At 50.4% G+C, this 144,179-nt stretch overlaps 1 protein-coding gene across 1 annotated transcript; it reads right to left on the bottom strand.

Annotated features, from left to right (window-relative positions):
* Positions 1-75,930: 75,930 nt before the first annotated feature.
* Phf2 (PHD finger protein 2) lies at positions 75,931-143,920 on the bottom strand. The gene is made up of 22 exons (NM_001415143.1): positions 143,709-143,920; positions 108,295-108,380; positions 104,823-104,937; positions 101,298-101,458; positions 98,600-98,741; positions 96,067-96,253; positions 94,633-94,795; positions 93,635-93,722; positions 93,162-93,268; positions 92,682-92,773; positions 91,311-91,400; positions 90,482-90,841; positions 89,205-89,324; positions 88,732-88,847; positions 86,559-86,737; positions 86,390-86,460; positions 85,565-85,725; positions 81,297-81,568; positions 80,100-80,195; positions 79,496-79,605; positions 78,526-78,913; positions 75,931-77,862 (listed from the first exon to the last, which is right to left on the bottom strand). The coding sequence occupies exons 1-22, from the start codon at positions 143,804-143,806 to the stop codon at positions 77,774-77,776; spliced, it is 3,291 nt and encodes a 1,096-aa protein (NP_001402072.1). The 5' UTR covers positions 143,807-143,920; the 3' UTR covers positions 75,931-77,773.
* Positions 143,921-144,179: the final 259 nt, after the last annotated feature.

The raw sequence follows: 144,179 nt of genomic DNA, 5'->3' as shown, positions 1-144,179 counted from the left end.
AACAGATACTACAATACACAGACACATGACACTTCATACATACTACAAACATACACATACAACCACACACACATTACTCATACACACCATTCACAAACATATACACCACACCACACACACACACACATACCACATACATACTACAACACACACACACATACCACATACATACTACACCACACACACACACACACACGCACACCACATACACACCACACCACGCACACATACATACACAGACAAACCACACCACATACAACACACCACACATATACATACCACATCACATACACACACCATACCGCACACATACTACACACACCACATACACACCATACACACACACCACACACACTCCACACACATACTATACACATCGCAAGACACACACACATACCACACACACTCCACACACATACCACACACACTCCACACACACATACCACACACACTCCACACACATACCACACACACTCCACACACATATACCACACACATACACACACGCCCCACCTACACACACCACACCACACACACACTGAACCTCCTCCACACTTACCAGCCAGGCTGTAACTAACTCCTGACTCAGGTAACCTCAGTTTACCCTTACCAGTTTTATGAGTTGAGTATGGACACTCTGGGTCTGGGGACATGGATGGCCCCGTGGTCCCTTTCTCTGGGCTCCCCAAATCTTGGTCTTTTCATCTAAATAATGGAAGTATCGAGTGCTACCCCACAGGCTCTGTGAGTTGAATCATGTCCTCCCCCACAGGGCACGTGTGCTGAAGACCTCATCCTGAGGTAGTGCTGCTGCTGCTGCTGCTGCTGCTGCTGCTGCTGCTGCTGCTTCAGGAGAGGGGGAGGGGGAGGGGGAGGGGAGGGGAGGGGAGGGGGAGGGGGAGGGGAGGGGGTGGGGAGGGGGAAGGGGGAGGGAGAGGGGGAGGGGAGGGGGAGGGGAGGGAGGCAGTAGAAGCTGCACAAGATCAGATCTAGCAGCTCACTGCATGCCTTTGAACTGGGAACTGGAACCCTGGCTCGTCCCCTCTCTTTGACTTTCTGGCTGCCATGAGCTAAGCAGCTTCGTTCTGCCAAGTGCTTCAGCCACAGCATTCTCTGCGAAGGCTTGTCACCAAAGTGCCCAAGCAGCCGTGGACAAAGCCCTTTCCTGTCCTCTTACGTCTTCTTCCTTTTGCCTTATGTCGGGAGTTCAGTCAGTGGGAGAAAGCCGACTAGCATAGATTATTGATAAAGCATCTTTCTGATATGTTGAGGAGGACCCGTCCACAGAACGGTTGGTGCACAGGGTCTCTTACAGCTCACCAGGGAGGATGCACAGTCCTGCCTGGGCTCCTGTCACAAGGCTGAGCTGGGCCACATGCACCGGGGACTGAAGAGGGGAGGGGAGATGAGAGAAGGGGAAGGAGAGGAGCCTGGGACTTATGGGGGACCCAGACCAGTTGTTGAGTGCCTGGTGAGAAAACCAGGAGGGACTGGAGCAGGTTCCAGGACAAAAGGGAATCCAAGGAGACAGCCAGAGTCCCGGGACAGGCCAATGCTTACTGTCAGAGCAGGTTTCCATTAGCAGAGCATCCTGTGACATCTCACAGGCTTAACAACCGCACCTGGGCGAGGGAGGAGGAAGAGGGAGGACGGAGGAGATTCTACTGCAAGCCATACTAGGCTCAGCTCTCCACAGCTACTCGGCACACAAAGAACCCTGTGGTCAGTCAGGAACAAGGGTTCCCTCTTCCCCTCCCTCCAAGTAGGATCCTCACAAGTGGTAGGGTGGGGGACCTCTTCACCCGAATGGTCCTTGTGTCTTCCAATCCATCCTTAAAGCTGAGCCCTGGTCTGCTGCCCCCCAGGGCCCAGCCTGACTAAGCTATGAATAGCACACAGACCTTTTCCTTTCCAAATATAAAAATGTTTGCTTTCAATCAGGGGCGTCTAGGGAGATGGAAATTATAGGATTGGAGAGTGTCCTTGGGTAAAGAATGCTGAAAGCTCGTAGGGCCTCTGATTAGGGCTGGAATAATTCCTGCTGTAATATAAACAAGCCTTGCTGGGCTAATGGGGGGCGGGGGCGGGCCAGGAAATAGGGGCACATGCCACGGCTTTGTTTTCTCCTCTCCCTGAATGCCAGTGAACAGGCTTAGTGTCCCAGCAGCCCATCACTGGTGGGATCACGGACTGGTCTCTGCCCTTTGGGTCTGGTGTCCCCACTGTGGGAGGTAGAGACAGGCCTGTAGTATCCCGTGCTGGCTTTTCAGTGTCCTTCCTGCCCCCTGGGTGGAAGGGGTGTGGAAGGCTAGTGATGTCGGCAAGATTGAAATGAACTAGGCAAGTGGACTGGGGGCAGCCAAGGGAGAAAATAGGAAGACAGCACCCAAACAGGCATTTCCTCTACATTCCCCCAGCAGTTGGGTAGTCAGTCAACAAACATTGAATGGCTCCTCCAGGGAGATGTTGATGGTGAAAACATCCTTGTCATCGTGGGTTGCACAGTAAAGAGATGAGTACAGAAGGTAAACCTTTTTCTGTTTTTAAGATTGGTTGTGAGCCACCATGTGGTTGCTGGGAAGTGAACTCAGGACCTCTGGAAGAACAGTTAGTGCTCCTAACCACTGAGCCATCCCTCCAGCCCAGAAAGGGAAACATCTTAGTAGCATGGCAGCAGTAGTGACCTGAGAAGGGAACTTTTGACAGCTGCTCGCTACCTGGCTTGGGACAGCCATCTTCACCCCTTGCTGCTGTCTTTAAAAAACAAGATTATTTTTATTCCGGTGAGTGTTTGCCACGTGTATGTCGGCACCCAGGAAGGCCCAGGAGAGGGCGACATATCCCTTGGACTCGGAGTTCCAAGTTTTCGAGGTGCAGACATGGCTGCTAGGAATTGAACTCCAGTCCTCTGGAAGAGCAGTTAGAAACTGAACCATCTCTCTCCCCTTTGCTGCCAACTTAATAATCGCACTTGGTCATTTTATCGATGTGCGGATGGACGGCTCCCACCTTTTTCATTGAAGCCTTCCTGTGTTTCCATCTGGGGGTGGATCCTGAAACCCAATTACTAAGTAATGTGGCCCTGGGGTTTCAAGAAGTGTCAGAGGATAGTAAAGGAAGCAGCATCCCGCCCCCCAAGCCCCCAGGGTCACTGCCAATGGGCCACAGCCCCTCATTTGTAAAATGGGTGCAAACAATAAAGTACTCTCAAGTCACCGGAAGAAAGGATGTATCGGACTCTGATAAGAGCTGGAGACTTCCGGTCAGCAAGCACCCCTCCAGCCCAGAGGAAGATGGCCCGAGGTGTGCTGAGGTGGGACTGCACGTTTGGAAAGAGGAAAGGAACCCTGCAGGATGGGAGGGGGACAAGCTCTGAGTTCCCGGTACTGAGCCCAAAGCCTGTGCTGAATCCAGCAGGGAGCAGAAATTCAGGTGGCCAAGGATAGAGCTAACATGACCGAAGGACAGGGTCCAGCGTGACACCTGTTCAGCCCCCTCAAGACAGGGACACACCCAGGCAGGCCATCACCCGCCCTCTCTGCGTGGCTGCGGGATCACGGGGCTGCAGGTTGCTCCCTGCTGCCCATCTTCCTTGGGATTCTGCGGGGGCCCTTGGAGGAGGGCAGCACCGCAGGCTGGGAGGTGGGAACCGGGAGGCGGGGACCATCCCGGGACGGGGCCCGGCTCTGGAATGCGGCCGCCTAGCAGATGGCCCCTGTGCGCCCTGCCGGGGCCGCCAGCGGTTCCGTATTTACACTACATTAATAATGGTTTAAACGCTCTCATAAATACATGCTGATTAATTGGCAATCCATTTGCCGAGGGCCGGCCTGCCAGACGGTTTCCTGGAGGCCCCGCTCCACATCCCGATAAACACGCCGGGGCCGGGCGCTAATGCACCGCCCCGCCCGGTCCGCCGGTCGAGCTGCTCAGCTGCGCCTCCTGGGGAGGACCGGACCCTCCAGGAGCCCCGGGGGCACGTGCGTCCCGCAGTGGCTGGCTCCCGGAGCTCGCACCCGGCGGAGCCCCCTTGCGGATCGTCCTGGAGGCCCCGGGTGCCATGCCTCCCTACTGATGTGGTGTAGAGGTGCCTAGGCGCTGGGATGAACCCGTTGTCGCACACTGCGGAGGCCACCTGGTCCTGCTGCCATCTCAGCCTCCTAGCTCGTCCTCCCTTCTAATCCCCTGGCGCAGGCCCCTCTTCTAGAGCTGGGGGTGTCAGGAAGGAGGAATTCATTTCCAGGGAAGCGGAGCGGTGCCCCCTCGAGTCTGGGTAGCGGCTGGGGTGTCCAAGTCCCGAGGGAAGACTCACCTCACTCTGCCCCTGTCCCTGGGCAATTAGCGCTACGCCCCCCCTCCCCCGGGCCCCTTCAGAGTCCTCAGCTTCCAGCTCCTCAACGCCAGCTGTTTCGGCCACCTCTCTTGCGTCCATTCTGCAGGTGGGAACATTGACAATCGCCTGCCAGGTGGCCTTGCCGGCAAGTGACAGCTCGAGACACCCCCCACGCGTCTGCTCCAGGCTAGAGTGTTGAGGGAATGAATGAATGAATACTAAAAGCTCCGAAGGGGTGGATGGGTGAGGGAGGGGTGTGCCCCTTCTGGTCCCTGCCCTGATGATTGGCTTTCAAGCTCGGGCAGACCTCGAGTGGGGAGGTCAAAGGTGGCTGCTGATGGCTGTCACTCAAACAAAATAGGCCCGTTTTCATTTTTCACTTGGGCCCAGACCCCTCCAAACAGACAGTGATTAGGTCCTGATTGAGCCTTTCCTCCGCCTGATGACTCCCACATGTGACCCGCTCCCAAATTACATGCAAATGTTCCCGGACGAGCTGCTGAAAGCCCCAGCGGGCCCCGAAGGGGCCGGGTGCCTGCATCGCCGCACCCCTCCCCCGCAGGTGCTAGTGACCAGGTCACCAGCCTCGCCTGCGGGGCCGGGTTTCTGTAGCGCCGCCTGGCGGCCACGCGAAGCACTCTCCGTCTGCTGCGGGTGGATGATGGAGCTGGCCCGGCTCCACAGCCGCTGTGGATTGTGCACCACGTGTCGCGTTCCTTGTGAGGAGGAGGTGTCGTAGTGCTTGGGATGACAGTCATTGCTGTGGCGGTGTGTAACCAAATGGCACAGACGGGAGCCTCAGAGGGAATAGCCTTGGTGCTGTGAGGCCCGTGGCGCGCTCTTGGAGCTCTGGGATGGAAGTCCCCTCCCTGCCCTTACATTCTGTGTGCTTTGGAAGAGACAGCGTCAATATTCACGCCATTGGGTTGTGCGTGAAAGGAAGTCTTGGGCAGCAGCCTACAGGTCTGGGAACCTTAAACGTGCTCGTGCCTCACCTGACACAGGGATCCTGGCAGGGGCTCCACAGTGACTCATCTTTATCCAAGGGCAACTCAGTGGCCTGCCTGTACTCACACAGCTGGGCAGCAGTGATGACATCTGGAACCATCCACACCTATAGGTTGGGAGCTGAGGTCCTGACCTCTGCAGCACAGCAGGACAACGGGGCTGACCCCAGAAGCTTCAACTCATCCCGGGCCTTTCTCACAGGGAAAGACTCGCCCTCTAAAACGCCGCAGGGAACAAGGCAGTGACAGACCAGCCCTGTGCCTGGTGGGGACTGCAGTCCCAAGTCGATGGAGGGAAAGGCCTTTTTGCCATATAGTCACCCCTTCCTGGGGTCCAACATGGCTTCCAGACCTTCCCTCCTCATTTACCCACTCACCCATCCACCCACCCATCCATCCACCCATCCATCCAGGGTTTGTTGACTCTCGCCTGGGTCCCTGTGAGGTCACTAGTGTCAAGGGAGGAGCTGGCCATTTTTGCTCAGCTGGATCAAGTCAAACTTGAGAGGTGTCCTGGGGCAGGTCAGGGAGGGAAATTGCGTACACATCTATGTATGTGTGTGTTACATGTGTGATGGGGGTTGTGTGCTTGATGGCGGAGGTCAGAGGTTGACTTCAGGTGCCCCCTTTCTGTATTGGTTCCACCTTATTCTTCGAGACAAGGTCTCTCCTTTAACGTGCAGTTCGCCCATTCATCTAGACCGACTTGGCCAGCGAGTCCCGCGGGATCCTCCAGTCTTCACCTCTCCAGGCTGAGATTACAGGTGTACGTCACTTGCCTGGTTTTTTTACATGGGTTCCAGAGTTCCAAACTCGGGCCCTCGTGTTTGTTTGCACAGCGAGCAGTTTAATTTACCAGCTAAGTTTGTCTCCAGCCCTTCAGCATGCATTTTTATTATTAACTAATTAATTATTAATAATTGTGTCTTGCTTTGCCTTTCGGCTAAAATCATGCATATTTTAAAGTGTGTGTGTGTGTGTGTGTGTGTGTGTGTGTGTGTGTGTGTGTGTGCAGGTAATGGCAGAGGCCAGAAGTGGGCATCAGTTCCCTTAACACTGCAGTTATAGGCAGTTGTAAGCTCGGAACATGGGTGCTGGGAACTGAACTCGGGTGCTCTGCCAGAGCAGTCTGTGGTCCTAACTGCTGAGCTGTCTCTTCAACCCTCAGCACACGTTTACAGTGCCATCTCTCAGGGCCAGGAGGCACGGCAGGATGGTTCACCATGACTCCTAGTTTGCAGGGGGACCCCCATGAGCAGTGACAGCCATAAAACGGTGGCCATGCCCACCTGTCCCTACCCAGGTGGGAAAGGCTGTGAAGTCATCCACTTGGTGATGCAGGGGAAGATGTTCGAAGGGGATGAGCATAACGTGAGGCAAGAAGATGCCCTTCAGAGATGCTGGGCAGCAGACGGCGGTGAAGGCAGACGGGAAGGGGCGATTTAGGCTTTGGATTGGGGTCAGAGGAGTGGCACTGGTAAACGGGCATTCAGCTTCACTTCACGGAAGGAACCCATGCTCTCTGACTGCCGTGAAGTGTGAAGGATGCTGCCGCCTCCTGACGGGATGGAGGGCTTTCTATGCCAGCTCGTGGGGGCATCTTCTCCAGAGCCTTCAGGAGGAAATCAGGAGAGAAGGACCTGTGAGAAGCCTGGCTCCACCCCCATTCCCCACCCCCACCACGTGGGTCCCTGCGCAGTGGTGGGGTGTCACTCTGTTCCACGGTCCACAGGAAGCAGTCGCGAGCCCCGCCCTCGCCAGCAGGTGGGTGGCCCCTCATCAGCCTGCTGTGGAAACTGAAATCGCTTCTTCCAATTACGGTCGAATCTGGAAACTTTTTGTGCCTCCGACATTTCCTCCGGCCCAGGAGTTAATCAGCCCTCAGCTGTCCCCGCTGGGGCCAGGGTGTGGGGCACCAGGCCCGTGGTGCTCTAGAAAATTGTTTCTCATCGTCAATTATTGCCCATTAGAGCTAATGGTGGCACTTAATCACCGAACACTTATCTGGGGTGTTTTAAGCCACTGGAACGGTCTCCCTTCCACCTCCTCCCCCACCTGGGTTTGAGCACAGCTCAAGCCGTAGCCAGGAATATATAGGTATTTAAACCAAATCACACATCTGATACCGTTTTGTTTGAAAAACGATCTGGCTTCCCTTCCCTTGTGTCTGCTGGTCACACAGTGAAGTGTGGGGGCAGCAGCAGATTCCTTGAGGGCAAGTCGTCAAGACCTGGGGGAGGTAGGGCGCCCTATCCAGCTACTCAGCAAACAGGAAGACGTGGAACCCAGTTACATATGAGGAAGCTGAGGCTGAGAAGAAGAGAGATGTGCAGAAGCCGGAAGTGTGAGACCTGTCTCTTTCTGCTTCCGTCCAGGTGGGGACAGGGTAGAAAGGTGGTGGTGTGGGTTTACTCTTGGGACTGGGGCAAAGGAAAGGGAACGATCGGACTCTCCTGTCCTGGCCTTGATTTGGGTTTGGAGCCTGGGGTAGGGGGGTTGGGCGCTCAGTAGGCAAGAGTGCCTGCTGTGCAAGCAGGAGGACCTGAGTTCAACTCCCAGCACTCACAGAGCCACAGGTGCCTGTAACCCTGTCAGGACAAGATAGATGGCCAGGGTTCATTAACAATAGCCTACAATCAGGTTTAGTAAGAGACCATGTGTCAAGGGTATATATGTATGTATAGCGAAGAGCAATACAGCTGAACAGCTGAAGAAGTCACACACACACACACACATACACACACACACACACTGTTTAAGTTTTTTTGGTTTGGGGCTGGGGAGGAAGGAACCCGGGGCTCACTTGTGCATACTTGGCCAATGTTCGCTGAGGTGCCGCCATGGCCCTTTTATTTTGAGACAGCATCTCACTAAATTGTCCATGTTTGACTCAAAGGTGCTCTGTGGCCCAGGCAGGCTCTGCACTTGCGATCCTCAGTGTTCCAAGGAGCTGGGCTTGCAGGCTCCAGGTTCCCAGACCAGGAAGCATCATTGGTGTGGTTGGCTGAAAAGCGAGTGCCCAGATGGCTCACCCTACACCGACAGAAAGCTGTTCATGTGCACCAGGTTGAAGCTCTTGGCCAAACATGCACCCCACTACTTCTTTCCAAGGAATTGCCACATCCCTCTGGGCTCCTGCTTCTTAATCTTCAGATGAGGCTTTGGTTTCCAGATTGGGCCCCTGTGAGGGTACCAAGTGCTTCTACCTACAGCCAAGACAGGAGTGTACTGTGGTGGCTAGAAGGATGGTGGGGCTTGTGGTAAGGTGCCCAGACAGCTACCGCTCACTGATGATCTGCCCCAAGCCCAACCTGAGCTCTGTGCTGACAAATCCTGGTATTTCCAGCAGAGCTCCCCTGGGAGCCTCCTTAGATTTCTCAAGGGCCATTGGCACCCCGGGGTCACAACAAAGGACAGGATGAGCCAGTCTCCAATCAGAGGTGAAGCCAAGAAACAGGAAAAGTGGATTCATCACCCAGAAAATTTGGGCATGTCCCACAAAACATATGATGGGGTGATATGCTAGAACTAAGGGCTGTGTCCTCCTTCTCTTCCTCCCTCCCTTCCTTCCTCTCTCTCTCCCTCGTTCTGTCTATCTTTTCTTTCCATAGATGAGAGAGAGAGAGAGAGAGAGAGAGAGAGAGAGAGAAAGGAGAAGGAGGAGGAAGAAGAGAAGGAGGAGAAGGAAAAGGAGGGGGAGGAGGGGGAGGGGAGGAAGAGAAGGAGGAGGAGGAGGAGGAGGAGGAGGAAGGAAGGGAAGAAAGGAAAGAAGAAGAGAGGAGAAACGAGGAGGCATCGGACCTGTGCGCTGTGTTTAGGTTAAGGAAACATAGGCATCCTGGATCTCAACTCCTGAGAGTCCTAGCTGTCCATAGTTCCCACCCCTCTATCGTACCCCTGTGGAGGCCTGTGCCAGGCTGGGGCTGGTACCCTTCCCATCTCCCCAATGGGCTGTGGCTTCCGATTCAGGGGCAGAGGCTTGTTGGGTGGAGCTCAGGATGGGTGCTTTGCTTCACGACACCACCTCCACACAACTATCCCAGCCGCCTAGGGCACCCGCTGTGGAGATCTAACTATCCACGATCTTCACTCACCACCCAGAAGGGGCCAAGGCCGGTGTCAACCAGAGCCACCTTGAAAGCCACCAGGACACAGCCCAATGGCAAGATGGATGGGTGTCACCAGCCACTTTAAGGTTGTGTTTATGGGACACCCAGGCAGCTGGTCAATCCCCGGGGGCCATCACTCATTGGGCTACCAGGGTCTCTGACAGGCTCAGAGATTGCACGGCCACCTTAACTGGGGCAGCACTTAGCATCTTAGCCTGAAGCCTGCTGCAGGTCCTGTCTCCTCCTCAGGCTTGACAGATGGGGCACTGTGACCCTGAGGACAGGAGGGTACAGGCCAGACCAGGAGGAAGACAGCTTGAACCAGCGAGCACCTCTTGGCTTTGCCTCCTCTACCAACAGTCTACCTATCCCCCCCAACCACGAGAGTTGGGGCTCTGTCTGGTAGATGTCAGCCTGCATAGTCCAGGGATCAAAATGGCCCCACTCAGGGGATAGAAGCTGATGCTGCTTCTTTGAGGAAGTAACTGGCGTTAACTCCGCCCCTTTATCTTTCCCTCTCCATGGATGAACTCAGTGACTTAGAAACAGTGCAGAATAGCCGCTGTTAGCCCCTCCTCCACGGCAAAGCACACTCAGCCACACAGTCAGTGGGGTCTGTGGAAGGACAGAGCGCCCTACTACAACAGCTTGTTTGCGGAGGTGTGGGGGAGGGGAGGAGCTTGAGGAAAGAGCGTGGGTACACAGTTCACTCCATCCCTCTGATGGCTCCTCATTTCCAGCTTCAGTTTCCCTACCCGAGAAGCCCGGTCCCTAACTGTCAAGTCCAGAGCTGAGTGAGGAGAGACTGCCAGACGACGGGGTAGACAGACACTGGGTGCCTTGTGGCAAGACAGAGTCGTGGAGTGGCCTAAGCCAGACCGTAAGGCTCTCTTGCAAAGTGCTGTTTCAGGGTACTGGGCTGCAACACGCGCACTTTTTTTCCCAAGAACAATATACAAACCCACTGTGTGCAGACTTAACTCCAAGTGGATCAAAGACACAGTGGGGGAGATGGAGCTGCCAAGCTCTTAGGGAGTCGCGGGAGAACGTCTCTGCGGCCTCGTATCTGATGACACGTTCTTAGATATGCCACCAAAGTGCAGAAGAAACAGATGAAGAAAATGGGTGAGGGCCTGATCCAGATTGGGAAAAAAAATGCTGTGCTTCAAAGGACGCTGTGGAGAATGCAGAAACATGACCCAGAGAATGGGGGGAATATTTACAAATCTCAAGTTTGATAAAGGTCTCGTGCCCAGGCCAGACAAAAGAACTCTTAAAATCTGCCAACAATGAGGAGAGGCCAGTTTTAAACTAGGTAAGGGGCCGTCAAAGTAGTGTTTCTCTGGAGCAACGGGGCTCTCTGGATGGGAAGGGGGGTGGAGAGATGGCTTAGCAGTTAAGAGCTCTTGTTTCTCCTGCGGAGGGAGGACCTGAGTTTGGTTCACACCCCCCTGAGTGAGATGCTCACAGCCCCCAGTTCTAGAGGGATCCAGGGACTCTGGCTTTTGCAAGCAGCCACACTCAGAGCTTTCTTTGTTGCTAGTGTGAGTGAGAATGTAGGCCGGGGCAGGCACAGGGGGCAGATATCTTGGTAATCCCTCCAACTTTAACTAGGGAATTACTGTCTGACAAAGGAAACAATCCCAGGCCGGTGCTCAAGAGACTAGAAAGTGTACCTTCATCCAAGAACGTGGGTGCAGGTTCACAATGGCACTGTTCACAAAAGCCAACAGACAAAAACAACCCACGTCCAGATGAATGGGTAAGAACAATGTGGAAGCTAGGATCGTGGCTCGCATCTGCAATCTCGGCATTCAGGAGTCTGAGGCAGGAGGATTGCTGAGTTCAGGCCAGCCTAAGCTACAGAACGAGACCTATACACCTTAGTTTCTTTTCCTATCGCTGTGAAATGTGCAGGACAAAAGCAACTCCAGGGAGATAGGGATCAGCACTTGGGAGCACTGTCTGCTTCGCCAGAGGAGCAGAGTTCAATCCCCCTCACCGGCATGATTGCTTACAAGTGTAATTCCAGTGCTTGGGTATCCGATGCCCTCTTCCAGCCCCGCACTGCATGAGCATGGTTCACAGACATACGTGCAAACAAAACGCCCAGACACAGAAAATAAAAAGGAAGGGAAGTTTCATGAAGCAGCTTAAGGGAGGAAGGGTTTAATCTCAGCTCACGACTCAACATACATGAACCCCCATTCACGATGGCAGGAAGTTGGGGCAGCAGGAGCCTGAAGCAGCTGGCCACGTGGTATCCACAGTCAAGAAGCAGGGGGATGGATCCACGCTCAGTTCCCTTTCTCCATGCCGTATACACAGTCTAGGATCACTGGGCCAAGGAATGACCCCAACCCACAATTTATGGGGATCTTCCCACGTCAATTAATGGAAACAAGAGAATCCCCTAGAGGCCTCTCTTCCAGTTGCTTCTAAACCTCATTGGGTTGGCAAACAATGCTAATCATATCCCATCACCATGGGTAACCACGGTGACGCACACCTGTAATCCCAGCACGAAACAGGTAGAGACAGGAGGATCAGAAACTCCAGGTTATTGGCTATGTAGTGAATTTGAGGTTAATCTGGGCTGCATGTATTTTTTTCTTCCATATATAATATATACATATATACAATAAGAGAAGTAACCACATTTTAAAAGAAACGACTCGAAAGGCAGAAAGTTGATGTATCCCTTTTACTAGCATTATTTTTCCTAGGTGACATGGCTCATGGTTGGAGGGATAAATGGCCCCCTTCATGCCACAAATTGGTTACCCAGGAACTGGAGGGGGTAAAGGGACTGTGGGGCAGGTGGCTTTGCTAGTGCGGCTCCCACGGGTGCACCCATATTTGGATCATACAAACCCTCAGAGGTGGCAAAGCCTGCCACCTGCCACCCTGCTCCTTCCAGGAGCCCTTCCCATCATGTGGTGAAATTCACCTGACCTGGTCTCCGTGTTCTGAAGCCAACCTGGGCTTATTGACACCCTCACCACTGGTGCTTAGCCACACCACAGGTCCTTGGTACATGGTGAGCCCCTGCCTCCTTGGTCTTCCACTCCCTAAGCCCTGTGTTGGAGTGGAAGAGGAAGGCTCACAACAGACAAGCATCCCCTGGTGGGGTACACACTTTAGCCATCTGGCTGGTAGGCCCAGCTGAGCTGCCCCTTTGGACCAGAGGGAGAGAGTGGCTCACACAAGCCCTACACTCTGTGATCAGCTCTGCTCCGGTGACGGACATGCAGACAGCACAGGCCTGGGCCTCAGTGTTCTCTCAGGACTCCTGAGGTGGCAGGGGAAGCCAGTGTTGGTGGGTCTCACCCTGTTGAAAATGTTCAAGAAAGCAGGAAGCATTTCCCAGACCTGTGCCTGCCCTCCAAGTCCTCCTTTGTGTCTGCGCTGAGGCAGGGGGATGGGGAGAGTGTGCACCCACAGTCACTGCCGGTCACTGGAGTCAAAGGCCTTTCCTAAAAGCCTCCGGGCTGTCAGAGGCTCACTGGCCAGGGTCCATTAGCACAGGCCGGTGATTTGTGGGCTACTCCTGTAAACACAGGGCTTAGAGAGGGGAGGGCCAGGGAGGCAAAGGTTCACCCTGTGTGCACCTGATTCTGGGGACAACCCCTCCCAGCAAAGGAAGCCAGGCAGGGGGACCACCAGGGATGATTCTGCTCACAAGGAGAGGAGATAAAGTTGCAGCCCACCTGAATAGCCTCCTTTCCACCAGAGCTGGGGACAGAGTTCTGAGCAGCACTCAAGCATTCACTACCCTCTGCCTGTGCCAAGCTGTGGCCACAGAGCCTGGTCCCCCTAAAAGCAACACCTCCAACGTCTGCATCAGAGTCACCACCGGAGCCTCCATGTTTCCAGCCTCCAGCTTGCTGGCATTTACTGCCTCTTAGCAAATCTGTCTCCACCAGTGTCTCCTTGACAGAGGGAGCTTGCTGGAGGATGCTAGAACCCCCACCTCCCCAGCCACTGGCCATTGCTAGCCATCAGTCCTTGAATGAACAGATGAAGGATGAATGAGTGCTGGCAAGATGGGTGAAGGGGCTTGCTTCCAAGTCTGCTGACTGTAGGCTTCATCCCTGGGACTGTGGTAGAAGGAGAAAACTGACTCCTGCAAGTTGTTCTCTGAGTAACACACACACAGACATACACACACCATAGCACATGCATGCACACACACATCCCATAGCACATGCAGGCACACAGACATACACACACCATAGCACATGCATGCACACACACACCCCATAACACACGCACACACACTCCATAACACATGCACACACACACACACCATATCAGTGCATGCACAGACACACACCATATCAGTGCATGCACAGACACACACCATAGCACATGCATGCACACACACACCATAGCACATGCATGCACACACACACCATAGCACATGCATGCACACACACACCATAGCACATGCATGCACACACACACCATAGCACATGCATGCACACACACACCATAGCACATGCATGCACACACACACCATAGCACATGCATGCACACACACACACACACCATATCAGTGCATGCACACACACACACCCTAGCAGTTACTGTAAACAAACACACACACACACAAACACACAACATAGCACATGCATGCACACACACACCATAGCAATGCATGCACACACACACATACACACCATAGCAGTGCCTGTAAACACACACACGCAAACACACAACATAGCACATGCATGCACACACACATACCATACCATTTGCATACACACATGTAAACACACACATACACCACACCATTTGCATACACACATGCAAACACACACACATGCAGTGAGTAATGGAATGTAATAAAAATTAAAATCAAAGAATAAGTGAACTCTTGGGCATGGAGTCTGGCCAGGCCCTGTGTGTGTGAAGGCTGAGAATGCACGAGGCCGTGGCTCATGGAGGACCAGAGGACGGTCCACGCTGAAGGAGGAGATCCCTCAAGAGGAAAGGTCTGGGGAAGAGTGGATGCTGAGCGCTGGGGCTCAAGTAACAGTTGTAAAAGCAGGATGCAGTCAGGGAGGAAAGAAGTGGAGGGAGGTTTCTACCCCAGGAAATCTGCTGGCTCCAAGTCAACCCCATCCCACGTCATAGGCGAAGTGGCCCCACGTGACCCCAACTGGGTCACTAGCTCTCAAGACATAACTAATGCCAAGACCCGGGCTTGCATCCCTCTGCCATTTGAAATGTTTGGTCTCTCTCCTGTCACAACTTTAACTGTTAAAATGTTTGGAAGACACCAACCATGCCCAGCCTCCTGCTTCAAACCCCAGGAACCCCGCACCCTCCCACTCTGCCAGCCACTGTATACCTTTGGACTCCCTCTTACCTTCAGCAATCTGTTCAGGGGACCAAGTGGTCCCCAGAACTCAGTCCTGAGAGGTACATAGGGAGAAAGGAGTCACGTGCATCTGGGCGCTGCTTGGAAGAGCCTCCAGGTGCAAACTGCAGTCCTGAGCAGTCCAAAATGGAACCCTGCCCAGCTCACCACACCTCTAGTCCCCGATGGCCCTCTGCCTCACTTTCAGTCAAGGAAAGTGGGAGAGGTGGATAAACTCTTTCGCAAGGACATCAGAAAGGGGCTGCATTTCTGTGTGCATGTGATGTCTGGAACCACAGTAGCTTCTCTAGGCCCATGAGTGGGAAAATGTCCCCATAGCTGTACCCTTTACCCCTATGCCATGTGAACTCAAGATCTGGTTCCTCCTCACGTCTCTGACCCACATCACTTCCTGAACCCTGACACGGAACTACAGACCCTACTCCCTCTCTCACAAATGAATGGTTTTTTTTTTTTTTTTCTGCAGATGTCTCCTTTTGACACTTCTCGTTAGAATATTGCCCTGGAAGCTTGGGACATGGGCTTGGTTTTGCTCACACCTGTGCAGCAAGACCTGACACAGAGCAGCCTGACCCAGATGTGTGCCTCCCCGTGTTTGGTGAGTGCTTAGTGTGAGAGACTGTGAGTGGGCCATGCTAACTTTGAACTGCTGGTTGCCCCACTCCTAAAGCAGAGGTAGGAAGAGGGCTGTGGTTTCCAGAAGCTGCGGGCTTCAGTAAGGATCTGAGAAAGGAGAAGAAAGAAGATGGCGGTTCTTATCCAGAGTTCGTTCCTGAAATATGATGGAATGTCTGCGTCCATGTAGCACAGGGGCTAAAACTGACAGATGCGGAGGAAGCTCACACTTTTGACTCACTAGTTTCATGTATGCGTGTGTGTCTGTCTGTCTGTCTGTGTTTGTGTGTGTGTGTGTCCCTGTCTGTGTATGTGTATGTCTGTGTGTGTTTCTGTGTCTATGTGTGTGTCTGCATGTGTCCCTGTCTCTGTGTATGTCCGTGTCTATGTGTGTCTGTATTTCTGTGCGTGTGTGTGCAATGTGCATATATGTGCATGCATATTTTTACATGGACATATAATCACATACGTGGAGGCCGGAGGGTGATGTAGGGAATAATCACTCTTTTACTTGAGACAACGTCTTTCAAAAAACCCCAGAGGTTGCTAGTATGGCTGGCCTTTTTAGCCAGAGTTGGCTCTGGGATGCCCTGTCTCCACGTGGTTAAGACCACCTCACCCACATACCATCTAAGTATGTTCTGCGGAATTTAAACTCTGGTCTTCACATGTGTATAGCAGCTGACTTAGCTGAGCCTTCTCCCCAGCTCCTAGTGCTTCTGTTTTAAAGGCATAGCTCGACACAGGATAACACAATGAGCCTGGGAATGGGTAAGAATCATGTTCGTTCCAGATTACACACAGTAGACGATAAATCCGCAGCTTGGTTCAATACTGTCCTACACCCGTGTTATATGCATGCAGCAGTGGACAAGGCTGTGGCAGGCACACCTCTGCTCTTGGAATAGGCGCACAGTTTCGCTTGTCTTCTGGAAGGTTGGCAGTGCTGGGGTTATACGTTACAGAGCAGCATGACTATCTTATCCCTATGGGCTGTTTTGAAGTGACCCTCCCTAGGATGGCCAACTGGTTCCTAATCCATTCCTGGAGACAGGTGTGACCTGACTGGAGGCCCTGGGAGCCAGGATCTCCTAAGTCAGGCAGTAAAAGGCCCTCCCTGGATGGGTGGGGGAGGCCCCATCTACCGCACTGCACAGATCAAGGGCAGGCGGCAGCCTGGCTGGAGAGCCCTCTCAAGAGGCCGGAGATGAGGGGCCTCTGTGTATAATAAAGGTGACCAAGTGTCAGCTAGATGTGTTTATGCTCTTCCAGAGGCCCCAGCTGCCTCGTGGCCGGAAGGATGAGTTCTTAACCAGTGGCCAAGGGGCCCTGCTTTAAATAGATTCCAAGCCAAAGGGGTTTGGGGCAGGCTTGGGCACATATTTGAGTCCCTTCTCACCCTCACCAGTCCATGCCTCCTCCAAGCAAAGGCTGGAGGTGCAGTGGGTGCCTTTGGTGACTTGCCAGTGTGCTCTGAGGTATGATTCTAGGGACAGTCTGCAAGTGAGAAAGTCCAGCTCCCAGGGTGTGTAGCTTCGGATGGCCCCAGTCCTTCAGGAGCCAAACTGTGGGCCCAGGCTGAGGAGCCGTATTTGTTATAAGGTCCCCTGTCGTCAGAGTGTCCATCCCCGACCTCTGTGGGGTCAGCGCCTTCCCAGGACTGGCACTTGGGACAGGCTCAGTATCCCACTAGTTCCTCTCCTTGAGGCTCCTTCCCCCTAGTCTATAAAGACTGGCCTCCAGTCTGGGCCCTATAGGGAGAACCTGAGGAACATGGAGGCATGAGGCATGAACAGGGGTGCGGACACTGAAGCGACTGTGGGAAGCATTGTGGTCCCTTCACCTTCCCTGCAGCCAGGAACACTTGGAGCCGCCGCCGCGCCGCTGCCGCTGCTGCATCTGCTGCTGCCGCCACCGCCGCCGCTGAAAGCAGCGAGGGTAGACCTGGAACAGGGATTGTAGTGTCCCAGCGTACAGCCAGCAGTCTCTGCACCTTCCTGGAGTGATCAGACCCTCAGATGGAAGGGGGCTGGCTGAGGGGTGGGGAGATGGCTTCATTGACGAAGTCCTTGCTTTAACTCTAAGACTACCATAAAAAGCCAGCCATGGCGGTGCACGCTTGTAGTCCCAGTGCTCAGGAAGTAGAGACAGGAGGATCTGTGGGCCCATTGGCTGATCAACCTAGCCTTACTGGTGACCTCTGAACCAATAAGATACCGTGTTTCCGTCTGTCCGTCCTTCCTTCCTTCCTTCCTTCTTTCCTTTCTTCCTTCTTTCCTTCCTTCCTTCCTTCTTTCCTTCCTTCCTTCTTTCCTTCCTTCCTTCTTTCCTTCCTTCCTTCCTTCTTTCCTTCCTTCTTTCCTTCCTTCCTTCCTTCTTTCCTTTCTTTCTCTATTATGTATATAGTGTTCTGCCTGCATGCCAGAAGAGGGCATCAGATCTCATTACAGATGGTTGTGAGCCACCATGTGGTTGCTGGGAATTGAACTCAGGACCTCTGGAAGAGCAGTCAGTGCTCTAACCGCTGAGCCATCTCTCCAGCCAACAGAGACCCTGTTTCAAAGGAAGTAGACAGACAGTGTTCCTGAGAATGACAAACACTGTCCTCAGATCGCCATGTATACAGACAGAGGAGGAGGAGGGGGGGTGGGAAGGGAAGGGAAAGGGAAGAGGGGGAGGGGGATGAAGAGGGGGAGGGGAATGGAGAGGGGAGGAGAGAGGAGAGGAGAGGAGAGGAGAGGAGAGGAGAGGTGAGGTCTGATGCCCAGTCCTCAACCCTTGGATCAGAATCATTATTAGGAATCCCCCAAGCAGGGAACCTGAGATTCCAGGGACTCCTGTGATACCTGTGACTTCAGCCCCATGTGGGTGGGGACAGCTGCAACTTCCCAAATAGGCAGGAGCGAGACCACACCTTTAGAGTCCGATCTCCTCCAGAGACTATGCTGCTCTTGTCTTCTCCTGTACTGAGGACAATCCCCTGCCTGAGCTTAGAGGAAGATGGGAAGAGTTCTAGGGTCACCACTGGGGTCAGTCCAGCCTGTAGAAGCCCTTGTTGGCCTCTAAGTTTACATAAACCTCTGCTGTCTGAGGTGAAGTGGGAGGAGGTGTGCCCATAGCCAACACAACCAGGCAGTGTTACCTCGGGCTCTTTGGGGAAGTCTTTGGTGAGATGTCCTCTCTTTGATGGTAGTAGTGACAGTGACAGTGGCTCCTAAAAGGGTACAGGGCATGTGCGGATAGACATGCTCTCTCTAGCTTTTAGAAGCTGTGATCTATGGAGTCCTGGGATCTGGACCTACTACGCCTGCAGACAGGAGTGGTGCATGTCAGGGCTTGTACGTCACCGTGGCAACATCACCACCAACTGATGGTAGTGACGGTAGAGCCCACACCGATCTGCTGGGTACCAAGTGAGCAGGTGGACCTCACCTGATGCTGGTGCCAAGGTGTCTCCCGTGGATGCCACACAGCAGGCAGGTACTGATATCTGGGTGCTGCTTGGCCAGTATGTCATCTAGACATGGAGTCAGCAGGTGTCTCCCCTGGATGCCAGTGTGGTAGTTGTCTCATCTGGATATCAATATAGCAGGCATCTTACTGGAACCTCAGTACGGCAGTTGCTTCTTTTTTTTTTTTTTTTTTTTTTTTTTTTTTTTGGTTCTTTTTTTTCGGAGCTGGGGACCGAACCCAGGGCCTTGCGCTTCCTAGGCAAGCGCTCTACCACTGAGCTAAATCCCCAACCCCGGCAGTTGCTTCTTACCTGGACACTACTACAGCAGCTGCCTCACTTGGATTCTGGGATAACAGGTGCTTCTTACAGGAAGCTAGTATGGTGGTCCTCTGCTCTGAATGCTGATGTGGCTGGTGCCTCTCACTCAGACAGAGGCCGCTGCAAGCTCTTTCCATTCCGGTGTTAGTACAGCTGGGACGTCACCTGGATGCCAGCCAGTATTATGAGAATCTCACCTGGATGTCACATACCAACAACCATCAGGAGCAAACAAAAGCAATACTGAGGGATCGGGAATGTACACTTCAAGTTAGGAGTGGACAGCGCACAGGCTGGTAGACGGATGGTGGCTTGCCTCCAGCCACACTTAGTGCCGTGAGCAGTGGCTCCCTCTCTGGGCTCTGGTTTGCAAGTGACTGGGCCGAGTGGCTCATCCTCTGGGGCCATGGCCAGCAAAGGCTTGACTGGCTTTGAGGACACTCCCAGCAGTCCTCACTGTCCACCCGCCCTGGGCCTCAGGTCAGGTTTCCGTCTGCCGTCATTAGGCAAATGTCAAACTCGGAGGGGCAGCCGTAATTTGGACAATTATGGCCGTTATTATTACTTCCTCTCCTTAAACAGGGGCCAAATTACTCACTTAAACACAACCACCAGTGCTGGCCACGGGCGGAAAGGGCCACCGGTTGGGGGAGGGGCCTTGAGGGGAGCACATGGAAGAGTGGGGACAGTTGGAAACCTCAGCAGCCCGTGCACCGGTGACTGGCTGACAGGTTTGGGTGACATCATGGAGTCACTCTGCTGGGGGACTCCGGGGTCTTAGGGACAAGCTGAGGTCATATCATAGGGGCTGGCTAGCACATGGGCACGGCTAGTTACTATGGACAGGATGAGAGGATCGATAGCTCTTGGGAGTTGAGTGTGTGGTGTGGGCTGAGCTTCTGCCCAACAGGCTTGGCTTAGGGCCTGGTTTAGGCAGAGAGCTGGAAAGTCTCTGGCTCAGCTGGATTGCTCCCCATAGGAGACAGCCTGAAGGCAAGATCAGTCCTCAGGTAATTAGCAGGTCAAGGTGACCTTATGCTCCGGTGGGCAGGTGGCCTAGGACCTGATCCCCAGCCTGGTGAGAAATGGGGGCCAGGGAAGGTGGCAGAATGAAGAGAGACTAGGGGACTCCTGACCTGTCCGACTTCTCAGAGCACTGCAGCCAGATAATTGCTGGAAGGGCAGCAAGCACTTATGTAGCACCAACTGCGTGCATTCTCTCTCTCTCTCTCTCTCTCTCTCTCTCTCTCTCTCTCTCTCTCTTTCTCCTTCAAGACAGGGTTTCTCTGTATGGTCCTGGCTGTCCTGGAACTCACTCCACAGACCAGACTCACCTCAAACTTAGAGATCTGTCACCTCTGAGTGCTGGGATTAAAGACACAGGCCACCACCACCTGGCTGTGTGCATGTCCCTCAGAGATCCCCAGCCCGGTCTTCAGACATCAGACACCCTTGGGTGCTTGCACTTCTAGTGATCTCATGTAGGGGAGAAGACTGAGACCAGAGCAAGAGCAACACATGGCCAGGGGCAGGCAGGTTGGGGTATAGCTAGTGCCACTTCTGGGCTCAAGAATTATTGTTCTAATTTATTTTCTGTTGCTATAATAAAACACCACTGTCCCCAAAGCCCCTTGAGGTAAGGAAAGGTTTTATTTGGCTTACAAGTTACTTCATCATGGAGAATTGAGGAACTGAAGCAGAGACCATGGAGGAATGCAGCTTACTGACTTGTTTATTTCTTTTTAGTATAGGGCCTAGGCCCACCTGCCTAGGGATGACACCGCCCACAGTAGGCTGGACCCTCCAGCATTGATTAGCAATTAAGACAATGCCCCCCCACCCCAGCCATACCCATAGAGGTGATGTCTCAATGGAGATTCCCTCTTCCCAATTTGTCACCTGGCAGTGGCTGTTGCTGACCCTGCAAGCATTCAGCTGGCTGGTTTGCTCACAAAAGATAGCCCGAGCTCTCAGCAGGTTCAGGCTCTTCTAACATGGGGCTCTCTTCTAAAATGAGGACTCTCTGGGACTGGCTGAGGCATGGTGCCCAGAGATCCCCAGGCTGGTCTTCAGACATCAGCTCTGCAAAGACACAAACACTAAGACAGTCTATGATCTTTTAGGACCATAGAAAGCGCCAGGGTGCCAAGGGCTGGGTAATTAGGAGGGGGAGTCTCCCCAGGAAGTGATCTTGAAGCTTGTCAAAGCTAGGGTTTCCATTGCTGAGATGAAACACCGCTTCCAAAAGCAAATTGGAGAGTGTCTTCGTTAGGGTTTTACTGCTGTGAACAGACACCATGACCAAGACAAGTCTTATAAAGGACGACATTTAATGGGGGCTGGCTTACAGGTTCAGAGGTTCAGTCCTTTATCATCAAGGCGGGAACATGGCAGCATCCAGGCAGTCATGATATAGGAGGAGCTGAGAGTTCCACATCTTCATCTGAAGGCTGCTAGCAGAATATTGGCTCCCAGGCAGCTAGGACAAAGGTATTAAAGCCCACCCCCACAAGGCCACACCTACTCCTACAAGGCCACACCTATTCCAACAAGGCCACACCTCCCAGCAGTTCCACACCCTGGGCCAAGCATTTACAAACCATCACAGGGAGGAAAGGGTTTATTTCCTTTACACTTGCACATTAGAGAAAGTTAGGACAAGAACTCAAGCAGGGCAACCTGGAGGCAAGAGGAGAGGCCATGGAAGAGTACTGCTTACTGGTTTGCTCCCTCTGGCTTGCTCAGCCTGCTTTCTTGGAGCACTCAGGACCACCTGCCTGGGTGGCCCCGCCCACAATGGGCTGGGCCCTCCCACATCAATCACTAATTAAGAAGATGCCCTTCAGGCTTGTCTGCAGCCCTATCTTATGGAGCCCTATCTCAAATGAGGCTCCCTCCCCTCTGATGACTCTAGCTTGTGTCTAGTTAACCTAAAACTATCCAGCACAAAGCTGCAAGTGGGATCCCCAGAGAAAACCCACATTTGCACCCCTTAACCTGCTGAGCAGGTAAGCTGCAGAAGCATGTATCACGTGTATGAATGTAGCAGGATTCACACACCGGTCCTTCCACACCAGCCACTGATAGCGTCACAACTGGGGGCTGGCGTGGGGCTTTTGCAAGACATACCCTGCTCAGGTTAAACATCTCCTGGCTGATTGCGGACCAATTTCCCACAGGTGGTCTTCATAGAACACGTCTTTTCATTTTATTGTTTATGCTTGTATGAATGCGTGTGTGTGAATGTGTATATGTGTGTGTTTGTGTGTGTGTGTTTAATACTGCTGGTCAGCTTGACAAGACCTAGAATCACCGAGGAGACAAACTCCTGGACATGTCTGTGACAGCGTTTCTAGACTGGGTTAATTGATGGAGGAAGATTCACCCTAAAGGTGGGCAACACCATCTCATGGGCTGAGGTTCTGGACTGAATAAGAAGAAAGCAAGTTGAACACCAGTGTTCCTCTGTCTCTGCTTCCTGGCCACAGACTAAAGGCAAGCCGCTGCCTCATCTCCCATGCCATTCTTCCCTACCGTGATGAGCTGTATCCCCTCAAACCTTGAGCAAGACGAAACAAACCCTTCCTCCCTTAAGTTGCTCCATCCTTCATAGATTCTTGACTGCTTGAAGTACTACCCAGTCTGTCTTCAAGTTCATTGGTTCCTTTCTCTGTCCAATCCAGTCCACAAGTCAACTTGAACCCTGCAGTTTCCCATATAAACACTCTTCCACAGAGCTACAACCCAGGAGGTGCTCTACCTCAGAGCCCCACAGCCCCACAAACTTCTCCATGGGATGCGTTATTAGTGTTCTGTTTAAATTTACTACCAAACCTGTGGTTATGTGGACTTTATGTTCCCTTCAATAAGTTTCGTAGTTTTTGCTCTTTACCTCTGGGGTCCCTAGAGTGTGTTCTGAGTTGATCTTGTTTAAAATGTGTGTCGAGGATTTTCTCTCTATATATGATGACTGTTTCAGTAATATGTATTGAAAAATATCATCTCCATCATTAAATTGTGATTGAGTCTACTTCTGGGCTGTCTGCTGCAGTCCACTGATCTTTGCATCTTTCTTTTCCCCAGCCAATGTTTTCGTTGTTACTCTGCTGGAGTTGTCATGACCAAGCATCAGAGACTGGATGGCTCGCACAACAGAAATCTACTTTCTAAGATGTGGCACCTGAGAAGCCTCCCCTCCCAGATTCCTGCTGGCCTCTATTTCACCCTGTTCCCATACAAGTCTCTGTGTGTACAGAAAGGGACCGGGGGAGCTTGGTCTTCCTCTTTGTGTGTTGTGTATATATTTGCATGCTTGTATGTATGCTGGTGTGCTTGCTCGAGGAAAATGTCCTGTGTTTCTCTGCCTTATTCTTGGAGGTGGGGTCTCCCAGTGACCCTGGAGATCACCCATGTTGCCAGACTGGCTGGTTGGTGAGCTCCAGGGATCCTCCTGTCTCCACATCCCCAGCACTGAGGTTACATGTGCATTCAACCACACTTGGCTTTGCATATCGTTCTGGGATATAACCTGGGGTCCCACACTTGCATAGCAGCACTTCCTAACTAGGCCATCTCTTCAGTTCTTTAAAGGACCCAATTCTACCAGCTTCCAGCCTGCTCATGTGTCCCCACTTAACCTGCCTTAACTTCCTCTTCTCCAGTCTTCTCTGCAGTCTTTATTTGGGAATTAGAGCTTCAACATAGAAAAGTGGAGGAGGGACATAACTCAGTCTGTAATATATTTTGCCTATAGCTCCCTCCTCAAGTTCACAGCCCTCTCACAGGTAAAATAATTCTACTTCATTCTGATAGCCCCCAAGTTCTTACCTAACTCCCACACCAATTTCAAGTCCAAAGTCTCATCTAAAAATCACCCAAGTCAGGTATGGGTGATACTCACGGTGTTCATTTTGGAGCAAAACTTTCTCCTACCTGTGGACTTCTCATGCCAGAACCACTTATGTGCTTTCAAAATAGCAGGCACATAGGCATGGTGTGCTCATTCCGACAGGGGGTATGAGAAAGGAGGAAGGGGTGAAGGGTCACGCCTTGACAGGATGGCTCAGTGTGTAACAGTGCTTACTACCAAGCCTGACAGCCTGAGTTCTGTCCCTGAAACCTACCATAAAGTATCTAAATCCTGTCAGCTGTACACACACACACACACATACACATACACATACACATACACATACACATACACATACACATACACATATACTCACATGCACACACTCACACATAGACATATTCACACTCACACACATGCACATATATACATATATGCACACACATACACACACTCACACACATATTCACATACATATACATACATACATATACAAATAGACACATACACATACTCACACACATATACATACATGCACACACATACTCACGCACATTCACACACGTCCACATACACACACATACAATGCATGCGCATACACACATATACACACATGCATGCACATACATTAATGATGATGATGATGATAATAAATGAGATAAAATTAAAAGTGATATTTTTAAAAATGTTGAGTCTCAGCCTCAAGCAAGTTCAAAGCCAAGCAAAGCCTGCTCTCTCAGACCCTGAGAGAAAGGACTAACTCTCCTGGTCTGTGTCACCATCTTGTACCTTCTATGGCCACTCACGCAGCCACACCACCCACTCAAATAGGCCAGCAGTTGCTCTGTGTGGCTGATGTGTCCATATTCTTGGTGGTCCAGCCTCTGAAGCACTGAATGGGGTAGCCTGACCTGCATGGCCCCATGCTTTGAAAGCTTCCGAGACTGTGGCGGCAGTGTTAATGTCCTCTGAATCACCTTTGGGTCATTCTCTCTCTTTCTTACAGGATAAAGCATGGTCACAGTCAGAAGCTCTGGTCCTCCATAGTATGTGACACCAGGGTTTCAGAGTCCTCCTTTATTCATCTGGCACTCGTGCCTCTTGGTCCCGACTGGCAGACTCTAGGATGTAGTCATTTCTATCCTACCATGCGCAGGTATGGCTGATTAGCCCACCCTTAATCCCACCAACCTTTTCTTTGTCCACACACGGGCCTCTGTGTGTGTGTGTGTGTGTGTGTGTGTGTGTGTGTGTGTGTGTGTGTGGTGTGTGTGTGTGTGTGTGTGTGTGTGTGTGTGTTGAACACATGCATATATATGTGGAATGGAACAGAAGTCAATCTTGGGTATCATTCCAGTTTCTTAGACAGGGTCTCTCGCTGGCCTAGAACGTGGGAAATAGGCTAGGATTGCTCATCAGGGGCTCTAAGGACCTAGATGCCTGTCTCCATGTGGACCTCCATGCCCAGCCTCTTCACATGGGCTCTGGGGTAAACCTCAGGTCCTCACGCTTGCCTGGCAAGTACTTTCCTCACAGAGCATCTCCCCAGACACCTCTCTTTTCAACTAAGACTGTGAATGTAATGAATTCCTAAGCTCGGTTCTCTTTTACCAAAGGTTTCCTTTTCTTTTCTTCGCACAGTTCACCATGATGTAAAAAGGACAGGCTGTGCCTTCACTGGCACCAAGAAGAGGCCAGCCTATAACATGTGCAGGGAAAGGAGGCTAGCCTGGAGCATGGGCAATGTGAGGAGGCTAGCCTGCAGCATGGGCAGTATGAGGAGGCTAGCCTGCACCTTCACGAACAGTGTGGAGAAGCAGGCTGTGCCTCTCAGTCAGCGTGGAAATCCTCTGCACTAAATACACTGAGCCATCATTTTCCATGGCACTAGGCTGTGTGTGGCTAGGCTCTTAGCCATTCTCAACAGTGACTAGTTGTTTCCAGCTCTAACATTCTGTCCGTGTGCCCACCTGAGATGGCCGCAGAAGCACCTTGAAGGACATGTCCCTTCCAATAACAGTTCCTTCACCGAAATCTAGACTTTTCTCCTGTGCACCTCAAAATTTCCCATGCTCTTGCTATGATCTGTCTTCACAGACAACTCAGACTTTTAGATATTTTTGTACTATCACAGCGCTTCCCTCTGCCTGAATCCACGTGCATTTGCTTGTGCCATCCCCAAGTCCCACAGCCTGGGCCCTTCCATCACAGGCATTTGGCTTCTCACTGTTCTGAAGGTTGAGATGACCCCCATCGTGGTGATATAATCATCTGTGGCAAGAGCTTCGCTGGCTATTGAGAACAGGAGCTGTGTGTCTTTAGATGTGATCCTATTAGAGAACCTTCCAGAAACTCCAAGACCAATCCAGTAAACCGGTTTTTAAAATCCTGTTCCCAAAGCCACCCCCTAATGGTGGCTCCTGATTGCCAATCTAGGTTCTGAAGTGCCTGGGTCTTCAGAAAAACACCTAAGAATGTCTGAGAAAATTTCCAGCAAGGATTAACTAAGAGGGAAGGCCTGCCCTGAATGGCACTGTCCCATAGGTAGGGGAACAGAGGGAATAAGGGAAGGAAAAACAGAAAGCCCTCTAACAAGGCATATTCTGTCTGTCTGTCTGTCTATGTCTCCATCATCATCATCATCATCATCATCATCATCATCATCATGGCAGGAACTAATTTGCTCCTCCCTGCCTGCCTTACCATGACAGACTGGAACCTGCGAGCCAGTCAAAACCAACCAGAGAATCCTCCCCCGAGCTGTGTGCCAAACACTTCATCACAGGAACGAAAGCCCAACACACGTTCCCAACCCCACAGTCTGTCTTGGGAAGAGTAATTCAGAGAAACCAAACCAACATCTGTTTTAACTGCACGTACATGGGTATACAGGGATCCATATATGCGTGTGCCGCTCCCATGTATCTGCATGTAATGGCGGAGATGGGCCGGGGAGGTTCATGTGGCTATGACGTCATATAACCCCCCCCCATCTCTATTGTAAGTCAACAGACTTAGAGCCCAGTGAGGGCCATGCTTGGGTTCCAGGCTGAGTGCAAAGGCCAAACACCCAGTTCTTTACACTAAGACTGGCAGGCTTGCAACCTTGAGGGAACTTGTGTTTCCGGTTGAGGCCAAGGACAGGAAAGAGTTCACATCCCAGCCAGAGGTATCAGGCAGGAAGTCTTCCTGTACTTGGGAAACGTCAGTCTCTGTGTTGTTCCCGGAAGCCCTTCGACTGTTTGGATGTGGCCAGTCCACAATTACAGCCTCTCTTTGTCACGTGTCTCGGTTGCAGCGTCAAGCTGCCCAGCGTTCTTTTCCTCACCGAACTGTGCGTTTTTTAAAAACAAATTATTTTTGCCCCCCTTATTGCCTTTTTAAACCGTAAACCAGTGTGAGCGCTCGGTAGCAACTCGGCATTAGGCTTTCTTGGAATGTATATCCACTAAAGAGATCAGTCCACTGCTTTTTAACACACATTCCCAAGACACAACCCTAACGAAGCCAGAGTTTTAGCCAGCTCATCCCACAAACACCCTGTAGCCCGGGGCCTGAGAGTGCCCTTACTTCCCTCTGAAACCTTGTGAGCTGCAACCTTTTTGCTCCTGCTTCAACATCCCTGACTCCTGAGTTTGCACAGAATGGCTTCTCTTGGCAGCGTATGAACCTCTGCCCACGGCACCCCACAGTTTTGATGCTTTCCACAGAACAGTCCAAAGGTAGGAAGGTCCCATGGCTGGGGTTATGAGCAACAGCCCTCTGTCTCGATATAAAGTTCTGCTTTTAGTTATGTTTCTGTGGCTGCAGTAAAATAATGTGGCCAAACGTGAGTTAGAGCGGGGGAAAGAAGGTTTATTGTTTAGTAGTTGCAAAGTGGGTATAACAGGCCACTACGGAGGGGACATCACGAGAGCAGGGAGGGAAGACAACTCTGCAGGCCGTGGTGGCACCATAGTTTGGATGAAGTTTAGAAAGCATACCTTTGGGCCTCTCCAGAAGCCCGCCTGCATCCGAGCCTGCAGGGCAGGTAGCTTACCTGAGGGGAAGTCCAGGAAGTATCAGGAAAGGAAGGAGGAAGGTGACGGCTGATATGAAGGGCAGATAAAGAGAAGGTGTTTCAAGGTCTGCTGCAAGGACTGCAGAGATGGATCGGTGGTTAAGAGTGCTTGTTCTTCTGAGGGACCTGAGTTCAGATCTCAGCACCCATATCAGGTGGCTCACAATCTCTTGTCACCCCCGCTCCGGAAGATCTAGAACCTTCTATTTGTGGTATCCACAGGTACCACATTCATACGGGTACACCCCCCACCCCTACCCCCGCACACTCAAGCACATAATTAAAGTTTTCAAAAAAGAGGCCACCACAGGCTACTAGAGCTTTAGCCTACTGGAGAACTACAGGGACCAGCAGAAATTGCCCCTCAGAGAGACACAGACTGGGGACAAGGGAGCTAGTGTGTTGGCTGAAGGGGCGTCCTGAGGACCAATTTGGAAGATTTGTTACACCTGACACAGACAAGGATCTGGGGGACCGGGCTCATCAAGAGTTAGTGTTGGGGGCTGGGGATTTAGCTCAGTGGTAGAGCGCTTACCTAGGAAGCGCAAGGCCCTGGGTTCGGTCCCCAGCTCCGAAAAAAAAGAACCAAAAAAAAAAAAAAAAAGAGTTAGTGTTGGTGCTGGTAGAGGGATGCAGGCTAGGGAAGGCAAAAGGAGAAGGTGAGGGCATGGTGCTGGCCAAAGGGAATCACTCTTTAGCTGGGGAGTTCCCAAACTTGAGAGGGGACAAGGCAGCAGGCACTGGGAGGCTATCTCCACGGGCAAGGGTGCTTGCGCAGCTTACGCTCATGCAGCTCGGCATAAACCAGGTGTGATGGTGTACGCCCGTAATCCTGGGAGGACTGAATTTGAACAGGAGGCCTTGTCTCAAAATAGACAACAGGAAGTAAGAAAGGGAGAAAAGGAGGGAGGGGGCGAGGACAGAAAGAAAAACAAGGGAAGGGGCTGGGGATTTAGCTCAGTGGTAGAGCGCTTACCTAGGAAGCTTACCTAGGAGTCCCCAGCTCCGAAAAAAAGAACCAAAAAAAAAAAAAAAACAAAAAACAAAACAAAACAAAACAAAACAACAACAAGGGAAGACCAACGTGTCTTTCGGTTGGAAGCTGTTGGAAGCTTCTCCACCAGATGCCCTGGGTCCAGTAGCGTAGATCTCTGCTGAGATCACCTGGACAGCAGCTGCCTGCCTAGAGCACCCTATTCTCATCGTACCCCAGGGATCCCGTGTTGTTTCTACCTGGGATTTACAGGAGAAATGGACTCAATCAGCAAACACCGGAAGTAAGTCGAATTCAGAGAGGACCCGCAATGTCCCTGCCCAGGAACCCGGTTCCTGAGCGTCCAGGGTCCAGAAACAAGTGTTGAAAAGGCCGTGCCTCCCGTTCCTCTCCACGTCTCATGAATTAAAAACAATGTTCCTGAGGTCATTTCCATGGGACTTGAGGGTTGGCTGTGTAAATATTTGGCCTTCGGGGCTCTTCGAAGCCAAGCTCCTCGGGGCGCTGACGTTAAACACACCGCAGGAAGAATGCAATTGGCTTCAGGAAGCCCCCAGAGCCGGGCGCTCAGAGGGCGTCTGCTCAGAGTAATGTTTGACAACACAAAGCCCATTTTTCCTATGACTTTTTCTCATTTAAGACAAGAAGGATCGCCCTCCACTCGCCAGCGAGCATACTCAACCAGTCATTAATACGCAGGCATTTAGAAACATTGGCAATCAGAAAGGTCTGGGTTTTCTCATTGCTTTAAAGAGCTGGGGAGATTTGAGAGTGAGAGCATGGGATGAGGGTGGGGAGCAAGAGTGGGAGGGGGAAGAGAGGAGAGGGGGCGGGAATAGTCCCAGTGTCCACTGAGGGCAGTCTGGTGAAAGTGTGTTCTGTGTCTGTGACAATACTTCTCATCTATGAAAAGCCAGCCCGGGGACACACGTGTAAGTGGGCAGGGATGTTTTATTGCAACCCCCCTTGGTGCCATGTTGACTAAAGATGTGCGTGAAAACAGCCACTGGAGTTCCTCTGGGTGGGGGTAGGTTGGGGGGTGTCTTTAACTTTATTCTTTCTTGAGATAATAAGAAATGAATCTCCACTCTCACTCTTCTTCCTCACTCTCACTCTTCTTCCTCACTCTCACTCTTCTTCCTCACTCTCACTCTTCCTTCTGCTCTTCCTCTCTCTCTCTCTCTCTCTCTCTCTCTCTCTCTCTCTCTCTCTTCCTCTCTTCCTCTCTTCCTCTCCTGGCTTGACATGATAAAAAAAAAAAAAGAAAAGAAAAAGAAAAAGAAATGAATCTCCTATGCTGCCCAAAAGACCCAAGCCTTAGTGGTTTAAGCATATTCCCACAGTTAAGGAGTCTGGAAATCTGAAGCCAAGACACCGGCTGGACTACAGTCTTTCTGAAAGAGCTTGGGGGAGTCCTGCCTGGGTTTGCTGTGGAGGCTGCCAAGATTTGATTCTTCTTGGTTGGCGGCCTTAATGTTTTTGTCCCTGCCTCTGAAGCCATGTCACCACGGTCTCCTGTGCCTGTCTGTGTCCTTCTTATAAAGAGACCCTGCATGATGGATAAGGATGCAGATCCAGGCTGGGACCACTGTAACCTATCACCTCTGTTTCCAAATGAAGAGCCTCTCAAGGCCCGATGGACCAGGGCTTTAGTGTGACTTCTTGTAGGAACTCAGTGCACTCCAGACGAGAGAATGGCCCTCTGTAGGTGGAGCCTGATGGTTAGGTGCCCACAGATAGGAAATTGTGTTCCTGACCAGTCATAGGTTCCTCCCAGATCTAGCAGGCACCTCATTGGACAGTGTCTTCTCAGTAAGGACCCATCTCTAGGGAGGCAGCCATATGCCACTAAAAGGGTGGGTTCCCATAAGACCTAGGCAGGAGGACCCCAGGAGAAGGGTCTGAGGTCAGAGTCAGCCTCCCTCACTATTAACCATAAGTCTTAGGGAGCCATTTCCTGGTTTATTGGGAATGACAGCAAGAATGGAGTCACTCAGGATGATCTGAGGAGACAGAGACACACTGGGCACGTCGGATCAGGCTATCTTATGAATGCTGTTCTTTCTGAGGGAGATCTGGGGCACTGGGTCTCTCACAAAGGCAGGATGGACAGGACTCCAGCAATAAGCAATGCTGTCCTCTCTGTCCATGGACTGCAGTGAGGGGAAGAGCCTGGGAGGAGGGCAGGGGCAGCGTGATCTGAGAGTGACTCAGGCAGAAAGAAAAGGAAGCCATGGACTCCTCAATTAGGGCTCAGGCACATGATTTTCTGTGACATGTGTGTTGTCTGAAACGTAAAAGAAATAAGCAGCCAGAGCCACCATGAATGAGCCTGCGGCAACCACACCCATATTCCACATTTGGGGTCCCATATGCTTAGACCTATATCCTGTGTACCTCCTTCTTATGTGATGTGAAGTGTGCTTTCACTATATCCAGAATTTTTGTTTGTTTGTTTTTTGCTGGCTATTGTTGTTGTTGCTTTTCTGTTTTGTTTGTTTGTTTGCTTTTTGGTTCTTTTTTTTTTTAATGGATGTGTACACCACTTGTTGCCATATGTCCTAAAATACTGTGGTGGTGTGAATATGCTTGGCCCAGGGAGTGGCACTATTAGGAGGTGTGGCCTTGTAGGAGTAGGCATGGCCTCGTTGGAGGAAGTGTGCCTCTGTGGGTGTGGGCTTTGAGACCCTCCTCCTAGCCAAGTGGGAGACAGACTTCAGAACAAGATGTAGACCTCTCAGCCCCTCCAGCACCAGGCCTGCCTGGATGCTGCCATTCTTCCCTCCATGATGATAATGGACTGAACCTCAGAACCCGTAAGCCAGCCCCAGTTAAAATGTTGTCCCTTATAAGAGTTGCCTTGGTCATGGTGTCTCTTACAGCAATGGAAACCCTAGCACGTACCCATGAGCAGTAACAGCAGATAGAGCTGGGTTCTAAAGGACATGTTGAGGTCCTGGGCCACCAAGATATTAGACTTCCAACCATTGAAGGTCAGCTTTAGAGCCAGTCTCTGCGGAGACGGTGGAATCAGAAGCAAATACCAACCAAACAACAGGATATGCAGGACAAACAGGACCCCACTGGGGTAGAAAGGCTGGCCCAACCTAAGCAGTGGGACACAGCCAAGAAGGATGTGGTTCAGCCCACTACTGTGAGTGCCTGTGGTCCCCAAGGAAGGTGACGAACAGCTGTCCTTTCGGTGCCCCTTCCTGGAGGAGGTGACATCAGCCTCTGGCTTCTTATACAGGACTAGGACACCAGCCACCTGGAGGCCACTTCCATCATTCCCAGGAGTTCCCTAAACCTGGTTACTGTGAACATAGTCCAGTACAGAGAAGGCCCCAGCAGATATCCCAACACAGGCTGAGCATGGCTCCCGCCTAGGCCAGGAGCTACACTACACTGAGCTGCCATCTTTAGATGTCATACCACATCTCCCGAGACTGCTACGCATGAAGACAGGACTGTGAGGGACTGCTGGACCACCACAAGGGCCCTTTGGCTTCTGGTGCGAGGCCCTGCAGGTCCAACTTTGAGCATGGTTCAGACAGCCATGCCTCGGCCAGCCATACCTGGGACCCCATGTGAAGCAATGGGATGCTGAGAATAGGGATCTTAGTGATCTACTGCTTCGACACCCAGTGCCCAGTCTGTTTCAGCCACTTCTTTCTAATCTATCACTCTCCTGGTTCTGTCAAGGACTCTGAGCTGTAGTAGTCCAAAGTCCCAGTTTGAAACTGGGTCCTTTCTGCAAGTCAGATGTGTGTGGTCTTGACTTATGGCTGCTTGAGTAAGTGGGGTACACGTGAAAGGTATCCTGCCGGGGTAGGGGGGACAACAGTTCTCAACCTCAGCTTTAGCCATGTGCAATGGCTTGGACCACTGGCCCTGGATATGCCAGCTGCCCCAGAAACTGTCCCTTCCCAATTGACAGGTCAGACCCTTATCCAGGACACTTCCCTTCTGTCCTGGGTAGGCCTTGATTAATCCTTGGTCCCTTGAAAGGGGCCTTGTAGTGACCATGAACACCAGGAGCAGAAAGAGAGAGGGAGAGAGAGAGAGAGAGAGAGAGAGAGAGAGAGAGAGAGAGAGAGAGAGAGAGAGATTTTCTAACAACTCCCTGGACTGGGAGAAAAAATGAGGGGCCAACTCTTCTTTGGTCCAGTGGGTCAGGTGAAATTTCTAGATATCTAAAAGTTGCAAGGTCAGGGCAACTCTAACTTCCTGAATGGGACAGTAGGCCTGCAGAAAAGGTTCTGTTCTTCAAGACTCCAGCTTGATGCTGACACCAGGCCCACCAGCTCGCCCATGTTGCTCTGAATTCAAAGGTGGATAAAAAAATCAAAGGACCCCTGAGCCCCTAGAAATGTCAGCCCCCTTCACTGCCCATGTAGGCCTGGCCCCAGCTCAGTTGCTTGCCTAGCATGCACAAGCCTTGGCTTTGATTCCCCGACAACTCACAGAACTACAGTGTTGGCACCCACTTGTCAGCCCAACCCTTGGGAGCTAGAAGCAAGAATTATTCTCGGCTACATAGTCAGGTCAACCTGGGTTTCAGAAAACCCTGCCTCAAACAACAGCATCACCCAACGTCCATATGTGCAGGACTTCCAAGCCTGGGCACCCAGGGGCCCAGGGGTACCACGCCAGCACTGTTATCTGGAGTACCTCTCACAGGCCTGACGGGCCTCTCATTCCTACAATCCCTCACCCCTGCCTTCTTAGCTGCTTATTCTCAGCTGTATGAAGAAGTCATAAACCATGGAGCCTTGCCCAGGTATTTATTTTAGTTAGTAAAACTGCTTTGCACTTTGCCAAGAGCCATTTGCCTTTAATTGGAAACTTTTGAGGCATTAAGAATGCACCAAGGTTCAGGACCGTCTGCAGGCTACGGAGTCATCGATCATACAAGGGAGGCTTTGGACCAGGTGGAGCGAAGGCAGCCTTTTAGTGAATCCACCTCCCTTAATGGACTCATTTATAACTCGAAAGACTGGATCTCGCTCTCCCTCCATAGCTTCAAGGAGGCCTGCCAGCATGGTGGAAAGCAACTCACAGCTGTTGACTGTGATTGAGGAAGCCAGGAAAATCAAAGCAGGGGACAAAGGCGAGTGAAAGGAGGGGCCTGTGCACACTGGCAGACACCTCCGTGCTATGCAGGAGGCTGGAATAGAGAGAGATGCCCTCTTCAGCTCATTCTAGAAGCACTGAGCCATTAGCTTTGATCAGAGAGTTCCCTCCGGGTGCCAGACCCTGGGGCCAGAACACCTCAGTCATCTTCCCTCCCCCTCCCCTTCCAACTTAGTAACTGAGAACAGCATGCCACATAGCTTTTGTGAATCTGGAAGGCGGGACATCCAGAGTCGCATGCCTCTGGATGTGGGTCTGCCTTGAGATGTCAAGTGACTTTGCTGGAACTGGTGGACCTGCCTCTGAGCTTACCCTAAGGCTGCTGGCTAGAAACCTCAGCTTCCCACCATAGGGGCCTATCCCACCAGCTGTCTGAGGGACCTTGAGCAGGGGAACTGACCTGTCTCAGAGTATGTGATTGGAGAAATTGAGAGCAGGGAGGGAGGGAAGGAGAGAGGGGGGAGAAGAAAAGAAGGAGGAGGAGGAGGAGGAGGAAGAGAAGGAGAAGAAGGAGGAGGAGAAGGAGGAGGAGGGGAAGGAGAAGAGGAGGAGGAGGAAGAGGAGGAAGAAGAGGAGGAAGAGGAGGAAGAGGAGGAAGGGAAGAGGAGGAGGAGGAGGGGAGGAGGAGGAAAGCATGCAGATATGATCATCCTCACCTCTGCTACTTTCTGTCAAACATTGGGTTGAACATTATCCCTCAAGATCCAGTCATGCCCAGAAATTTGGGATATGAACTGGTTGGGAGACGAGATCTTGCAGATATGACTACGGTTAACCTGGAGCTTATTTCTAGATTTATGGAAGATAACCACTAACAGATACAGAGCCAGAGGAGGTGCCAGGAGGCCTTGTGATCATGAGGGCAGAGGTTGGACTGACGGTTCTATAAGCCACGTGTTATCCATAGGCCTTGAATGTGCCCAGGAGCCCCTGTGTCAACAGTTTGGTCCCCATGGTACAACTGCAGGGTGATGGAAACTTCAGGGAGTAGGGCCAAGTGGAGGGAAGTTAGGGTGTGGTACCATGACCTTGAAGGGAATATTGGGTCCCTGTCCTTTCCTCTCTTTGCTTCTTGGTTGCAGTGAGGTGAGTAGCCTCCCCATCTCTGGCTTCCACTGTGGTGACCAAGGCCAAGGCAATAGAGCCAGATGTTGGTGGCCCCAAACCTTTGAGGCTCTGAGCCAAAATCAGCCTTGTCAGTTGATTGCCCCGGGTGTTTATCACTGGAATGGAAGGGCAACCCAGCACACTGCAGGTTGCCAACAGCGTTAGAGTTGGAAAGACACAAGCCTGGCTGACAGACTCCAAAGCCCCGGCCTCTAGAACTGCAAGAAGACCAATCCGTGCCACGCGAGCCCCCTGTCTTGCATGGAGTTAACACAACAGCAGTTTTGAGCCAGCCTGGGCTACATAGTGAGAAGAAAGTTGCTACTCCACACCGGGCTGGTCTAGAATGGCAGGGAACCCAGCAGAACCAGTACGTCTGTGGGTGAGGCTTCCGCTGCATCTTCTGCTAGGAGGTGGGTTCCTGGGTCAGAAGCTCCATCTCGTGCAACATCATACCGGGGAATAAGGCATGCCACAAACAGCAGTTTAGACGCTGCTTTTCTGCAGGCTGGGCAAACGCCAGTGCCAACTGCGATACCCAACGACATACTCTCTGAACACAATAATCCCCAAATTGGGAAAATATTAAAATTAAAGTTAGAGAAGTTTTGTTGTTGTTTTATGCTAAATTTATTCCTGTGCCTTAAGACTTTCTTTCTCTAGTTTCTGCTGGGTCTCTCTCTCTCTCTCTCTCTCTCTCTCTCTCTCTCTCTCTCTCTCTCTCTCTCTCTTCCCTTCTGTGCAGACTCTTCTTCTGGCTTTGGAACAATGTGTTCCTTTTCTGTGAGGATCATCTCAGTGTGGCAGGGGGAGCTCCTGCATGGGCTAAGCCAGCCAGGAGCTCTGTGAGCTCATCCTGGGATCTTTGGAGCTTCGTTCACGTGACACATTCAATGAGTGTGAGAACCTAAAGCTAAGCCCTTCAGTTCAGCATCACTCTCTGCGTGTGTAATCACGTGCAGCCAAAATTCAGCACTTATTTTTGGCCACTAACCTTGTGTCCAGCCTCACTCTTTGGCCTGGACACACCTACGAACCCCACTGTTATATTACCAGAAGGGCACGTGTGGCTTCTTTAAAGTGACACCTTTTAGGTGCTTGGCACCCACATGCTCGCCTTCCCGGTCCTGCTCTTTGTAAGGCTCTTCTGTGGTTCACCAGCACACACATCCCTGTTAAACTGTCCCATCTTGGATGCACATGTTTAAGCTCTGGGCTCAGAAGTGCGTTCGGTCCAGACGCTTGTTCTCACATACAGTCCCTGAGCTGACAGGCAGTCCGCGTGACCCAGCAGCAACACCCCTGTGCAAGCCTCTCTCTGTCCTCTTGGCTGTTGTCTCTGCTCGGCCTCCTTAGGCAAAGGCAGCTTTGACTCACTACACTCCAAGCTCTAGAACCTCCGTCCGCACTGAGAGGGAAGGTCAACACACAGAAATGGTGGGCTTTAAGCCGACATTTTCTTTGTGGCTGTGTTGGATTCCTTTCTCATCGGATCCCATTTGCCTGACACTGGAGCTCAGCCCTCTTGCATAATCCTTCCCCCCTTGTCAGTTGCAGTTTGGGGAATCATTTTTCTCAAGATTCCAGTGTTTCGGAAGACAGTCTTTAAGAGCTATGAGTTTTGGAACTTTACGCTTTAGTGATTTTGCTCTTTGGGGGACCAACATTTGAGACTGCAGGGTATCTTTTGGAAATGTGGAGGGCACTCCAGGCTCAGGAGATGGTGGTGTGTACTCCAAGCTCAGCTAACATAGGGCAGCCACTCAGGTTTCATGGAAACTCCATGGCTGATTCCACAGGCAATCTTCCCTTTTCTACTGGGGTCCAATAGTAGAGCAAGAGTGGACTCAAAGGAGGGCAGTCATCTACTACTGCCAGGGCCCTGCTACCACATCCCAGCAACCAGAAATTCACTCCAAACAGCAGCTGCCACCAACCCCCCAGGCACCATTGGATCTGCTCGAGCCGGTGGCCCAAGTATCCAAGTCACCCGCATAATGCTCTGGACCTATTGCAATGGAATATAACTCCAGGCCACACTCAAAGCTTGCCCCTTTGAGTGGCCCAGTCAACAGGGCAGAACTGCAACACAGCAGTGTAAAGACGCCCACCAGGCCTCAGGCCTCGTTCTTGATTGTGAGAGTAGCCAGATGCAAGTTGATTTCTCACCCTGTGTGATGGTTAAAACAGATCAGTAACAAGTCAGGGTCTAGAGTCATCTGGAGACAAACCCCTGGGCATCTGTGAGGGGATTTTTAGATTAGAATACTTGAGGTGAAAAGCCCGCCCAAAATGTGGCTGACAATGTGACCAGCTGCCTCGTATCTCTGTCCCCATGCCTTCCCCACCATGACGGACTGGACCTTTACAGTGTGAACCAAAATAAACCATTCTGTCCTTAAGTTACTTCCCTCGGGCATTGTGCTACAGCAACAACATGTCCCATACGACAGGTCCAGAGACATTTTGCCATGCTGGAAGTCCTGGATTGTCTCCTCTGTAGCATGTAAATGTCTTACCCATCAGTCTGGAATTGCTAGCATTTCCTTACTGGGTACCATCAGCACGATGGATTGACAGAATCCAATAGACCAGCACGATATCCTGGGAAAAATGAGAGGGACTCCTGGGAACAAATTACAGCCGAGCTAGACAGTTGTCATGCCTGCCTCTGAGCAAGGATGCCGGCTGAAGGTGTGTTGCTGGCCTTGTTGGAGCAAAGCAAACCACTTCTGGTTGTGTCCATGGACAGGGGTGTGGAGAAGCATTTGTTGCACCTATGGTTGCACGTCAGCGTCCCAGGGCATGAGTTCCCATATCCAGGAAATAAAACCACATCTGGCATGACAACTACAAGTGTAGTCTCTACTTGGCAGGGTTTAGGAGAGCCTCCATCCCGAATCTGTCTCGCTTGCTGAATGCCAATAGGGATGTGAAAGTCACCGCCTTTTACGTTATACCTCTGGTTTCCCAAACAATTATGCTTGGTTAACTGTTTTAGTGGTTGGGGTGGTTCCAACAGATCCTACACACTCCTTCCCATCTTCATCATCCTTACTTCGTATATTGAAGTACAAATATGGGATTCCACCAGGTCTGGAGTCTTAAGGACCCTGGCACACCCCTAGAGATTCTACGTGAGAGTTTCATACCCTGAATGATTTGGGATGGATCCTGTGGTTCATATCCGTCAGCCACCACCACAACAGCATTACCTACAGTAACGTTAAGCCCCAAATACCTGCCTAATGGACACAGACCAGTACTTTCTTCCTGCCTGACACTGTGCCCCTTCAGCCATTGTTTAATAGTCTTAGTATCTGTTCATTCTCACGTGTATTCCCCCAGATCTCTGTCTGAGTTGGTGGTTTGGGGATGAAGCAAATTTCCTCCTAGATCATGCATGCCTCCTGCTTGCCTTGTGCACTACCGTGCTTTGTATGTAGGTTTAAACCATGGCTAGTTTTTCTCCTCCTCTTCTCCCAGAACTGGAGAGCAAACCCAGGGCCTCACACATGCTAGGAAAGTGCTGTACCACTGAGCTACAACCCCAGCCCCAAGGCTAGTTACAAACCCCAAAGCAAAAAGCACATGATGGAGGCGAGTCCTATGGAAAGCAAGCAGTGCACTGTGATGCAGCTGTCGGAGATGGGGAAGCCTCTCCAGATTCTCCTGTTAGAGGGTGTGGTGTATCTTCCCAGAGAGGACACAAAAATGGAGAAGGCCCTTGAGACCCAACAGACAGAGATCTACCCTCCCAGGTGGGCAAGAAGAACTGCTTCTATCAACAAAGGAAATGCAATAGACTCTCAAAGCCTGGTGCCCCTGACTCCACTCAGATTGGCCCCTCGACCTCTGTCTACCTCAACTTGAAGACGTTCATTCATTCTCAGTTGACACTTTGACAATGTGAGGTTGAGAATATTGCCTATTCACAAAGTTGACCGCCATGAGCAGTGACTCAGCCACGCATAGATAAGAATCTTCTGAACTTGCTTGGCTGTTGGGAACAAGGATGTCAAGACTCTTGTGTCATTGATGTAGAAGTTGAACTGGGAGCCCAGGTCTCTGTTTCCTTCCAGTCCCCTCATCCATCAAGAATAACCACCCAGAGCCCTCAGAGACACTGTAGATGCGATTTAAATCAAATGATGTTCTAATGCAGCTACTATTTGGCTACTCAGACACCCTCTTCCTCTTTGATTACAAATGCCCAATAGGATTAATCTCAATATTCCTCCACATCCCCAGACTGTTTGTTTTCATTGTTTGCAGTGCCGGGGCTTGAACCCAGGCTCTTGCGGGTGCTATGGAAATACTCTATCACCAAGCTAGCTAGTAAGCTACAACCAGAGCCCTGGCACTGTCTCCTTACCAAGAAGAATAAGGCGATTAGTGCTTTAAATCGTTTAAGACTAGGTAACCAGTTCCAGAATCCTACAACCAATCCAGAGACTGCAGCTGCGTGATTTGGTCTCTGTGGCATCAACATCTGTATCAGGCAAGGTTTGCGCAGGGACGGGTCTCTGGCGGGTGGAGTGCCTAAACTTGAGAATTAAGTATGTGGCGAAATGGGGCTGGGGATTTAGCTCAGTGGTAGAGCGCTTACCTAGGAAGCGCAAGGCCCTGGGTTCGGTCCCCAGCTCCGAAAAAAAAGAACCAAAAAAAAAAAAAAAAAAGTATGTGGCGAAATGATTGCAAAAGTCCGCATTCTGATCTGATGACAGGAGAAGCCTCACTAGAAATTACGGAGTCAAAGTGAATGGTAATGAGACAAATGCACCAACAGGGTGAACGGCAGGAAGGAACCCGGTGGAGTAATTACAGCCTCCGTCTCAACACAGACCCAAGGTGCGGTGCCATGCACCTGACGCCCCAGCGCTCAGGAGGCTGGCGAAGGCGGATCACAGTTCCAAAACCAGCCCGGGCTGCATAGTACGTTCCAGAACTGGGTTACCTAGTGAGACACTGACTCAAAGTAATTAAACTAATTAATGAGTTAACTAATTAAAAATAGACACCTAGTGGAAACTTCTCTAGGGCAAAGACTGCTACTGACAATAATTCTCTATCAAGAGGAGGTTTGGTTATAAAATACAGTATACTGTGATTTATAAACAACCATTATGGTTGATATTTAAATTTTTCTAAAGATCTAAATGTTTATGATTTTTTTCCTTATGTGGATAAAATATCATTTATGACTTTGGTCTCCTCATTAAATTTCTCCAGATGTTTTGCTGGTTTTTAAAAGATTTTTTTGAGATTTTTTATTTATTCTTTTTTTTTTTCAGTTACTACTGCACTTTATTGTGTTCAACCAAATCACCATGTTACAAAAATAGCAAGCTGCCATAATAAAAAATAAGGCTCCTCTATCCAGAACCAGATAGCATCATTTTACTTTCAAGCCTAGAAATTGCACACTTGTATATAAACCAACCGAAGATGAGGATTGAGAGTTCATCTTGGTGGATTTTTCCTTTGATGAATATGAAGTGTCCTTCCTTATCTTTTTTGATGACTTTTAATTGAAAATTGATTTTATTTGATATTAGAATGGCTACTCCAGCTTGCTTCTTCTGACCATTTGCTTGGAAAGTTGTTTTCCAGCCTTTCACTCTGAGGTAGTGTCTGTCTTTGTCTCTGAGGTGTGTTTCCTGTAGGCAGCAGAATGCAGGGTCCTCATTGCGTATCCAGTTTGTTAATCTATGTCTTTTTATTGGGGAGTTGAGGCCATTGATGTTGAGAGATATTAAGGAATAGTGATTATTGCTTCCTGTTATATTCATATTTGGATGTGAGGTTATGTTTGTGTGCTTTTCTTCTCTTTGTTTTGTTGCCAAGATGATTAGTTTCTTGCTTCTTCTAGGGTATAGCTTGCCTCCTTATGTTGGGCTTTACCCTTTATTATCCTTTGTAGTGCTGGATTTGTAGAAAGATATTGTGTAAATTTGGTTTTGTCATGGAATATCTTGGTTTCTCCATCTATGTTAATTGAGAGTTTTGCAGGATACAGTAACCTGGGCTGGCATTTGTGTTCTCTTAGGGTCTGTATGACATCTGTCCAGGATCTTCTGGCCTTCATAGTTTCTGGCGAAAAGTCTGGTGTGATTCTGATAGGTCTGCCTTTATATGTTACTTGACCTTTTTCCCTTACTGCTTTTAATATTCTTTCTTTATTTTGTGCGTTTGGTGTTTTGACAATTATGTGACAGGAGGTGTTTCTTTTCTGGTCCAATCTATTTGGAGTTCTGTAGGCTTCTTGTATGCCTATGGGTATCTCTTTTTTTAGGTTAGGGAAGTTTTCTTCTATGATTTTGTTGAAGATATTTACTGGTCCTTTGAGCTGGGGGTCTTCACTCTCTTCTATACCTATTATCCTTAGGTTTGATCTTCTCATTGAGTCCTGGATTTCCTGTATGTTTTGGACCAGTAGCTTTTTCTGCTTTACATTATCTTTGACAGTTGAGTCAATGATTTCTATGGAATCTTCTGCTCCCGAGATTCTCTCTTCCATCTCTTGTATTCTGTTGGTGAAGCTTGTATCTACAGCTCCTTGTCTCTTCTTTTGATTTTCCATGTCCAGGGTTGTTTCCATGTGTTCTTTCTTGATTGCTTCTATTTCCATTTTTAATTCCTTCAACTGTTTGATTGTGTTTTCCTGGAATTCTTTCAGGGATTTTTGCGATTCCTCTCTGTAGGCTTCTACTTGTTCTCTAAGGGAGTTCTTTATGTCTTTCTTGAAGTCCTCCAGCATCATGATCAAATATGATTTTGAAACTAGATCTTGCTTTTCTGGTGTGTTTAGATATTCCGTGTTTGCTTTGGTGGGAGAATTGGGCTCCGATGATGCCATGTAGTCTTGGTTTCTGTTGCTTGGGTTCCTGCGCTTGCCTCTCGCCATCAGATTATCTCTAGTGTTACTTTGTTCTGCTATTTCTGACCGTGGCTAGACTGTCCTATAAGCCTGTGTGTCAGGGGTGCTGTAGACCTGTTTTCCTGTTTTCTTTCAGCCAGTTATGGGGACAGAGTGTTCTGCTTTCGGGCGTGTAGTTTTTCCTTTCTACAGGTCTTCAGCTGTTCCTGTGGGCCTGTGTCTTGAGTTCACCAGGCAGGTTTCTTGCAGGGGAAAAGTTGGTCCCACCTGTGGTTCCAAGGCTCAAGTCTGCTCGCGGGGCACTGCCCAAGTCCTCTCCGCGGCGGCAGCAACCGGGAAGATCTGCGCCGCTCTTTCTGGGAGCCTCCACGCACCAGGGCTCCAGATGACGCTTGGTGTTGTCCTCTGGCGTCTGGACGTGCACAGAGTGCAGCCTCCTCTGGTCTCCCAGGCGTGTCTGCCTCTCTGAAGGTTCAGCTCTCCCTCCCACGGGATTTGGGTGCAGAGAACTGTTTATCCGGTCTGTTTCCTTCAGGTTGCGGCGGTGTCTCAGGCGCAGGGGTCCTGCCGCTCCTGGGCCCTCCCCTACGGGAACCCAGAGGCCTTATACAGTTGCCTCTTGGGCCAGGGATGTGGGCAGGGGTGGGCAGTGTTGGTGGTCTCCTCCGCTCTGCAGCCTCGGGAGTGCCCACCTGATCAGGCGGTGAGGTCTCTCTCCCACAGGGTTTGGGAGCAGAGAGCTGCTGCGGGCCGGGATCCGCGGGTGTGGGACTTCCAGTAAACACCTTTTTATTTATTCTTATTTTGTATGTGAGTCCTTGCCTGTGTGTACTTCTGTGCACTGAGGATGTGCAGTGTCCCCAGAGGCCAGAAGAGAGTGTCAGATCCCCCAAGACTGGAGTAACAGAAGGTTGTGAGCTGCCATGTGGGTGCTGAGAACTGAACCCCAGAAGAGCGGCTGGTCCTCTTAACCACAAAGCCATCTCTTCAGGTCCCTAATGTTTTTCAACTGAATATTTTATTGAGATCATTAAACATCCATTCAAACAGTTATACAATTTTTCTATAGACAGATTCCGTGGTCCTCTACTTTGCCCTGATTTCCCCGAAGTAATGTTTTGTATACTCACAGTACGACATTATGCAACAAGGGTATCGACATTGGCTAGGCCTACCAGTCAGGCTCAACTTTCCCTGGCTTTACTGTGACCTGTGTGCCTGTGTGCCTAGTTAGTGCTTTGCAATGTCTGGTGTAGGTTCATGGCTCTGCCAGCATTGTGAAGAGCAAGCCAGTCAGTCTGAGCTACCTCTCTATTCCCTTAAGCAACTACTGAGCTACCTCCCTATTCCCTTAAGCAACTACAGACTCGCCTTCTATAACTGTGCCATCTCCAGAATGTAATATGCAAACCTTGGGGATTGATGCTTTTGCTCAATATAATGAATGCTCAAAAGATTCATCCGAGCTGCAATAGTTCATTTTTTTTTTCACTCTGTGGCATGCTGCATATATAAGTTTGTTTAGTCACTTATCAAAAAACTATTTTTTTTTGGAGACAGGGTTTCTTCATGTAGCCATGGGTGTCCTACAACTCTCTCTGACCAGGCTGACCTCAAGCTTGCAGAGATCAGTCTGCCTCTGCCTCCCAAGCGCTTGGACTAAAGTTGTGCAACTCTACACCCAGCCGAAGAACTAGTTTTTAAAGATTTATTTTATGTCTGTGAGTGCACTGTCACTTTCTTCAGACACACCAGAAGAGGGCATTGGATCCCATTACAGATGGTTGTGAGCCACCATGTGGTTGCTGGGATTTGAACTCAGGACCTCTGGAAGAGCAGTCAGTGCTCTTAACCACTGAGCCATCTCTCCAGCCCCCATGAAGAACTGATTTTTAAAAACATTTTTCATTCATGTTGTGTATATGTATGGCCAGGGCTTGTGTCGAGGAGTCAGTGAGCTCTCTGCTTTCACAGGTGAGCTTCGGGGATCAATCTCGGTCTTCAGGCCTGTGACGAGAGCCTGTATCGGTAGAGCAGTCTCAATATTTAATATTTGGTTTATAATATTTGGGTTTTTTTATTGTTGTTTTTTTTTTTTTTGAGACAAGATTGCTTTGATTGGACCTGAACTCACTCTGTAGCCTGGTCAAGCCTCGAACTTTCAATTCTCCTGCCTCAGCCTCCCAAATAGCCAGATGACAGACTTATTCCATCGGGTCATAAAATGACTACCCTGTGTGGACGTTTGCGCCTAGAAAGCCCAGTGTGTAACTATTGCATCACACAAAGCCCCAGAATTCTTGGCAGAGGCATCAGATAGCTCGGACAAGAGACAACTAGTCACCATGGTGTCCTGTTCGAATTTCTGACCCACAGAGCCTATGAGAATGACATCACTGTTATTTAGAGCAAGGGAACTTTGAGGTTGTATGCTATGCAGTAAAAACATAACGGGAATCTAGAACTACTGGTCCAAGACCCAAAACCACTGTGCACCAAGGAAGCCTGGGCAGACATTACTAATTGAGCACTGGATTGTTTACCACACTTACTCTAGACCTCTAGGGACCAAATTCCGGTCTGTTCGAGAGCTACCTGAACATGCCTTCAGTGGCAAGACTTCCTCAGCTCTGTAGTGACTGAGGGTGCCTGTGACACCCAAGGCCTGGGTGACAGCAGTACCCAGCTGCAGCCCAGATGGCCACAGTGCCAGAGCTCTAGGCAGGAGAGAGTGAAGAAAAGGTGATTGGCTCCTTTCTTTAAAAGGGGAACAAGAATACCCTTGGCAGGGAATAGGGAGGCAAAGATTAAAACAGACACAGGACGAACACCCATTCAGAGCCTGCCCCACATGTGGCCCATACATATATAGCCACCCAATTAGACAAGATGGATGAAGCAAAGAAGTACAGACCGACAGGAACCGGATGTAGATCTCTCCTGAGAGACACAGCCAGAATACGGCAAATAAATAGGCGAATGCCAGCAGCAAACCACTGAACTGAGAACGGGACCCCCGTTGAAGGAATCAGAGAAAGGACTGGAAGAGCTTGAAGGGGCTCGAGACCCCATATGAACAACAATGCCAAGCAACCAGAGCTTCCAGGGACTAAGCCACTACCTAAAGACTATACATAGACTGACCCTGGACTCTGACCTCATAGGTGTCACAACCCAGAGCTGACTCAGAGAGGGGAGAGATGGAGGTTTTCTTTTTTTTAAATATTTACTTTATTATATGAGTACACTGTAGCTGTCTTCAGACACACCAGAAGAGGGCATCAGATCCCATTTCAGATGGTTGTGAGCCACCATGTGGTTGCTGGGAATTGAACTCACGACCTCTGAAAGAGCAGTCAGTGCTCTTAACCACTGAGCCATCTCTCCAATCCTGAGGTGAAGTTTTCTTAATACTTTTTATTAAAAAATTGGTGTTAAGGAAAGTGACATCTTGCTTTGGCTTCTGCATGTGAACATTTGAACACACACACACACACACACACACACAAAAGATGCACATGATTAAAATAATAAAAGTAAATCTTTAAAGGGAATAAGATAAGCATGTTTGCTTTCACTGTTTCTGCCCCTCACATTATTAGAATTCCTAGCCTGAGCTGGATGTGGTGGCCTACGATGTAATCCCAGCATTCAGGAGGCTGAAGCAGGGAGGTTACTACTGGGAGTCTGGGGCCAGCCTGGGCTATGCTGCATGTACCAGGCTAGCCAAGACTATGCATCAAGATCCTGTCTCAAAAAATAAAAGTAAAAAGTCTGAGCCAGAGCAATTAGGAAAGCAAAAGAAATAAAAGTCCTCCAAATTCAAGAGCAGTGGGATTATCTTTATTCAACAGCATGGCCTTATATAATATATTGAATTACATAATGTATATTCTATATATAATATACAGAATTGCCTGATTTATGTGTATTAGATAATGTCTTACATAATGCACATATTATATGTGTACATTCTCTCTATAATTATACCTGGGGGGGGGGGAGTAAATAAAAACCTATCAGAACCAAGAAATGAATTATCAAAGATTCAGAACATAGAAACAACATGCCAGAATAAATTGCATTTCTGGAGACTAAAAGACAAAGAGGAAATCATGAAAATCATTTGATTGAGATTTTAAAAAAAAAGTGCTGAGAGACCCGTGTAACGAAGGGCGAAGGGCGCAAAGCTCTGTGCGCTTCCTGAAAGTGCTGCAGAACGCAGAGGGGATGGGAGTGGCTGACAGCCCGCATCCCTGCTGGGGAGACAGCCCGCATCCCTGGGGCCCTGTGGAAGGCTGCACACTGTCAGTATCACCGACAGCCATCACTGCTTCCCAAATCACTACAGCATATATATATATGAAAACCCCACACTTAATCTCATGCAGAATCTCAAAAGAATCCAGAGAAACAAAATAATTTCGAAAAAGAGTGGAGTTGGAGGACCTGTGCTTACAACTTCAGAACATCCCAGGAAGCTGCAGGCACCAGAAGTGTGTGGTCTGGCAGAGTGACAGTCCTACAGAGAGAGAGCACTGGAATACAACCCAGAAGCGGGAGATAAGCCTTCCCAGGCACAGCGAGGGGTTTCCTATTTTGTTGCCAAGACCACTCACTGGGAAAAGCGTTCTTCAACCAAAAAATGTTGGGGAAACTTGATCTCTTCCTTGCAAGAAAGAGCAGCATTGGACCCTTATCTCATACCGTTTGTAAAAATTAACTCCAAATGAATCAAAAGCCTAAACTTCAAAGCTAAAACTAAAAACACTCCGAAGGAAACACAGGGGATTAAATACAGCACACATACCAGGAGAAAAGATTTGCAAATCAAGCCTCAAAGAAGAGATTCATACCAAAGGAACATTTGAAAAATCTGCTCTCCCAGGGGCTGGCAGGGTGACTCGCTGGGCACTGACCTTTGCTCCCAAGCCTCACAGCCTGACTTTGACCCCCCCCCCAAGAACCCACCTGGTGGAAGGAGAGAAACAATTCCTGCAAGTTATCCACTGACGTCAACACGCATGCTGCGGAACTCATGCATCCGTTCATGTACACGCACAATAAATACATGCATGTAAAGGAATCTTCAGTCTACCTCCATACAGGAACAGACACTACAGTGGAATTCACAAACGGGCAGGGGAAAGAATAGACGTTTGGCCAAGGACTACATCCAGTCAGTGAACTCACACGAAGGCGTTCAACGCTGCTAATCGTGAGGGAGACACGCCCAGGTGGTAGGGAGGAAGCTTGTCACAGCCCCTGGCACGGTTGTTGCTTTTAGAATGGAAAATAGCAAGTGCTGGCCGGATGTAGAGGAACCGGCACCTCTGTACATGACTTCTGGAACCAGACTGAGGCGTGTTGCCCGGCAACAGCACGGTAGCTCTTCAGAAGGCCAAAATGCTCGCATGACCCAGCAATTCCACTTCTAGGTGTGCTCCACACTCCTGCCCTCCCTTCCCACACCCGCCCCTGTAAAAGAGCAGAGAGCGAGGACTTGAAGAGCTACTTTATACAGCAACATGCACAGCGGTGCCATTCCCAGCCCAGAGTCAACACAGCGCACGGGTCCATGGAGGGGATCGATGGAGCACATACAAGTTGGCATGGATGGAGGTTGAAATATTATCCGGCCATGAAAAGGGTGGACATGCAGATACACACTGTGGAGTAGGGAAGCCTTGAAGACTCTGCTAGGTGAAGCAAGTCAGTCTCGGAAGGATGCTCACTGCACAGCTCTCTCCTGACGTGAACTACACAGAGGAGATGGGTTCGCAGACAACAATTGCACGGCGGTTGCCAGGGCCCGGGAGTAACTGCAAATGGGGGCGGAGCTCAGCTGGGCATGCTGAGAAAGCTATAGAGATAGTCGGAGGTGACGGTTTACAATGCTATTATGTTCTCTCTCTCTCTCTCTCTCTCTCTCTGTCTGTCTGTCTGTCTGTCTGTGTGTTTGTGTGTCTATGTCTGTGTCTGTCTGTCTGTCTGTCTCTCTCTCTCTCTCTCTCTGTGTGTGTGTGTGTGTGTGTGTGTGTGTGTGTGTGTGTGTGTGTGATTTCTCTGCCTCATTCATGCCATAGTATACACGTAGAGGTCAGAGGACAGCACTGGGTGTCTGTCCTCACCTTCTACCTTCCACCAAGGTCTCTGCTGGTCATAGCTGTGTATCCAAAGCTAGCTGGCCCCCAAGTTTCTGGGGATTCTCCTCTCTCTATCTTCCATCCCCCAGTTGGAGTTCTGGGATTACAGAGGCATTTACTGTGACTGGCTTCGTGTGGAGTCTTTGGATTTGACCTCGGGTCCTTGTGTTTATATGACAAGCGCTCTTTGTTTGTTTTTGTTTTAACACCGAGTGTCACTGTGTAGACCAAGCTGGCCTCGAACTCAGAGACCTGTCTGCCTCTGCCTCCTATGTGCTTAGAACTAAAGGTATGCGCCACTGGCCTTGCCATTCGTCTGCCGTGAGCCGACTTGGCGAGGGAGAGATGCCCTCCCCTCTCCTTGCCCCTTGCCACCTGTGTCAGGTGGGAGAGTTGACCCTAAGGTCATGAGAGCAGGAATGCTGGCCCTGCTCCTCTCTGGCTGCAGTACTCAGGAGAGTGGGCCCTGGACTTTGCCTGGGTAGCACGGTAGGACTGACTTTGGTAGTGTGGGTGCTAGTGAGCTGACCCTGGTGGCATGAGAGTGGGGGCCCTGCCCTTTGATGGCTGATGTCTGTGTGAGCTAGCCAGGGCAGTGCTGGTGGTGTGGGTTTGGGAGAGCTAGAGGGCTGACCAATTCAGTTACTACCCAGACCCAGATCCAGAGCTCTGAGTTGCCCCCCATCCCCCAACATCTACCCCATCTAGGATCTGCGGGAGCCTGTGAAAGCACTGTTCCTACAGATCCTAACCTGCAGAACATCCACAGCAGGGGGCAACAATGGGACGTCTGAAAGGAGTCCTGGTGAGGAACCAGACCAATGACTCATTGCAATCAGTATTTGCAAGTAAGCATGTATGGACTAGATTAAGTATGTATGTGTGTACTGTGTAACACACCATCTCCACTACAAGATGTTTTTATGCTTTGTTTTGCTTATTTTTGTGGTCGTTTGTTTTCTTTTGGGGGTGAGGTTGCAATGGCAGAGGGCAGATATGAAGGGACAGGGAAATGAGTGGGACTGGGGTATATGATGTGAAACTCAAGAAGAATCAATAAAATGGTTTTTAAAGGTATGCACTACACCTGGCTACCATTGAGATATCCATCATCATCATCATCATCATCATCATCATCATTGTCATCACCATCACCATCATCACCGTCATCATCAATTGTATGTATGAGTGCTCTGCTGCGTGTACACCTGCATGCTAGAAGAGGACATCAGATCCCTTTACAGATGGTTGTGAGCACCATGTGGATGCTGGGAATTGAACTCTACGCCTCTAGAAGAGCAGCCAGTGCTCTTAACTGTTCTTAATCCCAGCCTTCGGGAGGCAGAGGCAGTCAGATCGATGCCAGCTTGTTCTACCGAGTGAGTTCTAGGACAGCCAGAAAAACCCTATCTCTAAAAACCAAGACAAGAAAAGAAGAAAAAAACCAATAAATTTATGTTGTACATATTTTGTCACAATTGAAAAAAAATAGGGGAAGGGAATGAAAGCAGCTGATCTCAGGTGACTGGCAGTGAACTGGTTTCGGTACCTGGTGATTGAGATTTTACCTAGCTCTTCAGAAGAGGAAGTCAGTCTCTGAGGGGAGAGCCTTTCTGAACGGCATAGCTCTGAGCAAACAGTTACCTGGAGCTGGTTGACAAAAGCCTCCCGGAGGCTCAGCTCACGGGCCATGACCAGGGTGGTTGCCCACATCACAAGATGGCTCTATTCTCTTGTGTCCTGGGTAGCCTGTAGAGGTCTCTGTCATGACAAGCAGTGCAATTTGTCCTGTGTCTCCACTTTGGAGAGGCTTCCTCTCACAGTCAAACACTGCATCCAGAAAGGATCCACATCTCTGCCCACCTAGTCGGTCACTGAGAATAGTAGCAAGTTCTCATCGGGGCTCCAGTTGATGGGTGAGAGAAAAGAAATGTTACACTTAGAGTCTTTGTAACTATTTGTATTCGTAGGGAAACAAGGAGGAAGGGTGCATTTCCTTTGGCAGAGCTGCCAAATCTATGTTGTCATCAATTTTTGCTTGGAGAAGTTGGTAGCTGCAACAGGGAGGAGTTAACTCATGACTGTTAATGGCTGAGAATAACATAGTGAGCGCTTGGCTGCAGTGAGACATCTGTAGCAGTCACATCCCCAGGGCTCAGGAAACATGGAGGAAGATGGGGTGGAGGGATACAAGAGCTGGAGGATGGGAAGGAGCCGGTGACACAGCTGTTGTTCATGTGATCTCACACCAGTAAGGGCTACCCCCTCAAGGCGTGAGATCAACCAGAAACTAATTCCAGCATGGAATAGGAGGGCTCCCCAAGGCTGTGTCCCTTGATGAGGCGCTGCTGGCAGTTGATGGCTGCTCAGGGAGGAGGCTCTCTTTAAGAATGTGGTCACTGGTAGGTTCCCATGCCCCAGTGGGCGACCTGGTGCCTGTGAACATATGGACGGCAAAACTCATATTCAGTGAGTTAAAAATAATATCAATACAAATAATAATTAGAATAATAGTTATGAAGGGAGTAGACAAAGAAGAAAGTTGGAGGGGGAATGTTTGGGGTGGTTATGATTCAGATATATTGTATGTGTGTGTGAAATTCTCAATGAATAAATAAAAATTTATGTTTTTAAAAAGAGAGCATGTAGAGGCTGGGAACGTAACTCGTTTGGCAGAGTTCTTGCCTGACATGCATGCATGGAGCTATGGGTTCCACCCCCAGCACATAGTAAACCAGGCATGGCTGTAATCTGAGAGCGCAGCAGGTAGAGGCAGGAGTATCAGAAGTTCAAAGTCATCTTGACTCTGAGAGACTCCGCTATGTAAGACCCTGTGAGGATGAGAAGGATGAGGAGGAGGTGGTAATGGTGGAGGAGGAGGAAGGAGGAGGAGGAGTGGGGAGAAGGATGAGGAGGAGGTGGTGGTGGAGGAAGAGGAAAAGGGAGGAGGATAAGGGGGAGGAGGGGGAGGAGGAAGAGGAAGGAGGGGGAGGAAGGAAAAAAGGAAAAAGGAAGAGGAAGAGGAAGAAGAAAGAGGAAGGAGGAGGAGGAAGGAGGAGGAAGAAGGAGGGAAGAGGAGGAAGAAGGAGGAAGGAGGAGGAAGAGAAGGAGGAAAAGAAGGAAGAGAAGGAGGGGGAGGGGGAGGAGGTGGGAGGAGGATAAGAAAGATGAGGAGGAGGTGGTGGTGGTGGAGGAGGAGGAGGAAGAGGAAGGAGGGGGAGAAAGGAGAAAGAGGAAGAAGGAAGAGGAAGAGGAGGAAGGAGGAGGAAGAAGAGGAGGAAGAGGAGGAGGAGGAGGAAGAAGAGGAGGAGGAGAAGAGGAGGAGGAAGAAGAAGAAGAGGAGGAGGAGGTGGAGGAGGAGGAGGAAGAGGAGGAGGAGGAGGAGGAGGAAGAAGAAGAAGAAGAAGAAGAAGAAGAAGAAGAAGAAGAAGAAGAAGAAGAAGAAGAAGAAGAAGAAGAAGAAGATGTGTTTTTTTTCCCCCTCCAAGTTCCCAGAAGGAAATTCCTTCTGTCACAGGAACTCCTCAAGTTGTTCACTTTCCCCTCCAGCTACTCCTCCCCATCCCATTTGAATCCACCCCTCAGATGTCTGAGGGCTCCCCCTAGAGGCAAAGTGTCCCGTGGGGTCTTCCCTGTGTATCACTGGGACCCCTGAACCTCCCGCTTGCCGCCCCAGTTAGCCAGCCTCGCAGGTGCTAGGGCACACTGCTTGTCCTGAAGTGGCTACAGAACCAACTGCAGAATACATTCGAGCTGTGGTGAGGAGTTGAGTTTCTTTTGGCAAACTCTAGAGACTGACAAAAATATTCACGTCAAAACATTTCTACTGCAAAATTCATGAAAGCATTTGAATTTGGCCTGGGCATTTTTCCCCCTTCTCCCGCTCCCAGCCCCCTCCCTGGCCTGGTTTAGGGGAGGGAGCAGAGATAGAGTCCAGATGGTGATGGGAATTACTCCTTGCTCAGCTCCCTCCCACCCCTCTGGCCAGAGACTGGGAATCAATGGCTGCTGTGTGCCACAAGGCACAAAGGCCCTGGGCCAGCTCAAGTCTGGGTGAGCCCCGGGAAGTGTCCCCTGCCTGGAGTCTGCCCCCTAACCCCAGGGTCTGGGGTAATTGTCTACAGAGGCAGCCTGGGGCTGAGTTGGCCATAATGATTTAGGCAGGATCGATTTCACTTCAAGCCTTTTCTACTCCGAAGAGGCCTAATCGAAAGTAATCTGAAAATTAGGGAAAATAAAAACCATGCCCGCAGCTACATAAATACCCATTTCCTCACATCGGCTGCTCGAAATCACCTCATTCCAGTGCCACGTGATGTTTTCCTGATGGGCAAGGCCAGGCCCTGGGGGGGCGTTTGATCTGCCGCCTGCCTTGCCTGACAGCCACCAGCACCCAGGCAGAGGTGGGATGAGGGGGCTGGGGGTCTGAGGCTGGCCTTGGCACTGACCGACAGTGCTTCTGGGAGATCTCAGTCTGCAGCCTGGGGTAGGGAAAGGGCACAGGCTAGGTTTTAAGAGGCTTCAAGTGAGTCTCTCAATTAGCCCTCTCATTTCTCCCAGGACCCATAGAACCCGAAGTATGGCCCCAGGGGACATGACTACTCATACTTCTCTTGACCTCACTGCTTGGTGGCACCCTAGGACCTTTGTGCCCCAGGACGTTTTTGTGTACTCTAGTCACTTCTGTCTCCTGGAAGGTCCACCCACAGGTCTGAGACTTCTCTCCCCCTGGTGTCCTTTCTAAGGATCCCCTCTCTCTGCAGCTCCTATCCTGCCTCCTGGGAACTGGTGTGCCACAGTAGTTTGCTTGTCTCCCAAGAGCTCCAGGAAACAGAAGCCTCGTCCAGCTTGGCCACCAGGCTGGTACACGGTGAGCAGTCGTGGACAGAATGAAGGCATGTGACTGTAATGTCCAATCGCTGTCAAAGGACAAAGACTCCTGGACCCCAGGAGTCACCCAGGCCAAATGCTGCCCGCGCTATCTGCTGGCTTCCTCAAAGGGACCTCAGGGATAGCAGCATCTGACTCACACACAAGAAGGGTTCAGGGGCACAGGCCAGGATGAAGCCCAGGCCAGACCCTGGGAAAGGTCACTGTACTCTTGCTGTTTGTGCTGATGGGAGAGATATTTGGCTGTAACTTTTGACAAGTCTTCCATCAAGAAGTAGGGAGGTGGGGTCCACGTCCCTCTCCTTGGAATGTGTCTGGGCTTTCGAAGTCTGAGCAACAAGTGTTGGGGGTAGTGATTCCATGACAGCCTTTCTGGCTGCAGACACTACTAACCTTGCCTAGGCTCCCTGACAGTTCTCCCACAGAGCCTGGAGCTTCCTTGTAAGAGCCTCAACCTAAAGAAGGCCACCCATGTCACCACAGAGCCCAAGTCACACAGAGTCATGCCACTCCCAGCCAGATGTGGGAGCAAAGAAGATGATCCAAAAGTATCCAGCTGCTTTCATTGTCCTAACTACAGTACGCAGAGCCCCTTTCTCAATTGATTCATTTACTCGCCATGGAGACTTGGGAGAAATAGATTCTGAGGTGACCATGGTTCTCAAGAGACTTGAAGAAACAGAGTGCAGAATGGGAGGAGCCCCACAGCTCAGGCAGTGCTGCCCGGTGCCCACCAGCAAGATCTAGGGCTTAGTTCACTAAGGTTGCTATAACAAAATGCCAGAGGTTGACCATTTATTAAGATCAGAGGTTGGTTTCTCATGGTTCTGGAGGCTGGGAGGTAAGGACGAAGAGACCAGCAGCACCTGGGCCTGCAAGAGTTGGTCTCTGCTCCCAAGGCTTCATCCTCCAGAGGGTGAACACTGGACTCTCAAATGACAGGAGGCAGAGAAGCCAGAGAGCTGAGGGCCTGCCTGGAGTCCTTAAGCCAAGCCTCAGTCCTGTCAGAAAGGGGGGGGGGGAGTTCTGGAATAATCATCTCTCTCTGTCACTCTTTGTGCATGGGGGTGTACATGAGCACGTGTGGGTTCATGTGTGTGGAGGCATGATCATGTGTGGGTTAGTGTGTGTGTATGCATATATGTGCATGCCTGTGGAGTGCAGAGATTGTCATCCGATGCCTTATTCAATCCCCCCCCCCACCTTACAGCCAGCCTGAGGCAGGGTCTCTCACTTGAACCCAGAGTGTGAGAATTTGGCTATTAGCTAGCCTAGTTGCTGCAGCGATCTCCCTTCCCCCTGAGTGATGGTCTTGCACGCCGGCTGCTACATCCACCCAGCATTTAAGTGGGTGCTAGGTACCCAAACTACAGTCCTCACACTGCTGCCGGCTGGGGTCAGTGCTGCTCAGCCCCAGATCTGTGCTGTGCCCCAGCTTGGTCCTTGAGGGGATGGCCCATTTCAGCCTACCAAGAGTCTGGAAGGTAGGAAGCAAGTAGGCCCCCTTCAGATTCAATGTGAGGCACAACCCTGAAAGCCAGACACTCCTCCCCCGCCCCCGTAAGTCCTCGTGTCCAACAAAAGTCAGAGCTGGTGAGTGTCCTGTGAGCTGAGGGAAGCCAGAGTGTGGTGCAGAACACACGGGGCCTGGGGATAGTGGACAGGGCAGAGCAGTCCAGAGACTACACCTCTCGGCTGAGGTCAGGGCAGGAGCCCAGAGCTGTAAGGACTGTTGTAAAGCACACTAAGCCAGGCCGGCTGGCAGGAGGCAACAGCCTGAGGCTAGGAATCTACCAGCTCTTAGTTGAGGAATCTACCAGCTCTCGGTTGCCAGGAGGAAGCCCTTCTGGGAGCCCAGCCTCTGTCTGGGCATGTGTTAGACCTTGAAGTCCAGGGGCGGAGCTGTGGGCTGCAGGCCCTGGTAGTAGTCGGGAGGGGTGGCTCGCTGAGGCTGCGGGGCGGAGCCGGGTTCTGTTGCAATTACCCGTAAGCCTGGTGTTTACACGGGGTTTACAGGGAATTCAAAGCATATCTTCCTGTCGCTCTGGCAGCCGAGGCGTATCAAGTGCGTTCAAAAGGGCCGAACCACGTTCGCCAAAATAAGAACCAAATGGCGGAGTAATTTCCACCAGAGAAGAACTTATTCTCGCAATTGCACGGTCTATTTAGCGTGCTTTCATAAAACCTTTTAACGAATCAGCTCAGAACCCTCCCCTACTGCAAGGCCCGCCCCACCTTTCAGGCTTGGATTTCCAAACACAGGTAGGGCCTCTGAGATTGGATGCAGACCTCCTGCCCAGCACCAGTGTGGCAGGGAATGGGAGCCCCAGTAGAGAGAGGCCCCTGCCTCAGAGGAAACCCCAATGGAGTGGGGAACAGAGCATGGCTTTCTAGGAAAACCAAACAACAGGTCAACGCTGAGACAACAAGGGCTCAGTCTGCAGAACCCTGAAACGTTTCTTGGAGAAGGCAATCGTGCCACAGAAATCAGGGAGGAAAAGGACCCAGCCGACCAAGATGGTAGGGAGGTCCTTGAAAATCAAGGCTTGGGAAGGTGCTGGTGTGTGGAACAGAGAGGAGATAGTTTGTCCATGGGAGACAAGAGGCGCAAGGCTTTCCTGTCAGTTTTGGCTGGCCCAGGGCAGGTCCTTCCCTGTTGGACATGATTTTCAAAATATGCTTCAGCCTCAGAAAGGGGACAGAGACATGGGCAGAAGTGTAAAAAATCAACCTCCTCGGACTAAGAATTGAAGTTTAAGGGTAGAATGCTTTTCTAAGCACAGGCTAAGTCCTGGCTTCCATCCCCAGCGTTGCCAAGACACAATTGAGGTGTGAATTAGGTGCTGTGGACTCAACTCTAAAGACTTGGTTTTGGCCACTTCCTCTGTGAAGGTGGGGGAGCCTTTTCATCTCCCTAAGAGCTTCCCTGAAGCCCTTGCTACCTTGCTTGCCTCTCTGGTGTTGCTCAGGGCATGTGTTCCCTGGCCCTAGCCAAAAATCCACACAGCTGTTGCGTCCAGCTTCTTTGACTCTGAGGGATGCCATCAGTTCAGCCTTTCCTAACATAGCGGACCCATTGTACACATCTGGGCTTCCCCACCTAAGTCATAAACCCTGGTATAGGCTTTCACTTCTCTGGGGAAGATGGCCCGCCCCCCAAGCTTGGATGGTCCTTTTATGTGTTTACCTTAAGCAGCACAATGTCTCCCATAGTGGGCCTACTTCCTCCCCAAACTGAACTGCCCATCGGTAATTTCTGTGTTGATCACTCTAACGCACACCTAATGGATGGAAGCTTAGCAGAGAGGTCATTTGCATATCCCCGAGGAATGGTGGTAAAGTAATTTTCCGCATGCTAATTTTTATTTGCATATTTTTTTAAAGCGTCTTTCCTGCAGTGTCACCGTGTTGTTTATCTCACCATTGATCTGTGTGAGTCTGTTGTCAGCTTGGGCAGTATACATCCTAGATAGATTTTTTCTTTTATTTTGTTTGCTACAATGTGAATTTTTATACTTTTTTTATTTGAATACCGATTTAAACAGTTTTCAGAAAAAGCGTACAGAGGGAATTCCACACATACCTTTTCCCCCTCCAGGAAGGGAATCATAGAACAAGGACTGGGTATTAAAATGAGGACATATTAGTGAGCCTGTGTCCGTGTGTCCATGTGTCTGTGTGTGCACACTCCGGGGCTCTGTACTTTTTATCTTGCATAAGACAACTTCCCCTAGAGTCTGCTCTCTCATCCATTCTGTCTTATGAAGACTGTCCCTTCACTCCCTCACCTAATTCCATCTCTGACCCCCAACAACCTCTAATCTGCCTCCATCCCTGTAATTACAGTATTTAATGAATGTTCTAGAAAAAGAATCATGCCAGACATATCCTGTTGAAACTGCCTTTTATGGCCCGAAATAGATCCCCTGAGTCACATAAATTTCTCGAACATCAATCAGTACTGACTCCTAGTCTGACTGGGTAGTTCAGGCCTACAATCCCAACTACTTAGAAAGCTGAGGCAGGAGAATTGCAGAACAAATGAAAGACCAGCCTGAATAGCTTAGTAAGACCTGTCTCTAAAACGTAGAAGGGGTGAGAATCTAGCCCAGAGGCAGAGTACTTACTTGCCTAGGATGTCCTAGATTCAATCCAGTATCAAAACCAAATAAGCCAAATGTCCCCCCACCCCCGAGCTCTCTGTGTGCATGTGCATGCATGTGTGTGTGTGTGTATGTGTGTGTGTGTATGGTATGTTTGTGTGTGGGTATGTGTGTGTTTCTGTGTGTGGTGTGTGGTATGTGTGCATGTGTGTGTATGTGGTGTGTGTGTATATATGTGTATGTGTGGTGTGTGGTATGTGATGTGTGTGTATGGTATGTGTGTATATGTGTGTGCATGTGTGTGTGTGTGTATGTGGTGTGTGTGTATATATGTGTATGTGTGGTGTGTGGTATGTGATGTGTGTGTATGGTATGTGTGTATGTGTGTGTGCATGTGTGTGTGTATGTGTGTGTGTATGGTATGTTTGTGTGTAGGTGAGTATGTGTGTGTTTCTCTCTGTGTGTGGTGTGTGGCATGTGATGTGTGTGTATGGTATGCGTGTATATGTGTGTGCATGGTGTGTGTGTGTGTGTGTGTGTGTGTGTGTGTGTGTGTGTGTTTTCAAGTGTTCACGTGCAGAAGTCAAAGCAGGATGCCACTCTCCTTAACACCAATTTTCTCACTGGCTGACCAGTGAGCCCTGGGGAACTTCCTGTCTCTGCGTCCCGATGCTGCAGTTCCAGGCATGCTGGACTATTTACAAGAGAGCTGGGGATTCAAACCCTGCGTGCTCACTCTTACCATCTGAGCCATCGCCTAGCCCCTAACTCCCTCCATTGCCCAGACTATTCGAGCTGGTGATACACCACCACGCAGGTCACCGTTCATCCCTAAGGGTTACCCTGTCCGTTTCCAGACTTTGTTACATAGAAAACTGATACATTCTAATGACAATAACATGTGTTTCTCTGGTCAGTGCCCCAGAATGCAACCTGTACAACTCCATTCTGCTTTAAGGAACCGAGGGTACTTTCTGGAGTGCCCACACCATTTCCCATCCCCAGCACCCAGCAGGAAGGCCCCAAGTGCCACAGTTCCCAGTTCCTTACAGACTTCAGTGTACCCTGCTTTTCAGGCTGACCGCTCTGACAGATGTGGAGAGATACACACAGAGTGGTTTCCCCGGTGCTCCCTGATGGCTGGCAGTGCCAGGTCACTTACTCCATAAGCGTGTACCAACCGCTTAACATATGCAGGAAGATGCCTCCAGGGCTGGGAGTGTAGCTCAGGGGTAGGCGCTCACTAGCACTTAGAGGATCTCCAACAGACTCCACGCATGCCCTGCACTGGTGTCCCAACGGGACGGCTTGTTTTTACGGCTCATATTGAAAAGACCTGTCCGTGTTCTAGATCTCTGGAGCTCTGCGTCTGTGAGCTGTCGCTTGGCCCTGCTTCCTTGTAACATCGTCTTTCCTGGAGGAGCAAAGACATTTCATTCTCATCAATTCCCCCCTCGTGGATTGCTCTGGTGTTAAGTCTAAGGACACTTTGATGAGTCTAAAAACCAGAGACTTTTCCTTTCTTTCTTTCTTTCTTTCTTTCTTTCTTTCTTTCTTCCTTCCTTCCTTCCTTCCTTCCTTTCTTTCTTTCTTCTGAAATTCGCTTAGGAGTGTTTGTTTTTGTTTGAACTGGGAACCAAACCCAAGGCCTCGGACTGCGGGGCCCAGAAGCTACAGTTTTACCTTTTACATTTGCTTCAACCTGGAATCTGTTTCCAGTTCATTTTTTGACTGTTTATTTCTTTGTGTGCATGCATGTGCTTGCAGCCCGTTGTACGTGTGGCAGTCCAAGGACAACTTGCAGGAAGGGGTCAGCTCTTTCCTTCTCCCATGTGGGTTCAAGGGATCAGATCTGGGTGTTCAGGCACATGCCTTTTTCTCGATAAGCCACTTTAGCAACCTAGACTTAATTTCTTTTTCTTTTTCTTTATTTTTCTCTCACAGACTACATCCAGACCACAGTTTCCCTTCCCTCCTCTCCTCTAAGTCTCCCTGCCCCCCTCAGACTTTAATAAAATATGAGAGTTGGGAGGGGGGGTGCGGTCTGGAGAGATGGCTCAATGGTTAGTGATGCTCTCAAAGAGGACCTGAATTCTCTTCCGAGCCTTCAGGTTGTGGTGGCTCACGACTGCTTATAACCCCAGCTCAGCAGATCCAACACCCTCCTCTGGTTTCTCAGTCACCTAAACACTCAAGTGCGTGCTCACACTAATAAGCACATGCATGAGGTTTTTTTTTTTTTAATGGATCCTTTTTGTAATGTAAGAATTATTTAGACTCTTTGTGTCACCCATGAGCACCGCCATTTGGTGAAGAAGCTATCCTTCCTCCCTGGAGTTATTTCTGCTTTTCTGTTAAAAGCCAGGCTCGTGTGCTTGTGTGGGTCTTGTCCTGGGCCCTCTGTCTGTTTCACTGATCATTCTTAAGTTCACCTGTGTAGAAATTCTTAAGTTGGTCCCAGGTAGCTGCTCTCACTCTATCCATCTCGTCCAAAACAGCTTTGGCTAATGATCTTCTTTGCTACCATGGACACAGTCCAGTGTCACAGCACAGACGACTTAAGAAACATGAATTTATTCACACTTCTAGAAGCTTAATGTCCACAATTACGTTTCCTTCTAGAAAGGTTGGCTCCTTCTGACGGCAATGAAGGAAGGGTCACTCCAGGCCTCTCCTCATGGCATGTGCAGAAGGCCTTTTCCATGCTCACCCGGAATTTTCTGTGTGTGCATTCATACATGTGTGTGAGTGCCTGCATGTGTGTGTGTGCATATATGTGTGCACATGTGTGTATATGTGTGTATGTGGGCTTATGTGTATGTGTGCATGTGTGTGTGTTTATGAGTGCATGTGTGTGCATGTGCATATGTGTGGATATATGTGTATGTGCATGTGTGTACATATGTGCGTGTGTGTGTGTGTGTGTGTGTGTGTTTATGTGTCTGTGTGTACAAGCTTCCCCTTTTCAGAATGGCATCAGTGGATGTGTTGGGATCTACCCTAATACCCTAATAACCTCACTTTAACCTTCTTCCTCTGTAAGACTTTCTTTAAATCAGATCACATTCTGAGTTCAGAAATCCACATGTGGGGCTGGGGATTTAGCTCAGTGGTAGAGCGCCTACCTAGGAAGCGCAAGGCCCTGGGTTTGGTCCCCAGCTCTGAAAAAAAGAACCAAAAAAAAAAGAAAAAAAAAAAAGAAATCCACATGTGCCTTTGGGATGACACAATCCCACCCATGATGATGCTCAATGTCCTATGCTTCTGTTTATAGATTGTATAAGGTGCTTGACCATGTCTATCACAAGTCTTGAACTCTTAATAGAAAGTACATCATGCCTATATATCAAGTTGCTATCACAGCACCAAGGGATCTTCACTCCATGAACATGGGATGCCTGTCCATTTAGTCAGATCGTCTTTGATTGGTTTCATTTTCTTTCTGTGACTTTTGCCATCTCAGACCCCCAAGCCATCTTCTTACACCGGAACTCCAGTGCTCCTGCTTCCCTTTCTTGGGGTGTGAACAGTATTGTTGACTCAGTTTCAATTGTCAAGCGTTCATTGTTGGTATACGGGGGTTGGGTGGGGGAGACCTACTTTTCTGTGTTGATTTATTTTATTTTATTTTATTTACATTGGTGTTCTGCCTCCATGTTTGTCTATGTGAGGGTGTGAGATCCCTGGGAACTGGAATTACAGACAGGTTGTGAGCTGCCACATGGGTGCTGGGATTTGAACCTGAGTCCTTTGGAAGAACAGCCAGTGATTTTAACCACTGAGCCATCTCTCCAGGCCCTCCAGATTGATCTTTTAGCCTTCAACTTTGCTTTGAGATTTGTTTTGTTCCATTTCCTTTGGGTTTTCTATACATTTATGCCATCCATATAAATGGGGACTGTTTTAATTTCTCCCAGTGTAATCTCTGTGTGTGTGAAAGAGTCTAGTCTTTCACCACCAAAGATGGCAATAGCTGTCGGCTTTCTGTATATAATCTTTAGCCAGCTGAAGGCGTTCTCTCTGCTCCAAATTTATGGCGTTTTCTTTTCCATGAATGGTAGATGGATTTCATCAAAAGACTTTTATCACCAGTTGATAGACTTATAGAACTTTTCTCTATTAAGTGATCAAAACAATGGATTGTGTTGATAGGCTTTTAAACAATAATACTGATCCCTCATTAATTGTTCACTGGAATTTTTCCAGTGAAAACAGATCAGGATGGAGGGCTCCAGCATTCTTTCCATTATGAGCTTGTATGATGAGTTTGAGAGCCTGTTCCCATTTCTACTACAGAACGTTCAGGCTAAAGATGCAGTCCAGTGGTCCAGTGACTGCCGAGAATGTGCAAGGCTCTAGGTTTAAAAGGTACCACCAAAAAGAATGAATACAAATGTCAAATGCTACAAATTCCCTCGGTGTGCTCTCAACTAAACCTCAGATTTTTTTTTAAAGATTTATTTATTTATTATATATGAGTACATTGTAACTGCCTTCAGACACATCAGAAGAGGGCATCAGATCCCATTACAGATGGTTGTGAGCCACCATGTGGTTGCTGGGAATTGAACTCAGGACCTCTGGAAGAGCAGTCAGTGCTCTTAACCACTGAGCCATCTCTCCAGCCCAACCTCAGATGTTTTAATATGCTTTTTATTCTTACTTATTTTTGTTATTGAATTTTCTTTTCATTTATTTATTTGTTTGTTTGTTTAAAGGACAATGTTTCAGTATGTAGTCCTGGCTGTCCTGGAACTCTCTATGTAGGCCAGGTTGGTTTAAATGTACAGAGATCTTTCTGCCTCTTCCTCTTTGCCTCTGCCTCTGCCTCTGCCTCTGCCTCTGCCTCTGCCTCTGCCTCTGCCTCTGCCTCTGCCTCTGCCTCTGCCTCTGCCTCTGCCTCTGCCTCTGCCTCTGCCTCTGCCTCTGCCTCTGCCTCTGCCTCTGCCTCTGCCTCTGCCTCTGCCTCCTGAGCACCAGGATCAAAGGCACACCTCACTATTATTGAATCTTCATTGAGAGTTAGTTTTTTACAAAAGTGCTACTTTCCATACATTTGGTAATTGTCTTTTGACTCTGCCTTACGATTTCTAAATTGAACCAATTTAGTCAGAGAACACTCCATGCATGGTTTCCATTCTACCTTGTTAAGGTATGTTTTCTAACCCACAATGTAGTCGATCTTGTTTAATGTTACGTGTCTGCTTAAAGGGGGGGAAAGTGCATTCTGTGCTTATTGGACAGGGCGGTCTGCATTCCATCAGTTGCTGGGAGTCAAGCGTCAAGGTCCCAAACACTTGTGAATTTGTCTGTTCCTTCTGCTTTATCAGAGTTTGCTCTTCGTCTTCGAAGCCATGTTGCTTAGTGCATAAGCCCTTAGGTTTGTTATGTCTTCCCAGTAGACGGATGCTCCCCCCTCAGCCCCACACACCCCACCCCTGCAAGACTTGAAATGGTTCAGCCACTTCCACTTGAACACTGTGGTTTCTGACAAGAATCTGCCGTCATTCAACTGTCCCTTCCTTGCTGGTACAGCCAATTGAAATCTGATGTTTTAAGATCTTTATCTTTAGTTCTCCTGAGCTTCCTATGGTGTTCCTTGCTGGTGTTGGTTTCTTCAGGTTATTCTGTATGAGACTCTCCTGGTCTCCTCAGACTCTAGGTTTAGGCCTTTCGTGGTTTGTTCTGGGACTATCTTACTATGGTTTGACAAAGGGATTTTCTATTCATTTTGGTGAAGCCCAGTTTGCTGGTTTTTAATTTATGTTTTGTTTCTGTTCGGTGTGTGTATGTGTGGTCTAAAACTTCACCCACACATGGAGATTTTCACTATGTCTTTGAGAAAATGCATTCTTTTAACATTTCATTTAGTTTTCTGGTGTCATTGGCCTTAGTTCTTGAAGGTGTTATGAGTTAAGATCAAATATAGGGACTGGAGAGATGGCTCAACAGTTAAGAGCACTGGCTGCTCTACCAGAGGACCCAGATTCAGTTCACAGCACCCACATGGCAGCTCACAACCATCCCTAGCTCCAGTTCTAAGGCACCTAGCACTCTCTTCTGGTGTCCTTGGGCAACAAACACACAAACAAACATACATACATATGTGTACAAAAAAACCACTCATACACTTAAATAAATCTTTAATTCTTTTTAAGAATCAAAGTTAATCCCCCCCTCCAAGCAGATCTCTTGTTTGTAAAGAATCTCTTCTTTTTCACACTACATCCAGAATACTCTGTTGGAAAGTCCATGCAGATTAACTTCTAGAAATCTTCTTCAGTTCATTTCTCTCCACCTCCTACTTTGTTCTGTCCACTTAGCTTGCATAGCTTTAAAACCATCACATCCAGCCTTGAAGTCAACCACTGTGCAGTCCTTCTAGTCTGCTCTTTTCATAAACTCTTCTGAATGTTCTGGGTCCTTTGTCTTTCCCTGCCAACAAACTACAGCAAATGTATAGATTGATTTGGGAGAAATAGACATCTTAATTCTTGTTGAGTTGATCCATAAGCATGTTATGTGTTCTTAAGCATGTTTGTGGAAATATGTGCATCACTTCAGGGCCAGCCACTTGCTGCTCTCATGAAGAGATATCGTCTATTTGTTTGATGTCAATATTACATCCTATAACCTCAATGTGCTGGCCTTTGCCCTCTCGTCCATCCTAGCAAACACTTTCATGAGAGCACAAGCACATCACACACAGACACACAGACACGCAGGCACACACATAGGCACACACACCTGTGTGCACACACAGAGTCACACATATATACACACAGGCACACGCACCCACAGCTAATTTATGCTCTGTATATTTTGCTCAGAGTAGTTCCAGAAAATCTTTTGTAAAAAGTTATTGAATTATTGAACACTGCCTGTGAATGTCATGTACTCTGTATTCCTTTGATTTATTTATTTTTCTTGTCTTATTGCACTGGTAAAATACAACACTGAATCAAAATGTTGAGAGTAGACTTCTTACCTTAATTCTGCTCTTAGTAGGAAAGATTTAGCTTCCTTACCAAGAAGTGGTGTGCATAGATACCCTCAATCAAGACAAGGATACCCCTTCTCTTCTTACTCTCTGCAAAACCACTGTGCTGCATGGATATAATTTATCAAGCAGTTTTTATCGTATGGTTTTCTTCTTTATTCTCCCAATATGGAGAACTGAATTCACTTGATGCTTAGGTCAGCTTTGCCTTCTAGAGATTAGCTTTCCTGAAACATAACATATTGCCTTCTGCAGAGGTTTGAATATGCTTGGCCCTGGAGGTCTGGTCTTATTAGAATAGGTTTGGCTTTGTTGGAGGAAGTGTGTCACTTTGGGCTTGGGCTTTAAGACCCTAGTCCTAGCTACCTGGAAACCAGTCTTCTCCTGTTTGCCTTTGGATGAAGATGTAGAACTCTCAGCTCCTCCTGCACCATGACTGCCTGGACCCTGCCATGCTCCTGCCTTGATGAGAATGGACTGAACCTCTGAACCTGTAAGCCAGCCCCAATTAAATGTTGTCCTTATAAGAGTTGCCCTGGTTATGGTGTCTGTTCACAGCAGTAAAACCCTAAGACAGAAGTTGGTACCAGGAGTGGGGTATTGTTGTGATAGGCTTGACCAAGTTTTTGTTTGGAAGAATGTTGATTTGGGGACTTTAGATTTTGAAAGCCATGCAATACTTTAAGTGGGGTTTAATGGGCCATCTTAGTAGGAATATGAAAGATGGTGGTTTTGAGAGTGATTTGAATTGTGTACAACTGCTAGCCCAAAAGGTTTCAATGGAGAAGAATGTTGGTATGTGGCTTAGAGATTGTTCTTGTGACATTTCAGGAAGAACATAGATGTTTTTTTGCCATTGTCTGAAGAGTCTGCCTGAGGCTAATCTGAAGAGATTTAGATTGCTTTAACAAAGGAAGTCTCAAAACAGTCTGGTATAAATTCTGTTGTGTGGTTATTAAAGTTCACTCTTACGAAGAGAGTTTTAATGAGAAGGAGAAAGCTGAGAAAGGAAAAATATAAAAATGTATATTTTAAGTAATAAAGGGCCACCGGGAATTGAAATGGAGCTGAATCCTATGTTCAAGGAGATAAACTTATTAAGGGAGTGGTAACTGTGAGTCAAGATCCCACCCAGCTAAGCTTAGGTACAAGCATGATGTGGTACACACCTTTAATCCAAGAGACAGAGGAAACAGATCTCTGGGTTCAAGGCCAGCCTGGTATAAAGCAAGTTCCAAGCAGAGAAAAGTGTAAGTCCAGACGCAGTGGTACACACCTTTGATCTCAGCATTGAGGAGACAGAGCCAGGTAGATCTCCAAGTTCAAGGTCAATCTACAGAACAGGTTCTAGGACAGCCAAGTGAAGTGGAAACTTAAGGGTTCTTTGAAAAGTCAATTGTGTTGGATGGTGTTTTGCTGGGGCAAACACGTGAATTGCTGAAGCAGACTCAGGAAAGAGGATGTTCTGCTAAAGCAAGCACGTGAAAGGACACATGATGAAGGATTCTTTGCTAATGACATGCACGTATTGTCTGCCTTATACTACACAGTTGAGCTGCATTTGTTGGGACTCCATAGGGGGGGAAAAAGCACCAGGAAACTTCTGGTGGTGTGCTTCAGTTTCTTGCCACTTGCTCAGACTCAGCTGAGACAGACATGCTGAGGCAAGACATGTGCTGAGGCAAGACCCATGGAGGACAGGCGATGTTTGGAGAGCATATAAAAGGACTCGATGGACAGTGAAGGAAGCTGAGTTAGGTTTGCTTATAGAGCGAGTTATGCAATGTTTGTGGGTCTCACATCTTCCCTGATCTTCATTTCCCTAGGGGAGGCACAGCCAAGAACCTCTCCTGGCATTCCTCCTGGTCCCTCTGCTGACTCGTGTCAAGAGTGAGGCCTGGCTGTCCCTGCTAGGTAGTGCCACAGCTGCTGTTTTGTGTTTGCTCTCCCAACTCTACCGAACTGGACTCCTGTTGTGTCCATGAAGTGTTTGCAAGTGGGTGAGATGCTGCTGCTGACCTGTGAACTGAACTGCCAATTTCCAGACAACACAGACAAGAGTTACAACCAAGGACCATTTCTTTTTTTTTTTTTTTTTTTTTTTGGTTCTTTTTTTCGGAGCTGGGGACCGAACCCAGGGCCTTGCGCTTCCTAGGCAAGCTCTCTACCACTGAGCTAAATCCCCAACCCCGCAAGGACCATTTCTAAACAGGTCCACTTCCCCCATATCTTTTCTTTTCCATTACCTCTGGTGGGTGGTGGGCTACAAGGGAGGTTAAAGCATTTTAAAACCATCATTAAAAATAGGGAAAAAATTAAAATTACAGCCAAGCTTAGACAGTGAAGGAGTTGGAAATAGAAAGTTGGCAATAATGTAATAGAACAAGGGGGCCATGTTCCAGCTCCAGCAAGCAGCGGAACTCAGCAGCTTCAGCCATGTGGCTCTGGTTTTAGAGTCAAAAATAGAAGGGACTACTGGGACAACTGATGTTAATGATCTGGAGCTTAAGAAGTAAGTGTTTTCTGATAGCACAAAGAAGCTGTATACCAGAGACAGTCAAGGTTGTACCTCGTGCTGCAGCTGTACTTGGGAATGTGGAAGAGTCACCCAGGTGGTACTGGTTTTGAAGGCAGGAAGGGGTCAAGGGGTCGCAGAGAGCAGATGAGGCTTGGTACTGTGAGAGGCTGGGAAGGCCCTAGGTGAAGGTACAGCCTCAGTTGGAGTTGACAGCCCAGGACTGAAGAGATCATGAAAAGGATGTGAGGCTTGGCACCATGAAGAGAGTCCATGAGAGGCTGTTGGTGAAGTCTAGTTGCAGTGGAAGACTCCAGAAAATTAGAGATACCAGTACTGTGGGGTGATCAGCAAGAGCAGCAGCAGCAGCAGCAGGGGAGTCTAGAGTTCTAGAGAGGGCAGAGCTGGAGGAGTGACCCAAGCCCTTTGGAGGATCCCAGATCATGTGTGGACCCCAGACATTGGAACAAGAAGCTGTAACATTGAGGTTGACTCGGAGACTCCAAGGCACTGGAGATACCAGAACCATGGAATATCTGCTGAGGAAATCTGCTAACAGGGAGTGGAACCAGCCCAAAAGAAAGAAGTTTGTTGCAGTCAACAAAGATGAAAAGGGAGTTGGAGAGCTGAAGACCCCTTTGCCATCAGACATGGAGATGCAGAGTTTGGAATTTGCCCAGCTGTTTCCCTGTCTTGCTTTGAAGATTACGGTTAAGTGATTGGATGAATCTCAGAAGAGACTTTGAATGTTGGACTTTTAACATTGTTGAGACTGCTACAGTCTATAAGGACTTTTGGAAGTTGGACTAAATGTATTTTGCATTCTGCTATGCTTAGGTATGGCCCCCATAGACTCATGTGTTTGAACAAGCCTAAGGGGGCCAGGGAGTGGAATGTAGTGGTTTATATATGCTTGACACTGGAGGTGTGGCCTTGTTGGAGGAGGTGTGTCACTGTGGGTGTGAACTTTAAGTTCCTTGTCCTAGCTGCCTGGAAGCTTCCCCTGTTTGCCTTCAGGTGAAGATGTAGAAATCTCAGCTCCTGCACCATGCCTGTCTGAACCCTGCCATGCTCCTGCCTTGATGAGAATGGACTGAACCTCTGAACCTGTAAGCCAGCCCCAATTAAATGTTGTCCTTATAAGAGTTGCCTTGGTCATGGTGTCTGTTTGCAGCAGTAAAACCCTAACCAAGATACTTTCTACACACTGTTGTATTTCTTTTATTTTCTAATGTTTTAGGAGAATATGTCTGTATACAAAGTGAATGGCTTCCTTATTTTTTTTTTCACATTTAATTTATTTTTTGAGGTACATGCTCCATGACATACGTGTGGAGGTCAGAAGACAATCTGTTTCTACCTGTGGGTCCTGGGGATGTACTCAGGTTGTCAGGCTTGGCAGCAAATGCCCTTGCTACTGATGAGACATCTTGCCAGCCTAACTCTACTTTTGAGAATGGAATAACTCTGGCCATATATCAATTGCAGCGAGAAGTGCTCCAGCCTCTCTTTTCAGAAAAGATTACATAATATACCACAATAAAATGTTCAGTGGAATTCACCGATGACATCATCTGAGCCCAGAACTTTGTTTTCTTTTAACACAAGCTCAAATTTGTGCAAAGAGCAGACTACATTTTCTGGGTTGTTTTTGTTTATTCGTTGTTTATTTGGGTTTTTTTCTTTTTCTGGTTGGTTGGTTGGTTTTTGGTTTTGGGTTTTTTGTTTTGTCCTCTTTTGTTTCATTTTTGCATTTTTTTTATCATCTGCTTTTTTTTTTCTTCAAAGAGCTTACCGTGTCATCTAAGTTGACAAAGGGTCATCAGTTGATTTCACTGTTACTAATTTTTAGTTTTTAATTTTTTTAAATTTTATTCATGTGTCTGTGAGCACATGTGTGTTGTATATGCACATACATGTGCAGGTCCATCCACCCGTTGTGTGTGGAGGCAACGTGGTGTATGTACCCTTCCTTATCACTGTCTACCATATTCTCTGGAGACGGGGTCTCTTAGAAAACCTACACCTAAGCTGGCAGCCGGTGAACCCCAGATTTTTATGTGGGCGCTGGGGATTTGAACTCAGGTCCTCACTCTTGCACAGCAAGTGCTCCTGCCTGCTAAACCTTCCACGGTCCTGAACTTGCTGCTATTTTTATTATTGAAGAACTTTTTTCATTTTTACTTGAGTGTGCATACACGTGTGCATGCATGTGTACAGGTGGCCATGGAGGCCAGAAGAGAACATCAGATTCCCCCCTAGAGCTTGAGTCACAGGCAGGTTTTTTTGCCACCTGACCTCAGTGCTGGGACTGAACCCATGTCCTCTGCAAGAGCAGTCAGTGCTCCTAACTGCTGAGCCACCTTTCCAGTCCAGTTATTAGTCTTAAAACACTAATTTTTGGTTTCACAGATTTTTCCCAATTACTTTTGTATCTTTCGAATTCACTGGATTTTATTCTGCTGTTTAAAGCATAGAAACGAAAATTAAGTTAAACTTCAAGTTCCACATCACACGTAACAGTCCCGTTAGCTACACATTTGGAACTGACTGCACTGGTTTGAATCTCCACCCTTGGACCAGGACGGGTGGCCCCGCTGTGGAGGATGAAGTCTGCTTTCCAAGTCACTCACTTCTCTTAGCTCCGCATCTGTTCTAGGTCCCCAAGTAGCTAGGAGAACATCTCAGCTCCGTCCTGTCCTTTCTATGGCCTGGCCTTCCCTACGGACACCTCTCTCCTCCCTGATCTTGGTATCCATTCTCCCAGAGACACATCCCCCTCAGAGGGCCACATGCGTCACCGTGCCTGGCTCATACTCCCAACACCTGAGCTCCTGTGGGCTCCCCATCCAGAGGAGACAGGACTCTCCACAGACCCCAGGCATGGTTGCTTTTAGACAGGATGGACAATGGGTAGATTTGTGTCGCTGGTGACCCCTGTGTAAACAAAGGGGGTAGGAACTAGGAACAGAAGCTGACAGAATCAGAGCTCCCTGTGACACTGGTTTACACCGTCCACCTTGGGCTGCCCAGAAAGGTGGCTTCCATCTCATGGAGCCCAGCCAGTTCAGGGTGAGGCAGAATATCCAAGCAGTTTTGAGTGACACCTTGGCCTGACTGGAAAGGAGACCAGAGACGGCCTGTGCGACATAGGTGATCTGGCCATTCCAGACTGCTCGGCCTTCTGGGCTTCTGGGAGGCCTTGCTCTGCCCACCAAAGGTGCAAATAGCTTGACCTGCCTCCCGGCCAGGCCCCTGACCACCTGTCCAGCGCCCAAAGCCCATGAATCACCCAGCCCTCACAGGAGGAAACTGTGATAACCCCAGACCCCAGCGGGGGCCACCCGGATGCTGTCTGTCTCAATCTGCCTCAAACACAGTCTAACCCTCCCGGCCCCAGAGCCTAGCCAAACTCTCGGTGTTCCTCATGTTGACTGACATACCTGACCCTGTCTCTCCATGTCCTCGCTTCCCCATCTGTATACTGTAGTGTCTGACTCAGAGCCTCCTTCCTCTGTGGATCAGACCACCTCTCTCTGTAGAACCCACTCAGGTAGTTCCTCTTCTAAAAACCACACTGTCCTACTCTGACGACTCACACCTCCATACACTAGTAGTCCAGTCTCCCACCATGGCCCCAACCATCAGATTCAGAGTCAAGATGCAAACTGTCTTCTGGGACTAATTGGGCCTTAGGGAGGCTTGCATGACCACCATTCCCCGCTTGGCTGTGGGACTTGAGAAGGTGGGGGCAGAATGTCAAGATCCTGTTGACAGGTTGAGCTGGAAGGCAACCAGAAAAGACAGTGTTTCAAGTTGAATATGGGGAGACAAGGCACTGAGACACAGGCTGGCTGGGCCCTTACTGGGAGTGTGGTCTCTGGGAGGTGCACAGGGACCCTCCCCTCTGAACCAGCAGGGCATGGCCTGAGGCTCTCCCGGGCACAACCTTCCCACAGATCTGCAGTCATTTAATCCAAGGAAAGCACAAAGGGTTTGACTGAAATCACACAAAGCCACAAAACAACCAAATGACACAGAGTTTAGGAAAAATAGACAAGTCTGGGGGCAAAACACAAGAGACTAACCCAGAAGTGCCACCTGCACGTGCCCCCAGCCCTAGCTGCTCCCTCTGAACAAAAGCTACCCATCTGCCCTGACAGAGCTCTGCCTTAGACAACCCTAACTGAGGCAGTGATGCAAGCCACCTGCTGGGAACCCAGGTCTCCCGTGATGCAGGGATGACCCGTGGGTGTGGGTGAGTCACGCCAGCGCTCTGGCACGAACACCATTGTGTCCAGGAAACAGAGTCAGGCGGTTTACAGCAAGAAAGCAACAGTCAGTTTCTCCAACTCGAAGGGGAAATGGACGGCTTTCCGATCAACGATAAGGACCCAGGCGACCCTGGACGGCCCTTCCAGGAGCTGGCACAGAGCCGAGGTAGTTTATCAATGTAATCCTGGTGGCATCCAAGGAGAGCATGGTTATCCCCAGGTCACAGCCCATGGGGACTCCTCCCGAGTGGTCCCATCTGCCAAAGGAGGAAGCAAACACTGACCTCCCCCACACAGGGCCAGCTGCACCCTGGGGCAATCCCACTGCCAGGGGACTCTGCATGTTTGTATAAGAGTTCCTGGATGTGCGTGGGGCTCAGTTGGGAGGGTGCTTGCCTATCATGCACAACAGCCTGGGTTTAATCCCCAGTACCCTGTAAAACCAGTGAGGAGATGCATGCCCGTAAAACCCAGTGCTCAGGAAATGGATGCAGGATACATAGAGAGTCCGAGGCCACTCTGAGTTATAGGGGACTCTATCTCAAAAGTGTTCCCTGTAACACGTACAAGACATAATATTGGCCTATCGTTAGTGAACAACGCATAGAAAGAAATAGCGCTTCCACAAAAAAAAAAAGAAAGACAGTTGGAACCTTATCTAGGAGGCCTTTCTAAAGCAACCAGTGTGAGCAGAAGTGCCTCCTGTCTCCTGTGTGACACCCAGCCCATGCCCTCTTCTACTCAAGGTCAGTCCCAGAAAATGGTCGGGGTGGGGGTGGCTAACACTAAGACCTCGTTGCACTTGGTCGGCTCAAGCTCAGCCATATTGGGCGAATGACACCTTTGCCCCATTTTACAGAGAGGAAACTGAGGTCCACGGCCACTGGGTTGGGGAAGGCAAAGAAGGACCCCAGCCTGACACTGGTACCAGAAGTGGGATTCACCCCCTCTCTGCTCCCTCCTGCCACCCCAGTACATCTGCTGTGTGGTAAACACCACGCACAGGGGCAGGGCCGGATTCCGATTTGGAAACGACTCAGACTGCATCATGGGGCCTTGTGTGGCCCGGCCAACAGTGGACAATTAATTATTGGGATCATGCGGAGGCCGGGCGAGGGCCCAGCGCCCGGTGTTTACACCGTCCTCGTCTGTTTGGGCCAGCAAATCCGTGTCAGATGTTAATGGAACTGCATCATTTTTCTGCCGAGGTGGCATCCCTGGGGGTGTGAGGAGGAGGAGGGGGAGGAGGAGGAGGAGGAGGAGGAAGAGGAGGAGGAGGAGGAGGAGGAGGAAGAGGAGGGGGAGGAGGAGGATGAGGAGGAGGGGGAGGAGAAGGAGGAGGAGAAGGAGGAGGAGGAGGATGAGGAAGAGGAGGAAGAAGAGGAGGAGGAGAAGGAAAAGGAGGAGGGGGAGGAGGAGGATGAGGAGGAGGGGGAGGATGAGGAGGAGGAGGAGGATGAGGAGGAGGAGGAGGAGGAGGAGGAGGAAGAGAAGGAGGAGGAGGAGGAGGAAGAGAAGGAGGAGGAGGAGGAGGAGGAAGAGAAGGAGGAGGAGGAGGAGGAAGAGAAGGAGGAGGAGGAGGAAGAGGAGGAGGAGGGGGAGGAAGAGGAGGAGGAGGGGGAGGAGGAGGAGGAGGAGGAAGAGAAGGAGGAGGAGGAGGAGGAAGAGGAGGAGGAGGAGGAGGAAGAGGAGGAGGAGGAGGAGGAGGAGGAGGAGGAGGAGGAGGAGGGCAGGACTCAGACTGAACAGTGGGCAGCTCAAGAGCAAAGACACCATCTGTCGGGCTGCTGCCGGGCACCTCCTGCCTCTCAGTAGAGCCTGTGGTCATGCTAGTCTGGGCACAAAAAAAGCACGAGTTGCAAAAGGTAAGAAAGTCTAGATTATAAAGATGGCCAGACCTGGGGACGCTAAGTGTTTGAGCATTCATCAGGAAGCTCCAGCCACAGGGGTTCAAGGCTGCCTGAAACAGCAAGCAGATCTCTTGGGAAGGCCTGACTGCAGCCGAGAGAACCACCGAGCTTTCTTCCTCCCCTGAGTGGAGATGCCCTTTCATCAAGAAAGCAATGCGAGGGAAGGCCAGAGGAGGAAAATGGCCCTGCCCAAGGTTACACAGGAAACCAGGTTCTCTGGGCAGGTGTGTAGGAGATTAAAGTTCACTTCCTACAGGGGCCGGGCTGGGAAGAGTTAGCCTAAAGTACCTCTGAGGTAAGTCAGGGCCATCCTGTCCATTCTGCGGATGACAGAGCTGAGCCTACACAGCCAGGAGAAGATGAGGGCAGCCCCCAATCTCTTCCATCATCACTGCCTCCTAGGTTCTCGATGAACTTGATCCTGCCCCAGGGCCTTTGCACAGCCTGTCCCCTCTGCCCAGCAGTCTCCCTTCAGAGTCTTAGTGCTCTGTGTTCTCAAGCTACCTGCTCAGAAAGCCTTCTTGCCCAGACAGGCAAACATGTATCCAGCTGCCCCTTCTATGTGCCTAGGCTTAAGAGCAAATTAAGCCATGAGAAAGTGTGGGGCTCCTGCCCAGAACACTCTGGTAAAGGTGACCACACTGGCTACAGGGCCACTTAGGAAAGCTGTGACCCTTAGTCTGATACCCTATGACTTCAGGTTCCTGTGGCACCTTCCTGGAGAGCTATATCAGCACTTGACAGTGGGCCTCTCAACTCTCCTACTGAACCAGTGTCCCGTTTTCTGACTCCATGGAGAGGACTTCAGGTTCCTGTGGCACCTTCCTGGAGAGCTATATCAGCACTTGACAGTGGACCTCTCAACTCTCCTACTAAACCAGTGTCCCGTTTTCTGACTCCATGGAGAGGAGGGCAGATCCTTTAGCGACCAGGCGTTCTAGTCCTGCCCTACCTTAGTGTCACCATCTGCAAGGTGGATCCCTTGTTTAGAGCAGAGCAGTCTAGGGTAGATGCAGACCCAGGTTAGTCTGAGGACAGAAAAGAACCCAGAGGGGAGTGGTGGTGATGGCTGAGACTCTTCCAGGGGTCACGCACGTGTGCTTAAGGTAGTTACCGAATCAATGTGACTTTTCCCTGTCTCCTTCCCAGCCCGTGCTATATTATAGTTTTGTTTCCTTCCTGCCTTCCCTGGGGGAGAAGCAACCTCTGGCCACTGGCCTGTTCCCAGCCCCACCCCACCCCCTGGTGTCCATTCTGAGCATCGCCCCCATGGGCTTCCAATTAGATCCCTTTCTGCCAACCATAGGTCTCCACTAGCTTTGGGACCAGGGGGACAGAGAGGGACTCAGTCACCCTCTTGCTGAGCTCCCTGTCATGCCGAGAGAAGATGGGAGCCTGCCAGGAACAGGGTGGGAGAGCCCCTTGCCTTGGCTCACCAACGATCCCTCTGCTGACTTGGGCCAACTCTCAACTCCCTGGGACCCCCTCAGAGGTAACAGTGGTCCCTGATTTTGTTTTGACCTACATGTCTGACTGAGCAGCCTGAGGTCTGGCTGACTGGGAACGTGTCATCTCCAGTTGGGCTGCACTGGGGCTCTTCCTGGAGGGCTCACAAACGCTAGTGTTGGTGCAGAGCGAAGGGGCTGTGCCTGGTGGGAGCTTCTCTGAGCTCTTTGTCCAGATACATCCAGGTCGCCTGGCACACAGCCAAACCTCTCCACGTGGCACAGGCTGACTGGAAGGCGCCCTGGGTCGGAGCTAACCCCTGAGAAATCCTGGCTTTGAGAAGCTCTTCTCAGGTCCTGGATCCTCAGCTCCCTGACGGTTCTCAAAGCCACATTTAAAAAAGGGGGTGGAGTGACCATCTCTACCACAGGAAACCTGGGATGCAAGTCTGCCAACCTGCTGGTAGTGAGAGGCCCAGATGTCTCACTAGGGTTGCCATGGAATGGAGGTACCCAGTGCTTAGGTGTTGATGCCTATGCTTCCGGGATGGGGTAGGGACAGCCCAGAGCAGTCTCAGTGCGGGGAGGGGGTCATCAGATCTCCCCTTGGCTCTTTAGGGTTCAGAGCATGAAGGGGGTATACACCCAGGTGCCTGGAGCCTGCCGCTCAGCATGGGCCCAAGGCGCCACCTAGTGGTAACACTAGGACCCACCCTCATGGAAGAGGCTATGTAGTTGGTCCCCCTACCCCCACAAGGGACTCAGTCACACAGCATGTGTTGGAGCCTCTCTTCTGAGCATCCAGCAGGCACCAAAAAACATAAGACTTAAAAAGGGGCTCAACCCAAGGTCATGTGATGTTACCTGTCAATAGGCACAAGGAATCACACCAGCCAGTTCATATCCATCCCCAGGGATCTGCTTTAAGGCTTGCTTAGGGTGTCAGCAGAGAGATCCTGTGTGGGCTCCTTGTGTCTGCATGACCTCGGCTACACACATCTCTCTCCAGCTCCTTATCATGAAATTTTAAGGCCACCCACATCTCCAGCCCTAGTCATTATTGCTGAGTGACTCCAGGGTGCTTATGGGGCTGGGAGGGCAGGTTGTGGCCAGTGAGCAGGACCACTTCCTGTGGCTGCTCACTGGTTGTCATCAACTTCCTCCCCAGACAGAACTGATACTCATCCCTCAGCCTTGCCTACAGCGGCATCGTCCCATTATCTCCACAGTGGTCGCCTGTCACTTCAGTGAATGTCACCGGCAGGGCGGCTTCTGTCTGCTATGGGAGCTAAGAGATGCCCCCACCCAAGGACGCGCCTGGCCGGAGCCCGCTGGTCCCATCATCACGTGTCCCACGGTGACAGGAGGGCAGAGAAGAACGCAAGTATGACAGACACATGGCTCTGTACAAAACCTGAAATATTTTTACTTTTTTTTTAAAACTTTGGTCTAAGTCGCCTTAGACCTCATGGACTCGATACAAGAGTAATATGAACTGGGAAATAGAACACTTTAATAGCCACGATAAACTTTGTTAGAAATGTACATGTTGCCAAAATAATAATAAAATTAAAAAGAGAAAAAGAGAGAGAGAGAGAACAGCTTGATGCCCGGGTTAAGATTATAGAAATGTTCACAAGGACAGGTCAAGGAAACTTTAAAAACACCAGTTCTGAGTAAGCCTGGGGCCTGCAAGATGCCCCTCTCCCAGCCCCGGGCCCTGGGGATGACGTCCCTCCAAACAGGTCAAAGTGGGAGTGGATAAGGCCTCCACCAAGCTGCATCTCCTCGTGGACAACACATCCAGGTAACGGGTGTAGAAACAAACCTCATAAGAAATGTACAAATATAAAAAGCTACAAACATTAATAAATTACAGCATCACGAAACACAAATACTTCACAAGGTGCTAGCAAAGTAACTGCGTCCCCGGCCCTCGTCACACAAGAAGGAGATCGAAGAGCTGGTGTGAGACTGGAGACGCGGCTTCAGGGCGAGTGGGGAGGGAATCCGTACTATCCGCTCTGAGAGACAGAGGGTAAGGCCGCGCAGGCGCCGTTGTTTTTCAGGCAATACCTTAGTTCCTAAGAGGAAAATAAGAAGGAGTAACAAAAGGAAAGGAAAGGAAAGCAAAGGGGGTGGGGGAGCCGGAACCTGACCATCCGTCAGAGAAGGGGTGGGGGAGCAAAAACTCGTATAAAGGTTAATGAAGGGCTCTATAGAAAGAAATCCCTAGAGATACTTTTGCTCTTGTAAAAAAGAAGTCATTTAAAAAGCTATTTACACGCTACATTCTATTAAAAATATGCTTCCGGAAATACATCTAAAATGAAAATACAGGATTGCCTGAGAAACAAACCCAGCCCCTCCATGTTGATGGGTGGACACCGCCACCTGAGATGGCCACACTCATGATGCCACCCAGGGGCTCAGACAACGCTGCCATGCTGGCTCCAGCCCTGTGGCCCTGCTGTCTGCCCACTCAGGGCAGGGTGCCTTGGCCTAGAAGTGCTGTTCCAGAGTGGGGCCCCTCCACGTGGCTTAGCCTGGGTCCCCCGGACCCTAAGACGTGGCTGAGCTGTCACCCTTCCCCTGTGAACCCACAGTGGCTCCTCCACCCACTCACACACCAACCTAACTGCAGGTCCTGACAAGCCCAAATGTCCCTAGGCCTTTTGGGGTGTGACACCCACTACCTAGCCTGCTACCTGCCAGCCAGGGAGCTGGGGCAACCTCTCCTCACTGATCAAGTGCTGTAAGACTCGCTCAGGTAGAGGAGGGAGGGGACGCTCGTTGCCCCACAGCTCCTCTCTTTCTCTGTCCTTTGCCTTGTTTTATGCCTTGGGAGGCTGCCAGCCTGGGGCCAGCTCGGACTCAGGCTGGTGAGCGTGGCTCACCGCACCTTCCTTGAAGGCCTCATGCTCCCAAGCAGAGCCATAGAGGTCGCCAGGCTCCGGTGGGGAGCCTGGAGGCTGTCCTGAAACCAGAATGATCCTTAGGTCGGCAGGGCCACTTTCAGGTCACTCTGAGCAACTGAGAAAGGATGTCCGTGTTCACAACAAGGGACGGCCATGCTCCGCTCATTCCACCTGCTCAAGGGACAGATGCTCGCATTGGGGAGAGGTGGCTGGGAGGAGGCAAGGCCCTCCCCGGGCCAGGCGGCACAGCCACCGTCCTGGGAGGGGCTGATGTAGCGGGGCTCCGGGGGTCCTGAGCAGAGCAGAAGGATCCTGGCTTTCCAAGCCTTAGAGGAGCAGTTTCCCATTCCGATGGATCTTCAAGATCTTTCCAAGCCTTTGCTTGGCGGTGGCCATGCCCTTTTTTGTACGTTTTCCTACAGAGGTGGGGAGAAACTCTTTTTAAAAAGACCAAGAGTGACAGCTACAAGGGGATAGGATCCCACAGACCCCCCTAAGCCCCACCCACTTCTGTAGAATCAGCCAAACAGCTCTGGGCTCAGAAATCCCCCCATGGACGCAAAGTGCTCAGAGGTGTAGGAACCGTGGTGGGCTTGGTTCAGGATGGTACGGCTAAGGTGTGAGGCCCCACCCCAGCAGCAAGGCCATTTCAAGTGCCACCAGTAAGTAGCCAAGCCACTGAAACTTGACCACTAGGCCCAGGCTGGAGCACAGGTAGGCGGGCTAAGGGAGGCCACAGGGGTTCCACAGGTCCTGACTGGTAATGACATTCCAACCCACAGAGGGGCTCATGTCACGCCCAGCTTCACCCGTGGCAGATGCCTGAACCAGAGGCCTGAGCTGAGAACGAGTCCTGAAGTTTGCAATCACTGAGCCCTACGCAGGCTGCATCTCCTGACTTTAGCCTATGTCTTTCACATGACTAAGCAGACCAGCGGCAAACACTCATGTAAAAGGCGGGTGCCATGCAGGCGCACGGACATAACTGTCTCAGATGCCCAGCACCTGCCGTCCTGGGGCCAGAACCCCCTTTGCAGGGTGCTTCCTAAGGGCAGGGGCAGACGGGGCAAAAGGGGTACCTTTGGCAGCAGTGTTGTTGGGGGATGATGCAGAAGGCCGCCTCTGTGTGAGAAAGACTCCAGGGGCCATGGGCTGGGAGGCACGGCCAGCCTGGGCCCCTGCGAATGTGCCGGCTGCTGTATACTCGTGGTCAGCTAGGCCACTGCTGTGTGACTCAGGTGGGGGCTCGGGTGAGCTGCCCTCCTGTGAGGCCTGGCTGCTGGCTGTGCTGGTAGAGGCCGGGGTGGTGGATGCTGGGGTGGTGGAGGCCGGGGTGGTGGAGGCTGGGGTGGTGGAGGCCGAGGTGGTACCCGTGGAGGCGGAGGCAGACGTGGAGACGGAGGGGGAGGCAGTGTTAGGAGTCGGCTTCCTTTTGGTGTTCTTCTTCTTCCTGTTTTTCTGCTCCTCCTGGGAACAAAGTGTGGAGGTGTGCTACCCACCAGCTGCCCCGTACATTAGAGTGGGGCACAGACAGTCCTGCCCCAACCCAGATGCAGGTTTTAAGGGGGCTCAGACCTCCACGAGGCCTCTCCCACCAAACTAGGGTGGGGAAACCTGGCCCTTGTGAGCCCACTGTGAGTTCTGCCAACCCATGACCAATAAAGAGGGGAGGGGAGGGGAGGTGAGGGGAGGGGAGGGGAGGGGAGGGGAGGGGAGGGGAGGGGAGGGGAGGGTCAGGCGAAGACAAGTCAGAGTTCTTGCCTACGTGCACCACCTAAAAGTGCCCGGATATTTGGGAAGGGAGCAGTCCCCAGAGGCATTTAACGAGGGCTTCCTGAGTACCCGAGAGCAGCCATGTTAGTGAGAGGTAAGAGTCAGGGGCTGTACGCCTGGCTCCCCTACACCTACTCAGAATGTGGAGCCACTCTCCTGCCTGACAGTTCCTAGCCCTGGCAGTCTCCACATGGAGACAATGGCTGGGTATCTAGAGGTCAGCCTGAGTTCACACAAAGGAGACTTAGTCGTGCAAGAGCCCTCCAGTCTCCTCACCTGCTGGGACAGCTTGGCTGCAGCAGCTGCCAGCCCAGTCTCAATGGAGGCCACTCTGGTCCCCTCACGCACAGGCCTGTCTTGTCTCGGCACTGATGGACCGACCCTGGCTGTGGAAGAGACGAGGGAAAGGCCAAGGAATCAGCTCTGCAAGTGAGGCTCACTCATCCCAGACCATCTCTGAGTCAGGCGGTGGGGGTGGGGTGGGGTGGGGCATGAGCATCTAACTCTCTGGACAGGAAGCCACATCACATAGGCTCTCCCTCCCCAAGATGGTGCCCCGCTGGAGTATATCTGTGAGGCAGTCTGGAAGGTCCAGCAAACTGGGCAAGGGAAGCCAGGTAGGCAGGGGACCTTGAAAGGGGGACATGCCTGATCCCTTCATGTTTTGGGTGCCCCCTCCTAAATCTTTCTACAGAGGATACAGGAGAGGAGGGGCCCCACATGAGAAAGTTCTAGAGTGAGGTCTAGGCTTGGAGATCTCAAAACACGAAGCAGAGGCACAGCCAGGGCCCTATGGAGAGCTGACCAATCCCCCTGGAAATGCCTAGAGCCACACGCTTATCCTCAGTGGCCACATATCAGGCCTCCAGCCCAGCTCTACCTGTGGGGCTGTAAGGAGCATCGTCTGAGCCTTTCCTCTTCTTTGACCGGGACTTGAAGACAGGGTTATCTTCGTCAGACTCCAGTGAGGGGTAAACTGAGGAAGCAATAGGAGAGCAGGGCCCTGAGTGGCCAAGTGCAGCCAGGGCTGAGGAGGGCATGGGGCTGCGGTGGCCCAGTGACCTTCCCAAATGGTGGCCCCAGACCTGTCCTTGGGTTCTCAGACCTGCTGTGCAATTGAAGCTGCAGGAGAGTGGCTGCCACCCACACCCACCCAGGCTGGCTTCAGGCGCCTGTGAGATGCAGTCCTTCTGGAGGTTGCTGCCGTAGGGAGTGGGACTCCAAGGTGACCAACTGTACCTGAAGCCCCTCCCAAGCGGGTTGGGAGAAGGTGCCTGCTTAGAAGCCTGCACATGGCCCCATCAGGGCTTCCTTGGGTCAGGGACTCCCCAGCAACTCCTACACTGTGGGTCTTGCCTCCTTTGGTCGACAAGGCCAACTGAGAAACCCCCAGGACTAGTGATTCTGTGGGTAGCAGGAGGATCTGGCACCCCATGCCCCCACAGAGAGAGGAAACAGGAGTTCACGTTGCTGCCGCTGTCTATCCAAGCAGAGCACACCGACCTAGGGGCGTAGATCTCTTCAGCATGGGCAGGACGGATCCCCCTGTCAGGAGTTCTCCTTCACAGTGGAGACCAGTAAACCTGGCTATCAGGAAGGCCCTGGAGTCACCCCTGAGCACTAGGCCCAAAAGTCACACGTTATATGATCCATTTAGATGATGTGTCCACAGGGACCTGACAAGTGGCCAGGGATGGAGAGGGACAAACTGTGGATGGGGACGAAGTTTCCTTATGAGAAGGATATTCTGAAATGGAACCGAGTGGTAGTTACCCAGGTCACAAAACGACAGGCTTCCAAAGGATAGTGCTTTGTTTTGTTCTGTTTGAGATAAGGTTTCACTATATAGCTCGGGCTAGCCTGGAACTTACTATGTGGACCAGGCTGGCCCAGAACACAGAACAGAGATTCTCACCTTGTCTGTGCCTCCAGAGTGCTGGGGTTAAAGGCGTGCACCACCACACCCCAGCCCAAGATGGATTTGACAGTCCAGACTGTAGCTGGCAGGCCTCCTTGGCGTGTTCCTAGTCAGTGCTGCCCCCTACAGGCGGCAGCCCCGCCCTGCAGCCACACTCACCATAGTCTGAGTCCTTGAAGCAGGCGTCCAGGTGGTCCTGCTCCTCATAGTCCTCAAGATCCACGCTGTTCTTGGCAGTCCTCTTCAGTAGGCGCTTGCCTGTCCCTTTGCTGCTACCACCATTCTTCCGGGCGCCATGGGCTGCCAGGGAACCCCCCTTGGCCTGGCCAGTGCCCCATGTGGTCTGCAGGCAGGAGTCAGAGGCCTGCAGATTGGCCATGGACAACATTCCCTGAATGGCTTCCTGCGTACTGGGGGAGGCAGGGGGCTGGCTGGGGACAGAGAGAAAAAAAAGAGGCGTTCAGCCATGGCCCTTGGCCCGCAGCCTGCCGTCCACAATTTCAGTCCAAGGTGCTGTAACTGTAGCCCAAAGTCCATGGCTGTACAGTCACTGGCCTGGGCAGCCAGCAGCCACAGAATGACATGGTCCGGAAACTTAATGGTAGACAAGACCTGGCAGGCCCCTCTGTACACCCAGTCACACTCCGGGAGGAAGCGAGGAAACACATCAGAAGGCAGATGGCATCTCACACCTTTTGAATAGTCCAGGGGTTTAGAGGCTTGGCTCTTGTACCCTGCTAGTTCTCTATGCTCTTCCATACCCTGACCTCAGTCCTAGCCAGGGGCATTCCTCCTCCACAGTCCTATACTGAAATAGGGAGGTCCCCACTTTCCTCCCGTGACACACTCTTCCAAGGTGACTCATGTCCAAGTCAGTATGAATCCAGACCCTCATCTACACCTGCCATCAACACCCATACCCTCACCAAGCCCACATCTATACCTGTGCGTGCGCGCGCGCGCGCACACACACACACACACACACACACACACACACACACACACACACTCCTCTATCTATATCTACACACCTCTTGGTTAGGCACAGCCATGCCTCAGCTTAGCCAGGTTCCCCTCTCGGGCGGGGTCCCTCCATGAAGGACTGACCACAGGGTTCTGTCTGCTCTCCTCTGCTGAGTCCTGGCTGCCATGCTCTTTCTGTGATTCCCTAGCAATACCCCTGTCTACTGCCCCATGCCCTCACCTTCCCCTGGGTGCACTGGTGCCCTGCCTTCCAGAAAGAGCATCCCAAACCGGGTTCAGGGAGCAGTGCTCACCATTATCCCACAGATCTGAGGTCTGGCTGCTGTTAGACTGCAAAGAACCTAGGTGTTAGGTCTGGTGTGGCTTCTGGGTGGTCTCCACAATCTCCACCAGGCTCTACAACAGGATCTGGCTTCCTCGGGGCTCTATGCTGGCACAGCCCACACACCTCCCTCAGCCTAGGCTTCCCACTGTCTAAGCTAGAAGCACCTGGACAGCTTTAAAAACACCTACACCTAGGACGTGTCAGGAGATTCTGAGTCAGGGTCCAGCACAGGGTCCAAATGGCCACACGATGCCCAGGTAGAGAGCCAAACATCCCCTGGCTCCATGAAGACCTGGCCCAGTGGGAGCTCCCTCTGGGGACTTTCTAGAACTTACTCTAGCTCAGAGCCCAGCCTAGAAGAGAATGGCTCATTCCAGCCGGTGAAGATGAACAGTGACAATACCGAGGACACCTGCTACATGACCCGCCTAGGTGGCCATGGTCTACAGGCAGGCTGTCTCCTCCCTGTACTCCCGTGGTACCTCTTCTCCTGAGACTGCATCAAAGCCCTTTGGTTTCCAGAGTTTCCCTTGTTACATCCTGGATACCTGGGAGCTACAACCGAATATCTGGAGCAACTTTTAGGAAGACTTTTGTGGAGGGAAAAAGTGTCATAGCCTTTGAAAGGAAGGTATGTTAGGAGATGACCTCATGGCAAGCCCAGGACCAGAAGTGATGAATGGCAGCGACAGCACATGGAATTGCAGCCAGGGATCCCCCTCCAACACAGTACCCCCACCAGCACAGTACCCACTTCTAGCACAGTACCCCCTCCAGCACAGCATTCCCCCACCCGCTGCCTCCCTCCACTTGCTCAAGATGGCATATGTGTGAGACAGTGCTGATGGGCAGACCGCCTCTGAACAGGCTGAAGGACCCTGGTAGAAGCTCTAACAGGGACCTAGGAAAGCTGCTGCTCAGAACACAAGGGCTCTAGAAAAGGCCCTGTTGGGGGTGGGGGAAGAGCCAGAGAGATGGAACAGCCCCACCGAGACTGGACAGGCAAGCTTGGACAAAAGCTGTCCTCCTAAGCTAATGCCCCATGGACTGGGAGACATTTCCTAGGCCCGAGGAGAGGGAAGCCAGCACGTCCACAGCCCTCTGTGAAAACTGCCTCCCAGGCTTAAGTCATAATGGAAGGCCAAGTCACATAGCCCTGAGTTCTGCAGAAAGCCATGCTGGAGCTACCCTTGTTAGCCTGCCTGCCCCATGCACAGTGCAGGGCTGTGTTTCGGAGGACAGCAGTTGTCCTGGCACTGTCTAGCTGGGCCAGTCTGTGGACCTCACTGAGCACCGGCAGGAACAAATGGTTCACAAATGGTTCACCTTACAGCTCAAGGTGCAAACGCTTTATCTATCCTGCTCTCAGCCCAGGCCACAGGGAAATGCCAAGGCACCCACCACAAGGTCCTAAACACTGATGGTAGGACCCCCATGAGAACCCATGTAGACATGAGTTTCCCACCCATACCATCTGGGTGACCCCAGACCCAGCTGGCCCGTCTATCTTCAAGGTTGCCAGGGAATCAATGAACAAAGTTTAACTAGTCAGCATGGAAAATAATACTTTAATCCTCCAATTACCATACCTAAATCCCCTCCTTTTCCCACAACGGTAAACACCAAGCAAACCAGCCACAAGAAATTAACATATTTTCCTCCGTTTTCTTCAGCTGTTTTTTTCCAAACAGTCAGTACTTAAAACAGTGCAAATGGACCATCAAAAACTGACCTATGCTCCAACTAGGAGACTTTAGGAGAGGAACTGCCTGCAGGCGGGCTGAGGGGGCTGGCTGGCCTCTGAGGCACGTGTGTGGACACATGTGGGGTCTGCAACGCACTCTCCCCAGACTTGGGGCACGGGGCCACGGCAGCTCTGGTTTCTCATTAGCAGACAGCCCCCTCCTGGCCTCACAAATAATGACTCAAAATACCCTCATCTATGTTCCATCTCCATGCCACCCAGAGTTCTCCCCCCACAGCACCCAGAACGGGGTACCTTGGCTAGGGAGGCCCAAGGCTTTTTGCCTTCATCCTAGGTGGTGCCAGATTCACCCTATGCTCCAACTTCCCAGGCCTTTCCCTTGAAGGATCATGGGGGATGTAAGGTGCTGGGGGGAGGGGGAGTCTCTCAGATTCTGAGATCGACCATTGAAGAGATAGCTAGCACGTATTTTCTCCCGGAAGTCAGGCATCACCACCACCAGAGACTGTGGCGCCCTGCACAGGGCCACAGTGTGGAGGTGCTCCAAAGAGAAGAAGCCGTAGCCAGGCTTCCCCGTGTGGCCACCAAAGCTCTCACTGTATCATGCCAGGCTAAGCCAGGATCCTGTGCCCAGAGCCACGCATACCCCTCCCACCATGCTTCACTCCCACTAGGAAAGTGCCTGAGGCCGGCTGGCTGTGAACATGATATTGCATTCAAGACAGTAATCTATGAAATAAAATATGGCCAACTAATTCAGCAAAAGCTTGTTTCAATCAAGCCCTTAATCCGCCTTCCCGGATCTCATGTCGTGTACAAGTAGGCCTGACCTAGGCCTCCACCTGCTGGGGCAGCCTCAGAGCCAGGGTGAGCTGCTGCCTCAGGCAGTCATCTAAAAACAGTCAGACAGATGAAGGAACAGGAACCCAAGACGGGCCCCTGAGTGAGGTCAGCCCAGAGCCTGGACCTGCCTCTGCTATCTCCAAGCTGAGAGCCTTGGGAAGGCTGTCTGAGCTCCTTAAGTCTCAGCTTCCCCAATCTCACAGATAGAGTCTGAAACTAGACTCAACTGGAGAGTGGAGAGGGCACTACTGTTTCTGATGTGTGTGCTGGAGGGTCTTTGGGGTCGTACTGGCTGTGCCCCATCAGTCGGCTGTCATTGCCATACCTGGGGATGCCACTAAAGTTTCAACGAGAGATTAAAACAGCGGTTAAGTGCTTCAAACCCAAATCAACAGCACATGAATCTAACTGGGGCCATCAAGAGTTAAATGAAGCCTATTCTTGCTGCTCCCCAAGCCCAGCTCATGGCAGTCAGAGGCTAGGGACTGTCTACATGCCACTGTGTGATGGGGCCTTGCACTCAGGGGCAGCCATGTTCTGTGAGTGCTGTGGGACGCAGCCCGGGCCCACCTGTTGGGGTTGTACTCAAGAGCCCCGACCTCCTCGCTGGCCTGCAGTAGGTCCAGGATGCCTGCCGCCGAGCTCCCACTTTCCTTCTTCACTTTGGCATTTCGGCTTGGCTTGGTGTCCGTGTCGATATGCAGAGAGCCCTCATCAGAGGAGTCGTCGCTCTGTGGAACCAGGGACAGAGCAGCTGTCAGGGCAGGGCACTGGGGAGGGGGTAATTTTTCCCTTCATGGGGAAATGAGTTTTAAAGAGTTGTGCTCCAATGAATGCTACAGGGCAGTCTAAGGTTCACGCTATGGGTGAGGTCCACATGAGGCAGATGTGGGTGCCAAGCCTTTCCTAGGGTCGTCGAAACCACAAAGGTTAAAGTTGCCTTCACACCCTGGGGCCTTTTCCACAGAAAGCCCCAGAATTTCCAACTAGGATGTTGTGACTATAAACTTCTGGCTTGGATAAGCTTATTCCAGGTGACTCACGGGACTAGTGCATGCTCCTCCTGGGCTCCCCAGGAGACATGAGACCTCAGTAGTAATCCTTTTCTGCTGGAAAGACAGCCTTGAAGGCCAACTTAGTGTAAGGCCCCTGCTGGTGGGGAACCACTCCCTATCTATCATCCTTATGCCCGGGGACAAGGTTTGATGCATTTATCTCCCATGGCCAGGCCCAGAGGAGCTGCTCCTTAGTCCTGGTGCCAAGGACTGAGTAAGACCATGCCCCTCTTATGCCAACCCCACATCTGAGCCCAGCCCACGGGCAGCGGGAGGGTGCATGTCCTTGTACATCAAGCAGTGCACTGCAGAGGCTGTGGGACGAGGCTGGGAGCCTCACCTTGTATGCCGTGGAGTCCAGCTTTGGCTTCGAGGTGGGGATGAGGAGAGTCTCCTTCTTGTCTAACAAAACTGAAAGCAGAGTAGACAGCTGTCAAGTGGAGACCTTCATGGGGGTGGGGTCAGCTGGGACCACTTGGAACCCCCCCGCCCACACCCACCAGACTCACAGGACAAATCCCTTTTGGGGGGGTTCTTCTTCCTCCTGATAGGAAACTCGTCAATCTTCAGCTCCCCGTCGTCCGATACATATTCATACTCATCTCGGACGGGCTTGGCCTTGTCCTCCTTGAAGCTCTGCAAGGTCCCGAACACGCCAGGGCTGCTCGGCGGCCTGAGGGGCTTGGAGCTAGAGTGGAAGTGATAGGTCAGTGGGACCCCAGAGCCCTGAGGCCAGCAGACCATAGACCCTCACGGGGACCTTGGAAGGTAAGCAGTTGGTCGGAGACTGGGCAGCCCTCGGTTTCCCCTGCGGGAAGTCTGCTTATGGAGAGGGACATCCTCTAATCTGCAGCCTCCTCCTTTGCTCCACGTCCCCTGGTGTGAGGCCCAGGATACATGGTCATGCACCATAGAGAAAGATCTAAGCAACCGAGGTTGTAGAGCGCACTTCGGTTCTGACAAGCATAGCCCACGACCCTCCCTTCCGGACTGCCGGAGTTTAAGACGAAGTGTCAGGTGGGAACAGGGCCAGCTCCCGTGTCTTTTCCTACATGCTTTTGTTTGGAAAAATAACAACAACAAAAATAATAGTACTTGCTGTTTGAGCCACAGTGGCCACAGCCAGCCTCTACTGGGCTACGAAATACCATAACTTTCTTCTTGCCAGTCTAAGTCGGGAATGCTGTCTGTGCTTTCCCCAGATCTGCCTAGGACCTCCCTGGGCCCTCAGGATGTACTCTTCTCTGCAGGCAGGAGAGCAAGCTGAACAAAATGCCTGCAACACAGCACGCCAGGCCATGGCAGCCTCCAGCAGTCTCAGGAAAGCTGTCACCTGGCTGCCTTAAAGCTGGGCCACACACCTCACGCCCATGAATACTTGTACATTTATGGCTTTAGCCGCTCGTTCATTTTGTCTGCATATTCTAAACTGCGCGACCTTGTCCTAGAACTGTGTCATTGGAAAGCTTCTCTGGGACATTCTCTGGGACACTTCTACTGAAATGTCAAGTCAGGATAGCAAGACCAGGCCCGAGTAGGCTCCACTCCACTGGCTGATTGAGTACATCCCCTTGGGAGCCCCGGTCCTGTCTCTCCATCACCCACAGTTCTTTTCCTCCCTTTTCAGAAATGGAAACAGAGGCTGTCACTCCTACAGGCAATGGAGATATCTCAGCAGGGCACGTTTGTCACCTACACAGTGTGGGGATTATGGCTGTAACAGACTCCCTATTAGTCACTCTTCTTGTCCACAACTAGAACCAAGGCTGCAGGGGCTGTGCTGAGGCTCACCTGGCCTCCAAGCTGGGGTCCTCCCTCCCTCAGTTCAGCACATCTCCTGAGGTCCTCAGCACCCAAATCCATACATCGCTCCCCAGGCACTGATCATAGCTTATGTGGAGTCAGGAACTTACTGGGCATGCTCTGTCCTGACCTACAGGTCACTGGGCTCAGAGTCGTGAGTTCTGATCCCTACTCGTATCCTCAGTGTTAGCTCACACCAGCCATGCTCTTAAGGGTTCCCTGCTGCCTAGCTGGTCCTCACTAAGGCTGCATTCCCTATGTTCCCACAGTAGGACTTTTCTGGAGGCAGAAACGAGGCTATTCCTCACAACATCGTGGCAGTGAATGAGATCAATGTCTCGGAAAAGAGCCACCCCAGGGGGTCAACCAAGTGTACGGTGTGTTATGTATGTGTAATGTGTCTATGACATAGGGTGTACATGTGTGTGTACATGTATGTGTACATGTAGTGTGTACATGTCTGTGGAGGGTAGGGCGTGAGATGCCTGTGGGTGGATGTGTTACAAATGTATGGAAAGGGTATGTGATGAGGGTATAAAAATGTCTGTATGTGTCATGGTGTATGGGGATGCATGTCTGGTGTAAATGGTGTTGGTCGAGGTTATGATGTAGTGTGTGTGTGTGTGTGTGTGTGTGTGTGTGTGTGTGTGTGTAATGTAACATATACAGCGCACACAGACTGAAGTGTGATTTGGAATGTCCACAGGAGTGTTCAAGTGATGGATGTGTCTATGGGAACCGACATGGGTGTCTGTGTGCCACAGGGTGATGCACACACAGCATTTGCTATGTGGAGTATGGAGTGGATGCATAGTGTGGGGCACGTATGTGATGTGGGACACCATACGATTACCCCACCCTGCCCAGGCTCTCACATACCCCAGGAGTTTTCTGTTAGAGAAAGAAAAGGAAAACTTGTCCTTGTTCCCAGCCAGGGGTGACTTCTCCAACCTCTGCTCCTCCTCCATTCTCAGTAAAGAGTCAGGTTTGCTGTTCTGAAAGCAAGATCAAGGTTGTCCCTGAGGCCATGGATGAGAGGCTAGTGCCCCAACCCATGCTCGGGGTATAACTGGGGACCAGGACATGCCCAGGAAAGCTGTTATCGTCAGCATGTGGGACCTATGCTGGGAGGCTGCCCAGCTTTGGGGGATGGGGACACAGACCAGAGATGGGACCACAGAGAAGATGCAAGACAGCGGAGGAGGACATGGAGGTGACATGCTTGGCTTTACACTGACACTGTCTGCAGAGGGTGGCTTACAGGAGGTCACGTCACTCCTCACTCGCACACTTTCCTCGTGGCTCTGGGGACAGGCAGACGCACCCCGGCACAGGTCCGCACCCACCCTCACCTTGTACTTCCACTTGGCCTCCGACTTGCTCTTTGTTTGCTCTCGGATTTCCAGTCTTTCCACGTCATTCTGCGTGTGGACCGTGTCCTTATTGGGAACACTCAGGACGCTCTTTGGAGTCTGCAAACAGAGTAGCCATGACCCAAAGGTAGACACAGAAGGGGAGTGAGCTGGGGTTCTGACAGCAGAGGAGACCAGTCACCCCTGCTGGTCCACACACAGCACACCCGTCCATCCCTTCATCCGCCCACGTATCCGTCTGTTCACTTAGTCTCCCATCTCTCGTCCACCCACCTACCTACCTACCCCTACCCGTTTACCCACTGTCCATCAGTTGACCCACCCACCCATCCACCTACCCACCCATAGATCCATCCCTCTCTCCCTCCTTCCTTCCTTGCCCCAGAAGAACAGCACCAATGGAATATAATAAGTCATGTAATATTCCATTACATATCCAATAAGACCCTTTACTGAATACTCCTGTAGACATTCCAAATCATACTTAACTCCACATGCCTATGTATACATGACATCATACATGGCACCACACACACACACACACACACACACACACACACACACACACACAACATCATCATCATCATCATCATCATCATCATGATCATCATCATCATCATCACCATCATAACCTCCCCCAACACCGTCCTGTACTCATCTCGGAAGGAGCTCACAGCCAATCATCCTTAATCTCACAGGTTCGGGAAGAGCCTTTACTGAGCCCGTCTCTCCCTGTCCACAGGGGCTCACTTATAACTATCCCCTCTCCCAACCCTCCACCTCATCCTGGTGTTCTCAAACAGATGCCTTGTATATCTTCAGAGCCTTAGCCTCGGGGTGGGTTCTAGTACTTGGGAAAGCTAAGCAGGGTGGCCTCTATGAGAAGACCACTGTGACCCTGCATCAATCCAGTGGCCCTCCTGGGTGCTACCCCCACCACAGCACAACCCCTCCAAGCTATCGCTCCAGGGGGCCTCGCTGCTTTGCAGGATCTACCCGGGGTTTGGGACTGGATGTGCAGGCCTAGGGCTGGCACAGGCAGGGAAGTACTTTGATTGGGCAGATTCATCAATCAGTGCCGGACCCTGGACCCTGGTACTCTTTGGAGTCCTTACTCTACCTTGGGTCGCCTCCCCCACTCCCTCCTCAGAAAACAAAGGGGAGGAAAGAGGCGTTATCCCCAGCTGTCCCTCAGGTCTGGCCCAAGGCAGGGGCTGCAGAGCCTCAGCATATTGGGGAGGGGCTCAGGAGCCCACCTTTCCTTTCTTCGGTGGCTCCATCTTGGTCAGCGCCTCCTTGGTGTGGGCCTCAAGCAGGTCCAAGTTGGGGATGGTGGGAGAGGCGGACTCTTTGCACTTCTTCCCTTTCTTCTTGCTTCCGTCCTTGAGTTTCAGGGTTTTGGGGGGCTTGGGGGGCTTGGGGGGCTTGGGGGTTTTGGATGGCTTGGGCATCTTCACAGTCTTGGAAGTCTTTTTTTTGGACACTTTCTCCAGGAGGGATCGAGGTGGGGTAGACTCAATGGGAGATGGCGGTTCCTCCTTCTCCCGGTCCCCGTCACAGACCTCATCTGAGGAGGCGACAGCATTTACTTCAGGTCGGACAGTTTTGGAGGCATTCTGGTACGGGAAAAGGAGAGGGTCATTTGTGTTCCCTCTAGACCATGCCAGGACTCAGGAGACCCTCACAGGCATGTTGGGAGAGGCGGTCAGCCTAGAAAGGCACACACAGCTGACACCGTGTGACCCGTTCATATTTGTTCCACATTGTCAAGTGGCATGCTCATCATACCATCCAGTAACATCAGGAAATGTTCACACAACCCTACCACCCACTTGCATTGTCCCCAGACCACAGTCCCTCAGTCCCCAACTTCCTGGGGCTCTTCTGCCCTATCCAGGCCCAGGAGGCAGTCCAGTTCCTCCAGGTTCGGACTCAAAGCCTGGCTCTGAGGTTCTCCATCCTCCTTTCACCTCTTCTCCCAAGCACTCTCCAGGCCTCGGGCATGATTACTAATACAGAGAAATGTCCTGAGCAGGCTCTGGGCCCACCGTCATCCCAGGGTCCGTCAGCCTGGCATGGCCTTACCTCGCTGAGCCTGATCTCTTTGGCCAGGTCCTTGATGAGCTGTGAGGGCCTGAAGTGCTCCGGGAGCTCGTCCTCGTGCTCTGCCAAAGCCTGTGGAATAGTGGGGTGAGTGCCGACTTGGCCATTGCAGTGCCTAAGCCATTCTGTGTCCATCCAGCCAGGGCCATGGCCGCCCCAGGAGGCGAGAGGTTGCCACGGAGCAAGGCATGGTGCATAATGTTCTGGGGCCCTGCCTGAGAAGAAGGCTCTCTCTGGGGTCTGCAAACAGAGTAGCCATGACCCAAAGGTAGATCCAGAAGGGGAGTGAGCTGGGGTTATGACCTGGATAGAAGAGCCCCAGGAAGTTGGGGACTGAGGGACTGTGGTCTTGAACAATGCAAGTGGGTTGTAGGGTTGTGTGAACATTTCCTGATGTTACTGGCTGGTGTGATGAGCATGCCATTTCTGTTAGTGGAAAATGCATCAAGATGGCCTCACCCAAGGCCACCACCAGCTAATTGGCTGTGGAGTGGATGTGAGCCCGCTCTCTTTATGGTCATGTGATTAAGGTGAGGTGGGAAGGACCCCCCTGAACTATCCCAGCTTTGGGTCTCAAGGAGATAGTAGTCACAGGATGGCCCCAGAAGGGAAGGAACTATGTCTGTGGCCTGTCTCCACCTACCAGGACCACACATGGGTGAGGACAGGCCACAGACATCATTCCCTACCTCTGAGGCTCCCATTTGTTCTCTCTGACCTAGAAGGGACCCCTTGTCCCTCAAGCAGCAGGTGGGCAGGTGGCTGCCCTGAAGAGCGAGTGCCCTAGTAGGAAACAATATCAAAGGTTACCCTAGGCTAAGCCAGACCCATTTCTCCCTCTGTAGCCACGACCTAGGCAAGAAGAGAAAGCAAACGGAAAGCTGGCATCCTGTGGTCTTTGTCTGAGAAACAGCTTTCACGGGCTTGAGGAAATCAGTGCACAAGATTTTGGGAAAAGACAAGGAAGGGAAGGGGTCCCCAGATTACAAAGCAAGAGGCTACACCCACGCCAGGCTGCATGGTTGCAGAGTGGCAAGAGTCACAACTGTATCCCTAGCCTTCCTGTCCAGATCCAGATGTGGGGTCATTGCACCAGCTGCCCCCCTATGCCCTTTCCAGGTTAACAGAAAGTTGTTCTTGCCCAAACTCCTGAGGAAATCTGGCCCTGAGGCCAATGACCCCAGGCTGACCCAGGCTACCTACATCTCTCCGACGCACCTCGGGGGATCACGGTTCGTGTTAGCAGGCCAGCTTAAGCCAGCCTGGAGGGAGTGTGTCCATAGGACACATGCTTGGTATCTTCCCCACCCATCCCGTTCCCTCAGACAAATACGCCCGCAAGTTGCTTCCTACCTGCTTCTTCGTCCATGACCTAAAAGCACCATTGAGAATCTTAGCTCCTTGAACTAAGTGTGGGGGCAGCTGTTTCCCAGACTTGTGAGAACCTGGGAAGGACACAATAGGGTTAGTGTGGCGGCTCCTTAGCCTGCCCCAGCAAGAGGCCTTCCAGGGGCCCTAGACCATTTGTCCAACTGCCAACGGTTCTCCTTAGAATCTGGGGTGCCTACCTACCTGGCACCTGCCCTGAAGGGAAAGGGTGACTTCCCATCTCCTCCCATCTCACATGAAGCTTACCTAACAGGATCCCACACTGGTCAGTTCTCTCTCCCCTCTCTTCCCAGGAACCCAGAGTCCTGTCTAAGTGGGTCAGAGCCTACACCGACCTCCCAGGTACCTTCCTATGCCTGTGTCCTAAGGGGTCATGATCAGGGCTCCCAATATCCCTTAGACCAGGGTTGCAGGCTCAGTCATCCAGCCTGGAGTGACAGGTACCTTTGAATGCTTCCAATAGATGCTTCCCCATGTACCAGCAGGCAGTTTCAAAGTTGGGAAATTGAGTCAGGCTGCCTAGTTTTAACCTTCTTTCCACCTCGTATGCCCTGGAAGCCACAGGAAAGAACCAGTCAGTGCAGGCGTATCAAATAGACCATGCAAGGGAGAGTTCGGCCTACTGAGCCAGCTCTTCACCACTGGGCCTGATGTGACCCAAAGGGATAGCCACCATGGGTAGAGGCAGTGGGTTGTAGTGACTAGAGAGGCTGGCCACGGTCCAGGAAGGGTGACAACAGCCTTCATGATCCCAAACCACTGCTGGGCTGGCCCTAGCCCGGGGCGTTGAACCCACCCCCTCTTTCCCTCGACGCAGATGTCAGCATAGCAACCCATAGGCTGAGCCCAGGAGTCTGGCTGAGGTGCTCGTTGGGCAACCCAGTCCGAGGGTGGATAGCACTGGGGAAGCTACCTACCTCATCTGCATCTCCACACTGAGGCTGTGAAGAAAATGTCCAGCGAAGGCCAGGCAGTCCACAGGGGTGAGCGTAGCGTATATCCAGCCTGGGAGAACATATAAAGCTGTCACCAGCTTCTACCTTGCTCCCATGCTGGCTTTCACCTCCCCCACTCACCACGGACTCCAACCCTATCAGCTCAGGCCTTCCCTTATTGTTCCTACCTGACCTGAGCTGAGGTAGGAACCCCCAAGAGCTGTGGATGAGGGAGTGCAACTGAGCGTGTGTCTGAGCTAACATAGGCTGTTGAACACTCCAGTATCAGACAGATAAAAACTGAGGTCTGGGTGCCAAGAGGGACATGCTGATACCCCAGGGCAACACTGCCATTAGGAGCGGGAGCCCAAGTCTCAGAACTGTCCACACGGGTCAGAAGAGACAGGGCTGGCACTGTCATTCTCCCCAGAAGCTGAGATTTGTCTCTAGGTTATCCCAGGGGATGGAGGTGGGGTTGAATTCCAGAAAAAGCTATAATGCCTCCCAGAGTAACTGGAAGGATGCCTTCAAGGAAGGAGAGACCCGAGAGCCAGTCAGAGGCCCAGTTCAGTCATGTTCTACGGCCTCATTTGGATCCTGATTTTAAGTGGAAAAGCATATACATAGTCACTAAGAAAACCTGCACGTGGATTGGCTACAGGATGGTACAGTGGGCTCACCCTTCAATCTCAGAAATGTGGTCAAATTACATTAGAGGGAAGAAGTCTTTTAGAGCGGCTATTCAGCTCTGGGATTCATCCTCCCAGGGGAAGCTGGCAGTCTTCGTTGCTCAGGACATTCTTCTAAACAATCACTCTTCTCCTCTGGAGCTACTGACCGAGCCAGGTCTCCCATGCCAAAGCCCGCTGGCTGGCCACACAGCCCTAAGCTAAGCTGATGCTGACTGGGGCAGAACAGAAAGACACCCTGTGGGGAATATGGCAGGAGGAATGGGCCCTGTACCTAAGCACCACACTCACCTGAGGGGATGAAGAGGGTCTGGCCCTGCTTGACAGTGCACTTATAGCACTTGTCCACCTGGTCAGCAAAGAACATCTCGCTGTGGTTGGAGGCTGACCGCCAGCATTCATATAGGGAGAGGTTGGCTGAGGCCGGCCGGATGAGATAGAAGATCTTCTCCCCCTGCCAAAAGAACTCACTGGCAGAGCCGAAACACCAGGGATGTGGGGCAGAGCCTGCCTGGTGTTGGGGCTGCTGAAGTGGATGATAATCTGCTGGGTACTGAGGATGCTGGAGTGGGAGTAAAGCCCACTGGGTACTGAGGATGCTGGCATTGGGGGGGAGGGGGAGGGTCACTGGTGCTGAAGATTCTGGGGCAAGGGCAGAGTCCCCTAGGTTTCTGGGGATGGTTGGTGGGGGAGAAGGCATAAGGTACTAGGACAGCAGAGCCCACAGGCTCTGGTGACATTAGGGAGTGGAGTAGAGTGTACTAGGTGCCAGGGACTCTCGGCCAGGGGATACAGCCCACTAGGAGCTGGGGTACAGAGGCAGGTAACAGTCTATTAGGTGCTGGGGACAATGGACCTGGAGTGGAGCCCATCGATCTGCTGGGCCCAGTGATGGGTCCTGGCTTGAAAGTCACCCTGTCAGGCTCACCACTGCCACCTGCAATACCACTGCATTTGGGAAGGTTCTAGGTGTGTGAGTCTGACTTGGCCAGGAGCAGTACACGCATTGTTATTCTAGACACTACAAATCCCATGTGTGCTCAGGAGGTAATTTAAAAAAAAAAAAAAAAAGTGCAAACTGCCACCCAGCAAGTCCTTAGCATCTCTGTTCTCCAGAGTTTCTGGGCCTCCAGACTGGATAAAAGAAGTCACCATTTCCCAGGGGGTTATGTGAAGCCCAGGCCAGGCACTGCACCAAGCAGAAAGAGCCTCATTCTCATGTTCTGGGACAGACATGATGATGGCTTGCTCATAGCCTCACAGGACCAGAGTAGGCATGTAAGGCCGCCACCCCAGCTTGAGCCAGAGCTGTTCTGGAGAAGCGTAGCTCGCAGCTGACAGGGCCAGAGCCCAGGGTTTGTGTTGGTATATATATCCTGCACTCTTAGGTCCCCCTTTGCCTCAGCGATGAACCCCCAACCCTCCCTGCTGATTCAGGTAGCCGCCATCTTGCCTGCTAACTCCAGAGCGGTTTCCAGGAAGTCTTCCCAGCACCTCTGCACTCTACTCTGGGCACTAGGTGACCCAGTGGTCTCCCTAATTGTTAATGAGCTCTAAGGGCATTAGACATATGCGTGCCACTGTTCCCATCTCCTTGGCTTCCTGTCCCACAACTGGTCACCCAGTATCCCCCAGCCCAGGAAGTAGGTGACTTGCTGACACAGACAGGGATTGGAGGGACCGCAGTCCTGAGGACGAGGGTGTGTCTTAAGGGGTGTGGCTCACCTTGAGAACGTGGTACCAGGCTGAGGCACCTCCAGAATCAATGTGGAAGTCGGTGTAGCTGTCCTTCACACAGATCAGGCAGTACTTGGTCACCTTGGGCTTGGCCAGCAGCGCGTCATCGGGCCAGTAGTTTTCCACCCACGATAGTTTCTTCACAATGTCAGGTGGCTCCACAAAGCTGGACATTCTAGGGCCATAAAAGGAAGAGCAGTCAGGAGGACAGGGCCCAGGGCTTCCATTTTTAATGCATTCTAACAGTGTGAGGCTCCTTCCACATTCTACCTCGTAAATCTTCACTCAGGGCAGACGTCTCACTTTCTAGGGGAGTAAAGGAAAGGGCTGTAGAGGGTGGGATGAACCCAGCCACTGCATGGGGCTGCAAAGGCACAGAGGATTGTCTCTACCCCCAAAAAGCAGGGTGAGAAAAAGGTCTTGGAGAGCCTTAAAGCGGCCCTCAGGGGTTGGCACCACAAGACTCTCAGAAGAAATGTTTCTCACACGCAGTGCCTTGTGTGCCATTTGAAAAAAGGCTTCCGGGGTTGGGGAGTTAGCTCAGTGGTAGAGCACTTGCCTAGCAAGCGCAAGGCCCTGGGTTCGGTCCCCAGCTCCGAAAAAAAGAAAAGAAAAAAAAAAAAAAAGGAAGAAAAAGGCTTCCTCTCTCCAGGGCAAAACACAGGCAGACCAGAGACTCTCTGCCACATTTAGTTGATGTCAAACCAGTCACGTCCCTTTCAGGGAAGGTGGGAAAAGGCGTAAGTGACCTGGTGTGCTGGTTGGTTTTTTTCCAACTTGACATAAGCCAGAGTCATGAGAAAACACCTGTATCAGACTGGACTATAGGCAAGCCTGTCAGGCATTTCCTTGACTAATAACCAATATGGGAAGGCCCAGGCCACTACGGGTGGTGGTGCCACCCCTGGGCAGAGGGTCCTGGGATGCATAAAAAAATAAGTCAAGCCACGAGGGGAGCAAGGCAGTAAGCGTTTTCCCACTGCCTCTGCGGCAGTTTCTACCTCCAGCTTCCCTCCCCGACTTCCCTGCATGATGGACAAGACAATGAAATAAACCCTCTCCTCTCCAACCTGCTTTTGGTCATGGTGTTTTACCACAAGCAACAGAAAGTAATGCCTCCGTGGGACACGGCACCTTACATGCCCAACTTTCCTGACCCCCACATCTGGTGTGCATGATGCACAGCTGTCCTGGGGATCCCTCCCAGAGAACCCATGCCTTCCTCCTAGAAACAAGCCAATTAAAAACCCTCACAGGTTTTTAATGCAGTTGGATGAAGCCTAGCACCCATAATGGTCTCAGAACCCAGACTCCTCTCCCTGTCTGTGCTCCCTGATCTTTAGCGTGTGACCTCCAGGCTTATTTTCTCTCCCAACCAGTGGAGGGGAACTCTCTATCTCCATGAAAACTTCAAGAACCACAGTCCTATTGCCCCAGCCTCAACATACGATGCAGTCCACGTATAAATGACCCACAGACGCCATCCCACAGGATCGTGTCCATGATAACACGTGGGACTGTTGGGACATCTATGCATGGCCTCATAGGTTGAAGCCAGTGATAGGCTTAGGGGAGGCTTAGAGCAGCCACCACAGTAGAGTTCTGCGTGGGTGAGTATGCATGTGCACGCGAGGGTGTCAGCACGTGTGGCGGGGAATGTGTGACGGAAGTGTTGAGTGTGACCTTAGTGAGGGTCACGTGTGCCGAGAGTTTCAGTGGTTATGGCCTGTCAGCCTGTCAGAGGGGGCTGTGTGTCTGTACAGTGAATATGGTACAGTTTTCCCGGCCATGCTGCTGCTGTGTCCTCAGAGTGTTCACGAGTGGGAATGTCCATGTGTCTATCTTGAGTGTGTCTACCTTTCGTTCTATGAGTGTGTCATGATACGGTTGTATCTGTGGGCTGCCTCCATGTGTCATGAGAGGATGCCATTGTGCCATGTCTTGGTTTGTCCACAGACATCCACGAGTGTACCGAGTGTGAGTGGGTGTGTGCATGGTTTGTATGGCGTGAGCGTGTGTCGGTGGGTTGGGCAGTTGTGTTTGTGTGCCACAGGTGTGTGTAAATGTCAGCGCGTCATCTCAGCACATCATGAGCATGCACGGGGAGCACGTGCATCTGGAAGGGACTCGTCCCTGCTGCCCAGCGGCCTCCCCTGGAGGGAGCGCTTTCCTTTGGCTTCTATTTCATCTGAGCTGCTCAGTGTTTGAAGAGAAAGGAGAACCAAGCCTGCATGGTGACTTCTGGGCAGCTCATGGGACGGAAACAGGCCATGCACAGTAGGACCACAACAAACCAGGCCTTGCAGCCTCCACCCAGAGGAAAACCTCAAGCAACACTTCACAGTCCCCACGCCAGGGTAGAACCCCAAACCAGGATTCGTAGTCCCAGAACCCAGAGCATAACCCGAGGCAGTGCTTGCAGCCCTCTCGTCAGGATGGCCCAACACCATCCTGAGGTGCTAGGCTGGTGACACTGGCCTTGAGCCAGACCCGTTGGCCCCAACCCAGAGTGGCCTGTCACCTGGTGTCTGAGAACTCGAGGTTGGTCACATTGAGAACACGTTTGCGGTTGGTGCTGTAGTAATAGTCCACGAATTCTTTCAGCTTCATTTTGCAGTCTTTCTGCTTGGTAACGTCTGTCACGTCCACACTCCTCTCTGGCCCTGGGGAGGAAGTAGGACATGAGCATGCCAGGAAAGTGCTATGGCCTCCCTGGAGGACATGGCTGGAGGGAACACTCACCCATCCCCAGTTTCCTTTGTATATGGCAGGGCTCCGCTAGGACAAATAAGGACTGAGCCTAGCTCTTCTACCCTTAACTGCTGTGGATTCGGAGTAACGGATGCTGCTTTCCTGAACCCAGGGACATTGTGTAGTGGTGACTCTCACCTCAGCTAGAAAGGCCGCATCAGCAAAGGAATTTACAGGTGCCTAGTCAACTTGAGCTTCAGATAATAACAGACATCTTGGCATAAGTATAATATTAAATAATTAAAATAATATTAAATATAATATTAAAATTAAAAGCCACGAATCCTGCATTGCAAGGCCACTTGTTTGTTATGAATGTATGAAGGCTTGGTCCCAGCCTATGCTGCTCTTCAGTAAGTGGGGTCTAGTAAGAGGATGCTAGGTCGCAGGGAGGTACCTGGGGGGACTGTACAACCCTGGTCTTCCTTTTGCTTCCTGACTTCATGATATGAGCAGTTTGCTACATTACACACATTCTTACCAGAGACTCCAAACTTTGGGGACAATGATGATGGACTGGTGGCTCTAGAGTCATGAATTCAAATATAAATTGTTCATCTCAAATATTTTATTATAGTGATAGAATGCTAATATAGGAAAACTAATACAGGCACCAACTTGCTGTTCTAACTGGCCTCTTGGTGACTACTCGGGAAAACACTTACCTTGCCCTTTCTGTATCTGATGAGGCTCCTCAAATAACTAAGGATAGAAAAGTCTCTACAGGAGTTTCACAACCAAGAGAGGAAGAATAGCACAGAATGGGCAGGCAAAGGTGCCCTTTGTCAGGGTCCACCATGGCTGCTCAGACACAGGAGGAAGGTGATGGAACATCTGTGGACACCAGGCCCCACTGACCAAGGCGGTGTTATTACTGCTGTGTATTAGGGACTATAGGTATTCTCAGAGACGGAGGTGCACCCCCTGGGAGGGGAGAGCCACAAATCCTTGAGAGAACAGAAGCAGGTCTACAAGCTGGAGCTATCAGGAAAACACCCAGGACACAGTGAGCCGCTGGATGCCACGGCAGGGGCACTGACAGTCAATCACATCCTGGATCTGAGAATTCTGCAGGTCTCACCCATCTGACAGAATGGCAGAGGCTTGAGGCTGCCACAAATGCTACCCATGGGTTCCATTTAAATTCTGAGTCAAATGACCAAACGTAAAGAGTTTTTTGCTAGGTGGTGGTGGCGTACACCTTTGATCCCAGCACTCAAGAGGCAGAGGCAGGAGGATCTCTATGAGTTTGAGGTCATCCTGGCTTATAGAGCAAGCTCCAGGACAGCTGGCTACAGAGAAACCCTGCCTTCAAAAACTTAAAAAAAAAAAAATCCTGAAGATAGAAACCAGGGCCTTGCTCACGGGAATAGGTATGTGCGTGTATAAGTGTGTGCATGTAGGCATGTGCACACACATGTGTGGAGGTCAGAAGACACCTTGTGGTCTACTTGATTTGGGCAGGGTTTCTTTGCTGCTACACACCCTAGACTAGCTGGCCTGTGAGCTTCTAGGTGATTCCCTCGTCCCTGGCTCCCAATTCCCATCAGGGGTTCAGGGATTACAACCCACACTAACACATTAGCTTTTTATGTGGGTTCTGGGAATGTCTACTCAAGTCATCGGGCTTGCATGGCAATCCTTCTCCACAACTGTAAAGATGAATTTTCTGAAGGACTGGGGAGAAAGTAATAAGGGTATCTAACCTGCCTCCCATAACCACATGTGTCTGAGGGAAGCCCCACATTTGTAGATGACAACATCACGTGGTCAATGTTAGAAGACACCTTGTGACGCTATCAGGGAATTGTCATCAATGTGGTACAGGGACGGATCAAACCATGTTCAGCTAGCAGTGATGTTCACAGAGGGCAGTTGCAGGCAAAGGCAGGTCTTAAGATATTGTAAGGGAAAAAGGTTCAGGGAGGAGAAAATCAACACAAGGCTGGTGTGTGCACGGCCAACAGTCGGTGCACAGGCTGGTGGTCTGTTTCCTTCAGTGTCTGTTTGAAATGTTTCCATGTGCTGGGTGCAATGGCAGAGGCAGACAGAGCTCTGTGATTTCAAGGCCAGCTTGGTCTACATAGAGTTCCAGACCAGCCAGAGCTACTCAGTGAGCCTCCCTACCCATAACAAACCCTCATGAAAGTCAGGGAGACAGAGTCTTGGGCAAAGCACAGTGTTTACATATTCTGAGCTCAGATGCCTGTACTCATTTAAAATGGAGAGTGTGGCCTTTTCATGCCTGTAGTGCCTGCAAAGGGAGAGACAGGTAGGAAGAGCCGCAGGAGGGTGACTGTGGATCCAGGTTCTGTTATAGATCCTGTCTCAAGAGCCTTGTGCCTCACTTTGTGTGCCTCAGATTAAGGATAAGCCTAGGATGCTGGGATCAAATACTCAGCACAGCTCTTTATCCCAGCCCTGCCCTACTCCAGGCTTGTACAAGATACTCAAAGGGTAGTACTCACCCACATAGTTCTCCACGTCACTCACGTAGAATGTTGGGGCAGGGACAGCCAAGCCCAGGCCATCTTTCTTGGGGACAAGGATGGGCTCGGTGAAGCCATGCTCCTCCATGTAGCCCACAGTGAGCTGGCTGCCTGGTACACGGGACACCACATCTTCAGCACTGTGGAGAAAGTGGGGGTTGGAGGCCTCAGTATCCCTGGCCACATGCCTCCCAGGCCCCTGAGGTTGGCCTGTAGTAGCACCCAGACAATTATCACTGAGACAGCTATGGGAAAGTCTGTGGTGCTGATTCCAGTAATCCACCACCGGGAGCAGGGCACAGGGGTCCACTGATAACTCTAATGGGGGACATGAAGGTCAGCGGCCACCATGAAGAGGGACAGAAAAGCTCTGCCGTGGTCCTGCATGCTGGCCACCTTTTCCACTGCAGCAGAGGCAGGCAGAGAGACACTATCCTCGTGGATCTCCCGCGCTCTCACACACCCTCCGCATGGAAGAGAGAGCAAAAACAAACCCTTCTACCACACCCTGCAGAATCCCAGGTAACTTTCCTGTAGAAACTCACAAGCTGACCTTAAAATGCACGTGGAGCATGTGAAGGCGCCAGAATAACACAGTCTTGAAAATGAAGAGCAAAGGTTCAAGACTTACACATCCTGACTTCAAAATTTAATACCGGAGTCAAGTGTGGTCCTGGCACAAGGACAAACACAGACCGGTTCCTAGAATATTGTCCAGACATAAACGTGGACACTCACAGACAAATGATTTCAACGGAAGTACCAAGACCATGTAAGCAAAAAGTCTTTTCAACAAGTGATATGGGAACAAACAGAGAGCTATACACACACACACACACACACACACACACACACACACACACACATACTCTCTCTCTCTCTCTCACATACACACACTCTTACACACTCACATACACATTCATACATACACTCATACTCTTATGCATGCGCATGCACATTTTTTTTACTCCACTCCATATACAAAAATTAACTCAAAATGTATCAAAGTATAAACTAAATGCTAACACTACAAAACTTTTAGGAGAAACCAGGAAGATAAATCTTCATGACCTTGGATTTGGGAAAATTTTTAGATTGCCCAAGAAACAAATGAAAGATTAGATAAAACCAAGACATCAAAAGGACTTTCTGCTTCAAAAGCCGCCATCAAAAAAGTCAAAAGCCAGAGCGGATGGGGCAGGAAATACCTGCCAATCATGCATTAAGAGCATGCCCTCCAGCACATGTGAAGAGGGGCAGGAGAGATGGTCCAACAGCTATGGCTGCCTACAACCCCAGCTCCCGGGGATCCCAGGCCCTTTTCTATACGACACAAGCACCTGCATTTATGAGCACGAACACAAACACACATTTAACTTTTAAAAGGCATTAAAATGTGTAAAGAATTTTTGCAAGTCAACAACAACAAAAAAGATTATTTTAAAAGGTGTGAGGTGGGCTAGAGAGATGGCTCAATGGTTAAGAGCACTGACTGCTCTTCCAAAGGATCTGAGTTCAATTCCCAGCAACCATGTGGTGGCTCACAACTACTCAGAATTCTAGCTCCAGGAGATTGATTCTTCTGACCTCCACAGGTACTAGATATATATGTGGTGCATGCATATTTTATGTATATGTATATATACGTGCACAAATATACATACATACATATAGGCAAAACACTTGTATGCACAGAATAAAATAAGTAAATCTAAAAGAAGTTTTTTAAGTGTGAGGCAGAATCAGTGAGAGGTTCAGCAGATAAAAGTACCTGCCACCAGGCCTGTTTGTACACATAAATGAATGTATACACATACAAATAAACATATAACTTAAAAATATTTGAAGTGTAAGGCAAAGGGCTGGGAAAACCCTGTCTCAGGAAGAAGGGGAGGAAGAAGAGGAGGAGGAGGAGGAGGAAGAGGAGGAGGAGGAGGAAGAGGAGGAGGAGGAAGAGGATCGTGCCTGATAACACCTAAGGAAATTCTCTGGCCTCCAAATGCAGGTGCACACATATGTGTACACACATGCAGTGTATGAGGCAAAAGATCTCAATAGATTTCTCTAGGAAGAGGATAGAAAAGTTGCTTAGCATCTTCAGTCATGAGAGAGACATGCGAGTCAAGATGTGAGACCACTTCACATCCACAAGACGGCCAGATTCAGAGGCTCCCCAGTAAGGAGAGCCACGGACTAAGAGAACTCCCCTCCAGGGCGGCTGGCGGGGACGTCACATGATGCAGCTACCTTGCAAAGCAGTCTGGCAGTTCTCAGACAATTAAACACGGAATTTCCATCTGACCCAGGGGCTCCACACTGAGAAATGAAAACATATGACCACACAAAGACATGTATATAAATATTTAGACCACAATTATTCATAGGAGTTAAAAAAATAAAAATATAAAAACAAAAACAGCCAAAATGGCCATCAGCGGAACGAGATACACAGCAAGTGGTCCAGCCAGACAATGGGATTCCATTCAGCCAAAAAGAGAAGCCAAGTCCCGACAAATGGTACAATGCGGTGGGCCTTGAAAATAATCGAAGGAAAAGAAGCCATCCCAATACTGGGTGATTCTACTTCTAGGAACAAGCCCTGGTAAGCAGTTTACACAGGAGAAAGTGGGCCTGGCAGGTAGAGGTACCAGTGGCTTCTCGGGGCTGTGGGAAGAAAATGGCAGGATTTCTTGGGGGTGAGAGGGGTGTGTAAAAGGTTCTGAACTTTTACACATGGGTGCATTATGGTAAGCGACTGCGTCTCAGGAGAGGCTCTCTGCGCAGAGGAGCAAGGACAAACATAAGCTCAGCTGCTCGTGTGAGGTTTCACAATAAACATCAACAGAAACCCACAAACTGAGAACTCTTGCCCAGTGATGCTATCCTTCCGAAGTAAGAGAGAAATGAAGATCTTCAGCCAGACAAAGAACCAACGTCTCAACTGTAGGCGACTCAGAACAGCTCCCCTAAACTGCCCTTCCCACGGGGACCCTGGCCTGCCCATTTCTTTGCCAGACCTCAGACAGAACAAGGATGCAGGAAGTAGAAGAAAGGTAAGGACCTCTACCAGGTGGCAAGAGCGTGACACCAGGACGGAAAGATCATTTCCACCCAGAGTGCAGAGTACCCAAGAGGTGCTGGAGAGGGGAGAAGTGACCTGCCTGTGGAAGGCCTGAAGCTCCTGCCTCCACAGCAGGCTCCTGCCCTTTGCTCTCCTGTAAGAGGAAGTCCCCAGTGAAAGACATGTGGACTGAGTGTGACTGTAGCCTTGGTGCAGTGATTGGAAGATGGAGGGAGGACGCAGGGCTTAAGTGGATGATGGGTCCATGCCTTAGACAGCACTGCTAGACCACACCAGGAGGTGGCCCGCCCACCTTGGAAGGCTTGCCCACCTGAGGAAGGTTTGCCCACCTTGGAAGGTTTGCCCACCTGAGGAAGGTTTGCCCACCTGAGGAAGGTTTGCCCACCTGAGGAAGGTTTGCCCACATGAGGAAGGTCACCAACCTGGGGAAGGTTCGGCTCCGCAGCTCCTTGATGAACAGCTGGCTGCCATTCTGCACTGGCTTCATGTCCGGTGTCTGCCCAGGGCCATGCTTGTGCCAGGTCCGCTTTTTCTTGACTGTGGAGGAGACAGAGATTGGGCCTGTTCTAAGTACAGCCCCCCACCCAATTCTGGAGGCCCTTATGCCTATAGAGAGCGCCCCAGCCGGGCATCACAGGGCACAGAAAGGAAGCTAGGAAGCTCATCAATACAGCCCACAGGCTGCTTGACTTCCACTGCCACCTTCCTGCCAGGGCCTTCCCCATCCATACATTCTTTCCCCACCTCCCAATCAATGTGCCCATGAACCAACCCATAATGATTGCCAACGTGTAGGGATGTCAAGCTCTCTGTGGTACTGAAGTTGTCATGTAGCCCTCTGAGCAACAAAGGGCAGTGCTGGGGAAACACCTGGGTTCTCACCCTGACCCCACAGTGAGCATGACAGTGATGGCCCGAGCCAGGGAGGGGAGTGGGTCTCATCAGCAAGGTGGGTACACTGTGCACATCCGAGCCTCGTGCTGCGGCTACAGAGCTCACTACATCTCTGCTCTCTACCACAGGAGGCACGTCTAGGAGCCTGACATCCCTGTACCAAGTTTTCTGTTTGTCAGATAAACCTGTCTCAAGACTCTGATCAAGACCCACAGGCCAAAATCACCTCAAAGAACACACAGAGACTGTGTAAGGTTTGCAGTTGAGCTTAGAACCCACACCACTATTGCTTAATGAAGAGAAATTAACATGAGATGGCCCGCCTCAGGCTAGGGTGAAAGGGACAGAAAGGAAGAGGTGGGTTTTCAACCTCAGGAGGGCTGGAGCCCTCCAGGACCACGGAAGTGCGTCTCGTCACCAAGGTTTGGGGGCCAGAAGTTTGACTAGAGCTGGTGTCACAGGCAGCCATTACTGAACTGTGCTGCCTCAGCTCAAATCTGAGCACTCATGATAGTTGACAAAGGGCTAGAACTCTGGACCATGGTGGCTGAAGGAGCCCAGGTCTCTCAAAGACAGCAGTGAGAGTCTATACCCCAGTGTGTACATAGCCTGCTGTGAACACGTGTAAATGGACACACACACACACACATACACACACATACACGTCCACACAAACATAAGCATGCTCTGACTGAAGTCTGTGCCCCAGATATATAAGCTAAAAACCTCAATCCTCAAGGTGATTAGGAGGTGGGGCATCTTAGAGGCGAAAGCCGAGAGACTGAAGTCCTCTCAGTGGGGACAGAAACCATGGGAGACGGGAGGATCCCTCACCCTCCTGCCCTACGAGAAGACGCCATAGATGCTAGCCAGCACTCGATTTTGGACTTCTCTATCCTCGGGATGGCACAAAATGAATATCCTGCTTTCTAAGCTGCACAGCCTGTGGCATTGGTTACAAAAGCAAAAACAGAAAACCAACATTTACAGTGGTACACAGGTACCCTCTCCACAATCATGCCCTGGGAGCTGGCTCCAGGGCTCCAGGCCACCTGTGCAGCCTCTGCTCAAACCCCTCCCTGCCACCAGGCCCAGGGGCAGGGTTTGGTGACCAAGTGCATATACCTTCCCCAGTGGATAGGGTGTTGACACAGCAAATGCTGTTTCTGAAGATGCCCAAACCCTCACCCTGCCCCCCAATTCAAACCGATGGCCACTGATGTGACCTGCTCAAATCCACACCATACCTTCATTGTGCTCTGGGCAGATTCAGGCAAGAGCCTCCAAGCCAGGACCCCTTGAAACATTTGTGACTGCCAGGAGAGGCTCCAGACAGTTTCTAACTTCTCTGAGATTCGGGAGTCTCCTTAGAAATGACTCCTAGGTGCACCTGTGGCAGGAACCATCAGGGCAGGGTGACCCTAGCATTTTCCAGATCACCCTCATTAGGGCGCCTGGGAAGAGCACACACTTCTCTATCCCATCCTCCTTAAGAACTTGCCTGATGATAGTCCGACCATGCTCTGCCCTGACCCAGCCTCCTAGGCCCCAGAGACCAGCTCCAAGTCCTGGTGGAAGCTCTCCATGTTGGTCTTATTTCTGACATAAAGATAAAGAAGACCCTGAGCTCCACAAGGTTCCAGGAGAGTGAGAACACTCCTTCCTGTCCGTATCATCAGTAACTTAGCTTACCCACCTCGAGACGCTCTGAGCATAAGCGCTCTGGGTCTGGGCAGTCTGGAAGGTGCCTTAGAGTCCTGGATGATGGTCTGGCGGCACAGCCAGATGCTAAGGACGTGCTAGGGCACGACCAGGAACCACAGCTGCCTCACCATTCTAGCAATGCACAGAGGCTGAGCCCTTGAAGAGCCAAGAGACAGCAGAGAGCCCAGGAGCTAGGAGAGCCCACCCCACTTAGTACCAGTCTTACCAGGAGCCACACCAGGCTCCAGTGTCCCTAGAGTTTTAGATAAGCTTCGGCCCACTGAACAGGAGATGCCCCCCAATACCAATGTCCTCCTGTTAACTGAGTAACCCTGGTACTGGAGTCTCCTGGTGCCTGTGTCTCCCATGGCATGCATCCCTGCCTCACTGCCCCCACCCCACTGTCTGTATCTCTCTCATCTTCATCTCTCTTATGTCCACAGGGAACACGGCCTCTCAGCTTGCACTGAGCACTGGGGTGAGACTCTCCTGAAAGGAGAGTGACATGGTGACTATGATGGGAGAGAGTCACAGGGGATCCAAATCCCCCAACTCAGTCCTGTAGCCTCAAGCATGCGATGTGAATAGTGAAACAGTAAGAGAACGTCCACCTGCAGTGTATGTGAGTGTTTCTCACACCAGCATAGGCAGGAGCCCTGGGGATGAGGATAGACACATAGACACACACACACGCACGCACACACACACACACACACACACACACACACACACACGCACACGCACACGCACACGAGCACACGCACAGGTCCAGTCCCTGTGTCCTGCTGGTTACATCTTTGCTGTCCACTTATAACTGGGACTCAAGCTTGGAGCTCAAAGTCCACTTAGATGAACTTGCACAGTATAAGGTGAGCCTGCTCCTGCTGCATAGCAGGGCCCAGAGGACAAGAGTAGGAAGGAGGAGCGCTGGATACACAGCAGCAGACTCTGTGGGAAAGCCAAGCCCTCAAAGACTTCCTGTAGGGGTGTTAGGTAGGAAAAACCAAGCCCCTAGAGGACAGATTATAGGGCCACACACATGTGCAGCTTGGCTGAGCTGGGGGCCTTGGACACCACTTTCATCATCTGAGCACCAAGCCCACACTGAACAGGAGCTGGCCTGCCCACTATAGGTGCTAAGTGTGACCCTGGCAAAGCCTTGGGAATGGTGGAATCTACATGGCTGCCTCTGAGGGCAAGAGTAAACCAAAGGGCAATCTGCTGAGCTGGAGGGGTTCCCGGCACCAGAGCCACGGGGCCATGACCCCGATGTTCCACATGGGCTGAGGTACTTACGCGTGGACTTGCCATGGGTTTTCTCGCAGTTCGGGCAGTGGTAAATGTCGATGTCTGGTGCCTCTTCCTCTTCCACCCCAACACAGCTAAAACGGGAGGAGACAGGCTGTTATTCCCCTCCCATTCACTCTCCCTCAGCACCGTCCGTGAGCTTGGAGCAGCTCTTGCTCACTGCTGGGAAGCAGGACCAGTGGAACTGTGGAGGGCTGTGGTCCTTGGAGAGGGAGGGGAGAAAGGGCTGCAGAGCTGCCCTCCTCAGACATGAATCTGCAGTGGGAGTCGCACATGGTGGCAGACGCTGCCTCAGTGAGGACCACCCCCACCATCACCCTGGGAGGGTAAGGGGAGGCACACGGCCTTATCTAGCAGTAGCTGGAGGACAGAACATTCTGGGAAGCCTAGAGAATCCTGAGCTGTACTACAACCACTTGTCCCACTCAGATTCAGGAGGTCAGGGCAAGGTTGAAGGACAGTGACCAATGTGTCCCTCCTGAGAGGGCTTCCATGGCCCCAAGATCCCGCTGAGAAACTTGGCTCAGGAGACAGCGGCCACATGAACGAGGGTGGAGCCAAACACCTCGACCTGCAACACCGACAGCAAAATGAAAAGGTGGCTCTACTCTGACACTCTCCAGTCTTGGCTACAGGCGACAGAAGCCAGCAGGAGGGCCTGACGGAAAGGAGGGCAGAGTATGGGGACAGGTGACTCCCACTGATGGGAAAGTCGCTGGAAAACATGCCAATGCACCCTTCCAGCGAGCACAGAGGCATGACCAGAGTTACCTGGCATATTTTAAAGTGGCCTTTCCTGAGGGCAGCCCCAGAGGCTCCATCCAGGAAGGACTAAGGGAACTGGCTGTCTAGAAGCCGCCAGTGTACACTATGCAGATGACTTTTGCATAGGACACATGCTACAAATCCATCAAAAGTTCCCAAACTGCTTCCAGCTGTATTTAGCACAACTTTTAAAATGTGCTTTTGTCTTTTTTTTTTTTTTTTATGTATGGCCTCATGATGTATGAGCTCATAGGAAACCACTATACATTCTATTAAAAATTAGTAAGAGGAGCTGAGGAGATGGCTTAGTCTGTGAAGGGCTTGCTGTGTAAGCACCAAGACCTGAGTTCAGAACGGATGCAAGGAAAGCAGGGTGCGGTGGCCAGTGCCCACGGTCCCAGCACTGGTGAGATAAAGGCAGGCACTTTCTGGGGGTTCACTGGCTGGATAGCGTAGCCTAACCAGTGAGCTTCAGAGCCCAAGTCGAGACCCTGTCTTAACAAAAACAAACACAGCTTTGATGCACAAGGCTGACCTCTGCAAACCTTGGGCAAGAAAGGGGAGAGGCTTTTCTTGACTTTCTGTATCCCTCACACATCACCTGACAGGCTAGCACACCTCTGTACCTCGGAGCTTGTTTCCCATTAAATCGGGATTTCCTCCATATTATTCGGGGAGAGTTTGGTAAAATGTGTACCTAACCCAGTAACACCAGAGAGAATCAGCCAAGCCAAGAGTTTACCAGCTCTTACCCAGACTCACCAAGATAAAGAGAAAGGACCGAACAATCACTGAAACCACACATGGAAGAAAAGATACTTGGCCCCAAGGAAAGGAAAAGAAAACTGCAAGGGGAACATTTATAGACCAACAGATTAGGTAGGGAGGGCAAAATGGACAAAGCCCTCGGAACACATAAACTACAAAAAGTACCCCCCAAAAACAGCTGAGTAAGCTGTAATTCAGCAGCAGAGTGCGTGTTGACCCCATCTAAACCCCAGGGACCGATTCCCAACAGCCAGCAGCACATAGGTACACTGACAAAACAGAAAATCAACAGAACTATAAGACGACACGCTGTCTGTCATTCCTCCCTCAGAAAACTCCAGAGACCAGCAAGATGGCTGAGCGGGTAAAGGTGAGATCAACTCCCTGAACCCAAAGGGTAGAAGAGAACAGACAACCTGGTAGTTGTCCTCTGCCCTCCATGTGTGTGCTGTGGTGCATGCCTAAGCATGAGCATGCACATACACACATGCACACACACACATACGCACATACACATATGCACACGTATACACACACACAATGAATAAAGTGATGGAAAGGAAAAGCCCAGAGACAGCACTAGTGGATTCTATCAAAAACAATACCAATCTTCCTCAGAAACAAGCAGATAAGAAAGTAACATCCCTGACCCACACACCACCGGATTTTGGTGCTGTGGATGAATTTAGGGCCTTAGCCATGCTAGATAAGGATTCTACTTCTTATCCCCAGCCCTCCTGATTCCTTTTATGAGATCAGTAACATCTTGATTTCAAAGCCAGACAAAAGCATATGAGAAAACAAAAGAGAAACAACTCTTATTAATAGCAGTATAAAATCCCCTGCAAACTATATCGTGAAGTCCAGCGGCACACCAAGGGGGCCTGAATTCCACAATCATGAGCCTTGCCTCAGGAATGGAAGGATAGCTCAGCACATGAAGTAAACCAATGCTTCAGTACCTGCGGCATCACACCTGACTACAATGAAAGGGTGCATCCTGGGCCCTCCTGGAGGTTACACGGAAGTGGGGATCATGTGACCTTCACCCGACTCTGAGGGCAAAAGGCAAGGAGCACACCGAGGAGGTCCTCTCTCCCTCACATTTCTGTCCCCCTCTTTCCCAATCCTGCCCCAGCCCCCATCCTTTCTAAGATGTTCTTACCTTATATAAACACAAGGATCACCTCAACCGATACAGAAAAAGCACTTGGCAAGTCCAGCACCTAGTCATAATTTTATTTATTTTTATTTGTGGGGGAGGGAGACAGAGTTTCTCTGTAGCCTTGGCTGTCCTAGAACTCACTCTGTAGACCAGGCTGGCCTGGAGATCCCCCTGTGTCTGCCTCCGAGTGGTGGGATTAAAGATATGTATCACAACTCCTGGCTCTTCAGAAGAAAAAACATTTTAACTCTACGGAGTGAAAATAGAAGATACCTTCCTACAAGGTAAAGACCTGATGTGAAAACCTCACAGCTAATATCACATAGTACGATAAGCCAAAACCTCTCTGCAGAAGATCTGAAATGAGCAAGGATGCTTCTGCTCAGTGCTGTTAGAGGGGCTAGTCAGAACAATTAGACAGCAAGACTATATAGAAAGCCTTCGACTAGACAGAGGTGAAGGAATCTTTATTTGCAGATGACAAGCTTAAATATACAGAAAACCACAGGGAAACACGTATACAAAAGATGCTAGCCCTAATAAACAAGGAGGGAGGCTGTAGGACGCAAGATTACCACACCAGCACAGCTGTGTGGCAGACACTGGCACCAGACAATCTGAAAAGAAAACCCAGGAGGCGATGACACACACATCAAGAAGGTCAAGCTGCTGAGAGAAATGCACCACGAATTCAGGCGAGATCTGTCCACTGCCGAAGCACCCGTAAAAGCTGACTTTACAGTCACATGGAACCGCGAGGAACCCCCAAATACCCAAATATTCATAAACAAAGATGAAGTAAAAAAGACACACACTTCACAACTTCAAAACACACAACAAAGCCACAGTCACCCAAACAGTTTGCCGCTAGCACCGAGCTAGCTAGAAACAGACCAGCAGAATAGAACCCAGAAATAAAAGATCATTCAATAGGGAAAGACTATTCTCTCTGTCTGTATGTCTCTCTCTGTCTCTGTCTCTGTCTCTGTGTGTGTGTGTGTGTGTGCAAACATGCATGTGTGAGACTGTATGCACATGCATTTACAGATAAACACATATGTGTACATGCATATAGATGCCAGGGCAGGACATTGGGTGCCTTCTTCTGTGCTCTCTGCCTTACTGTCTTGAATAGGATCTTTCAGAACCCGAACCTTACCATGTATAGACTAGCTAGCCTGCGAGTTCCTAATTCTCTATTCCTAATGCCCACCTGGCACCCTACGGGAAAATTAACTGCAAACAAAATGATAAGCCAAATATAAGGTCTAAAATGGTAAAGGTATTTATTAGAAGAAAACATGAAATCCTCATGCCTTGGGATTCGGCAGTGGGTAACTAGATATAACACCAAAGAAAGAGGCAGCAGCAGCAACTATGAATGATAAACTGGGACTTATCGAAATTAAAACCTTTGTGCATCTAAGACTGGGTCAAGCAACAGTTCCTCATGGATGGGGGCGGGGCTCACGAAGTCCCACCCCTTCCCTTTGTGCATCTAAGATTGGGTCAGGCAACAGCTCCTCATGGATGGGGGCGGGGCTCACGAAGTCCCACCCCTTCCCTTTGTGCATCTAAGATTGGGTCAGGCAACAGCTCCTCATGGATGGGGGCGGGGCTCACGAAGTCCCACCCCTTCCCAAAGATCTGACTGGCAGTTGATGGATATTAGTTAGGGAAGGGAGAGCCATTTTCTTCAGTACTGTACCTTTGATAAGTTGTCCCGGTAACTAACCTCCTCACTCATGCTTGTCCAGAAATCCCAATTCAGTGTTCAAAAAATAAGGAAAAAGAGGAGGGGACTTGAAACCACAGGGCTTGTGGGGAATGAGAAGAGCTTCAGCAGGAGGGAAGAGCAAGGAAAGAGTGTGTGTGTGTGTGTGTGTGTGTGTGTATCAAAGAATTATTTCAACTTAATTAAAAGCCAGGTTTGTACATCAAAGGACACTGTTGAGAAAGAAAAGTCTGCCTATAAATGAGAAAATATTTTTAGATTACATATCTGGTAAGGGTCTAGCATCCAAATACATAAAGAACTCATATAGCACAATAATAAAATAGCCTAGTTTTAAAATGAGCAAATGACGCAGACACACACCTCCCCAGAGGAGAATAAGCAGCTGTCAAGCACACAAACCGTTGCTGAACGCTCTAGTCATTAGAGAGGTGCAAAATCAAAAGTCCACACTCGGTGGGACCGCTACAGCTTTTTATGAAGATGTGGAGACACCGTGACCCTTCCATAATCTCCTTAGTTGAGAGATGTAAAATGGTGCAGACACAGAAAAAAAAATGATTTCCTCAGAAAATCAACATAAAATGAAATATAAGCCAGCAGTTTCACTTGGCTATGCATCTAAAGTTTAAGAACTGGCATTCTGTCAATTCACAGAAAGCAGTGGGATGGACTGTTACTAAGATGGGTACAGCATCCAACATCCGAGACAGGCCGACAGAGCAACAACATGGGATCACGCACGTAAAATACTGTTTGTCTCGAAGACTACCCATTCCGCAACACAGACGAATGGAAAAACGCATTGGTGAAGAAAAAAGTCTAACATACAGTGCTAACATTGTATAACAACTCCAGACAAAATATCTGTAACGAGTAAGTCTAAGAGAAGCAAGTGGCAAGTGAGGTGCCAGGGGTGGGTTTGTAGCTCGACTTGAAGTGATTTTATGGAACGCTGGCAAAATGCTGCTATGGGGCATCTACACTGGCCACAGAGTGTTCACACCAGCCTTGGGGGAGAATTCACACCAGCTATGGAGTATTTCACACTGGCCGTGGGGAATTCACACCAGCCACAGAGGATTCACAGATGTTATGGAGCACTCACACAAGCTTTGGGAGCGCTTTACACGGCCACGGAGAATTCACACCAGCCATGGGGCATCCACGTCAGGGATGGAGGAGTCACGGCAGCCATAGATACAGCATTCACACAAGCACAGAGCATTCACACGAGCCATGGAGCGTTTGTACTGGCCAGGAAGTATTCACACCACCATGGAGCCTGTACAAAGGGTCTGACTCTGACTTGTCTATCAGGAGAGTCTCTTCTGTGAGCCTATTTACAGACTGGGTTTGCTTACAGAAAAGTCAAGCATGGCAGGTAGACAGCACACTTCCCTAAGCATGAAGCAAGTCCCCAGTGTCACTCAGCTCTACAGCTGCTTCCCTGAGCACACCTCGGGTGTCCCTGATGACAATGCTCTGTGTCTTTTCTAAGAAATTCAGGGTCAGCTGTATCCCTCCCATCCAGAGGCAGCTGTGCCACTCCCAAGTTCATTGCCACAGTCATTCTACTTACAGGACACAGCAGAACTGCCCCAGCCCTTGAAGCAAACTGGAGCTAGGAGCATGGGCGGACATGAAACCAAGGGCCAAGACGCTCGCGAGGACTGAACTAACAGGTATGTTAGGGCTACATGCTAAGGGCTGCATGTTGAGGGCTGTGTGTTAAAGGGTGCATCCCAGAAATCTGACTTCTAACTCTCTTAAAAGTAGAAAAATCACACTTAAAGGTTTATTTAAAGCAGCATTCATTGGGAAGAAGTTAGCAAGGCCCACACAAATGCTATTCTAATTAAAGCCAGGTCAAGACTTGCGTGTGGTGTGTACATATGTAAGTCCACCACTCTGGAAGCAGAGGCAAGAGAATCACCATAAATTCAAAGCCAGCCTCTATATAGTGAGTTTTGGGAAAGTCAGAGTTAACTCAAAACAAAATGGGAAGGCCAGGTCAGTGGTGGCTGCGAGTGACATGGAGAGGACACTCCCCTCCCAGAGGCCTATGGGGTCACTGCATCCCCCTCCTGGGCACGGTAATAAAGGCAATTCAGGACAATGAAACAGCTTCATATTGCACTGAGAAACATCAGGAACCAAAATAAAAGATCACTTGCAAATGAGTCACAGGCACCTAAGAGAGACTTGGGTTCAGCCCTGAAATGTGTGTCAAAGATGTAGCCGTGAAAAGACCATTTTCTTTACGAAAATCATACGGGAAAATGGTATCTGCCTGACTCGTGACTAAGCTGTAATAGTCATAGAAAAGGCCACCACAGCAGGAAATGCCCACCAAACTGGCAGCTAAAAGGGTGTTGCTGACTGTGCCAGTTAGCTGTCACCGTGTCCAAACACCTGAGAAAATCGACTTTAAAAGCGGAAAAACTTATTCTCGCTCATAGTTTGAGAGCTCTTGGTAGAGAGTCCCTTGGCCTATCTCTTTGATCCTGTGGTACAAAGCATTATGGTGGGAGCATGCAGCAGAGAAAGCCTGCCTTCCTCAGCAGGGAGCAGAGAGATGTGGGGGAGGGGTGGGCATGCCCTTCCAGGACGCTCCCCCAAAGACCTTACTTCCTCCCGCTAGCTTTCACTTCCTCAAGGTTCTGCACTGCAGGCTGGACCATGCAACCAACACACAGGTCTTTGGGGCACATTAATGTTCAAATGTTAACACTGATGCTGCATCAGTCCTAGCAGAAGTCCATGTCATCATGAGTCCATGGGTAGGCATTGTGTGTGTGTGTGTGTGTGTGTGTGTGTGTGTGTGTGTGTGTGTGTGTTATACATGTGCACATGTTCATGTGTGTGTGTGCATATGAGGCTGTGAATGCATGTGTAATTATACATGTAGAGGTCAGAGATCAGCATTGGACATCTTCCTTGGCTGCTCTCCATCTTCCTTTCTGAGACAGCGTCACTCAATGAACCTAGAGCTCACTGACACTGGCAGGGTGGCAGGCCTCCCTGTAAGGTGGGGTTTCAGGCTTTCACCTCACTTTTAAATGAATGCTGGGGACTCCACTTCAGACCCTCACGCTCACACAGGCCCTCAGCTCACACACTTTACCAACTGAGCCGCATCCCTCCAAAGTTAGAATTTGTTATGTTCACACAGTCAGACAGGTGTAAAACTCTTTGAGTATGTGATGCTAGCTATTAAAAGGACCTCATGTGGGCTAGGTAAATACCTTACTACTGAGTTATACCCTTAGCCCTTAAAGATTTTTAATCATGAAAAATTATCTAATTTCATTTTAGCATTTTGTTTGTTTGTTTTTGTTTGTTTGAGAGCAGCGGCATGCACCTTTGATCCCGCACTTGGGAGGCGGAGGCAGGTGGATCTCTGAGTGGACACCAGCAAGTGAGACCCTGTCTCAAATCTATACTCTCTGACCCAGAGAAATCTTCTTTACAGAATGCTAGCCAAATCAAGTGCTGGTGCGTGCAGACCTTTCGGAGAAAGTGACCTGAGAAGAACGGAACACTTCGATCAGCAGAAAGACACAACTGAATGTAGCCCAGCCCTCTGGCTCACAGGAAACCCAAGTGAAAGTCTTTGTTTGCCTGGGAAACTCTGACTCCTTCCCAATCAACAGCAGCACCATTCGAGGGACCAAGTATGAGGAGGGAAGCTTCCTAGGGTTCAACCCTACAGCACTATGGTCTCAGGAAGAGACACTACAGTGTTCCAGCTGGGGACTCCACACCACAGAATCTCAGCTTCCAGAAGAATCGGAGAGGAGGCAAGCATGCAGGCGTGCATGTAAGCCCTCCTGTGTGTCAGGTGTGAACAGGATTCTTGTTCTCGAAATGGGACATTTGCAACAGAAAATATAAAGCACACCAAAACCAAAAACAAAATATGCAGACAGTAGTAGGCAAGGGTGCTCAGTGACTAGGGTACTCGCTGCCATGCCTGATGTCCTGAGTTCAATCCCCAAGACAGACAAGGTAGAAGGAGAGAGCCTTCTTCCGAACATTGTCCTCTGACCTCCATATGCATGCCTGGGCATACATGTGCACATTCACACACATACACACTCAAACACAAAGGGATCTTGAGAAAAGCCAGTGGTCAGAAGAAAAGCTCCTTACCTACATAGAAGCAAGGATGGACTTACATCCAATTTCTCAAAAATTTTGCAAGCATCAAGAGTATGTGGTAAACTATTTAAAGGGTTTGAAGGATCAGGCAACATATGGAATTCTGAGTCTAGCATTTTTAAATTTTGCATGTGCACGTGGTGGTCAGAGGGACTTGCATAGATCCTCCCTTTCCTCTGTGGGTTCTGAGATGGATCTAAGAGCCCCAGGCTTGACTGCAATGTCTCCTACTCACTTAGCTGCTCCCAGGCTCCTTAATTAATTAATTAGTTAAGTTTTATTTTTTATATAGCTTCTCACATAGCCCTGACTATGGCCTCAAACTCAGTATGAGCTTGAACTTTTGATTCTCCTGCCTCCAAGTTCCAAATGTGGGGTTATAGGTGTACACCACCATGTCTGGCAAAACTATCCTTTAAAGGTGAAGGAAAATAATCTCTATTTTAGGCAAAATTTGTGAGAACTAGCCACCAGTGTACCCTACTGCAAAAGTAATGTTAAATTAAGTTCTCTAGAGAGAAAAAGAATTACAAAGGGTAGAAACTCAAATTATATAAAGAACAGATGCTATTAAAAAGTAACAAGTTAAACGTTTTAATTTCATATTCTTTAAAATGTTTAAACACTTTTTATTTAGTGTGTATGGGGCAAAATACTACTGTCTGTGTATTTTGGTTTTGCTTTTGGTGTGCTTTATATTTTCTGTTGCGAATGTCTCTTTGGAGGCTGGAGAAATCCTCGCAGGAGCTGGTTCTCTCCCAGCATGCTGGGCCCAGGCAGTGAACCCAGGCAGCGAGACTTGGCAGTGTAGCCTACACCCACCCAGTCATCTCTCAGGCCCCTACTTCTCATACCCTTCACTGGCCTGAGTAATAAGTATCTGCAACAGTAATAAGCAATAGCAACAGTGTATACTGTGCCTGATGTTCATGGAGAGTTGAGTTAAAAACAGCAATGTTATAAAGCATGGGAAGGAATCCTTAAAATACTGTTTCTTCCTCCACCAAGAGCAGCTAGAGTCCTGGGGGAGAGGATGTGGAGTAGTCATCCATGTACATTGTACACTCAGAAGCAACTGACTTTAGCTGTAACGCTCTGCTGCTGTGATAAGGCGTCATGACTGAACCTGACTTATAGGAGAGCTGCCTTGATGTAGGGCTCCAGAGGGACAGTCCATAACGTCAGGGAGAAGCTAAGAGATGACATAGTCAACCACGAAAACAAAGTAGAGAGAGAGAGCTAACCGGAAGTGGGGTGAGGTTACAAACTTAAAGCCCGCCCTCAGTGACATACTTCCTCTAGCAAGGCTTCACATTGTGACAGTTTCATAACATCCCCAAACAAAACAGTGTCACCAACTGGGGAACAAGTGTTCAAATATATAAGCCTATAGGGGTCATTCTCATTCAAACCATCACAGCAACCACTAAAAATGTTTATTTTAAAAATATCATTGACAGAGAAAAAGAAAACTGAAATCCTACAACATGCTTAATTAAAGCCAATGCCAGTATAATAAAAGAATGGAAGGGAAAGGAGAGAGAGAGAGAGGAGTGATAGCTCCATGGGTCAAGTGTCACATAATGTGATGATCTCAGGAGGATCCCTGGGCTTGCTGACCAGCTAACTTAGCAAACTGGTGAGCTCTGGATTCAGTGAGAAACATTGTTTCAAAAGAAAAGGTTAAAAAGTAACTGAGAAAGACACATAATATCAACCTCTGACTGGAGGCACAAAGGTGCATGCACATCTACACATGCATGCATATGTATGTATATGATGTATATGTATATATGTAAATGAATACTATGTAATTAATAGGAAACAATAGTAGATATGGTAAATATTAGCCCAACTATATCAATAATCACTTTAAAAATCAGTGTCTTAAATGTACTAATTAAAAGGCAGAGACTATAAAATAGATAGAAGGAGGAGGAGGAGGAGAAGGAGAGGAGGAAGAGGAGGAGGAAGAGGAGGAAGACGACGACGATGACCCAACTATGTGTTGTCCAGCAGAAACCCACTTTGCATGTGAAGACTCAGATACACTAAAACAGAAGGCCAGCATCATTTGCGGTGAGCATCTTTACCTGCTGAACCATCTCCCCAGCCCTGTTGTTAACTTCTTAGATGCAACCCCAAAGTCATGATTTATGAAAGAACTGGCAAGTTGGATTTCGTTAAAATCTAAAACACCTGCTCTGAAAAAGATGCTGCTTTGAGAATTAAAATGGCGAGCCACAAAATGAGAGACAATACTTGCAAAACACTGCTGTTAAAGACTGGTTCCAACATTTGCAAGAATTCTTAAAACTCAACAAGAAAATAGCCCAGTTTTGAAGTGGACCCTAGACCTCGACAAGCCCCTCCATAAGAAGATCTCTAGATGACCATTATAGGACACGAGCATGTGACAGACTATCAACATCACGGCACCAGAAGATGAGAATCAAAGCAAGGTCCCACAGCACGCTCACAAGGATGGCCAAACTGCAGAACCCTGACAACACTGAACATTGGTGGGAAAAGGGGTGATCAGGACACTCACTTATCAGTGGCATCACAGCCATTGGTGCATTGTAGCTGTGTGGTTTCTCGGAAAATGAACATGCTCTTACTGTGTGAGTCCATGGTTGCTCGCCCTAGTATCTACCCAGGAAGAGCTGAAAACTCACACGGCATTAAAACCTGTGCAGCATCCTAAACACTGGAGTGTAGAAGCAACAGTGAAGCTCTCTAGGAACCGAAGGGATAGACCATTAAACCATGGCACATCCAGGAAAGGAAATTCTCGCTTACATGGAGAGACATTGAACACTTGACCATACACTGCAAAGTGAAAGATGCCAGTCTGAAAAGCCATCAGAGCGTGGTTCTAACTATATGACAGCATGCAAAGCTATGGTGGCAGGAAAAAGCCCCAGTTCCCAGGGCTTGGGGTCAAGAGACAGCGGGAATTGATGACGCACAGAGACTTCAGAGAAACTGTTCTGTGCGATCCCACAATGGTGGGCTCATGGCATTATGGTCAAAATCCCCAGGATGTAGGGGCTGGGGAGAAGGCTTACTGGGTGAAACACTTGCTGTGTAAGAATGAGGATATGTTTGGAGCCACAGGACACATGTAAAGCCAAATGCAGTAGTGTGTCTGTAACCCCAGCACTCCTACAGCAAGGTGTAAAGACAGGAGAATCTCCAGGAGAGGACCAACACCTGAGGTTGTCCTTTGACCCACCAGCACTCATACATATGTGAACATACACACATACACAACATATATATACACAAACATGCACATCCATACACACATGCACACATACTACATACACACACATACACACACACCACATACACACACACATACCATACACACATACACAAACACACAAATACAAACACAAACATATACACATACATACCACACATACACATACATACATACATAAATACACACATACATACCACACACACATAACACAAATACACAAACACATACATACCATACACATTCAGATTTAAAAAAAAAATAGGACACGTAATACAAAGAATGTCTTCTAGGAGCTAGCGAGATGGCTCAGTGTTAAGAACACTGGCTGCGGGGTTGGGGATTTAGCTCAGTGGTAGAGCGCTTGCCTAGGGAGCGCAAGGCCCTGGGTTCGGTCCCCAGCTCCGGAAAAAAAAGAACACTGGCTGCTTTTCCAGAGGACCTTGGTGTGATCCCCAACACCCACATGGCCGCTCACAACTACCTGTGACTCTGGTCTGATGGGGATTCAACCCCCTTTTCTCACCTCCAAGGGCACCAGGCTCACATGTGGTGCACGGACACACATGCAAGCAAAATACCAATACACATAAAATAATAAAAAAATTTTAAACAAACAATGGCTCACTTCTAAAACAAACTATAGACGTTAATGCTAAAACATCAACACTGTTCATCAACCGACTGCATCAGATATACTACACGGATATAAAGAATTCTGTAAGGAAACGGGGTGATGTGTAGGGGAGGGGAGGCAAACAGGAACTTGCTTAGTCATTCTTGCTTAGTCATTCTATACATTTATACTCTTCTTGCTTAGTCATTCTATACATTTAAAATCAGACTATAACTTGTCTACTAAAAATCATGCTGGGCCTAGAACTACAGGCCTAACCTCAGCTAACATAGAAGGCCTAACCTCGGCTACATAGGAGACTGAAACAGGATGGCAAATTTAAAATCAGTCTGAGTAGCTAAGAGAGCTGGGGATGCAGCTCAACGTGAAAGTGCTGACCTAGTGTGCTCAAGGCCTAAGGCCCAATATCCAGCACTGAGGAAGCAGTGAAAGAGAAGGGAGAGGAGAAAAAGAACCCAGTGCGTGGAAGACGCAGGGGAACGCTACTCACATGGGAAACTTTCCTAAAGAAGTCAGACCGTGCTGGAGCAAGAGGCAAAGGGCCAGGAGTGGGAGGCTGGCCCAGGGTCCTGGGTGCCATCAGGGCAGAGCTTGGAGGGGAGAGACCAGGGCTTAACACCTGGGCACCCTGAGAGCCTGCCGCAGGCCACACAGAGCTCGTAGAAGAGTGGGAGACAGTAGTGCTGGGATGTCTCCTTCCAGCCCAGACAGGCTCCAACTGCAGCGTGTGGAGGGACATGGGCAGGTTGGCAAACAACCCACAAAATACCCAGTCCTCACGAAGTGTGGAAAGTCCCGAGGTAGAAACAAGGAAGGTGGAAGCATGGGCTCACGGGCAGGGAGGCAGGCAGTCTGGCTACTCTCAGAGCCAGAAGCTGAGTCCTGTGGTACTTGCTCGTTACACTTATTTGTTTAGGGTATGCACATGCATGTCTGCTTGTTACACTTATTTATTTAGGGTATGCACATGCATGTGTCTGGAGAAAGTAAGCACCTCTTCTTTTCTCCTAACACAGGCAAGTACTCTAGTTTACAGAAACTAAGAGAGGAAAGGCCTCCCCCCACCACCAGAGCCTCGCTGCCCCGCCAGCTTCCACAGAAGGAATCCTGTCATGGCTCTGAGGTCATCAGCTCTTCAGAGGCACAGCCGGAGCACATAGCTTCGAGTTAACCGCTCCTCAAAGGCACTGGACACACAACGGCAACAGAGGCCCAGCTTCCCATGGGGCCCACCGGGGTCCGAGAACATTCCCTCCTCGGGCCTGACTAGTCTGGGCCATCAGATAGAACTGAGCCCTGTTCCTGGGCAGCACACGGTGCTGGGGTGTGAACTCCGAGTGTCCACTGCCTGCCTGTTCCTGAAAACATAACAGAGATTTGATCCACAAGACAACATGCACTGTGTCACATTCTTCCTCCAGGAAGGGGAGGGGCGTCGCTCAGACCCCAGCTGAGGTGGCTGGGCAAGACAGCCCACACTGCAGGAAAGAGGTTTGTAGGGCTTTATAGAAGCACCTTCAGGTGGCTGTAGTCAGGTTCTCACAGGTGAGATTAAAGATGTGCTGTTCTAGAAAGCTCTGTCTATCCCTCCTGCTCCTTTCTTCCCAGAGGAAGTGCCTGGTACCAAAGTCTACAGATGACACCCAAATCCCTCAGGACCTCAGAGACCTAGACAAGGCTGGTAAGGTCCTATCACATCACCTGACCACTGCCAGACACAGATAGACACAGAGACACAGCACAGACAGAAACAAGCACGCATACATGCACACACACACACCATACATATACTATACCAAGCAAACATATACACCACACATATCACACATAAAAATCATACATACAGATATACATATCACACACACATATATAAAAACATATAACACAATTATGCACATACATACCACACAATCTACACGCAAAGCAGACACCCCCTACATACTGCATATACTGCCCTCACAAACAAATCATGTTACAAGCAGAATACAACATGCAAGACACATATAAGATACCACATGCATACACACTATATACACAGACATCACACACATGCATACACTTTACTCACTCTGCCCTGACCAGGCCAAGCTGTCACGTGGAGCAGTACTGGGTGCTGAGTCCCTGGCCTCAAGGTCTTCCCTCACTGTGACTAAGAGTTGGCTTGCCTCTACCTGATGGTCAGAGTCAGCAGTTTAATTTCTGTGTCAGACAGGCCGGAGAGCATGGAAACCAGTGACCCAGAGACGGTCAGCACCCAAAACTAAGACCAGTCTCTAGTATCCTGCCCACTCCAACTGGCCTGCCTGATGCCTCCAAACCTGGCCCATAGGAGAGGAAGTGCCTGACAGTGAAAGGCCAGGCATGGCAGGGGCTGAGGACAAGGCAGCCAAGCTGGCGGCAGGCAAGCAACAGTTGCGGTGGACAGGAGAATCCAAAGTGAGACTAGCTATAAATCTGAACTATGATGGCATGTCCTACATTGTGGACAGACGCAAGCCAACACTGGCATAGCGCTGTAACTGGGCCTGCCCTGGTGAAGCACAGAAACTGGATAACACTAGGATGATGGCTCTTTTTGTTTCATGAGCTTAACCTCAAAAGACTCGAATCCAGTGTTCTCAAGAGCATTGTCTAAGCAGTAAGCCTCTGTGGCTGCATGAGCCTGCAGCAGAAGGCCAGCCACATACATGCGCGCACACACACATACACACACACACACACACACACACACGTGCGCGCAGGCATATACACACACATACACACACATACACACGTGAACATGTACACACATACATACACATGTGCACACATGTACACGCACACACACACACACGTGAGTGTAGGCATATACACATATACACACCCTCACGTGCACACATGCACACACGTACACATACGCACACACGTGCACACACACACACCTGTAAAGAACACATGCAGGGTAGCAGGCAGCCCGCCATGTTCAATCTGCTCACAAAGAATGTGCCTCTGGGCTGTAGGTAGGTAAAATGCCTGTCATGCAAACATGAACCTGAATTTGGATATCCAGTACAAACATAAAAACCAGGCATTGGAGGAGCACGCCTGTGGCTTCAGTTCTGGGAAGCAAAGAGAGGTAGATCCTGGGAGTTCGCTGGCCAGGCAGGATAGCAGAAATGGAGTGTTTCAGTTCGTCGAGAGATACTGTCTCAAAGACTAAGGTGAGGAATGATAAAGACGCCTCACGGGGGCTGGGGAGATGGCTCAGTGGTTAAGAGCACCGACGGTTCTTCCCGAGGTCCTGAGTTCAAATCCCAGCAACCACATGGTGGCTCACAGCCATCTGTAATGGGATCTTGATGCCCTCTTCTGGTGTGTCTGAAGACTGCTACAGTGTACTCATATATAATAAATAAATAAAATATTTAAAAAAAAAAAAAAAAAAAGACGCCTCACGGAATCCACTGGCCTCCACGTTCGCAAACGCGTGCCTCCTGCATGGTGCTGGGTGCCTGACACACCAGGCTCAGCACCAAAGCATGATAAAGCCATCCCAGAGCTGGCTGTCATGTTACGTAATTCATATGGACAGACATCTTTCCCGTGTCTCAAAGTCCTCGGTTTCACAAAGCTCACCTGAACATTCTCGACTGGTGGTGACCCACACCTCTAACCCCAGCACTCGGGAAGCAGAGGCAGGCAGATCTTTGAATTCAAGGCTAGTCTGGTCTACAGAGAGAGTTCTAGACAATCAGGACTACACAGAAAAACTTTGTCTCAAAAAACAGACAGGCAGGCAGGCAGGCAGGCAGGCAGGCAGGCAGGCAGACAGACAGACAGACAGACAGACAGACAGTGGTCATTCCTGGAGGAAAGTGAGCATATTGACATGGCTTCTCATATTTCAGCCTCGGGTCACCTTGCTTCCAGGTGGAGTAGCTACCCAGAACATTTTGGCATCTGCAAGCAATGACTTAACCTCCTTAAGTATTCGAATACCTGTGCATAATTGCTTAGAGCCACTGAGACCTGAACACCTAGAAGTAACTGTTCAGTGTCTGCCAGCACCAAGTACCAGGGAGGGACCGGGTGGCACTTAGAAGAGGCCACACATGTGAGCAGTTGTTGGCATCTGTGAGTATTCGGGAACCTGCCTGCCAGCGACCGTTTCGTATCTGTAAGTACCAAGCATCTGTGAGGAATCGCGTCTTCTTGGCAAGTGTGGATTCCCCGCTAGAAGTCATCCAAGCATCTCAAGTCCTAAAGAAGCTTCAGTTCCTTCTCAGAGCCACCCTGGAGCCATCTCTGGGTACAGAAGGAGTGTTTAGCACATTCACAACTGACTGACTCAATCACTACCCTTAGCTGTGGCAAGGCCAAGCACTAGGGTTCCCAGACACACAAGTACAGAGCTGGTGACAGGATAGCCCACTGCTCTGCACAGTGGTCTCTGCTCTTAGGACAGAGGGAGGATCCATGGGACTCAGGAGCCTGGGAAAGGAGACCCCCTCCCAACAGCTGGGCAGAGCCCCAAGTTCCCAGGTCCCGGTGGGGGTAGGGAGCCAGTGACAAGGCAGTTAGCGGACTACGGTACTCTAGGGGGTGAGGTCACAGTGGAAAGGAGGCACTGTGTACCAACCGAGTGGGGCTGACCCTCTTCCTTCTGCTTTCAATATCAAGAAGCCTGAGGCCAGCAGCAGTGAGACAAGAAGAGGGACTTCAACACCGGTATTCAGGAACTTCTCTAGGAGGAGCCCGGCAATGCACCCCAAGCTGAATTCCTCGCCTGCTTTTTTCTCTTTTTGTTTTGTTGTTTGCTTTGTTTTTAGCTTTTAGAAACAGAGTCTCACTATGTAGTCAAGGCTGGCCACAAGTCCATGGCAATTCCACTGTCTCCGCCTTAATCAGGTGTGCACCACCACACTCAGTTTACTTAATTCCTAACTATGGAAGTGCTAGGTCTCAAACTCAGGATGAATATCTGACACTGTAGCCAGCCTCTCTCAGCATCTTACCCAGGACCTCTTACAGACACATCCTGGCTGTCATACCCCATCCCCGAGCTTCTCTGATTCCTATATAACCCAGCCGTTTTGGCTATACTAGTCTCTCGGCCTCTTGGTCTCTGGGTCCAATCTGGACCCTTCCAGATGACTCTGGCTGTGCTCTCCCTTATATCTACAATAAGTCTTCTCCTCAACACTAGGAGGGCCAGGCCCTCATTCAGTTTTTCATGACAGATGTGGAAAACTCATTGCAAAGTAGAAATGTGCTTTGGGGGGAGGGGGGAGCATATCATGACCTTTTAAACCCTTCACTTTCAAAAATAAAATTTTACTACTGAAATATTAAATTTGAATATTTAAAAATTTGAACTTGTTTTAGCTAATTAATAGCAGCTGTCACCCTACTAATAAATACGGCAAGTCATTTAATGTTACATTGTAAACATTTCCCCCAGTCATTAAACCTGCTGTAAACACATTGTTGGCAACTGGATAATTTCCCATTGTGTGCGTACACAGCCATTTATTTAATCACCCCTCAGCTCTATCATTCAGCAGCCTAGGAATCTTGATTTATTAAATGAATATTCACAACTGTCTTTGTAAGTACTCTAAAACCGCTGTGTGGGTTTTTTAGATCTTCTAGATACAGGGCAGGGTCTCTTTAAAAATCTGAAGCAGGCTCCAGAGCATCTATTCCAGTGGTTTCTAAGGAAACCAATTGTATGCAGATGTAGAGCAAATATCTCTTCCCAGAAGCTTTGGGAATTAAAGCCTTCTCTCTGGATGAAACCCTCAGAGACAGCAAACAAACCTGACTGGAGAGCAAATGCAGTCCAAGGTCCTCTTGACAGAGATAAGGACTCTGAACACAGGAGGTGGCTTACTCTCCTCAGCCCCGGCAAGAGATAGGCCCTGGAGACAGCTGTGCCCTGTGGCCCTTGAAATCAGAAGACTTCTTACAACTCCGGGAGATATCCCTGCTAAAGGTGAGCTCTGGACTCGTCTTGCTGGAGAAATCTAATGCTTATTCTTTGACCTTTACTTTTTTTTGTAAAGCTATAAAAGATAAGAAATGCAAAGATTAGTAGAGACTTGGATGGTGAAAGCTGGTCTCCAGAACAGGCCTCCAGATGATGGGACTGACCCTGACTACTGGAAGCTTTAGAGGGCTGGAGCCGGTAGGTCAGGAGAGGACAGAGCCTCCTGGTGGCCCAGTCCACACGAAGGTGATTGGTCGGAGCCTGGGATGGGCAAGAAGAGGGGGTAGGGTTCTCTAGGATGGAACAGAAACAGCCAATGAACAGAGAGCTGTGGTGCTTGGACTTCGGCCAGGACTCTACAACCTTGTAACACCCATGACTGTGGTCTGAGGGGGGCATGGCCTCACTCATACAGACAGCAGCAGGTGGCTGACAGCAGGTGAGACACCTAGCCATACCTCAGGTAATTAGTGCCTAGGGACAGAAGATGGGCAGATCTAGACAAACACAGCAGGCAGAAGGACCAGGTCCAATCCCCTGGCTGTCAGAGGGGCATTCAGGGATTGCCTTGACTGATGCTCTCAATAAGGCCCACAGGCTATAGGGCACTGTTGAAACGTCACCAGGAAACTTCTATGTGAGGACTCAAGCAGTGGATACAATGTATCCAAATGGGTTGGTGTCAACACAGTATCCCACGAATGAGCAGTCCATTCAGGCTGGGCAACCACCAAGGTGAGGGATTCCATCCTGTAGTGTCTCTCACACAAGCCACTATCACAAACCTCCCCCAGGAAAGAGAAAAGGGAACCCCTAAAATCTGCAAAATCTGGTAGGTCAAGATCAGAGGAGCCAGGGCTGGAGAGAGGACTCAGGGGTTAAGAGCACTTGTTCCTTCAGAGGGCATCAATTAGATCCCCCAGCATTCACAGAGACGCTCACAACAGTCTGCAGCTCCATTTACAGGGATCTAAAACCTTCTTCTGACCTCTGAGGACACCAGACACACAACTGTGGTGCATAAATACACAGGCAGGCAAAATATTGACACACATAAAATAAAACTGTATACATAAGTGTGTGTGTGTGTGTGTGTGTGTGTGTGTGTGTGTGTGTGATTTCTAGTCAGAGGAGCTGCTCCAGTGGGAGTGCATACCTGAGCAATACTCACAGAGCCCCATCATGTCACCCATCACAAGGTGACAGGATTGGGAATTTCCTAAAATGAGGACACTCTGACCTAACCTGAGTGAGGGCTGAAGCCAAGATTTTGATGCATAGACCACTTGGTAAAGACCCAAACATCCAAAAGTAGAGATGCTGCGGCCATGGGAGGTGAGGGAAATCCAGAACAGACTGAGGGCTTCCAGTGGTCTCTGTGTCCCCAAGCCCAGAGCTCCAACATAAATGCAAACATCCAAACGTAGAGATGCCAGGGTCACAGGAAGTGAGGTGGACCCAGAACAGAGTAAGGAGTCTCAGTAGTTCCTGTGTCCCCAAATCCAGAGCCCCAGCATCACTGCAGACAAGGAACAAACCCAAGGCCAGGCTACCTGCAAGGTCGCCAGCAAGGCAGAAGGCACACCACGATCTGATGGCTGCAGCCAGTCAGAGCAGGGCAGGTCACCAAAACTGGCCGCCTGAGGTCTGAGGTCTTCTCAGAGGGAAGCTGAATTCTGTTGCACTGATTTCTTTCGAGAAGCAACTCAAAGGAAGGCGCACTAGGCCTAGAGGTGGTGAGGACCCTAGTCCTCATAGCCTAACCTTCTGTACAGTGAGTTTCCCACTTGCTACAAGTGGGGCTTGGACCGAACACCCCAAAGACAGCTACTCCCCAACCCCTGCTGAAGCATCTGGCTCAGAGGGTGCAGGCTTCAGGCACTGTGGCACACAGTATATCTGCACCCAAAGGCAGCTGCAGCCAAAACAAACTGTCCTAGAGTCCAGCTTTTACCACGTGAGACGCCACAGATCCACAGAGTTAATTAATTCTCTCCTTTCTAGAAAGTGAGATGCAGAAGAAACTGAATAGGGAAATTTCCTAAGCCCATAAACTGTCATCATGGCCACTGCGAGTACCAGGTGCAGAGAGTGGATTCATGGCTTGCATCTCAGCAGGTCAGGGGTGTGTGTACCTGCCTTGTACACCACGGTATAGCACCCTACCTGCCAAGTGACACCAGATCCCGCCTCTGGCCACCATGTCAAGGTGTCACACAGGTGTGTTGGGCTACCTGGGGAGAAGCAGCCCCTCAAACTCAAAGGGATCCTCAGATCCAGCCTACACGGCTGTCTCACCTTCTGGAGTCATAGGACAGAGAGAGAGAGAGAGAAGGAGGTCGCCATAACAGCCACAGGGGCAGAGAATACCAGCACAATTTAGCCTCTAGAGTGATGTTAGCAGAACAAGCGCCTGGGGCAAGGGCTACGGGATGAGTAAAGCCCAGCGTGGGCAACAATGATCAATGCTGGCTCCTATGCTGGGGACACAGGGTGTGAGCATCCAGGGAAACTGAGTGCAATGTACACAACCTTTCAGCAAATCTAAACTTAAAGGTATACAGAAGGGCTCGGTTGGCTAAGTGCTGTCTTAGTGTGCTTGGGGTCATGGGTTCCATCCCAACATCATTTAAACAGGTCCCGATGGCACTTGCCTTTAACCTCAGCTCTTGGGAGGCAAAGGCAGAAGGGCCAGAAAAATAATCCAATGTCATCTTCAGCTATAGAGAGAGTTCAAGGCCAGCCTGGACTACAAGAGGCTTAGTCTTAGCGGGAAGGGTGGAAATTGGATAGGATTTAAAAAAAAAAATCGTGTTTTGACCTCGCAGCAGGCAGGTTTCAAACAAAGAAGGGACAGAGTGAACAGGTGGAGACAAGAAGCCAAGACAAGGGTGCTCTTCCCAAATGACACTCAGGGTGAGCCTGCTGATTCTGTTGTCAGAAAACACCAGACTGCGGGTAGATGCCACAGCTCTGGGGAAGGAGGAATTAAACGTGAATGAATGGCAGTACTCGGAGCTGCGGGGTAAAACTATAGCAACAGAGATCAAAAGATCGGCTGCCCAGGGTGTAGAAAAATCAGCAGGCCCTGTGGTCATTGGACGACCTGAGGTGCTGTATCCTTTGACACACCTGCTGGCATGCACTGAGATGGCCAGGCTCTGTCTCTACTGTGCAGCACTGCAGGGGCTCAAGGTGACAAAGACCGTTTTGGGCTGGGGTCTGGCCTGTCCCTGGGTGCTGCTGTGCATGCCTCGGTACACATGGTAGTGGCCGAAGATACTTTGGTTATCGAGACTCGAGGTGTTCCCAGCATCTGCAGGATGGAGGCCAGAACCACACATACTACAGTGCACAGGCCAGGCCCCACCCCCAAACATTCTCTAGTCCAGAACGTCAACAGCACAAAACTGAGCAGCCCTTGTTTACCACAGACCTCATTTCTCTACATGGGATCCCCTGGGGGCCAGTTTCAATTATTAGAAAGTTTTTCAACTCGAACACAGATTCTCCTATTTAAAGCTGCAGTCTCCACCCTTGAACCTGCTCTCAGATCCCTCCCAGCTCTGCTTGTGAGAGGAACCGAAAGAAGACCCAAGGGGCGTGAGGTACAAGGTAGGAGCACCAGCCCTGGGGTGGGGGTGGGGAGCAGCAAAAGTGGTTTCACACTCTCAGTGCCCTAAAAGAGCCACAAGTTGCCAGGGATATCGCTGAATATATCCCATTAGGCCACTCCCAGAACTGCCTTCGGGGCCTCAAGAGGTGAAAGGGAAAAGACTTCAGCCAAGCTGGCTCTGCTCTTGTGACACTCAGTTACTCTCAAACTTGCCTTGCTTTGTGTCTAAAGTCGAGAAGGGCTGCATCTGGCCCAGGCAGTCCGTATATCCTTCCTTCTGCCTGTTTATCCCGCTTTCTTTCTCATTAGATTTTTATCTGTTTATTTTAATTAAACCTGTATGTGTCTGCGTCTTTGTGTGGGGACGTCCATGAGTACAGACAGATGCCCATGAACTCAGGATGGTGTTGGATGTCCTGGAGCTGGAGTTATAGGTGGCCATGAATCACCAGCGTGGGTGCTGGGCACTGATACCGGAGAATCCTCTGCAAGAACAGTGCAAGTTTTCAACCACTGAGCGCTCTCTTCCGTCTCCGGGCAGCCATTTCTCACAGCTCCAGACTAGAGCTGAGTTCTCCTGGACTGACACGTGTGCACGCCCGGAGTGTCCCCCTCTATCCTGTGGTGCTGCTGGGACCCACTCCAGCTGTGGCTCAGAGCGGAAGAGATAGGGCCCAAACAGAAGACTGCTACCAGTCCATGGGGAGTCACCGAGGAGACTGCCAAACTGCTGGGTTAGCTCCAATGCAGACAGCACAATGCCAAGGCCCGATCACAACCCCCAACTGGAAGGGGACCGACCAGAGAGTCCAGCAGGCATCAGTAATCCAAGAGTGCTGGAAGGCCAAGGGTCAGTCATATACAGACTGGGACATGCGGGTCACATGGTGACACTGTACCACGAGAACCTCAATGCCGAAGGCAGCTACGGTCTCCACTCTCCAAAGAACAATGGTGGGCTCAAGTCAGGAACAGAGTCTGGCAGGCTTAGAACTTCCGAAGGGCACACAGGACGGCAGGAGGAGACGCCTTCCTAGGTGATCTCTCTACCACAGAGGCATTATTGCTTACCCTGAGCATCTCTGCCATTCAACCCAGGCTGTCATCCCTCACCCGGCGAATCCTGCATCCCTCACCCCAGGAAACATGGCTAGATGGACAGACAGATAAGGAGCCAAGTTTCCACTATGCCTCCCGATTCTGAGCATGGCCTGTACCCAGCTGGGGGTCAGGAACCACTGAGCATCGTGCGCAGTCACCGGGTGCTGCCAAGGGTGGCAGGAAATTCTCACAGGCTGCCCTCCGGCACTTGCTTTTGCCAGCACAAGCAGCGGGACCATGATTCAGGGGACATGATTGGCCGGTTCCTTCTGAGCAGTCTCATACCCGAGGCCCACTGGGGACTTGCTGCAAGGTCAGGGTGGCATCGGAGATGGCCGGAGCCATATGCAGAGTGTGAGCGGGAAAGGCTGCTCCCAGAATTCTGTCCACTTTAGGAGACACTACGGGCACTCACGGCGACAAGTCTCCACACTTGAGGAAAGGGGAACTGTACATCCCTCCTCGGTATGTCTCAAAGTACAGATTCTGGATTGTCCCAGGAGGGCAAGGCTCTCAGAGCTCCAGTTCCCAGTCCTTCCAGGACTCAGGCCTGGATTCCAGGTCAGTGTTCTTCTCTTCAGCTATGCCAGGCAGTCTTGGGGTAGGGCTTGCAGAAAAGGTCCCGCTGTCCCACAACAGGGTCTTGTAGCTAAACCTGCATTGCCATGAGTACCTCCTACCTGCCCTGCATGCTTCTCCGGGTCTCACTGGGACTCTCACAGTTGCTTCAATGGGATTACCCAAGGGGAAGGAAAATGGAGAGGCAACATCACCGAGCCACACGGATCTTCAGTCTGAATGTTCACCTGCCGCAGAGGTCACTACGGCCACCACACTGTATCGGGCCAGGGTCTCTGTGACAGCCTGGCAGCCCAGGGGAGCACGTCAGCCCTCATTCAAACTTTCACGTTTGCCTGAATGTCGGCCTCTGCCCAGCACAGTTTTGTGTATAAGAGTAAGTGGGGGGCCTTGAATTCTCTACCAGGCCATGTGTGGGACCAGCTCTGGGTGCACACACCCAGAGAGAGCTCCTGAGGACATGGCCCTACACAGCACACATACCAAATCTGGGGTACTGTCCTGTTGGCTCCTTCAGGCTGCTCCTGCAGGGCGAGGAGGCTTGCACCTCATACAGACAGACAGTATGGGCAGGCGTTTTCCATGTCCTGCCCCTGGCCACCACTGCAGCACCTGTACTCTCCCTTGCAGTCTCTCTGTCGAGGACTGAGTAGCTGGCCACAGGCAGTCTGGTCAGGTAGCTCCTTCCCTATCCTCACCTGAGTCTTTAACCTTAAAGGAGCACAGAAGAGTCAAGACTCTCCTCTAGCCCAGGGCTTGGGCTCCCTATAAAGTCCTTGGATCCCTGAATATCCCCCCCCCGCTCCCTCAATAAAAGTACCTCTAATCATGTCCAGCCCTGCCCCTGGACATGAACTTCTACAGCTTCTCTGACCAACACATTCAGTGGCTCTGCCAAGCTCTGACTCCAGACAGCATCCCTCCAAAACATTCCCAGTGTCCTCTTCCTTGCCTGACAGGATCAGCCCTGGGATTTCCTGTCAGTGTTATTGGTGAGTAGAGGGGCACTATTGCAGAGACCTGACAGACACACCAGCTGCATGTGGCACTCTGTTGTGCTGACCCAGGCCATCTAAACCTATTAAGCGTTAGTTCGTTTGTCCACCTGATGGGACTAACCTACCAAGCTCTCAGGGAAGCCTGCACACTGGTGAAGACACACACTGCCTGCATGGAGCGTCTGACACAGCTCCAAAATGCTAGCAGCCTAAGCCTTGGGGGTGGGGGTCCCCAACACAGGTTTCAATCCCAAGCCCCCAGCAGGATGGTGATGAAGGGAAGGAAATGGGGATAGGGATGAAGAGTTGCACAAGAAGACAGTATGCACGATACAAGAGGAGTTCCACACATACAGAAATGCCCAAACCCTACATCTGGCACAGGGACTCAGCAAAGCTTATGGTTACAAAGACGGCAACCCAAAGGTGTGAGGGTCTGGACTGTGTGTCCAGCATCTGGGTGTGCCACACCACGTGTGCATACAGCCCAGAGGGGGCCAGCTCAGGTGGCACCCTCATATGTGTGATTCTGAAAATCCAGTTACTACATGTTATAAGGGACTATGAAAATAACTAAAAGGGTCAGAAATGCTGCCGGGTATTGCTCAGTGGTAAAGTATTTTTCTAACATACACAAGGCCCTGGGTCCAATGTCCAACACGGAAGGGAAAAATAAATAAAGACACCGTCAATGAATGACTTACAGAAGCACTGCCCTCGAAATATCTAGAAACCAACTGAGGAAGTCAAGGCTTAGACACCACAGAACATGTCGAATGACTGAAGACGGCACATGTGAGTAGAGAGAGGCACACGGTGTTCACGGTCAGAAGTCTTAAGTCTCTCAAGAGAGCAATGTGCAACCTATAGGCACTGCGATCCCTGTCAAAATCCAACTGCATTTTTTTTCTTTTTCCTTATTTTTAATGTTGCAGAAATGTAGCAGTCAATCCTCAAATCTAAACAACAAATTGCAAGGAGCTAAACACCGGTTCCAGTCAGTTAAAATAATTCTAAAAAGAAAGGGGGTTGGGGTGGAGGGGAGTGAAACAAAGACTCACACTTCGGATTTCAAAACACACTGCAAACCCACAATACTCAAAACCATGTGGCATTGGCCTAAAGACAGACATAAGTACCTAGGGGACAGAACTGACAGATCAGAAATACACCCTTGTGTCCAAATGACTTTCAACAAGGGAGGGAATTCTATGGAGCAGAAGTGATCTTCAGAAGGACGGTGGGAAGCTGAGCTATGGCACCTATGACCCCAGCACCTGGGAAGCCCACTCAGAAGGACGGTGAGTCTGAGGAGAGACTATGCTACACAGCAGGACTGTCCCGAACACCAAGACGGCTGAGTCTGGAGAGATACTCCTTCATTACAGTTCTTGCCACAAGGACCTGAGTTCTGATCTCCGGTGCCCATGTTAGAACAACAACCAACAAAACCCACAGTGTGGTATTGCTCCTGTAATCCTAGTTCTTAGTGAGAAGAGAGCAAGGAGGGTCCACGGGGCTTGCCTGCTGGCCAGTCTTGCCAAATGAGAGAGTTCCAGGCCAACAACAACAGAGCCTGTCTAAGAAGCAAAAGAAAGGAGAGAGAAAGAGAGAGGGGGGGGGGAACACAAGGAATAAGAGTTCTAGAAGTATTTAGCATAGGCCTCTGGCCTCCACATTCACACCTGCACATGTGTGTATGCACATAATCATGTACAAGAGCATGACTCACACAAGCCTAAAGAGTGCGGCAAAGTAACTACAGCACAAAACTCAGAAACCAGGAACCAAGAACTTTCCTTCCTTTCGGCATCTACCTTAGGATTTCATCACAGCAGTGAGCATGGCATTAAACAAACAAACAAACAAACAAACAAAAAACAAAGATCCTACCTAGAACAATGGAACAAATACCCAAAGGTGCTTGCCAGCACAGTTGATGATCTGAGTTCAATCCCCAGGGCCCACATGGTAGAAGAAGAGAACTGACTTCTGCAAGTTGTCCTTTGACCTACACACCTACACACACCTACACACCTACACACACACACACACACACACACACACGTGCTCTCTACCACAAATAAATAACTTTAAAAAAATTTAAAAGCCAAACACGGAGTGCACGCTTTGATTCTAGCACGCAGGAGGCAGACACAAGTTGGATCTCTGTGAGTTCAGAGCTCGCATTGACTGCAAAACAAATTCCAGGCCAGTCAGGACCACATAATAAGACTCTGTCTCAAAAACAAACAAAAGCCACAGGGCCGGTGGTGGTGCAGATCTCTGAGTTCAAGGCTGGTCTACGGAGTGAGTTCCAGGACAGCCAAGACTAAACAGATATACAGAGAAATCCATTCTCCAAAAACAAAAACAAAACCGACAAAAACCAACAACAGCAAATAAAATAGAAGAATTTTTAAAAGCCTAAATCTAAGAGTTGAGGGCCAGCAAGATTTCCTAGTGGCTAAGTGACGCTTACTGCCAAGCCTGAAATTATGAGGTAGATTCCTGGGCCCCACAAGGCAGAAAGAACAGCAACAAGTCTTACAAGTTGTCCTCTGACTTTCACATGTACGTGATGGTGCCCATGCACTCATCCACACACATGAGCACACGTACACTCGCACGCAACACACACTGACATGTACACGATGGTGCATATGTGCTCGTGAACACGTGCTCGCGCACACACACACACACACACACACAAGTTAAAGAGTTGAAAGTATGAAATTCTTCAAAGAAGTCGCTAGAGTAAACCTTGTAACAACTGACCTCACAAGAGACTCTTAAGACACTAAAAGCAAGGACAAGAAATATAAGTCAGCAAGTAAGCCGGATCTCGTTGAAGCTAAAAGCGTATGCACCTGTGGATGATATCAAGAACAGACAAAGTTAACCAGGGGAAATGGAAAAACACAACAACACTTGCAAACCATGTCTCCAATAAAGGCATGGCTGCTAGAAAGCACGCGGCAGCTCAAAAGCTCACGGTGAAGAATGACCCAACTTAAGACAGACAGAGCAAAGGGCAAACAGGATGGCTTGGCGGGCAAACGTGCTTGCTACCTAGCTTGGTGACCTCAGTTTGATGCCCTGGACCCATACAATGGAAGGAAACACCCAACTCCTGCAAGTTGTCCTCTGACCACACACGTGCTGTGGCATGTGCACATGTACACACGGCCCCCCACACACGGTAAATAATAAAATAGGCACTGAAGCTTGGGAGTGAGTGTGCCCCAGCTCTGGATTCCATCTCCCTCCCTGGGGGACGGGGGCCTTGAGTGGACATTTCTCAAAGCCAAAGACTGAAACACCAGCTGGCAGAGGCAAGGAGCCCCGCACCATCAATTATCAGGAACAAGTCAAAACCAACACCAAACACTACTTGCTTCACACCCACACCCCATGAGGATGGTTATAATAAAAAGACCGGAGAACAGTAAGCGCTGGTGACGATTGGGGCGGGCCCTGTAGCAAATGCCCTGTTGGTTACTCAAAAAGTTAAATATAGGGCTGGGGGGTGCAGCTCAGTGGTAACACATGTGGTTAGTACACACAGAAAAACTGAAAACAGGTGTTCGGCCAAACGTCTTTGCACAAATGTGCGGCAACGCTACTTACAACAGTCCCTGGTGGAGGCTGCTCAAACCCAACCTAACTAACAGCAGACAACCATGGCCTGGTCACCCAGGCAGTAGAATATTATTCAGCCATAAAAAAAACTCTCAATAAATACCAACACATGGCACTGTGTGAATGAGCCTCAAAAACTGAAGCCGGATTCAAAATGCTAGATGTTGTGTGAGTCTGTCTACACAAAAGAGCCTGAGAAGAGATCAGTCCCCGGGGCCAGAAGGGGATAGGGGACAGGCAGGAAAAGACACACAGCTCCTCGATGGACAGAAGATTTACCTATGAAGGGTGAAGATGCCTGGAAACTAGACAGAAGGGAGGGTCGCATAACACACATGCATCGAGTGTCACTGAACTCTTCCTTGTGTGATGCAGAGGTAAACTGTCTGCCTTTGGATGGTTAGCATTACACTAACTGAATTTCACCTCTGTGTTTTCAGAAACACAAGAGGCTCGCTGCTGCACTTGCCAGAGACCTCCAGGTCTCAGGGTTTGCGATGACAGCCAAGCAGGCTCAAGTTCCAGATGGGTTTTTCTGTTGTTTAAACTCAGTGCTTTTTGGTGTGGACAAGGTACTATTAGTCCAGTGCCACCAAACCACAAAGCTGAGAGTAGAAGTCACCAGAAATATGGGGACCAAAGATGACCAGCAAGGAAAGAAGGAAAGGTAAGAGAGAAACCTGGCCTGAGAGGGGTGACACACTGAGACCCAGCACAGACTATTCAGGTGGCTGCTTGGAGCAGGGACCCCTCCACAGCCAGCACCGCCTGTGGACCTCTTGCTGGCACCACGCTGTCCTATCCACGGACTCATGTGGTTATCAGCATCCAGTGTCTGTTCAAACCTTAAACCAAGAGTACATGCAAGCTACGTCCTCCTTACCACACCACCCTCTTAGAGGTGAGCACATCTACCTGCCCTGGATCACAGTACACAGTATCCTGCTAGGGTCAGGAAAGCCAAATGTGACAGACACTTGGCTGCCTCTGGGTCAGCGCTGAGAAGGGAGTTGACACTGTGACCTACCAGTCTACCTTCCACTCACAGTTTGTATGGGGATCAGACAGGAAGATACTCACATAGTCCCACAGGCATTCAGTGGGGCCTAAATATGGTAAGCATCTGCAGCCTTGCTGTCACCGACTGGTCTCAGGACCCAGCTGGTAGACTGTTTTATCCACACTAGAAACTAAGAAGTCAGAGGACTCTTGCAGGGCACTCTCCACCATGCAGCGTTCGACAGTGGCCTGACCAAACAGCGATCCCTTCGTTCTTAATAAGAGTCTGGCAAATGCAAGGTACTATCAGGAACAGGTCAAAGGAGAAGGAAAGAAAGTGGCCTGGGACAGCAGGGTTGGATACTTGGTGTCCCAGATCTTGGGCCATCTGGAGTTATGCCTGATGCCCAACTGGCCCCCAACAAATGTGGGCTGCAATCCGGTGCTTGTACCATGCCTGTTGCCAGCCAAAAATTTCCAATTTAAAAAACAAAACAAAACAAAAAAAACCATCCTGGAGATTAGGATGCGGCTCCCACGAAGCTGCTTCCTTCCAGACATCTGCCCCTCTTAGGAAGCACTGTTTGGATTCCTGGCTTCCCGGACACTGAGTGGACATTCTTCCCTCTTTTCCCAGAGCTTTGCAAACTCACATAGGGAGAATTCCCTGTCTTAAAGTGATGAGTTGGGGGCTGGACGATGTCTCAGAGGTTAAGAACAGGTGTTGCTCTTGCAGAGGACTAGGCTCCCACATAGCCATTCATAATCATCTATAACTCCAGTTCCTAGGAATCTGGCACCCTATTTCTGACTGCCATAGGTACCAGGCATGCACACAGCACACATATACACATGTGTGCAAAGCTTTCACACATATAAGTGAATAAATCTAACAAAAATGGCAAACTGTTTATCCCTAAGTGCATATGTTGTCTCCGTAGGAAGGGTTCTTCATCCTCATATTCACTATCGGAGTCTCTGCTAGCCCAGACTCCTCTTGGCCATGTCTCCTTCCTGTGGGACACAAACTCAGCTAGCCAACAAGAGAGCTGACCTGTTGAGCACTGCCACAGGCCCTACTCTATGTCTCCAGGTGCCCCAGACAGAATGCTACTCCAGGGACCTTAAGACTAAGTGGACACAATGAAAACCCCACACAGGTCATCTCGGTCTGAGGGAACTGGACATAGACATGGAGCCCCCAGGAAGAGGGACAAACAGACATGATGTCCCCAGAAGCTCTACCCTCTCACTTTAGTGGTGGCTCCCTACCCCTATCTCACATCTGCCCCAACAGCAGCCACAGGGATTCTGACAAAACCTGTCTCCAGTAGGGTAATGCAAGCCTTTGACTGCAACACCCAGGAGGCTGAAGCAGAAGGATAAAGACTTCAGAGCTGGCTGAGGATACTCAGTAAGACCCTGTCTCAAAAAAGAAGGAGGAAGGAAGGAAGGAAGGAAGGAAGGAAGGAAGGAAGGAAGGAAGGAAGGAAAAATAACACAAACTTGGCCCAGCTCCTCAGCCTCCCCATCCCCTTACACCCCACAGTGCACTTCCTGCCTGTGCCTCAGTCCCTTCCTCCTTGACCTCCTTGCCTTCATTCCTATGACTTTGCTCCCAGAGATCTCATTAGCCACTCTGAGACATGGGGCTCACTCTGCCCCCAAGGAGTGAGCTAGAAGTCCACTTGCAAGCAAGAACCCAATAGAGGACAGCAAGCAGTCCACCTAGCCACCCCCACTCCCCACCCCCAGGTCTCACTGCCATTTCCGAGCCCCTCCTAGAACACAGAACAAATGTTTACCAAGAGACAAGTGAAACTTCTGTCTTTAAAGTCACCTGCTCATGGGGTTGGGGATTTAGCTCAGTGGTAGAGGCACTTAGCGCAAGGCCCTGGGTTCGGTCCCCAGCTCTGAAAAAAAAAAAATTAAAAAAAAAAAAAATTAAAGTCACCTGCTCATCTTTCAAGCTTTCCAAAGTCAATTTTATTGTTGAGGCCTCCAAGGAACCTTCTGATAGAATGATCACCCGTAAGAGGGTCAGAAGGTCAGGTTTAAGGATGTCAGATGAATTTATGTAGCCATTCCTGCCTCCCAGAGGTCAAAATTCTTCCAAGCAAGTCACTGACAATTGAGAGGCCAGGTCTTCCAACACAAGCAGCAGGCAGGAGTGCTGGCATGGGGTCCGCTGCCATCAACCCAATGGATGATACAGACACAAGGAAAGACTATGGTTTTTTAACCAAGGGGCGCTGCACAAGAGACTTCTAAAGAGAACAGGTTCTCAAGGTCCCTGAAGAGCTCCAGGTCCATGACACTTCTGGGGGCAACAGGCCTCCAGCTGCTTCCTACATGATCCTGCCTTCAAATCTATCCCTTCTAAATCCATTAAGACCCATCTTCCAGGGAACACCACAGGAACCCCAGAAAAGCAGAAGGACGATCAGACATGGCTAAGACAGGATTGGATGAGGAATCTTTTTTTTTTTTTTTTTGGTTCTTTTTTTTCGGAGCTGGGGACCGAACCCAGAGCCTTGCGCTTCCTAGGTAAGCGCTCTACCACTGAGCTAAATCCCCAGCCCCTGGATGAGGAATCTTGCAGTGGCTTAGAGAGGCCAGTCACGCACAAGCTATACATTTCAGGGACAGGATGGAGGATCCTTCCCCATGCTCCCCACTCCCCACTGACCTCTCCATGAAATGCAGGATAAGCTCCCTTCAGTGTGCCACACACCTCAAACTATAGGATTGTCCCCAAAGACATTGCTTGCAAGGGTGCTCTGGAGCTTGGTGCCATCCCCAAGGCACACTCACCAGGGACTCAAGCTTAGGCTTAAGAAAGCAGCTGTCCCAAGCAAGTTCTAGGTCAAAGAAGCAGTGAAGCACCAACATTCTACCACTGTAAGTAAGGGTGACTATAAGCATGGGTGACTTAAGAGATCCTCGTTCTAATCCTCCCCAAAGCAAGGCTTGCTGGAAATGTGTAATGTGAGCCCAGGTAGGACAAACTGAGGCTTTCTAGTTATTGAGGAGGGAGGGGGTTGTTGTTTCAAGACAGGGTTTCTCTATGTAGTCCTGGCTATCCTGGAACTCACTCTGTAAACCAGACTGGCCTGGAACTCAGCTATCCACCTGCTTCTACCTTCCAAGGACTGGGATTAAAGGCGTGTGCCATCACTGCCTGGCTACTGTGTTTATTTTAATGGTTACTGTGTATTGCAAGTAACAATAATGGTCCATTTTGGAGAATGATACAAAGTTTCCTTTTAAAAGAAATGTTTGCCAGGGTACGGAATCCAATGCTGTGTGGGATCTGGAAACAGGAAAAGTACATCCAGGAGGGAAATCTGGCTAAAGAAGTTTGAGTAAAGGGTGGCGCTCAGTCCCGAGTATTGAGCCAAAGTTCTCGCCTTATTTTCAAAGCTGGCACAGCCAACTAAGTAACTTAGAAGTGGAGTGGAAGGTATGTGTAGCCAAACTCAATCCTTCTGTTATTGGTGTTTTGGTATTTTTTTTAATTACTTTTAAATTTGATTTTGGAGGGGAGCTCATGCCATGGTTTACATGGGTAGGTCAGAGGGCATCTTGCATCTAGCATGTGGGTCCTAGGATTAGAACTAGGCTAGTCAGCAAGCCTTTATCTGCTGAGCCACCTCACCAGCCTTTGTTACTACTTTTGAGACAGGGTCTCATATACCCAAGGCTGACCTCGAACTTGATGTATATCCAAGGATGGCCTTGAACTCTTGATATTCCTGCCTTCAACCTTCCCGGTGCTTAGATTATACACATGCTCTACTACTCCTGGGGATACCATTTAAAAAACTTCTTCAGTAAGCCTTGTTTCCTCAAGATCAAAAGTGTAAAATCATACCAGCTGTTCAAACGTGTGCTAAGATGTAAACTCTGAGGGAATTAATAATCCAGGTGCTACATAGCTCTGAGGAGAACCATTGGGGTCTTCCAGGAATAACTGGAGGGGGAGACACACAGGGAGCTGACCACACGCCTTCCACTCATGAACAAGAGAGACTTGAGAGGGGCCCACGGATCTGTTCCAGACTACAGGAGCAGGAAGAGGCCCAGGCCTTTCCCTCCCTGCCTCGCTTAGGCCCCAACCCTTGACCCTGCACAAAGCTAGCCAGAGCTCTGGACCCATGAAGAGGCACCACTCAGGGTGCACTTGAGCATAAGAAAACACCTGCCGTGAGTGATCCCTTTTACTGCCCAGAGCCCCAAATACGTGTAAATGCATCTGTGCTAATCAACTGCCTGTCTCAGATCAAAGCAAAATCCTCAGAGAAATAGTAAGGTGACTGACTAGACCTCCAATAACAAAGCAAACAATAAACAACAAACCTCTTCCAGTGTCAAGACTGGTCAATCATCTCATCCCCCCTCCTTTCTCTGCCTCAGCAGCAGCCCAGCTGACAGGTACCCAGGGGTGCTATAGGTCTTGGATTGAGAGAGGAAGAAGAGGTGCCACCACTCTTGGGGTTACTCAAGTCCAGATTCCCAGCGTTTCTGGGTTTGGAGAGACTTCCAGGCTCTACCCACTGTAATCTGGCCACAAACCTCTCGGATATGGAAGCCAGTTGGTCACTGTTTATAGTGGCCCTGCTTGGAGCAGAGCCCAGGGGTCACACAGCTCTGAGTGCTCTCCACAGTTCTAGATATTTGAGGGAGGCAACACAGGATACTCTAGAGATTCCAGTGAGCCATAAACGACCACCCCTCGTAAGGCCAGCCAGGTTGCCCTACAAGAGTGAACCTCTGTCCCAGGGCCTACAGATGTGAGGCGGCCCATCACATCCTGACTACCTAGCTCCCCACACTTAAAGATGACTAGACCAGAGACCACAGCTCCCTTTCAAGACACCCTAAAGATCCTGGATGTGAGATAACAGAAGGGTCTTCTCTCTAGAAGGAAGGACAGGGACCATGTAGAACCATACACTCTTCTCTCCCTCCAGCCTGCTACTAGCTGCTAAAAACTCACACCCAGGGGACAGGCAGACCTGTCCAGCTTCAGGCCAGCCCTCTTGAGGCCCAAGCACATCCCACAGGCAAAGTCAAACACAAGAGAACCTGTTGGAGCAGTTTAAGCAGGATGATCACCTCTTTCTCCTCCTCTTACTTCTAAGTAGGAAGGGACTTAGGCTCTTAAAAAGTAGTCACAAGGCCAGGTCATGGCCACCGGCAAGGGCCCAAAGGGCGGGTTTAGTATCGCCTAAGCTTACCTCTTTCCCTCCTCCCCGTCTTCCTTAAAGAGCATAAGGTCATGTCAAAACTGGGGTGTCTCTGCCTGAAGCAGGGAGGAGGGAAATGGGGAGCTGAGCAGGCCAGGAAATAGGCGGCCAAGCCACAACACCCCCACCCCAACACACAGACACTCACATCGGTCTGTCACTGCACTCCCGCCTAGGCCCGCAGGCCGGCCCGAGCCAGTAGGCACGCGGGGTCCCCGGAGGGGTCCTGCCCGCCAGGACAAGGTCCCAGGGAGGTTCCCGGGCTCTGGCAGACACTGGGGGCATTGGCCGCTACCTAGCTACCGTCCTACCCGGTCCACCCTAGCCCTGCCAGCTCCGGAGCCCGCCAGTCGCGCCTCTCGGGGGACCCGCGCCGGGCCGCGCGCCCGCCTCTCCCGGCCCGGCCGCCCCGAGCCCGCGCGGGGAAAGTTCCTGCAACTTCGCAGGGGGCTGGCGGCGGGGGCCCGGGGCCTGGGCCTCGTCCTGCTCCCGGCCTCCGCGGCCACTGCGGCCCCGCTGTCAGACGACCGGGTCCCAGCCCCAACGCGGCCGGAGCCCCAACTTCCCCGCGCCCCTCGCCCGCCCCGGCCGCGGGCCTCGCTTTGTGCGCGGCGGCCGTACGCCCCCGCCCTGGGCACAAAAGGGCGCGCGGCCCGGCGGCCGAACGCGGCTGCGGTGCCTGGCGGGGCCCGGGGCGCGCGGCTGGGGCGCGGGGCTCGGTGGGCCGGGCGGGCCGCGGCGCGCTCACCTGCCGTGGAACCAGTCCTTGCAGGCATCGCACTCGATCATGAAGCGGGTAACGTCGTAGGGCAGCCGGCAGACGCAGTACACGGGCACCGTCGCCATGTTGCCGCGCCGCCGCTCGCCCCGCCGCTGCGCTGCCCGGGTCGGGCCGGGCCGGGCCGGGGGCCGCGCGGCGAGGGCGGCGGGGGCGGCGGGCGCGGGCGCCGCGGCCGGAGCGGACGGGGCCGGGGGCGCTCGGCAGGGCCCGCGCGCGCGCTCGCGGCCGGGCGCGTCCACACAATGCCGGCGCGGGCTGCTGGGGCCGCGCCGGGAGCCGCCCGCCGGGCCGCGGGGCGCAGGGCTGAGAGTGCGCGGGGGGCCCTGCCGCGCGCGGGACACAAAGCGAATGGACGCGCGGGGGTGGCGGGCGGGGAGCCGCGGCCCCACCGAAGGGACCCCCGGCCGCCGAGCGGCCGCTACGTCAGCGCCCCGGGTG

This window comes from Rattus norvegicus, chromosome 17, assembly GCF_036323735.1.
Source record: "Rattus norvegicus strain BN/NHsdMcwi chromosome 17, GRCr8, whole genome shotgun sequence".
Lineage (NCBI taxonomy): Eukaryota > Metazoa > Chordata > Mammalia > Rodentia > Muridae > Rattus > Rattus norvegicus.
The sequence above is the reverse complement of the archived record's forward strand: the minus strand, read 5'-3'. Positions and strand labels throughout refer to the sequence as shown.

Bases quoted from the DNA above. Each gene is read 5' to 3' on its own strand.
- Phf2 (NM_001415143.1), bottom strand. From the start codon at position 143,806: ATGGCGACGGTGCCCGTGTACTGCGTCTGCCGGCTGCCCTACGACGTT. The intron at 101,459-104,822 runs GTTGGTGACCTT...CTTTCTCCACAG, and splicing joins CGGAGCCGAACCTTCCCCAG to TGCTGAAGATGTGGTGTCCC. The intron at 93,269-93,634 runs GTAGGTAGCTTC...TGTGGCTTCCAG, and splicing joins AGTGTGGAGATGCAGATGAG to GGCATACGAGGTGGAAAGAA.